Genomic DNA, 120,863 nt, shown 5'->3' on the forward strand with positions numbered 1-120,863 from the left:
AAGTAGTTAGGATATAGTGTTTTATTTATTTCGTTCGGAAAAGTTTCAGTATGTTCTAGTACATGCTGAGCAAATCGCTACACCGCATTATGGCTTTGTGAGGTTACATATAAAGCGCTGACCTAAAGTAGGACACTGAGAGGCACACAATCCTCTTGTGTATGTGCGAGTGCATGGCAGTGGAGTCGGTCAGTTGGTTTTCAGATATAGAAATCTGCAAAAAACCTGAGGCCAGCCTTTTTATTCTGAGCTCAATTAAGCAGAATTAATCTGCCGTAAATGTAGTTCCTGTAAATCATATTCCTTTTCAGGTTATGTTTTCTGCTGTATATGTTATGCATAAAGATATATAAACTATACACTTTCCCTTCCAATAAACTCTGTCAGTACTAAATGTATTTATATGTGTGTGTGTGTGTGTGTGTGTGTGTGTGTGTGTGTGTGTGCATGATGGCCATGCGTACAATGTCTAGGTACTTGGTGTGTGGTTACAGGAGGCCGTATGATTAATAGCCGCTTTTGCATTTAGATTGGATTCCGGCTGAACTCAAAGCCGCTCCATTACAGGCTGAGCTTTATGGGCTTTATCACCCAGTGCAGGCAGATATTACATAAAGCAATCCCAGTAATGTATCCTGGGGTTAGGGATTTACAAAGCTTGGACAAAAGAGAGCACGGGAGGTGGGTTATTTAACCCCGACATGAAGGCCCACGACCTTATACTGACCTGAGAGCCGTTCACTTACACAAACTGGTGGGAGGCGTATGGAGGAGCAAGGCTTAGCTTATTAGTGTGTGTATATATTTATATGTGTGTGTGTGTGTAATGTGTGTATTTAGAGAACAGATTAGTTTCTTAGTTGCTGTGCCCTTTTTTTCGGCAGAAGGAGATTAATTAACATTATGATATTAATCCTGCACATCATGAGTTTTTCTATTTTTAACTATTATTTATTGTCACGCCACAAATGTCATTATCGTGGCTAATTTGTTCTTGTCCTTTGCTGTCAAGATAAAACAGACTCTCTTCCTCCTTTGAGCCATATAGAAATGTCAGTGGAGCACACATTACAAATGCCAAAGCTTTATGACAATAAAGAGTCGGGTTTATTACCTCAAAGCCGTCCTCCTCTCGCAGAGATGATGTGTTTGAATTAACCGAAGCTCACGGCCCTTAGATGGAAGTGCAGAGCTTCAGGCCTGCTCACGGAGGGCAGAAACATCTTCTTCCTCTCTGTTCCTGTCTGTCCTTGGCCTTAAAGAAAATATGATTGCACGCTATGAATCTTTATTCAGCTCTTTGATTCTCTGATGTATGGAAATGGACTTTTAAAAAGAAATGATTTAAATCATCATTATCTCGTGCATTAGATTTTAGATTAGTTATGGTGAATTGAATCTAATAATGATTATAGGGACTGTCGCTGTCAAGCTGTCAGACAAAAAAAAATCTCGAATTTCTGCATCCTGTTTTCTTCCTAGTTCATTTTATTATTATAACATTATTATTATAACTATCATAAATTTCATTTAAAATAAAAATTAAAAAAAACTTTAAGTTTGGAGAGTGTTGTATGTAAATTAAGATATTTATAATTCAACTCTAGGGCATTACACATTTATTTTTCCTTTTAATATTTCAGTATTTCATTCCATTCAAATGTGACAATCACATAAGGAAAACCGAACCAGAATCATTTTGTTTTCCTTATTCTCATAATATCCTTAATAAACACATGCAGTGACAAGCCAATCTTCTTTTTTTTCCCCTTCCACATCCTCATGATCGAGCAGATTCCATTTTGTCTCACTTTTGCTACTACACACAAACAAGTACTCACACGAGCACACAAGGGCCATGGGTGTTTTTGTAGGAAAGGGTCGCTGAAGGCATGCCAGGTCCCTGGGTAATAGCTGTCTTTATAAATAGTCAGTGATGTGTTTGTGATGTAGCTCTTTCCATGTTTGGCCCCGTGGAGAAGTGGCTGTGGTTGAACACAGGAGTATACAAGCTGAAGGCGCAGCAAATCAGAGATACAGGTAACAAATGTACTTCAGAAATCTCTTCTACACATACTCTCAATAACCAAATTATTAGGAACCCCAATCTAAAACTGTATAACAGAGATGCTTTTCTGTTCTAAAGAGATTATTATGATTATTTCCTCTTCATTCAGTTCCATTAACCTTTCACCTCTCTCATTAATAAGAGAAGCATTAATTAATACTGAGTAAAGGGAAGGGTTTGTTATGTCTTTTTCCCCCTACAAAATCCAGAGATCTGTGAAAATCCCAGCAGATCTGCACTTTTATTCAGTTTCAACGATCAAAAAATTCACTGTGATCCTTTTTTTCCCTCGAACTGATGTTTGATCTTACTATTAACTGGTGCTCTTGACCCATACCTACAGGCATTTATACACTGAGCTGCTGCCTCATGATCGGCTTATCCCATAATTGTAAGCATGAACAGGTGTTCCTAATAAATTGGTCAGTGAGTGTAAGCTTAATACATGTCGTAAAGTCTGCTGTGCTGCTGTGGCAGTAAGACCCTGCATTAGTTACTAATAATAGGATGCATTCGAATACAGATGACCTCTTTACAGCAAGTAAGCAATTATTAATCATGTTTTAATATCAATCATAACACATTTAAAAGGTCATTAACGTAAAGCGGTCGCTCCGCCATCATGTCTACAACGCTGAGCATCATGAAGCGTGTATCACACTGCATTTGCACATTAAATGAAGTCCGTATCGGTTTTAGACACAGCTGCCTGAGGCACAAGTTACAGGATGATGTAGAGGACGTAGAGCATCTGCACTGAACTTGCTTTTTATATTTCTGTTTAGCCAAACAAAAAAATAAAAAACAAATCAAATGATCCGTCAGTGTATAAAGTGGAGGCAGTAAAATTGCTTTGTAATATATACAGTTTCCAGAGAAACGGGACTATTTGAGGCAAAACTCATTCATCTGCTGTGCATGCAAAGTACTTCTGAAGCTGGTGAAGGATTTTTCGATCGTCATACTGTCCTGTAGTTACCGTAGTAGCTTATTTATATCTATCTATCTATCTCTCGTGCACTCATCTCTTAACTTGGAAGTACAGTATTTCCATGCAGGTACAGATCTGGTTCCTGACTCATGCAGTATCCTTCATGTGAGACTCCAGCAGAAGGAACATAAGGCCACGATGGTCAGCACAGAAGAGAGCACACTGAGGGTATGAGAGAAATAGAGGGGAGGTGGGGGGGGGGGGGTAAATATATCTTAAAATAATCTGGGCCAAGATGTAGGGCTCTTATCCTAGATCTGAGAAACAGAATTGTCTCATTATCTTCTTCTGTCTCCTCTAAGCGCTCAGACACCACCACCTTCCATCATCATACACACTTTCACGTTTATGACAAATCCTTTTAGGGGGCACTTACACCGTGATAGCATTACCAATAATATTATAGGTCTTTAAAGTGTAGTGCTTCTTGTTAGATATTGATACAGCTGTGCTTTTCAAGCTCTTGGCATTTTCTGGTTTGGAGGGTTTCCTGTGTGGACCGAGCACTTACATGTATTGTTTAAGACACAATGACTGTGGTTTATTATTATTCAGGATCAGAAAACAAATCATTGGTTTATAGTTTCTATCGTCCATTTCAAACTCAGGCACTCCTCACTCACCGTCATTAAGTATTAATGCTTATAGTTAAAATGAGAAACATGGAACACTAAGGAGAACCGTGTGTACTAGGCTTTAATCCAGGTCTGCGCTTCTACTACTCATTTCAGTTCCCGACCTCTCAAGTGAGACTGCAGTTACAGTTAATGCCCTGTTTTTATTCGACACTGCACCGCTCCTGTTACCCGAAAGAAGTCCACTGTTCTGTTTAGTATGCTGTCTTGGCTAAGCTCAGCCTCTCACAGGGAAAACAAGCTGGGGTTAGTGGAACATCTCTTTATTACACAGCAACCTGGTTTAATTAATCACAGTGCTGTGAACATTACTGCTGAAATTAAGTCTTGCACTGATAGACTGAGAGAGAAAAGAAACAGACGGGAAGTAGATGAGAGGCTGAGAAGATTGTAAACTGAAGAGGGAGCAAGAAAAAAAAAGGGGAAAAATATTCATTTTTGTTTGCTATGCCTCAATACAAATAAGATATAATGGGTTGTACAAAGCATAGAATATTATACTGGGACAAGTAAATGACTTAAAAGCCCCACTTCCATTCCTCCCTTGAGGAAACACACACACACACACGCACACACACACACACACACCAGAACACGTTGTTCACATAACTAAAAGATATTCTTTTATAGATATTTCACTACAAGTCCTGCATATTATGAGGGTAGAACAACATGCCAATCTGTTGGTACTATTTAATATTTAAAAAGCAATTTACTACAGCGATTGAGTTGTAGATATATAGTCATATAGTCATGTGAAAGAGCAAAGAATGCATAACAGAGGTAAATAAGTGACCATCTGATACATGGACCATATTTCAGCAATATATTCATAGCTACATATTATTTAATATATGACCTAGAGTCAACCACAAAAGTATTGGTACCCTTCATGAAAAGGTGCTATATATACTACGAGGCCATTTGACCATCCAATGGTATATGGGTTTTTCCAACATATTTGTATAGAAGCCAAAAACATGAAAATGGCCTGGTGCAAAAAGTTAGTTCCATGAAGACACAGTGTCAAAATGCTGGAGAGGAAGAACTGAGAGTCCCGCACAGAGCCCTGACCTCAACCCCACTAAACACCTTTGGGATGAACTGGGACAGTGACTGAATACCTCACCCAACATCAGTGCCTGATCTCACTAATGATCTTGTGGTTGAATGATCACAAATCCCCACAATCATGCACCGAAATCTAATGGAAAGCCTTCCCAGAAGAATGGAGGATATTATAAGAGGGAATGTTCAGAAGGCACATGTAGGTCATGGGTAGGTGTCCACATACTTTTGCTCTGTCTGTATATGAGGTTGGGATGCCAAAAGTCACCAGAACAGACTACTGCCATCAGGAAATGTTTCATCACAGGACGAACATAACGTCATGATTAACTGTATTTGAAATGAGTTAATATTTAGTGCAGCTTCACCTGAGTGGATTGAGTCTCTTCCTGTAATGTCTAACAAGGTTCGAAAACACAACAGAGGTCCTGGATAGTCCACGACAAAAAAATATATATTTCTTTGTATTCTTAGGTTTGTTCATGTGGACTGCTGCTGCTTCAAAGTCATACCACAGTTTTATTTTAAAAGAAGGTTCAAACCTAGGGACTGATATAGTCATTGTAAATTATAGACTTTTTTTGAAACCACTTCTGTGTTGATTTGAATGTGTGTTTTGGGCCATTTTCTTATTCATTTCCTAACCTCCAGGAAGATGCATATAGGTTTTGGACTAAAATATCCTGGTCCAGCTTGTTCACAAGAACGCCTAGCCTTCCAGCTCCAAATCAAACCCAAAGCATCAGTGAATGATCATCATACTTTGCAGTGTGTATCAGTTGTTTACTGTGGCATTCAGTCCCTTTTTGATTAAACATGCCAGTGGTATTCACCGTCATAGAAAATCCATTTTGGTCATCTGATTCTTATTGGTTTTTTTTTTTTACACAAGCTGCACATTGTGATTTTTATGCTTTCAATTAGGGTTTTATTTGTGTGATCCTTCCAAACAGCTTGTTGTTATAGAGTCTGATTGTTTTCTTTTCATTATGGCCCTGATTGTGTTTATCTGTTTATATATATTAAGTCAATTAGCTTGTGCGTTCCCATTCCCTTTGAAGGGTGCCAATACTTGAGTTGACTTCGGGGAAATATTCCGTATGTGGTGCTTTGTTCTCGGATTAATCAGCCTGCGAAACAGCTTTATGGGTGAGAGAGCAGTTGCTCTGGGACCTTTTCAGGTGCTCAGAGTACTTCAGGGTATACAGGGTTGAGTGGAACATTCCGTCTCGCACCACCTCTCTGGTTACTATCAGCGCTGAGGTAAGAAACCGAACTCCTATGGCCACTGTCCACTCCACCCACACATTCCAGAGTACGCTCTGAGCCGGCGTCAGGGTGAGATTTTAATGGTGTTATTATGTTATTATGTTTTCTGGTCTTTTGAGTCCTTCATTATGCATCTGGCTCATTAACGTCTGTCTCCCATGCTCCATCTCCCAGCAAATAATCAGATTATTACACAAACGTCCCACAAACCCATAACAATTAGGCTACTAAAAACATGTAATTTTGTTTTAAATGCATGCAGGATGTGCCCCCTGTTCATAATTAAGAGGCCTGTGTTTCTAAGTTTAATGACTACGTTTAATTGCACTTTCACACTGGAAGGCACAAGTTATTTCAAGCTGATGCGCATCTTTAGAAAACACTCTCCAAAAGCCAGGCTGATGATTGTTTATTGATTCAGTTTGCAGCTGAAAACAGCCCTTCCTCCATTTCTTTCTCTCATTTTCTTTTTTTCTGTCTCTGAGCATCAACCCTTACTGAATAGCCCACTGCCTGCTTCCGATTTGTTTACCTTCGCTGCTTATGTGTAGGGACTGTGCACAATCGTGGACAAGAGAAAGGTCCAATCAAGTGCACATGGTCCCTGTTGGACTTTGTCCTTGCTTTAACTCGACAAGACTTTTGCGTTTGGATTAGTGTGTAGAGAGGAAACTGACGGGGCTGCAGCAAACTTTTTCAGCCAAACACGATGAGTTAAATCTCACAAGATCATACAATTTAATGTCTGTCTTAATGGTAATGGTATTTCACCATACCTCTGGGATTCACAGTGAAACAATCTCATTGGATAAAAGACTAATTTAGACTAGCAATGCATCAGTACATACTCGCAATAAATGCTTTCTGCAAATCCAACACGTTAGATAAGTTTTGTTGCTTTGCATTCTGGGGAAAAAATGAATTTTTTAAAGCTTTTTAAAAATTCACGTACTCCTTCAAGACACAGCAAAGTGACTTAATGGTGTATTTTGTCTGAAGATTCTAACTGACATGCTTATCGACCCTAAAATCTAAAACGCTGATTTAATTATTCGTTAATTATATAGATTTTATAATATTTGCTTTTTTCTCTCTCTAAGAGTAGCGCCTACAGACTCCTGTAAAACTATGTTATAAAATTCCCAAGCCCTTGTCAGACATAATCATCTAACCCATATTTCCACGCTTAATTTATTTATTTTCTTGTCCCGAAGAATGCTAAGGCATCAGTATCTCAGACTGTATTAATTCTGCACAGGGAGTCGGGGATTCAGCACACTGACTTGGGTTTAATCCAGATTACGAATGCATTAACATATACCCATAAAAAAATGCCCTGATCCCAGCTTCCAGTAGCATGTGACGTTAGCGAAGTGCAGCGAACAGACGCCACAAAATGACTGTGGATCTGACACGACATGTTTAAACAGTATCTTTAATAGAGATTTGATTAAGACGTGTGCTCTGAGGGCACAGTGCAGTATTAGCAAGAGGCCATGACTTACAAACACACAGTAATCTCTGAGCATGCAGAGAAACTGTTGCACGAGAGCGCTTCAGTTCTGTGAACATGCTGCCCCGAGGCTCACATGCTTATATACACTGCATTACACTTTATTCGCAAGTCAAGGGGCAATTCCTGGGATCTGCACCCAAGTTGGTGACTAATACTGATCTTCTGTTAAAGATACAGTTAACATTGTAAACATTAAACTCAGCACCAGGAGTGGCAGACTTCTCCAATATAAACAGAGCTAAATGAAATTGTCCATGATTGATTAATACGAAGTAGGCTATTCTTGAATTTCCCCCAATTAAAGGTCTCATCTTATCTCTATTCATTTTGTTATTTGTGTCAGAAATGACTGCACTTGTACTGTATCGATGCATCCTTAGTTTAAACAGATCTTAGTCAAATATTTTGCTTCTGGCTGTAGAGCAGCAAAAACCCCAACGATCCTCTTATCTTCCATTACCGGTTGGATAGCATTCACATATTGACAGTCAGTTCAGAGTACACAGATTATAAAAACGTTTGATTTGTACATTTCACTCCGATCTTTTACCAAGCCGGATACTGAAGACGGTCATCTGGGTTTTGAATGACGTCCAGCTTTTTAGGCTATCCCTCTGCCCGGCTTTCAGATTCACCCTTTCTCACTCCTAGCTTGCGAGGGATTAGATTGAGAATTAGTTTCCGTAATTGGACACGACAATCTTTGGTCAGAGCATTAGGGTGAGACCTTACACATCGTCGCGCACTCAACTCACTGTAACACACCGAGCAGTGAAGGAGGAGATGTCCTGTTAGTTCAGTCCTATGTTTTAGACTGAATTGTAATCCAGTGTTATATTTTTGCACTTAAATTGTAATTAAAAAATTGTGGCTTTATCGAAATCCAAATCATTCATTCACGACTCAGTCGTAGCAATTTACATATTTAAGATATCTTTTGACAGGGTTAATGTACAGAGGCTTGCTTTGTGCGAGATATCCGCATCAGTGTTGACCGTCTTCTAAAAAATGACATCGCAAAATTTTATCAGAGAAATAACAAAACATATCAGATCCCATATCTCAGATAAGATTGGTATTTCTTATCTTAAGCTTTGAAAAGATGTGTTTATCAAACAAACAAAGATCTAAAACGCTCTATATTTAATTATTTGGTCATTTTAGTATTTTTGAAATATTTGCTTCTCTCTCTCTCTCTCTCTCTCTCTTCTGTAAAACTATGTTATAAAATTCCCAGGCCCTTATCAGACCTACGCAGCTACCCAATGTTTCCATGCTTAATTTATTTTCCTGCCCAGAATGCTAAGGCACCTCTCTCTGGCTGTGTGGTTAAGGGAAAGTATCTTAGACTGTAATAATTCCACACAGGAGCTCGGTTTCCAGTACACAAACTTATGTGCAATCCATACGAATAAGCCGCCTCCTTCTGACTGCCTAATCACCAGTCAGACTGTGCACGTATTGTGCAACACTGCAGCGGTGGTGACGGCTGGTGTTCGCTGATCCCGTGATGAAGCCGAGCAGTCGTGACCCAAACAGGAAAAAAAGAGGGTGTTGAATAGTGAAGCTTAGCCTGTAATTCATCCTGCTTGAGTCACTGCCAGGTACTCAGCCAGCTTTCTCACACACCCTGGGACACGGAGCAGTACAGGAAAAACACCCGACCCAAAACACAAGTGTTTCTCATTCCAGCCACGGGGGAGGCAGCCAGCAGAGACACACACACACATGCATATACACACACACACACACACACACACTTACTAAAGGATCTTGTTTTGGGCTCCAGTCGGGAATTTATTCTCCATAACATTCCCAGGCTTTAAAAATTGATCACAAGTATTGCAGTAGTACACACACAATAGGCGAGTAGTTATTACTACTGCAAGTTCACAGGAGTCAAGGAAGAAAATAATCATTGAAATCTTTTAAGCTTTCGGGATTTTTTCTATTGTTTGTGCCTGACTTCGGCTGTAGGTTCTCTGATATGTTCCTTTCTGTCCAAGCAACAGTAAATCACAAAAAAATAAAGGACAGAGCTTATTTTAAACAAACCAAAAAAAAAAATTCAAAATAATTAAATAGCAGATATTACCATCAAACAGCAATCTTTTATTATTTATTTATAATTATTTTATTTTATAGCACCTTGTTAAATGTGTCTCAAAAAGAAAACAACATCTAGCTTATAGCACAGCTGTTATCAGTTTATAATTATAAATTCACTTTATTTAATTCCATACTTCCTTCTGCACATCTGGAGAAGGTTAATATTTGGAGAAAATATTTTTTGTTGTATTTTGTATATATTTAGAAAACAAAGTAAAGTGATTTTAGGACGTAATCATTAAATGACCCTCTCTAGGCCTGGTTTGAGGAAGTTATCTGGCAACAGATATGTCAGAAAGAATGGGTAAAGATTGAGCAAGTAAAGTGGTTTAGAGTTAAAACAGACATGTCAGGAGAGATGTGTGGGAAGTGAGCTACAGGGGGCCAGTACTACAACCGAGAGGATATAAAAGCTATTCAGAGAATACACAAAAGGCTGGAGGCAAAGACAAAGTTTGGACATACACTTTATTAGAGACTATCATAAGAATACATCAAATTCGGGAAGAAAACTTTTCATTCGTTGCTATTCAAATCCAGGACTGTTTTTGTTTCTCGTAGTAATGAAAGAACACACAGTGAAACCTAAAATGTCACATTTTACTATACCTCAATTAATACTGGTTAGAATATAACAATAAGGGACATGTGAAACTTCATAGAACGTAAATGAATGAAATGAGACACATTACTCTTATAATGGTAGTTCATGTATATATATGTATATAAAAAAGATAGATCAATGTTAAATAATTCTAATAATTATAAACCAGCTGGACAGGTCTTCTAAAGAGACTCCGAATGGAAGAAAAGCAAGAAAATGTTTGATTATTCAAAGTCAGAGCATTATGGATGATGATTAGATTTCCGATCTATAAAATGTGTAGGGGGAAAAAAATGCCGCTTCCATGGCAACAAGCTACTTAGAAAGCTTGCGAGATGATAGTCACGTCTGGAGTTCGGTCCGGGAGCTCTGAGATTTTACATGAATTATATACATTTTGTATAAATTATATAAATATAATGGTCATGCATTAAAGAGTCTGTTCTCTTATTGAATAATGTCATTAGGCATAAAGTTATTCTTTTTTTTGTCACATCATTAAATATTATAATACGACACAGTGCTGTTATATTGGCAAACTGAGACATTCCACTTGTTAGGTTTTATGTTTCTGTTCTCTGAATAATGGTATCACTATAGGAGTCCATGTATTAGTTGTGTTTTTTTTAAACAATTTGATTTGGTTCCCCATTTGTTTCCATAATTGTGGATGATGGAAGCACAGAGCATGACTGATGGTGGTCGCTCAAGTGGTTAAGGCTCTGGGTCATTGACCAGAAGATTGGGGGTTCAAGCCCCAGCATTGCCAATTTGCCACTGTTGGGCCCTTAACCCTCTCTACTCCAGGGGTGCTGTATCATGGCTGACCCCAACCTCCAAGGATAGATATATATGTGAAGAAAGAATTTCACTGTAATGTATATGTGACAAATAAAGGCTATTTCTTTTCTAAGATGTTGAACTATTGCTCAGACTGCCACTGCTGGGCCCCTGTGCAAGGCCCTTAACCCTCAAGTGCTCAGCTGTATAAATGAGATAAATGTAAGTCATTCTGATCAGGGCTTCTGTGAAATGCTGTAAATGTATACGTTAATGTAATGGCCTTGAACATTCTACCAGTTTGACGTTCTCTCAATCACTTGCCTCTCTGAGACTAAATGAAGTGTTCTCTGAACCATCTGGAAAGTCTCTCGTAACTGGGGTATTTCTCAGCAAAATTTGTGTTGAGAGTTCTTATATAGCGATATCATGTCTGTAATGTTCTAAGGGCTTTTAATGAGCGTGTATATCTTCCAAATGACTCCCAGATTACTAATGAATTACACCAGTGATAGTGTGTTAGTGTACAGTATGACTGGAGCAGTGTGTTATGATAGAAAACACAAGAAAAACGGCAGACTGCGGTCTGTTCCTGTGACGGATGGCTCACATGGAGAAGATTATTGGATTTTCACTCTGTCTAAACACCCTGTTGTTGTGCAATCAGTAGAAATGAGCAAACATCGTACAGAGGGTTGATTAGGTTGCAATACATTTTTTTGATCAAATTCCAACATATGCCTAGGTATGAATTTTAAATGTGAAACGCATGCACTTTATCTGTGTCGTTTCATTTAGAAAGTGCTGAGCACGTGGAAAATGTCTCCCAGGTGACTCCTCGTGACACTGCTGAGAGAAGATGAAGCTGAAGTAAAGCTTACTGTGAGGAATCTGAAGTATAATTTTGAATGACACAGATACCAGTAAGTGAAATGTTCTCAGAGTTATATGACAAATTGCTTCTTTGTGCAAGGAAAAGGTTTTCGAAAAGGCACGGAGAGATTGAAGCCTCTAATAATCCACAGTGGTACAGAGACATTATAGAGGTGTACTAATAGATTCAGCGACAAGGGTTTGATGTGTTGCTGTATTGTGCAGTGCATTAGTTTTGCTGATGATAATAATCTCATGTGGTTCAGGAATGCAACAGAAAGAAAGAAAGAAAGAAAGAAAGAAAGAAAGAAAGAAAGAAAGAAAGAAAGAAAGAAAGAAAGAAAGAAAGAAAATGAGTTAAATGGCCTAGAGAAATGACCTGTTTAATAAAAAATAGCATTTCAAAGGTAATATAACAAAATGTCAACATAACTCGGAAACGTAATTTGGAAGCTCAGGCATTTTGCACTTTGTATATCGCATAAAATAATTCCAAAATTTTCAAAAGGTAGACTATAAATAAAGACGTAAATAAAGTCTTAAGGCATTTGGTCTGATTCTTCTATTCGTACTCATATCTTTGTTTACTCTATGCATTTCTATAATTTTCTGTATTAACATGAATGATCCAAAACCTAGATACCAAACCAAACATTATCACTAAACGTTTTGAAGTGCTAATAGATTAAACAACAACATATAATGACTACAGTTATGTAAGAACCCTGTGTATTGCGCTGAAGGGTAGAATTTTTTACCATGCTGATGTTCCAGTTGTTGTTTTGTGGTCATGTGAAAGGATAAAAGACAGCACAGTCGTCAGGACATTACTGATAGATCTGAATCTTCAAAGCTATTACCCCAGAGTTTGGCCCTCGTCCTGCTATCATCACCCACGCTGGAGTTGAAATATATATATATATATATATATATATATATATATATATATATATATATATATATATATATATATATATATATTCCTGCTGAGGCTGATAGAGTGGGAAAAGTCATTGATTTTTCCATCTTACCTTGACCTTTACTGAAAGTCATGTAGCACATCAGTGAGCCTTTTAGTTTCATCTATGCTGAATAATTTAGGTTGAGCAGAGTTCCTCTGAGTGCTGCACTGATTTTTCTACCTCTATGGACTCTAATCTGACATTGAAGATGCATAGCCAGTAGTCTGCTTGCTGGAAGCTCTTAGAAACAAGGTGGAAGTCTAAGTCTAATGGTAAAATTTGAACAAAAAAACAAAGTTCTGGAAAGAAAATTCGTCATCAGATGTCTGACGGGGATTCCTCTAATCGGTGAGAAATTCTTTGGTGTTGACACGCAGGGTGTTTCCTTAGAAGAATTCCTAACAGCGAAACACGTGGGTGTTAAAAAATAAACACAGAGCTCCAAAAACAGTTACCGAAGCCCAGAGTAAAAACGTAAGAAGGAAGGAGAGAAAGTATTCTGATTAAACAGGTTAGTTTTATTTTATTGAAATCAACTCAAAAGTTGATGAAGTGAGTCAAGGCTTCAATACATTACACAGACATAGGCTCCAGAAAAACCCCTGCATGGCCAATCTTATCTTGGTTGAACAGAAGTGGCTAGATTAGAAGAGAAATTGTGTTGCAGCTTCCTATTATAAGAGCAGAGGTTTATGGGCAAAGAGCCACAGGGATCCAGCTGAGATTAAATTACACAGGGCCAAGAGCATCAAATACTTCAAGGACCGGGGGTAGAGGAATGGTCTCCGCTGCCACCCATACACTCTGAGCAGGAGGCACGAGAATGGCAAACAAAATCCATCAATACTGCATCTGCTTGTGCTCGAGTCGTCCTCGGTGACAAATTATTCATTGTGCAATGGGTTTTGTTGCAACAGAATCACTCAGCTATTGTGGGCTCTGCCATTGTGTACTGTGTGTGCCAAGAATGACGACGGAGTGAAGGAGAAAAGGGGCCATTTTCACAGAGCTGCAGTTTCGTAAGTCTTCTCCACACCACACCTTCCGCTTTGAGCTCTCTGTAGTGTGGGACGCGTTGAAGTTCCTCGTGATTACATAATTAGTTGTTGGGCTATGAAAAACTTGAAGGTGTTATATTTAGAAGTAACATTGCATTCAACAGTAGAAATTAGAAACCTTCAATAGAGCGTTCTGTAAAAACACAGATAAAGCGTCGTCAGGTGAAAGTCACATGTCCAAGGATAACTCGTCATGTGACTTACAACATCCGACGTCATTACAAAAGGCTAAGCGTAAAGCACATCCACTCGGCTTAAAAATAGTTCCTAACTACGACAAACCTGATTTTCTACGTCTGACCCGCATGCCGAGCATTTTTGGAAGGACAATGAACTGTAATGTTTTGCCACACCTCATTCCTCGGAAAGGTCACTTCAATGAGAATAGCCAAGTGAGAAGTCACCGCCTTCTTAATTTGCATCTAAGCATTTCCTGAACAAGTCTCAACATGTCTAAAAACATGTCTTTTTTTGTCTCATGGACAAGGGTGTTCAATAGTTTGCCTAAAGTGTCGACATCTAGGAGCCAAAGCATCAGACTCTATACTGAATTCATTCTCTTTCGATAATATTTCCATTGATACGTATTATATTTTACAGAAAACAGTAACGAAGACCCCCATCACGTCCATATTAACCGAAGATGGCCTCTGTGCATCTGTTTCGCCCAAACAGAAAACAGATGAGATCCTAATACCCAGGAAATCATTTCAATATACACAGAGGCCCCGGTTTATAAGATACTTGATAGGTTCATAAACTCACTCAGTCTCTGTTTTGTAACTCTGAGTTGCTCTCACAGCTCAACATTGTGTTGGATGATTCATAGCGAAACAGCTTTAGTGTCACTCTCCCTACACCACCTGTGATCGAAACCTGCGTTTTTGCTTTGTCAGATACGCTCATTAGTTATGAGGTGAGACTAAGTGTCTGTTTCATATTCAAAGGATTATAAAAAAGCTAAAAAATACAAATGAATTATACGACACCAGAGACCAGCGTACAGTTTGGTATATGATTGTATTTGTGTTATCAGCTGGCTTTTAAACCACAGTGTTGAAAATAAACAAGGAGGCTTTGTGAACGCTCTAATCTCAGCTCGCACACGAGGGGCTTACACTCAGCTGGGAAAACAAAGCACACATTTCAAGATTAATAGCGAGGTTGAGATGTCCACACTAGTAGCAAGCTCCGACAGAACTACACAACACGATAGAGTCGTACATGTATGGCCAAAAAAGAAATAAAGTCCTCACTTCAATTAGTGATCACTCAATCTGAGTTAAGCTATGAAAAGTTTAATAAATGCGCAACCTGTATTCAGCCCACATGCCTATTAGGTCCATTATCTACATTACATTATAGATTAAATAACAAGGTTTCGGGCCCAAAATAAATCCCACACACAGTTTATAATTACATTTTTTCATTTAGAATCATATAAAAGATGTAAACTGAACAGAATTTAGCCTGCTGCCATTTTCCCTGGTGAAAGTAATTTAACCCAAAAGCATGAAGATATATTATTTGACAGTGGACTGTTGGGAATGCTCCTAACCCCCTAGTGCTAAATGTCCTACACTGATGTAACCCAGAACAAAATAAACACTCATGAGCTCATTGTCATCGTAGCTGCTTCATTAGGATTCAAGGTCCAAACACTATTTACTGGACACAAATCAATAATTAGCAGTAGAAAAATCAATCTGTTGTTTGGGGAACAAAAAAAATCATTGACATTAGGACTGAACTGCATGACTTTTTGTGCCAACACATGTAACTGACTCGGTACCAGAAACGTCCAAGTGACTAATAGGTAATAAACTGGAAGGTGACATTAGTAATAAAATAAAAAATATATATCAGATCAATAGTTCATGCCTTGAATGGACTATTGATTCCTTCCTTGTTGGGAAAACAGAGGATAAAGAAGGTTGGACGTCACAAAACGCAGTCCTGAGCACGGTTTCCTCATACAACTAATCAGCTCACTGGCTAAGGTTCTGCTGGAGGAGGCTGTAAGCTCAAAAGCCAGAACTGGCACAGAGAGACACAGGAGGCCTTTCAGCAAGATCCTTAACCTTTAACTGTACATCTGTACACTTTGACTGGATTCTGCCTCACGAGTCACACTGAATAAACACATCCAAATGAATGAAGATAAAAACCACACACATTCATTTCCATCATGGTGTTTCTTGGAAAATCCCATCCCTCATTAAAAACAATATATAGAACAAATGAATCATAGCAAGAGCAGAGTTTCTGACTAAAGTTGCTTTTATTGAAAAAGGCCAGGGTGCAAATATGAAAAAAATAAAGACAAGCATATATTTTTAAGCATTTTAATACAAACTTAATATAAACTATTTCAGTCCCTCTTCACGTGTAAGACACTGACTCAAAATACTTTGTTATACCGTATTTTATCAAGTATTGCACAATGTAGGTACAAAATTAATATATGATTACATTGTCCTTAATATAGCAAAAATCTTCAACTCTTAACAGAAAATACAACTCTTGTGTTTTGTTTTTTTAAAAAAAGCAAATATTCCTACACTGAATTTCCAACACTAAAGTATAGCCTGTACACAATCTTTCATTTTTTTGATCTATTTTAAAGGTGGATTTCCTCAATAATTTTATTTAAAAAAAAAAAAAATAAAAAAAAAGAACAAAATATTTTTATATTATATATATATATATATATATATATATATATATATATATATATATATATATATATATATATATATATATATATATATATATATATATATATATATATATATATATATATATATAAACAAAGCTGCTGCAGCCATCACAGATCACTGGAGTAGTAAAAAGATATAAATGCAATACCGTGTCATAGAAACAATATATATACTCTGATACTTTACAAACTCTGTACTCAATTAAATTATACAATTAGAAAAAAAGACCAAGTAACCCCAGATATATATTCATTAGTGCCAATTTCTTAAAAATCAGCCAAGTCTTAACCAACTTGAAAATACTGTATCAGGCCAGAACTTGAAGCTTTTTTTTTTTATTATTATTATTTTTTAATATTTTAGAACTTTTTTTTAAAACAGTAAAAAAATTTTGTGCTTTGTTGGCAAAAATAGGAAAAAATGAAAATAATGTGAAAGTAACCAAGCTTGGACACGTACAACAAGCTTTTAGTAGAAACAAACTCAAGGGGGCACAAAGACAACACCCTTGGGCACATGCTCTTTTCTGTGACTAATAGGGTTTTTTTTTTTTTGTTTGTTTGTTTTTTTGCTTCCACTTCCACAGTTCTTTTCATGTCCTTTGTTAGTGTGCGTCATTCTTATCTCCTTCCTTTTGCCAACAATAATTTCATAAATAAATTCTGGATTCATTAGTTAGCCATGACCGGCTGGAATTGCTGGTTAGAATACTGCATGTTGCTTAGGCTGAAGTTTAGACCATCCATGAGAGACTTGTCGTTGAGGCTCCCGTAGGCTGCAAACACGTCGAAGGCATTGTTGTACTGCAGAGGGCTGAGGCTGAGCGGATTCTCGTTGCTGAACATGGTGGTGGAGCTGCCCTGGCTCTGGAGGTTAGGGAAAACGAACTCCTTGGCATTAGGAGAGAGAGCAGAGGCCTTTGGCTGCGGCTGCCCTCCAATCCCAAGACCGTAGAGAGAATGCATGGAATTGGAAATGGCTTTATGCTTCAGTAGGCTGGTCACATTCAGGCCCAGGTTGGTGGGAGATGTGCGGGCCACCTTGCTAGCACCCCCACGGCTGCTGTTCTTCATTTTGGTGGAGCCGAACTTGGTGGCGGCAAAAGTGGCTGTGGTGAAAGTTAAAGGTTGAGTGGAGCGTGGCATGAATGACGGGCTGACAGAAGCAGACTGACCAAACGGTGGTGACGGAGAGCTAGACTCCGAGGAGACACCCACAGGATCGCTGATTGGCATGAAGACCTGAGCATCGGGGTTAAAACTGTTCCTGATCTCCTTGTCCAACTCGGACCCGTTCTCGCCACTGTCGTCCACGTAAAGCACCTTGATGGGTCCCTTCTCCCCGATCTGGTAGGAGACCTCAAAGGGGTCGATCCACACGCTGAGGTCCTGAGGCAAGTTGTTCCGGACATCTTCGATGTCAATCCCACTCTCTTTGGCTGCTTCTTCCACTACCGTATCGACCTTCTCCCCGACGTGTATACACCTGAACCCAGACCCTTTGTATGGCTTGTCAGGGTACCAGTGACCTTCATATTTCTTTTTCAACTGCCGCTCGAGCTCTTCACCGAAGATGTTCACCCGACGACGAGGGAGCTTGTTGTACAGATAGGATATGATGAAGTTGAGTGCTACTTGGATTTCAAGCTGCATAGCTGCTTCACAGTCGCAAGTGCGCGTGCGTGAGTGCGTGCCTTCGAGAGCTGCTCGAGCCGAGCGTTGCAAAAAACCTCCTAGGCAGTAACTGGTCGGTTTGGGCAAAAACAGGAACACTGGCTGCTGCTGCTGCTGCTGCTGCTATCAGATCTCTCGTTCCACAGGGAAGTCTTCTCTATCCTTAGGAAGGGACAAAAGAGACAAATGTTCAACGTTCAATCCAGCTGCGTGTTAAACTCACTTTAAGCATCTAATACAAAGCTTGATAAATGTTTACACAGATCACCAAGAGGATCAGGTCTCGAATGCTAGATACTGGCTGAAGATGAATAAGCAGGCATTTTAACATTCTCTCGGCTTTAGAAAACAACCCAAGTGACAAGGAAATGGCACGTTACAGGCGTTCAGCACACATTATACTGCTAAAACAAACCGCTCCATCGGTGACAGATAGATGGGTCTATATATAGGGCATTTCTTAATGATGCGACACTTGGAGATGACATTGCGCAATAGCTTTAGCGATCGGGTTTCCTCCACATAGCAGCCAGTAACATGGCGAAGTGAAGGGGGGGGGGGGTGTAGCTCCAACAACACACCAAATTAGTCCATTACGCCTTTTTCTTCTAATGGAAATGATGTGTCCGGATCACACAGCCATGCTAACTACAACAAAACACCACGGTTTCTTCTCCATAACCTGCTCTAGCTCTTCCTGCTTTTTGGCTTGAACTAGAACAACATTTCGACTTTGTTCGTTTTTTTCTTTCCCTTCTGCATTTTATTAGTGGGGTTCACGAATCTGTAAGCAAACACTATCCCACTAACTGGATCATCAACTCATCATTAGCGACACCACCACCAGAGTCCAAATCATCGACGATCCTCCAAGCTAAACAGTGACCCTTTATTTTTATTTCTCTTTTCCCCCATATTTCCAGCGTCAGCACTGTGGCTAAAAGGCTTCAGGTCAGGGAGGGGGAAGAAGAAGAAGAAGAAGAAGAAGAAGAAGAAGAAGAAAAACAAACTAGCAGCAAACTAGCCAGCTTGCTGGACATCTAACAAAGCTGTTGGATAATCTCTCCCTGTCCAGCTAGTCAAAAAAACCCACACCTGACCTCCTATATATATATATAAACCCAGGGTGCATGTACATATGGTTGCTACGCATTAGCACAATTAGCTTGTGTCTAGGAGGAGCACTCGGCGGATAACTTGTGTTTTAATCATCCCACAGAAAGAGGCATGCTTTTTAAACCTATTCCTGCTCGCTAACACACTGGAATTAATAAATAAGGGCAGTAAAAAAAAAACAGAGCTGGTACTCACGCGCACAAGCAGGACTCAGGTGTAGAATCCGGATGTAGTTTTCAGTGGCTTCCGCAGTGATCTCTACCTAGATAGAATATATTCTTACTCCAGTTACAGCGTCTTAGTGTTTGTTTGTTTGTTGTTTTTTTTGCTTTTTTGTTTTTTTTTGGGGGGGGTGTTTTTTATCCTCGCCTTTTTGTTCTCTGTTGGGCCAGTTTGCTTCTTGACAAAGCAACCCTGACTCCCCCTTACTGCCCGCGGGAGTTTTTTTACAACTCTGCACTTTAAACCAGTCACCGAGCCGCTTTATAGCAAATCCTCCGCTCTGGCCCTGAGGTGGGCGGATACGCAGGAACACCGAGACCACGCCCCCGAAGGCGAGAAGCGATTGGACTTTTTTTGGCCTGCGTCATCGCCGTGCCTTAAAGCGTTCATTGGCTGTTGGGAGGCGTGTCAGGAAAAAAAAATCGCCATGGAGAACCCATATTGTTAGGTGACCAATCAGCGACAAGTACATTAGAGCAGTCGTCCCCTAGTTATGTATTAACATTGTTTTTTTGTTTTCCTTATGCCTACACAGGGGGACCTCGATACAGCGAGTAACTATGGCTTATTTTCACCATGAACAAAAAAACAAAGCGCCTGTCATATGCGTTTTTTACGACATGAATCGATATTTCAGCAGCATATAATCGGTGATTATTTTCATTTTTAAAACATGATGGAATATATATATATATATATATATATACATACAATAATTCGTGTTTTTGTAGCTGATATTAAGCCTGCTTGTGCCCTTGAGTGTTGTGTCTGGGTGGGTGGGGGCGATCAAGACTCTTAACCATTGGTTCGCTGGCTTGCTGACGTCACCCTGGCCACGCCTTGTTTTCAGAGGGGAAACCATGGCTACGTCCCAACCCGCATACTACCGTGCTAATTAGTATGCCACAGAAGTACTGAACCTATAGGAAGCATTTATTTTTATTCGTTTATAAAAACACCCTGTCCTCTGAGAATCCAGACTAGTTACTACTAAATCTTGTAAGGATTTTCCCCCCTGTGTTCATTTGTAGTTTTTATCTCCCAAAATATTAGGAACTTTTTTTCCTTTGTAAAAGTAAATAAATAAATGTATACAATACATACATACGTCAATAAAACACACACACACACACACACACACACTTACTAAAGATCTTGTTTTGGGCTCCAGTTGGGAATTTATTCTCCATAACCCAAATAAATAAATGCATACAATACATACATATGTCAATAAAACCCACACACACACACACATGCAAACACACACACACATTTTTATTTCATGATTGTTCCCATTCTGCTTTTTGTCTTTGTCCTAATGTTTAATTACAACATTTCCACCCTGATCAGGTCATCGATTTCAGACTGAACATAATCATTTATACTAGAACTATTATATAACCTCTGTGAAACCTCTAAAAAGTCTCAATCAATCTACATGCACACAAATCCCTGTTGGAAATGTGTATAAAGACTGATATAGACTAAATAACTAAAAGGAAGAAACTCCTTCCTTCTGTAGTCTCCCCCTTGACTTGAGTGTTGTAATATAACAGGGCCGTAATCCAAGTAGGCCTTTGAACCCAGCAGTGGAGGAGGTTATAAATGTTCACAGTGCAGAGAAGAAGGATCCAGCTGCCTGTCTGCTTTATTTATTAGCAGCCTCTCTGCGTACAAGTGGCTGCTGACAAAGTAAGCTAGTGACCTGATCCGTTTGCAACCTGTGTTTGGAACGTAAAGCACAGGCTGATTTATGACGGCGGTCAGGTTCTAGGGCCTTATCCCCAATGTACAGTGTGTAAACAGATTCTTAACAATATATCATATTTTAATCAACGCTATTTTACCCGTGGATGATGCCAAAATGACTTCCATCCAGAACAAGTTGGCAGGATTTAGAATACAGCATAGCAACCACAAACCCGAGACAACTTAATCCATAACAAATGTTTGCTCCGCCCCTTGCTGACACGCACCTGATCATGTCAGCACTGCGTTACACCCTTGCATTTCTTACAAGGCCACACCTGTCTTATCGTAAAAGTGTAAAATTAGCCAGAGAATTCTTTAGGTGTATTGCATAGATGCTGAAGAGTTTCTCATTAATCTCTCATCTCCGTTGTTCTTTTGAACCCGAGCAGGACAAGGAGAAAGGGGAGGAGAATCTCTAAAATGTTTGCGGTAAATATCAGTCGTGGTGGGCAGAAACAACAGGTAGAGAAAGGTGAGATAGCTTCCAGATTGGGCCACTACAGGGGTGTGAGTGTCTTTAGTAGCAGGAGCCCAGAAGACACTGCATAAGCATTTCCAGCATGACACTGACTCATACAGTGGAGTTTTGCCAACACAGATGGAACATGAAATTTAAAGGTGCCGGCACGGTGTTACAAAACACAGCAAAACTGCACCAGAAACTCGTTTGTTGTCACTGGTATGATTAGTATTCTGTTATTTCCTATGCAGATCACAAGCTGCAATCTGTTCAGTTGGGAGAGCAAAAATTGAAACTGCTTCGTTTTAAGATCCGACACAAACATGTTGGAATAGCTCGCAGTTGAAATATTGCAGCTTGATGAAGCCACTGGCATTGTTTCATGTACTGAGTTCAAAGCACTGATGCCAGTGAAGTCACTTCTCAGTCATCTCAGAAAAAAAATATCACATGGGAGAAATTGGATGGAACGAATCCAGAAAAGGATCAGATTTTATAACGTACAGTGTTGCAGTAAAGTAGAAAAACAACTTAGTTAAAAAAGAAATATGTGATTTATTACAAGTTCCAAACAGGCTTTCCCTAGGGCTGATCTTAACTAATTAACATCATTAAAGGCAGGCATTGCTTCAGTTATAGGCCTCATCTAGATGCCTGAAATGTAATTAGTGCAAAACAAATGCAAAACTAGATGCACAATTTTTCTTTTTCTCATCACCTTATCCATTACCAAGCTACACCAGTAGTCCTATTACATGAACCTATAGTGTATGAGGATTCAGTCATTTATTAAAGGAAAGAGACAATCACAGGATCACCACTGACCAGATAGTGTTTGGTTAGTGGATTATTGTTAGCACAGCAGTGACCCTGACATAGTAGTGGCATGATGATGTGTTTCATTGGCGCACACTCGATTAATATGTGGTAAGTGATGATCTTATTATTAGTGGATCACTTTCCACTGATTTTCACGGTGGCCGAGAAGTGCAAAACACAATAACAAATCAGCAAACGCAACAACAAATCCAAAAACTCATTGACAATTCAGACAAACCAGAAAAGGTAGGTACAGTTTGAGAATGGAATTCTTACCGCTGATTGGACGAGACATCTGTCACTCAAGATACACAGGAAGTCCAGCAGGCTGCAGCAATAGAAAGTTGATTATTGTGTGTATGAAAGCAGCTCTGCTCTTATAGTGCTCTCTATATCCTTTAACCTGGAATAGTTTTGTCTTCGAAACATACCTGCATTCTTTAGGGATGTTTTTAGACTTCGCAAATCTAATCTTTCTGCCATGCAACACAATCAGCATATCCAAAACCACAGCCTGTGAATGCCTCTTCCTCAAAGTAACGTTGAATGAATTCCATTTTCTTATAAATATAAATATATGTGTTTGTCATTTTCTTTAAATGATTTAAAGTTGCACTATTGAAAAAAAATGCTTTAAAGTGAAGGCAGAACTCCGCACATGTACAAGAAATAAAGTTAGATACACAGTTTCCTACTTCTTGTATATCTTGAGTGACAGAGGTCTCGTCCAATCAGCGGTAAGAGTTCCATTCACAGACAATACCTACCTTTTCCGGTTTGTCTGAATTGTCCTTGTGTTTGGGGATTGGTCTTGTGTTTGGGGATTTGTTATTTTGTTTTCGGTTTTGTTATCTTGATTTGCACTTCTCAGCCGCTGTAGATTTTAAGCTCATGGTTGAAGATTTTAGATATGTGACACACAGAAACAAAATGGCTTCAGTGTGTAATTGTATAAGAAGAAGCCTTTATTTGTTACATATACACCTCACAGGGAAATTTATTCTTCACATATCCCATTTTTAGAAGCTGGGGTCAGAGCACAGGGGCAGCCGTGATACATCCCCCCTGGAGCAGTAAGAGACAAGGGCCGTGCACAAGGGCCCAATAATGGCAGTGCTAAGGCTTGAAGCCCAACCTTCTGATCAACAACCCAGAGCCTTAACCACTTGTATAGCCACCACAGTGTATATCCAGTATGTACAGTAGGTTTTACCTGATAAACTGTCAATGTGTTTCAGCAGATGTCCCATGCCACCAGGGAGGGAGACACTCTTCTGACTCATTGAAACCTACAGTAAGAGGAGAGCTTCATTACAGCTCTTCATCTGATTTTATGAACAAAAAAAGAGTCAAATTTGCTTCTGGTTATCTAGTTTCATATAGTCATTAGTGTCCTACAATAATTTCCACTTTGCTTTAACAAAAAAACTTCATAGGATCTGCCCTCCATGACCGATCTTCATAGTTAAAGCATAACCTCAGCACCAGTTAGGAGAATATTTGCTGGCCGTATGCAAATTCAGTCTATGTGGGCCTCTTTAGGTTCTCTTAAAAATGCAAACGTTTGAGCCGAGTCCCCTCCGCCTTGAGGTCCAGAGAAATCACTTCCACTATTCCCCCATTTGTGTGATGTCCCAGGTCCCAGTTGACTCTGTCTGTCCCTTAAGGAAATGACCTTTAAAATGCAGACTCTTTGTGGTTTTCCACTTCATTTCCTGCCCTTGACATACCCAGTTTGATCAAATGTACTTATGACAGTAGAGTCTGTTGGAAATCCAGTTTATCCAGTGTATTCTTTTTAGCTACAGTGTCATTAGCGAAAGAAGTATGATGGCTATGTGTGTAATTGTGTCAATGTATTATGTAGCTATGACATTTCCAGCCTTTAAGGCACTACAGTACGTGTAGGTATTTTTAGTCGTTTGAGGACACCATCATGACTCATGAAATGACTAAGTGGAACATATCATTAATCTTTCTAAAAATGACAGACACATACAACACACACATACTGTATATTACAGCTTACTAGAAAACGTGTACATGTTTTTCGTGATTGCTTGACTCTCACTGTAAGACGTGGACATTATCTTGTGAACTTAGTGGTCAGTGAATCTATTACAATATACTGTTTGTTATTTTGTCAGCCATGGCATGGAAATTTGGACTGCTAGGTTTAGACGTTTGGGAGAAAGAATGTTCCAGATGCTCCAGTTTCTTCCTAGTTAACTTTCTTTAAATTTTCATCTCTCTCTCTCTCTCTCTCTCTCTCTCTCTCTTCTCCCTATATTTAACAACAGGGGCTTGGCTTTCTAGCAAAAACCAGAAGCCACCCAGCCCATGTTCTCAAAGTTCTCCACACTTTTAACAGTTCCACAAACACTCTTCATGCCACTTAGTTGAGGGTGTAGTCTGTACTCGCAAATGTTTAGTGTGGGTTTGCTCGAGGATCTTCAGCTTCACCGTAATAGCGTGTTCTTATGTTTCTAAAGCTATAAAGCTCTTGTGTAGGCATACCGAGTCACCAGGGGAAACGTGCTGTCTTACCAAGAGTCTATTAACGTGTCCATTTAATGTGTGAAGCTGACAGGATCATTTCATTACGCACACCGTTTCAAAGCAAGTTCCATAACATCGCATGGCGCAAGAAGTGGCAACATGGCCATTAAGTTTGGAGTGCACTCAAGTGTTTACAGCTTCAGCAATGCCATCAAGACCTCTTTAGACGTGAGCCCGGCGTATCCATGGCAACTATCGATGGTAAAGATAATCTTAGTCCTCTCCACAGTGCAACAGAAAGGAAAGCCTGGTCAATTGAATGCTCACCAACGCTGCATAAATTAATCTGATTTGTTCTGCACAGAGGGCAGAAGAAAAGGACAGAAACAAAAGAAGGAGATGAGAAGTGTTTGCTGCCTGGAGATGAGTCACTGTGTTTTGCTTGTCACCTGGAGATAAAGTACAAAACAGATGGAATACGACTATGATTTCAAACACAGATGCATTGTTTATTGAACAGGGAGAAAGAATGTGCGGTGTGAAACACTCTCTCTCTCTCTCTCTCTCTCTCTCTCTCTCTCTCTCTCTCTCTCTCTCTCTCACTCACACACACACACACGCACACAAAGACTCACACCCCTACAGTACACATGCGATAATGCACACGCAGTGAGAAGAGAGGCCGAGCTAAATTTCGCTGACAGATGATTCTAGAAAACGTAAGAGGAAGCTGATAGGCAGAGCAAGTGAGTAAAAAGCACGAAAAAAAAAAGAACAGTACTGCTGTAATGGAGAGGACTTCAGGTCCTGATTCAGCACCTTAATCTTCACTCTCTGGGGATTCGATTGGAGAGAGGACTTCGCTGTATGATTTTATGCTTTTATTCCTAACACGACAAAAAAGGAGGATAATAACAGTGTTAATGTAACTACTGGTTAGAAAATTAATGTGGTTCTTTATGTGCATTATCATTAAGAGTTCCAGAAATGCTGTATGCTCCACTCCCTTTTAAAAAGCGTGAAACCGTTCTGCTTCTGCCCCATAAACCATACACATTAAAACTGCATCAGTAACCCAAGCTGCTAATTAAGAAACCCGGCATAGTTGGATAAAAGTCTCCAATTAGGCACAAAAAGCCTCTAGAACTGGTCTTCACAGAAGTATGAGGTAAATGAAGAGGAATTTTAGTGACCTTTTGCTAAAATCATTTATTACTTAAGGCAGACATGAGCAAATACACACAAGGCATGTACACACAAGATTAATGTAGTCATTTCTCTCCGAGAAGGTCAAACAGGTAGTGCTTGTTTTAATATATAAATGACCTGTTCGGAAGCTGTAACCTGATATAATTCAAATATGAGACGCACATTAGATAATTAGCATGCATGAGGGTTTCCTTCAATCCGGAAGTATTAAACGGAGCCAGTTTAAGTTAATAATCTGAGCGTTCGTTTTGTTTCTTTTGTGCTGCGCACATCCTAAAACAAAAAAACACAGCAAAGTCCAAGGTTTAGAGCCTTGTCCTGCTTGTGTATTCATTCCAGCTTTGTTATTAACATGTTTTCCTCTCTGTGCGCAATTTGTCATCCATGAGCAAGCACATAACCCAGGTAAGAGATCAGTTTGGTCAGCCTGCTCCCGGTCAGCAGAGTCCACGGCAGACAGAGGTCACAGCAGGAGGTCATGTCCGGGTTTGGCATCCTGCAACACACACTGCTCAGTTAATCATAGTGCACACCTTCAGCATGTTTTGAACTCAGTCGTGCACACAATCATAAACAAGCGCCGTACACAAGCTCCTTTATGGAATGATGTCTCGTTGCATTTCTGAGCTGCGCCTTGCATGTTTTCTCTCGATTACTGAATGCCTTTTCAGGTTGAACGTAGCTGACGTGTTTTTCAGATTTTCTCACAGTATCGTCTCTGATGCACCTGTGGCAGTTTATTCTTTTTTTTATATATTCTGTCCTTTTTACTCCAAGCATGATGATGATGAGTAATAAATGGTGTGTGTGAGTGTGTGTGTGTGTGTGTGTTGTGCACGTGAATACAGGAGGCAGGAAAACTAATCACCCAGCCTCGGCACTGAGGAAAATGTCAATGTCATTTTGAGATTTATGAAGCATGGAAGGCTGCTCCGGGAGAACAATGTCCTCTCGGCTTCATCTGCACATTCAATTAGCCCCTCTTTTGTCCCAACTCGCCCTTATAAAACTGTTATTTCTGTTCCACAGGGACAGAAGGGCAACATGCGAGTCGGACCGGTCCGACCCATACACTGGCCTAACAGGTTGTGGAATTTCAGTGTCATTCTCAGGCCTATAGTCATTGTTTTGTGTTTTCGTCAGATAGTCATGCGTCAGCTGTATGATGTCGTCTTTCAGCCGGCTCGTGTCTGCTGAACTTTTCAACCTCACATGCAATCGGTGATGCAGTTCTTTTATATGCATCATGGTATTTCATACATTCTAATTCGCATGGATCCCTTGTGAGCTAAAGCTGTTCCTCCTTTATCTAAGGACTCAGGAGTGCTATGAGCTCAAAGAGCTGATCTGTGTTTGGTGGTCCCTCTGTAAATCAAGACTGACTAAGAATGTCACGGCGACTTGCTGACTGTTCCCACGTCAACGTGAAAAGCCGTTTATCACTGATGAGCCAGACTGTAGTGGGAAGTCAAAAAAAGCTTCCTTCCTTCATATTCACACTTTTCTCATAGCAACGCTCTGCTACGGGTCAGCTGAAACGAAACACAACCCTTAGAAACCCATCATTCTTTTATTATTCAGTCTACAAATGTGTCATTTTAGCTTTTAATATTTAATGTCACTTCAAAGGAAACAAGTCCTTTATCCTCATTTCTTCTGGCTGGACATCAGCCGCAACACGTGTAGGCCTACTTATGTTTTTGTGTAACTCTTATTTTCAGTATTTGAGCAGCTCCATGCAGCCATCTGTTTTGAGTGAAGTTGTAGAGCTGAACAGTGCAACACTCTGTATAAATATTTCATAGAGAAGACAGAGAAGGCGAAGTCTTCAGAGAGCCAAGGCACGCCTGGACGATATCTCTAGCCAGATCTACAGAACGGTTTAGAACCTACACGCTTCTTCTTCTTTTTTTTTTTCTTTTTTTTTGCTGGAAAAAGCACTTAGTGCTTAGATTAAATGAGCTCAGTCACTCACAGCACTGCTTTCTGTATAAACCCTATATCGTATCGTGGTGGTTATTCTTTAGAAACTAATCATACTCAAGCATAAAAAGTATTTAAGGTATTTTCATTGTATATACTTTCTATAAATAGACCTAAAAAATATTTTTTTCTGTAGTTTATATTTAATAAAATATATTTCAGTGCACAGTTAAGGCTGCATATCAAATATATTTAATCTTCAAGCCAACTCTTATGTGTTATTGAAAAGTATCTAGTACTTTAAAGCATTTTTTAACATCCTCAAACATACATGAACAAAAGTATTTATCACTGTCTTGCCAGATTGAGTGAATATTTTAAGTATAGTTTAATGTAATGCTTTTCACCGTATGCTTTAATGCAACATGTTTTTTTTACATAATGAAGCATACTTTAAGGTTATTATTTTTAAAAAAAAGATATTTTGAAACAGAAACATAAGATTTAGTCCATCAGAAAGGTGTTCATGCTCAACACTTATATAGAGTTCATCATCTGACCATCACATTAAGCTTACTATATTGCTAAACGGTACATTTTTAGAGCCAAAGGACGATAATTCATGTTCTAATATATATATATTTTTGTAGGATTTTTGTGGTAAAATTGTATCATGTACTCATGAACGACTTATGAAAGTAGACACTCCTTAAGAATTTAAGAATTTGTTGTATTCCTTAAGTATTTCTGTTTTTATCTAGCACACTAGGGCTAATATATTTATAGAAATATTTTTAGAAAAATGGTTCATTATTTTTTTGTTGCTATCTTCAAAGTAAATGCTGAAATGGGGTAAACCCATTTCTGCTCTCTGATTTGCCCCAAGTGCTTGTTCATAAGCATCTAAAATGTGAAGGTGTTTTCTTCAACCCCTGAAAGTCTGTGTAAGGTTATCCAACAGAGGGAAAAACAAACATCTCACACTGAAAGCCAGCAGTGTCCTGATTCATTTTATATCAGACTCACAGCCATAAAATAATGCATTTGTTTATACTGATCGAAAATATTCCATAAGTCGATTTCCATTCCTCTGGCGTAACGGAACACCAGTGTACTGATAAAATGGGTTAATGTCTTCGATCAGCAGTTTTTAATCTTTTTATGAGCGCGACCCAGTTTTAAGAATGATAGTGTGTTTCAACCAACCAATTAATAGATAAAGATCCAACTATATGTTTCTAACTACTAACTCAGTGGGATGGTTTTGGATAGATGATGTGAAGCGGTTCATTTGTGGCTGAAGAAAAGATTCAACCCTTACATTTACTGCATTTTGGCAGACACCTTTATCCAGAGCAACTTACATTTTATTTCATTTTACACAGTTGAGGGTTAAGGGCCTTGCTCAGGGGCCCAGCTGTGGCAGCTTGGTGGACCTGGGATTCAAACTCACACCCTTCCAGTCAGTAGTCCAGCACTGAGCAACCATAAGTCTGGCCCTGTACTTGTGCTGTGTTAAATGGCTCCATGTTTAATCAGTGGATCCAGTTATAATGACTATAAACCAGAATAAACACAGCTTCCACTCAGCAGTTAATTAGTTATATCATGTCACCTGTAGGCGGTACCATTAGGCGAGTATTTTATACACTCATTCAAAAAGTTTTCTTGTGACCCCCAGGGTTAAGAACTGTCTCAGAGTATGAAGAGCAAATCCCAGTGTAATTTTTTAGTATAAAATTGATTACATAATCCAATAAAGGCATTAATATACAGTATATCTGTGATTTGTCTGGTGGATGATGCTATTGTCAGAGATGTTGGTATGAAAAATGAAGCAACTAATCAGAGATGAGAATGTGAAATAGCATGAATGATAAGATTGAGGTCCGGCTGGAGCTCCAGGTTTCTGTGAGTAAAGGACGGCTTTGGAATCAAAATTTTGCAATCTGCAGTCCATGTTCAGCATCTGTGCTCAAGGTGCTCCATGGATGACTCAGTACACATTAAAGACAGCACTTTTTTTTGCCTTCATGGTGCCTAGCAACTGTTATTAAAGAGGGCAAGAAAAAGAGAAAAATGATCAAGAACATAATATTGGCCATCGAATCCAGTCATCAAATTCGAAGAGACGACTGTGTGGAGGAACGTACAGTAACATCACACTTTCATCAACTCTTCTTCCATGAAAGCCCACGGTTGAAATTTGCGTCCAGCTGTGGCAACATTTACGCCTTTTCTCATTTTCTCTCCGCCCCAGGCTTATCTCAGCTCGCCAGATGATTTCGGTTTTGTGGCATTTTAATAAACGTATATAAACAAAATGAACTTGTCAGTTCCTAGAGGTGCATGGACGCCTGCGCGCCACGTGAGAGGAGCTGTGGAAATGATCCGCCAACAGCAAAAGCCTTTGATCATGAACGATTCAAGGTTTTCAGCACAGGCTGCTGGTTCGGGATTCTGTGGAGTAGCTTAGGCTTTGACTTCAGAAGAAATGATACAGAATTTTGAATAAAATAATAATAAAGCTGACTTTTTGGAGTATGGAGTACAATGTTGTTACCATGATATGTGAACTCAAATGTGAAGGTTTAAATAAAAATAATAGAGAAAAATGATTCATTTCAGCAGCAGTGAATAATAATAATAATAATAATAATAATAATAATAATAATAATAATAATAATAATAATAATAATAATAATAATTTATCCTTGTGCAGGTTGTTTTTTGACTCTGAACACTGAACCAGAATTACAAAACACATGAAATCTGCTGAGGCTAGTAATCATTGTACAATTGTGTGTGTGTGTGTCGGAGCTTGTGCATATGTTTATATGGACTCACTCGCTCTGCAGTTTCCAGTCTTTCTTTGGTTTAGTCCTATTTCAGAGGCTTCTAATTAATCATGCATTATTGAAAAATAGAACTTGATGAGGTTTTTCTTTTGCTGCAGTCCCAGCAGGTATACATACACACACACACACACACACAAACACACACAGAAAGAGAGAGAGAGAGGGAGAGAGAGAGAGCACTGAGATTTCTTTCCCTGCAGCATGCCTAAGAGGACATCCAGGGTCACTCATTCTCATGTCCTGCTCTATTCACCATACAGTCTATGCCTGTGTTTATTGGGCACACTAAATCTTGCTATGTCCAGTGAAATGCTTCTGAACAATCGCACGCAATTCAGGATTAAGACACATGCTGTGCAAAATATTGTCCTTCAATTGCAACAGCAATCAGACTTGTACATGGGCTGTGGTCCAACCAGGTTGCTTACTGTTATCAGGCTGTTCGACATGTCCACTGAGATTCTCAAGACCATACACTGAACCCAATGAGGATTCTAAAAGATGACGAGATTGATCATTACTTCCTACATGCCATCACATCAGCTGTCACGTTTTTATTTCTTTTGATTTTCCATCTATTTATCAATACATTGATATCAGATAGAAAAGAGGACTTTACTTCACACTGCAAGATTTGGTGATGTTCCAACTTTATTCCCTGCACGCCACAGGTCCAGATGACCGAGGGAAAGGGAGGAGCAGCTTGCTGCCTCAGTGGGTCATCTGCACTTCCTCTGCTGATACCGAGCTCTCTGTGAGCTCACCGTCTGTTACCACACGGCTCACCTGCCACGCCGGCTGCCCGGCCAAGCTGAGGGCACTCTAAGCGTCTGCAGGAGACAAGGGCTTCTACAGAGCCGCGATCCTGTCAGCCGCCAATGAGGCGCCTGTCACTGATGTCCAGTGAATGAATGAGAACACGGTACATGATGTGCTTGTCATTGGGAATGTTACAGCGTGTAACTAATACAAACCTGATGGTTATTTTCTCAGGGCTCAGGCACATGAAGCATTAATTGAAATACGTAGACTGGAACTGATGGATTTTTTCTGATTTTACAGCCTCATGATGGTGTGATGCTTTATCAGGTTTCAGACAGTTACAGAAGATAATATACAGCTTGTAATGAGCACAACATTGTCAGGATTCAATTATTTTTTTTTTTATAAAACTAAATGTAGTATCATTCCGGATCAACAACAGTGGAAAGGAGACAAGTGGAAAATATCACATTTCTGTCTGTGTGTGTGTGTGTGTGTGTGTAAGGCTGCGGGTGTTTTTATAGCTTGTTGGGGACTAAATGTCATTACAAGGATAGGAAAATCTATAGTGGGGACCTTTTTGTTGCTAAGGTTAAGGTCTGGGTTAGATTTAGGTGCAGCATAGCATTACTTGAATGCATGAATAATTATGTGTCAATGGAAAGGCAAAACAAAGTTAGACAAGTGTGTGTGTGTGTGTGTGTGTTGGCTTTTAAATCAAGCGATGTATGAGAATGTTGTTTGCATGGTGTGCTTGTCACCGGGGATGTAACGGTGTACGAATAACGAACGCCCAATAGGACAGCGTTTCCGGACGCAGAGATAAACAAGCTCAGGCTATTTAGACCAGAACTGATTGATTGGTTCTGATATTTCAACATCGTGATAGCCCGGTTTACTGGCATTGACATGATTTCCGATGATGGGAAAGAAAATAAACTCTAAAAGCTAGCTCTGGAATCAGCTCCAGACTACAGTTTCTTATACACGATGATGGACGGGCATCCCAGTGAGGCTCCGATCCATTTTTTTGTTCCAATCCCAGTTTTAATGGAATCGGCTCTGGATGCGCTGCAACTCTGACCGGAATAATGCTGAAGATGAACGAACAAACTGGTCTTGTTTGTCTTGCGTAAAAACATTGAGACTGATCTGATCTGCTCCTCTGATATGGGGAATGTGTAGAAAAGGGCTATGATTGCTATAGAGTTTTCCAGATGTGGACATTCATTTCACCAAATGCTGATAGACTGCTGATAGTTTTACTTTACAATACACAGCCAGTTTATCCACTGATTTATTGCAGCGCTGAAGTTTATCAATTACTGGTAAAGAAGCCAAAAAAATTTTTTTTTTATCATATATTTCAGTTCTGCACAGCTTTACATGTGCATACTGTATATCCATGTCGGGTCACATGATAGCTGACACTAGTCCCTCAACTCTTTAAAACAGGAAGTACTTAAATTAGAGCAGCTTCATTAGGAGGTGTATGAATTGCACAGATGTAAAATAGCTCATCTCACATCTCACCGTTTTAACAGACCAGGATTAATAACCATCCATGATATGAGCTCAACACTAGATCCATGTCACAATGAAAGAGAAGGTTGTTTACTGCGTTTACGGCTATACATTTTGGGTGTAAATCAGAGGAGGATTAAGTATTCACTAGACTGGGTCCTAACAGGGGGGCGGAGACTAGGGCATGTGAAATAAACAAGATCTTTTTATAGCTAAGTAGCCTTATGAACCCTGAGGGTCAGCAAGATGCAGTTTAGTGCTGATGATCTCTTAAGTTACATTAGAAAAGCCTTGAGGAGCCAGTTAGTGCAAACACATATAAAGACTTTAATGGTTTTGTTGCCGAGTCTGTAGATGCACCACTGCAGTGAATTACTATAAAAAAACAAACTTTTCACTGCCTGTGCTTTATGGTGAAAAGACTGCCGGTCTGATCGGAGATATAGTCAAGGTTACAATTTGAAGCACGCACGCTGTGCACTCCTCCATTTTACAAAAGCATGACTTAATGGAGAAGATTAGAAATATGAAGCGTTATAAATAACACAGTGAGTTATAGAGCTTTGATGCATGCTCTTCTTCCTCAATATGTATGAGAATTGCTGTTTTAGAGAAGGGTAGAGTAATTATTCATTAATTCATCCATTCTTTCTTCTTCAGTAATCTTTTCATTCTGGTCAGGGTCACAGTGGATCCGGAGCCCATGCTGGGAACTGTCAGGCATGAACACACCCATGATGGGACACCAGTCCATTTGGGATTAAAATACCACGGAAATGATCCACTTTTTTTTATGATATTTAATCTCTAGAGACCAGCAGTAACCCATTAGCAGAGGAGTTTAGAATAAAGGTTGGAGGGTAAGAGTGCAAAAGCTGAGCCAGGTAAAGGTTGGAAGATTAAACAGTGCTGTAAATGTGCATTCAAGTACAATGTAAGGAGAAATCCAGTGTAACTTACAGGGAACGGGTGCAATGTCAAGTCCTGGAAATAAGGTTGTGTTATTTGTAAAGGTTTGATTTTTTTTATTTTTTTTACAAATACATCAATGAAGAAGGAATGAATCAGTGACTTAAATGTGAAGTTATAAAAGCATGAATCCGGATGTTGGTGACTTTTAGACTAAGTAGAAGTTGATTAGTGTGGTACTGAGGACATAAAGAAACATGCTTTTCATTACTGACCTGAAAAATAAACAGAAACAAGGTTGATATGACATTAGAGCAATTAGGCAATCAGTGGGTCATTTTCGAAATGAGTGTTATTTGTTTAGATCAGGATCCATAACAAAGCCGCTTATGGAGAAGCCAGAGCCAGAGGTGAGTATCACCTGCATTAAGGTTGCTTGACTGTGGAGAATATAGATGATAAACAGAGGAGATCATTAGTCAGCACTATACTGTGGACAGAAACCGGACTGGACAAGCTGCTAGTGGCAGGATTGGTTTATTGGTGATTCAATTCATTTCGATTTCAACCCTTTTATCTGGAGCAACTTGCATTTTATTTCATTTTTATACAACTGAGCACTTCAGAGTTAAGGGCCTTGCTCAGGGGTCCAGCAGTGGCATCTTGATGGACTTGGGATTTGAACTCAAAACCTTCTGATCCTTCTGTTTCTCCGTAAAGCACTTTTTAATAATAGATTTTGTCACAAAGCAGATTTACAGAAATATAATAACTCAGGATTACCAAATTGAAATGTGTCCCTAATGAGCAAGCGAGAGGTGACGATCAACCTAGCAGTAGAAATCAAAGATTTGAAGTAGCTGGATGACGCAAAGGAAAAGAGTTCACTCTCATCTGCCTCTGCGAGTTTGAATACCGACAATGCCACAGCCGTTTTGTGGCGGAAGTCCAGGAGAGCAAAACTGACTGTGCGGTCAGGGTGGGAGGGGTAACATACTCTCTCTCCTGTGTCACTCACAGTGATACACAGCCAATCACAGGCACATACATGCAGGATAGCGCTTTCCTTCAAGTGTGTTGACATGAGACGATGCATGAGAGCAGGTCACACAGAATGGCTTCACGTGTCTCGGAGGAAGCATGAGTTAGCTAGCACCATCCTCCCTGCTTGCTAGTTTCATCGTTTGATAGTGGAGTGGAAATTGGGGAGAATAAATGAACAGTTATAGATGGCTTAAGTGTGTTATTCCACTTATACCAGAGTGACTTACTAACAGTTATTAACATTCATTAACAAACATGTTGCACACTTTAATGGGTTATAGATAGATTTAAGTTTATGGAACAAGTTTGTTCCTGTTCTTGCTAATGTTATAATAATATCATTCCTCATCAGCCTCTCTCTCTTAATCTCTTTCTGTCTGTGTGTCTGTCTGTTTGTCTCTCTCATTCTTGCTGTCTGTCTACCTCCCTCTCTCACTGTCTGTCTCTCTGTCTGTCTGTCTGTCTCCCTCTCTCTCTTTCTCTCTCACTGTCTGTCTGTCTCTCTTGCTGTCTGTCAGTCTGTTTGTATCTTTTTCTGTCTGTCTGTCTGTTTGTATCATTTTCTGTCTGTCTGTCTGTCTGTCTGTCTGTCTGTCTCTCTCTCTCTCTCTCTCTCTGTCTGGCTGTCTCTCTCTCTCTCACTGTCTGTCTGTCTTTCTTTCTCGCTGTCTGTCTGTCTCTCTCTCTCTCTCTCTCGCTGTCTGTCTGTCTCTCTCCGTCTCACTGTCTGTCTGTCTCTCTCTCTGTCTGTATGTCTGTCGGTCTCTGTCTCTAACTGTCTGTCTCTCTGTCTCTAAATACTAATTGTCCAACATGTTTTTTGTTATCCTTCCTTTCATCTCTCTCTCTCTCTCTCTCTCTCTCTCTCTCAAAAAAGCAAAGACTAATTGTCCAACATGTTGTTTATTATTTTTTCATTTACAGCAGCAAACATGGCTTTAGTTAGTATTAACAGAATGGCTAGAATGGATACTAGAGCTGTAATAAGATGAGTAAACAGTATTCAGGGCATCCTGGCAGTTAAATAAGCGGCCACTGTAAGTCACGGTATGTATAGTAAAGCTCAAGAGGCTTTACCTGCTGATTTCATAACATAAAGTTCTGGAGTGTAAAAAGGATAGAACCGGTAAAAGCAGAGCCACAGAGTCTCTTGTACATGTCGTTCTGACAGTCTAAACTGCCAAACTGTCAAAACTGCTTGATTAGTGTACGACTACATGTTCCAGCAAGCCTGCAAGAACTTGGCAGTTAAGTGACTTGCAGCGGCACAACAACATCAGTGAAATGACAGCTGAAGTTCCACTTTACTTGTAATAAGCCAACATCCCAAGACTTCTCCTTAGAAATATCCAATTTTTCTGTTTTTTTTGCTCTCTCTCTCTCTGTAACCAGGTTGGAACACAGGGGATTATAGTGTCAGTTAGGCATCTAAACTAAATCATATGAATACATTGTGTGGAATGAACAGATAATGTGTCGGATAAAATACATAAAATGCGTCAGATTTCGTAAGAAAGAGGTTCATGAGGCGTCTGGTTGAGACTAGCAGTGTGTATCGTGACTGGGATGTCACGTATGGGAGAGTGCAGAGTGACCATTCATTCCATATCACATTTATATGTATCCCTAATGAGCAAGCGAGAGGTGACGGAGACGAGCCTATCAACCTAGGAGTAGAAATAAAAGTAGTTATATGGGCTTTTTATATGGGTTTGGTCATTTTGTAAATTATTCAACATTTAAATTTCCCAAGCAGACACAAACACAAATAATAACTCAAAAAAAAACCCAGTCTTGCACAGATTCTTAGCTGGGCCCGAATATGAACTCGAGTAAAGTAGCTGAGGTTGAGGAAGTGTCAGAGCCGGAGCTCACACACCATGCTGACACTGCTGGCATTTCTGTGTCTGTTTTTTTTCCAGTGTTCTAACTCAAGCCAAAGCCTTAAACACAGATTTAATTGGGCATACTATCTGTCCTGGCTGCTTGTAATACGGCTCGTCTCACTACACACAGCAGAGCTACAGCGGATCAGGAGTCTTAGTGGTTTTATGGGGAATATTTATGCCGTGTCACTTCTCTATATATCCTGGGAAGTCATAAGATTGGGTTTTTGCCAAGGCTAGCACTGGTAACATCTTCATCTTCTACAGGATCACTTCAGGAAGCGCTGAATGGTAGTTAATAGTTATTAATATAACACTGTTCTATTTATCAGTAAACATAGTTTATGTAAATCTTGTCTGCATTTTTATTTTTATTTATTTATTTTTTACTTATCCTTCAGTACACAAAGAACAAACAATGCAGCTTGGGAGCTTAGTGTCCATCTGTCGCTGCTTCTGTCATCTGGTTTAATATTAGGAAAGCTGCTGAATGCTTTTAAGAAATAATGCCTTGTGATGTTGGCAGCTACAAAATCAGGTTAACATTGCTGTTATGATTTATCTCTCAGGGAAATCCAATTCTGGATAACAGAATATGAGTGAGCGTGTGTGTAAAAGAAACAGACAGACAGGAGAAAGAAAAGAAATATGATGCAACCCTGATCTCCCAGACCCGAGCGATGGTATTTTTGTGTATGAATAAGAGGCGATGAGGTGCTACGTGACATTGGCATATTTTCGCAAAATGGATTTGGTTCCTTGTTGCTTTTTTAAATAACCAGGAGGCGATTATTCAAAGCAAAGAGCCTTTAGTACAGCTAGGGGGAAATAATTACTGCATGTATGAATTAAATGCAGACCTTGCATGCTGTACATGTCTAGGAATGGGAAAGAAGAGAAGAGAGAAATGGCATTGTACTGGAGACTATATTCTCCTTTCCTCATGAGATGTTCCAGCAAGGTCACTATTCAAATACAATTTACTACAAGGAGCAGGTTTGGGCTCTTAGATCCCACTGATAGACTGAAAGAGGGATTTGGGAGGAAAATGAGCAGAACTCTAGATTATCATTCCTGTCAGTTGCTCAGCGAGGGCATGAGGACGGCGCTTCGTCCTACCCTGAACCACGCTCGCCCCTACAGCGCTTTCTCCCAATAGTCTCTCTCCTCGCTGCCAGCTAGAACACTTTCAAAGTTATTTAGTCTGTGTAGGGGTTCTGCCGACTTCATGCCCTGCCCGATTCCAGCACTAAATTCATGATACAACTTGAAAGGAAATGGGTTTGATCTGAAGTGTGCTGGTGCTGATGTAATGAACTGCAAGAGCAGAACGACTGGGGAAAAGAATAGCGTATAAACGAGCCGGGATATTAAAATCCACGCCGAGATATCCTATAATACATCCAGCACATCTGTTCTGTTCTGTTCCGTTGTACAGACGTTTTAGGCTTATTTCAGTGTAATATGTGGCCTTAATAATCTCATGCATTCGCAGCAGAACTGTAACAGATGCAAAATTTTGCAGCAGGGGGTCATTTGGACCAGAGAAGATCATAAATTTCTGCCCCACTCATAAGCAATACAACACACTTTTCATACTGTATGGTTTCATTATGGTAGCAGTCATTGCGAAAGAAATTAGCTGCGGTTAGCAGAGCCTGGGCTGGCTAGCGTTGTGACGGGAACAGCTGTCAGTCTGAACAGAAGGTCCAAACATCTCCTTATTCTACTACACTGGGTTAGCAAATACCTCTAAACTAGCTTTTGTACATGTTTGATGTACATCTGTATCTGCAGTATCACATTTAGTCGCACACACACACACACACACACACAAATGGCGATAGCTAGCCGATACTAACAAGGAAGAACAACTCGCCTCAGCTAAGCAGGGTTTCTTTTATAAACTTTAGAGCATTCAATGGATTCATTCGTATTTCTGGTCATCTAAAAGAAATGAAATTAAGTCCATGCATGAATTCAGTGAAACTCAATCCTCTGAAGAAATTTCATGTCTGAAATATCTGCTCTTTAATATTGGCTTTTGCATCACTCACTGTTCACTCTTCCTCTTCTTAACCTCCCCAAGCAGCATCATATTTTAATTTTTAATAAATATTCTTGCTATATAGCTTTCGACCCCAGAATTTTGTCTTTAACCCTTTTTACCAGTACACTGGTGTTCCAGTCTGCCAGCAGAATGAACATCGACCTATAGGACGTTTTCAATCAGTGTAAACAAGTAAGTTATTTTATGACTGCAAGTCTGATATGAAATGATTCGGACTCAGTGTGAGATGAATTTAGCTGCTTTTCTCTCTGTTGGGACAGTGATTTTAGTGGTTAAAGATAACACCTTCACATTGTAGATGCTTATGAACAAGCACTTGGAGCATTTCAAAGAACAGAAATGGGTTTGATATCCACCATTCATAATAAAATCCGAAAACAAAATAGAGCTAAAAAGTCCACACTCACAAGCAATAAAGTTAGATACACAATGTCCTACTTCCTGTATATCTTAAGTGACAGATGTCTTGTCCAATTTGTCTGTATTGTCATTTTTTTTATTATTTATTTATTTAGTTTTGGATTTATTATTTTGTTTTCAGATTTATTATTTTGTTTTCAGATTTATTATTTTGTTTTTCAGATTTATTTTGTTTTCTGGATTTGTTATTTTGTTTTTCAGATTTGTTATTTTGTTTTTCAGATATATTATTTTGTTTTTCGAATTTATTATTTTGTTTTCCTGATTTATTATTTTGTTTTTCAGATATATTATTTTGTTTTTCGAATTTATTATTTTGTTTTCAGATTTATTATTTTGTTTTCCCTGATTTATTATTTTGTTTTTCAGATTTATTTTGTTTTCTGGATTTGTTATTTTGTTTTCTTGATTTATTATTTTGTTTTCTGGATTTGTTATTTTGTTTTTTGGATTTAGTATTTTGTTTTTCAGATTTGTTATTTTGTTTTTCAGATTTGTTATTTTGTTTTCCTGGATTTATTATTTTGTTTTTCGAATTTATTATTTTGTTTTTTGAATTTATTATTTTGTTTTCAGATTTATTATTTTGTTTTTTGAATTTATTATTTTGTTTTCAGATTTATTATTTTATTTTTCGGATATGTTATTTTGTTTTTTGGATTTATTATTTTGTTTTTCACATTTATTATTTTGTTTTTCGAATTTATTATTTTGTTTTTCAGATTTGTTATTTTGTTTTTCAGATTTGTTATTTTGTTTTTCAGATTTATTATTTTGTTTTTCAGATTTGTTATTTTGTTTTCCTGGATTTATTATTTTGTTTTTCAAATTTATTATTTTGTTTTTTGAATTTATTATTTTGTTTTCAGATTTATTATTTTATTTTTCGGATATGTTATTTTGTTTTTTGGATTTATTATTTTGTTTTTTGAATTTATTATTTTGTTTTCAGATTTATTATTTTGTTTTTCGGATATGTTATTTTGTTTTTGGATTTATTATTTTGTTTTTTTGAATTTATTATTTCGTTTTCAGATTTATTATTTTATTTTTCAGATATGTTATTTTGTTTTTTTGATTTATTATTTTGTTTTTTGAATTTATTGTTTTGTTTTTCACATTTATTATTTTGTTTTTTTGATTTATTATTTTGTTTTTCACATTTATTATTTTGTTTTTCGGATATGTTATTTTGTTTTTCAGATATGTTATTTTGTTTTTTGGATTTATTATTTTGTTTTTTGAATTTATTATTTTGTTTTCAGATTTATTATTTTATTTTTCAGATATGTTATTTTGTTTTTTTGATTTATTATTTTGTTTTTTGAATTTATTGTTTTGTTTTTCACATTTATTATTTTGTTTTTCGGATATGTTATTTTGTTTTCCTGGATTTATTATTTTGTTTTTCACATTTATTATTTTGTTTTTTGAATTTATTATTTTGTTTTCAGATTTATTATTTTATTTTTCAGATGTTATTTTGTTTTTCAGATTTATTATTTTGTTTTCAGATTTATTATTTTGTTTTTCAGATTTATTATTTTGTTTTTCAGATTTATTATTTTGTTTTCCCAGGTTTATTATTTTGTTTTTCACATTTGCTATATTTAGTGTAAGATTTATTATTTTGTTATCAGGTTTATGGAACTTTTCTATGAATATATTGCCACTAGTAGGCTAGATCTACAAACAACAAAATCTACAAACTCTTAAAGCCCTGAGTGTCTACACTCATATGAGTTATTAAACACCACTGTGAGGTGACGTAACAAAGAAACTCAATACTGAACATGGACACAAGAAAACAGGTACAAATTCCATTTGGAAAAAGAAAAGAGTTAAATCAGAAGAATGTGTTAGGAGTGAAGATTTGACAACAGAAACTTAGAGGCAAAGTTTTTTAACCAGGATTAGATCATAAGTTTAAGACAATAATGTAAATTCAGTGCCGGGGCAGAGATGCTGCATTTTCCTTGCATTTATCTCTCTCTCTCTGTGTGTCTCTCTCTCTGTGTGTCTCTCTCTCTGACACACACCCATCATTTACCCTGGAGTGGGCAGCATTCAGAGAGGCTTTTATGTAAGGAGAGGTCTCCACCCTGTGTGCCGCGGTGATGTATTACTCTTTATCATGAAGAACAGTAGAGTCGGGCGAATCCTCCTCTCTCGCACTGAAACGCTGTGTAAACACCCACCCACTTGTAAAACAAAGCATTGTGGAAAAGATCAAAGATAGCATTTGCACTTCAATATGCATCGTAAGAGGTGCATTAATGTCTCAGTGTGTTTGTGATTCGCCGTCTCTCTCCCCCTTTTTATTTTTTTTTATTTGCAAATGCTGGCTCAAAGCTTTCTCTACATCTCGCTGATGAAAAGGCACGGATGGTGCTGTTGCTATTCTCGTTGTATTAGCTTGTGTCAAGGCTGCCCAAAGATATGTGCGTCACAAGTGTGCCTGTCTGTTTGTGAAGCATGGCTGCAAATAGCCCCCGCAGTCATGATGTAAAGGAAAAAAACATGCACTTTCATTTCCCCGGATGCTCGTGTTGTCTGGAGAAATAAATAACAGTCATTCGCTTTAATGATGTTGTACATAGCACAGAATATCTCTAATGATATTAAGGTAATGACCTGACAACTATTTGGACGAGGGACACTACTGTTTTTGGACAGGGGGATTGTTTGTGTTTGTGTGTGTGTGTGTGTGTGTGTGTTTGTGTGTGTTTGTGTGTGTGTGTTCACCACAACTCCCCTTTCTGTTATTCAGAGAATAACACTCTACTCTCTGTCTCCTCCGGTTGAGTTTTGTTCAAAATGGCTGTGAGGTGAAGTAAGGTGAGGGTTTCAGTCACACATCATTTGCCTCCAGGTTAGCGGCTTTAGCTTTAGTGGCTTTACTCTTTTCCAAAAACAAGCCTGTCAACTGCTCGCTTCTGCGTCAACTGCTCTCAGCAGCTGAAGTCTCAGAAAAGGCTAGCGTCTGTCATACCAAATCCATTCTCTCCTTTACTGCTGTATGGAGCCTCATGTGTGTATGAATTCAATTCAATTCACTTAACAACAGCAACAGCAGCTTTACGGAAGTACAAATAACATAGAATAAAAATGATAACGTTTCAAATTAAGTCAATATTTATCTCTAATATTTATTAATCCCTAATGAGCAAGCCTGAGGTGACGGTGGTGAGGAAAAAGAGTTTTTTTTTTTTTTTTTTTTATGAGGAAGAAACCTGGAGAGGAACCAGGCTCAGAAAGGAACCTCGTCCTCATTTGGGTGACCCTGGACAGGAAATAATGTTGATAATGTCCTTTCTACAATGGTCTATGGTCACATGGAATTGTGAAACCAAGCGCTAGTAGATCAGCATAATTTCTGAGTTCATTATAGACTTAATGCTACGATGCAACGTTCCTCCCATTGAATGAATCATTGGGTTTGATGAAGCAAGCTGGAAATGTTTAGAAGAAGGTTTCTCTCTGTCATGTTTCTGTCTTATGGGCTACTGCTAGGTGAAAGTTTTCACTGGAGCTAGTATGAGATCAGAACGTACTTTCTAGTTCTATTAAAGCTTGAGAATATTGTTTTTTTTATAGTTACAGCTTGCACTGGATATTGTATGGCAGATATTCTAAATAAACTGATTAATAAAATGGCTGGAATGGGGACAGGGTGATTATTTATTTATTTATTTATTTATTTCAGTTTTTTAAATGAACTTTTTTGTGAAAATATCGCGCTAGTAAGCCAGACAAAAACAGAAATAAGAATAGAAACTCTTAAAGCATTGAGTTCCTACTTTCATATGAGCTTCATATTAACCACCATTGTGCAGCGTGACGTGACCATGACACTCAACACCGAACAAAACAGCTGGAAATCCCATTTTTTTGGTCGTTATCCCATTGAACAGTTTCATGAATTTCACCAAGATTTTATTCAACAATGAAATGATTCATATTTCTGTAGCTGTAGTGTGCCATGAGGTCTGCTGACATGTACACCAACTCAGATGAACCTGTTCATAGCCTTTGTCTCCTCTTAAATATCTCGTGCTAGTGAACATTTTGATGCTTGATATCATTAAATAACAAATTTAACATCCAGCAATTCAAGAAGGGCAAAGACATTAGCAGTTAGATGTATCGAGCATACTGATCGAGTAATGTGATCTTGAATCTGTTCAGAATTTTTCAGAATTCAACAGAAGACTAAATGAGCAGCAGAAACCTAATTTGTTTCCCTCGGCATCTCTCAGGGCCGAGCCAAAGCACACATTGTGAATCCCGTTTAATTTGTTGAATAACAGCTTGGTGGGAGTCTGTCTGTGGACACAGAGCCACTCCAACACACACACACACACGCCTGTCCCAATGACAGGGTGAACATGTGCCATGTTGAGGCATCTGGGGAGACAGTTGTCAGGGATCTGTGAGAGAGGTGTTGTTGTTGTGTTGTTGTCCTTCGTCCTGCACATGGCCTGGCATTCAGTAAGGCTATGGTTTGGCTTTATGGGTTCATGCTGCTTTTCTAACACAAAACTCAAGAGTTTTTCCAGCACTGTCAGCGTAGATAATCAGATTATCTCTAATAAAGTGCAGTGTGAGGTCACGGGACCTGTAGATGAATTTTACATGTCAAAATGCTTGAGTAACAGTGTGTGAAGTGAAAATGATGTATGTGTGTGTGTGTGTGTGTGTGTGTGTGTGTGTGTGTGTGTGTATAAATGCTCATGACAGGATTTTGTGGAGGTTTTTTTTGTGATTGTTGTCAAAATGCTGACAATTTTGCTGACTTTATAAAAAGATTTTTTTGTTGCTAAAACTATTTAAATTGATGAAATTGCAAGCACAGGATTCTTCTTCCAGTGCAGACACACATGTTATTACTTTCTATAATAGCTGTACTCACACATGAGCGTGTTCCACACCCGTGAATGGAAGAGGGCATTGCGTCTGAGGACGTGTCTCGGACCAAATCCGCTGAAGACCCGTGTTCATTTGGAAAAATTGCAAGCTCCTTCCAGTTTTGCGTTCATTTTAATGATCGCAGAATCACTCAATCCTGGAGGAACTGGTGTGAGAGAACAAGATCCAGAGAGAGGCCTTACTTTAACTAACATATAAAATCAGAAATGACTATTCATCTAAAAAAAACATGCTGTATAAATGCTGAGACACTGAAATGTCTCTGCTTGTCTGATCTGAACAAGTACATGTCTGGTCATTTACAAGCAACATAAAGCTAGTGGAATGGGTTGTTTGATGACTAGAGACTACAATGAAACAATTTCCTTATTTACATTCGCAGGTATCGTTTTTCGAGAGGACAGGAAGGAGCTAAACTGAAAGGAGGAGAGTAGCATGAACAGCTCGGTACTTTAATGCTAGCAGTTTCCTTGAGGTTTTGCAGTATATTTAGAGGATATGATAGGTCAGTGGTTAAGGTGTTGGACTACTGATTGGAAGGCTGTGAGCTTGAATCCCAGGACCACCAATCTGCCACTGCTGGGTCTCTGAACAAGCCCTAATTTGTCAATGTGGGTGACTTTCCTTATGTTTAGCCTCAGCGGTATAATGCCATTTTTAGTTTAAACCCCAAACATGTTTAATATTTGTAGAAATGTTTACATTTCCGCCATTTTGCAGACACCCTTCTCCAGTTTTTTAAACAACTGAGGGTTAAGGGGTTTGATCAGGGGCCTTCAGAGGGATTTAAACTTACAGCCTTGTGGTCAGTAGTCCAACACCTTAACCACTAAGCTACCACATGCCCTGGAGTTTATTTAGATCATCTCTAACAGCTTTTTTTCTTTTAATCTTGTAGGAAGATCCAACAGTTTACCAAACATGGCTTAGGTCCAGTGTTAAGATCAGATTGAAGGACATGACAGTACAGTCAACATACGTGAGGGGGAAAAAACCATGTCTGCTATTTAACTAGCTGCAATATCGTGAAACTACTTTTGACAGATGCTTTTACTTAACTCTAATTTAGTGCAATTATAGTGGAAAAAGAAGCATTTTAAAGAGTTTCAAGCACCTGTATGGTATGATTATCAGTTTTAGAGGCTGACCACATCTCTATGCTACTTAACAAAACAGTTTAGATGAATGTCCACTAGCTCTATAGCTGACTCACGGCCACCATTAACACACCGTGAGTGTTTCTCATCAACCAGAATACAGAAAGCTGTAGAGTATTTTAGATCATCTCTCTTTGTGAAGTCAGTGGCCTAGCTCAGGAGGTTCACTGCGAGTGGGTGGTTAATATTCTGCTATTGTTATTTACCAAACACACACTCTGCAGCGTAGGCTCACGAATGTAACTGACTACAATTTACACAGAGTATTGACTACAAGTGGTTTTGCAGAAATGACCAACGCAAATAAACTGGCTGGAATGTAACGCTGGCAGAAATAGTCCGAATTTTATTTTAGAAATGTAAGTGAAAATGAATAAATGATTCTGAATGAACTGTATTCATATCCACTTACATTCCTGATACACACTGTCTGAACAGGAAGTGCACTATTCATTATTTTCTAGAAAACTACAGATACAGGAAGTGGCACTGCATTACCCTGATGTTCCCTGAAAATAAATATCATTATATTAGTGACTATTTTGACTTCTAAATGCCTGTCAGGAGTCTATTCAGCACATATGGAAACTAAAACAAGGAAAAACATTTCGAAAGACTTCCTAACGCAACAAGCTTTCCAGCATCCAATGATGAATCCTCTCTCTTTCTTAGTTTATTCCAGTGCACTGAAACTTTACCACAAGAGACATTAATTAAGTCCAAGCTGATCTCACGGAGCAGTGTCTCTGTATGTTTTATATCAGTAGTAAGTGTTTACGACAACTTGTAGCCTCGCACTTGGTGTTCTGCTCTGGTTTTAAACATTGGCATCTCTAAGGTGTTTGGTGTTGGGTTCTCCAGCAGCCAATGGAGCTGTTGCAGATAAAAAAAAAGGAAAAGAAATAAGAATCCCCACATCACCAACCAACACCTCAGCAGAACTGCAGTCATTGTGCTCAATCAGGAGTTCCACTCTATCTCTGTGAGTTATGTGCCAGTAAAAGACCTGAAACATAACCCCAACACACACACACACACACACAGCTCCATGCCTGGCATTTGGGGTCTCTTGACCAGGCACGAAGCACGACACTGATGGATTAGGTGTCGTCACAGGAGGTGCATGAGGTGTGTATGAGCTGGGGCTCAGAGGAGGGGGATGAGGGAGAAATGTGGACAGGGTTTCCTAAACGATCCTGGACTGGCACGTCTGGCCGAGTCAGGTGCACACTCTCAGAAGGTCAGAGGTGATGGCACAGTGGAAAGAAGCCCCAACTGTGCAGCAAGGCAGCTGTGTGTGATAAACAAGGCAACCTCCAGAGTCTCCGCCCCCTTTCTGAAAGGCATCTCCCAGAGCACATGTTAACCTAAGCACTTAAACTATAAGCAGCAAGCATGACAGATTTAAACCAGGGATCACACATGTGCATCACATATAAGGGCAAACAGGCCCAGAGCAACAAACATGAAACCGTCACTCAGGCTCCGTCTCAGATTTAAAGAAATACACAAGCAATTCAATTCAATTCAGTGTATTTGTATAGCACTTGTAACAATTCACATGGTCTCAAAGCAGCTTTACAGAAGTGTAGAAACAGAAAAAATGATAAAGTCAAATTACTATTTGATCCCTAATGAGCAAGCCTGAGGTGAAGGTGACGAGGAAAAACTCCCTGAGATGATATGAGGAAGAAACCTTGAGAGGAACCAGGCTCAGAAGAGAACCTCATCCTCATTTGGGTGACACTGGACAGTAAATAATGTAACTGTTGATAATGTCCTTTCTACAACAACAACCAAGAGCTCTTTGGGAACTAATGGGTCAGTGTAGTTTCTGAGTTCATGTTATGAACAACTCGTTATAATTCTTTCTAAAGTTATATTCCTCCAGACTGAAAGGAAATGACCGGTTGCTCTGCGTAACACAGTAGATCTGAACTCTTTTAACCAGAGGCCAAAAATGTCATTTGTGTCTGTTTTGTTGTGTCTATGTTCAGCATTGAATGTTTTTGTCATGTTACACTACATAGCGATGCTTAATGACTCATATGAACGTAGACACTAAGAATTTTTCATGAATATTTCTGTTTATATCTAGCTTACTAGGGGCAAAATATATTCATAGAAAGGTTTTTAAAAAAACAAAGTTAATGCTGAAAACAAACCCATTTCTGCTCTCTGAGATGCCTCAAGTGTTTGTTCATAAGCATCTAAAATTTAAGGACATGATCTTCAACCACTAAAACTCTAAACAGAGGTAAAAACATCTCACGCTGAAAGCCAAAAGCGTCCTGACTCATTTTCTACCAGACTTGCGGCCATAAAATAATTCGTACGTTTATACTGATTGAAAAAGTTGGACGATCTCCAGTGTTCTGCTAACAAGGATCAGTGCAGTAAAGTGAGGAAAACGTATGAAACTCGTTGTATGTATTTTCATCAGGCCACGCTAAAACTAACCAAACATACGACTGATCATCTGTGCTAATGTGTTTATCGTCAAACACAAGCATATGTTACACAGGAAATACTGTAACCTGAGAAGCAATGTCATGCGTCACGAGGATAAATATATCATTTTCCATTTGTGTGTCTGACGGCATATGAGAAAAACAGCTGCTTGAAGAAAATACGCTCCTGTTACTAACACGGACATGGATTTGTGAAGGTAAAATGTCCTCTTTAAGCCTTTTAGGTCTGGGGACGCTCGTCCGGCTCATAACTCGGACACAATGAGAGAAGGGTCATTAGGAAGCAGGCTGGGAAACCTATTAGATCTGACTCATTAGTTCAGGCCAATATAAGCAGCAGGTCTGGCGAGATAAGAGCAGCAGTGGTATAAATTGCTCTTGAAATTATTCTTTGAGAACATGTGACTAAGTGTGACGCATTTAAATGAAGGTTACGCTGACATTACGGCATTACAATAAATGTCAGAATACCAGTTTGTTTTTTTGGGGGGGGGCCACACGCGCAAGATTTGTGTCCCTTCGACGTATTAACTTTGCTGAGTAGCGCACGTCGTTCACAGCTACGGACTTTTGACGGATATTTTTTTCGCCCTGTTCTTATTCGGGCGCATAGCCAATGGCTTTGCTGAATCCAGTGGGTTATAATACAGGCACTGAATCAGCAGGTAGCGAGTGCTGAATAGCAGAATCACAGCACTACAATCTGCATACATCACTAAGGAACAAAAAGACTTCAGGAACAAAATAGTCTTCAGATTCAGTTCTTTCAGATCAGATTCAATGCAGAAACCTGCAAAAAAAAAATATACATACACACTCTGATTAGGACATATAGACGTTACATAAATGACCCAGCGCTGAATGATGCTAGAATGGCCATGTAATTGTGTAGGAAGAGAGATATTAATGTCTTTTACTTTTAAGTTATATAAGCGTCGTCTGGGTGAAACTTGTTGATGCACTTAATCAGTGGAGACAGAAAGAGTCTCAACTGTTTCAATGGCACGCTGTGCATAAAGCCACCCTGCTGATGTGAGGCTCAGAGGGCAGTCTCAGACTTGCATTACCACGTTTCCCAGCAGCTGGGGGGGTAGAGAACATCAATAGCTGGATATTATTGTGACGCCTCACCATGAGGTACAAATGACAGGCTTCAGCAACACCTCAATGAGCTCCATCTGGATGAAGACGATGACCAGCGAGAGCAGGACCGCGGGGGGTTCATCAGCTCGGCTCATTCCGGGTGTAAAAAAAAAAAAAAAAAAGCAGAGACGACACAATGTGCTGCAGAGGCTTGGAAGATTGCCTCATGGTTTCGGTGTATAATCTTTACTGCGGTACCTAAAAAAGCTGCTCCTGTAATCATAACAACTCAAATGAACATCTTTTCAGCACACTTATCAATCATAGTAGAGTAATGACATCCTAACCACACCGTCTGTGTGACCCCTGAACAGGACAGGGTCTCGTTTTGAGTCTCGAGGTTGCTTCCTCATGTCGTCTCAGGAGGTCACTGATTTCCTCTGGATTTCATTACTGATCTACATCACCATCTACATCTGGATTTCTTCAAGTCTGCTTACTGACGAGTCTGTTGTTAAAAGAGCTATAGAAATAAAAGTCATTTCATTTAACTGAGAAGGAACAAGAGAAGAGAATGAATATTAAAATAATAATGTTTCAAGCTTCAGGATATTAATGTTTGGCACATGTTCTGAAATTATTATACTGGCTTTCGTTTCCACACTTGCTGCTTGCTTATCAATGCTCCTGGTTGCACAAATATCCCAGTAGTATAATCTACCCTTTATATAGTAAAGTCTTAGAGATTTTTACAAAGAAAATGTCATATTTAGAGAGAGAGAGAGAGAGAGAGAGAGAGAGAGAGAGAGAGGGAGGGAGGGAGGAGAGATCAGTTTAGACTGTTAGCACTATTTATTCCAAGTTGAGGCATCTTTAGTAAAAAAGTCACGAGTTTGAGCTTACTGTGGACAGGAAACACACACACACACACACACACAGTGACACACACAGACAGACAGACGGACAGACAGACAGACAGACACACACAGTTGTTGATTGGAAGATCGGGGCTCAAGCCCCAGCACTGCCAAGCTGCTGCTGTTGAGCAAAGCCCCCAACACCCCCTGCTCTCCAGGGGCACTGCATCATGGCTGACCCTGCGCTCTGACCCCAACTCTCCAATAACGGGATATGTGATGAAAGAATTCTGCTGTACTGTAATGTGTATATATGAGAAATAAAAGCTATTTAACTTCACATACACACACCGGAGGTATATATCCTGTGCAAATATCATTCATATGTTATTTATTTGCCCAGTTTTTTATTTGCTCCAGCTTCATTTCTATGAAGTTTCTTCATTTTCATTCTTCATGTCTAATAAAGCATAGCTAATAAAATTTATGTTGTTAAAACAACATGAAGACTGCTCACTTCTAATATTTTACACATTTATTACCTATAAACTGTCCTCGGATACCCTGGAAAAGCTTAAACACCTTTTAAACAGTAACAGATCAATTCCTCATAGACTGGAATAACTCTGCTCCACATCTAACTGACTGATTAACTGAGGGAGGTTTTTTGGTGTCTTTTAGTTTTAATTATTTACTTTATTATTGCATGTACAGAACAAACGGGTGCAGTGGTGCTGGGTGGAATTGTGGGTAATGCAAAGGTAGAGGGAAAAGCAAGGATTAATAGTGGAGGTAAAGGTTTTTGGCGAAAACAATTTTACCAAACTAAAATAATTATAAATTAAAATAATGTATTTCGTCCTCATTAAAAAGTATTTCAAGCTTCTGCAAGTTTGGAAACATTAAGAACGGGACTTGTGTTTTATATATATATATGGAAGGACATGAATTTTGAGGTTCCTCAAAATTTAATAATCTTATTTATTTATGCACCTTTTCTTTTATGGATGTAATAAATGAGGATATGAAGCTAGTGGGTGCAAGTGTTGAGGATGCAGAAGATAGGGATAGGTGGAGAGAGATGATTCGCCTTGGCGACCCCTGAAGGGAAAAGCCGAAAGAAGAAGATGATGCACCTTTTCTTTAATAAGCAGTGCAGGTAGTTTGGGGGTACTTTTAAGCTGTAGGTTTAATGCAACATCTGCACAAAATGCCTCTAAAAGTCCAGTGTAGCTCCACATCCTGCTTCTCCAACCATGACCTTAGCATTCCTGTAGATCAGAGGGCCGCGGTGCTGTCAGGGTCGACCCGGCCTTTAACAGCACAGATTATGTAACAAGATCACATCGGTTCTTAGAGCTGAGGTTAAACCTGTGCTGGGGGATGAAGCGTCATCTCTATAAAGTGTGAAATAAGGCATTTCAGACGTCTCCAGCAGCAGGTAACAATATAAACAGATACAGCTGAGCTCAAAAACGCCATTAAAGACATGGGAGCAGTCGCTGTCTACTCATACAGAGAAATCACTTCAATAAAGGATAAGCTGGAGTTTTTGTCTGCAGAAGGAGTTTAAATGAGAAAAGATATTTTATTCTGTTTTATGCATCTGTGCGTTTTTATTTATATACAGTATCTCAGAAAAGTGAGTACACCCCTCACATTTTTGTAAATATTTTATTATATCGTTTCATGTGACAACACGGAAGAAATGACACTCTGCTACAATGTAAAGTAGTGAGTGTACAGCCTGTATAACAGTGTCTGCTTAATTAATTAATTAATTTGCTGTCCCCTCAAAATAACTCAACACAGCCATTAATGTCTAAACCGTTGGCAACAAAAGTGACTACACCCCTAAGTGGAAATGTCCAAATTGGGCCCAAAGTGCCAATATTTTGTGTGCCCACCATTATTTTCCCAGCACTGCCTTAACCCTCTTGGGCATGGAGTTCACCAGAGCTTCACAGGTTGCCACTGGAGTCCTCTTCCACTCCTCCATGATGACATCACAGAGCTGGTGGATGTTAGAGACCTTGCGCTCCCCCACCTTAGGGTTTAGGTCTGGAGACATGCTTGGCCAGTCCATCACCTTTACCCTCAGCTTCTGTAGCAAGGCAGTGGTCGTCTTGGAGGTGTGTTGGGGGTTGTTATCATGTTGGAATACTGCCCTGCGGCCCAGTCTCCGAAGGGAGGGGATCATGCTCTGCTTCAGTATGTCACAGTACATGTTGGCATTCATGGTTCCCTCAATGAACTGTAGCTCCCCAGTGCTGGCAGCACTCATGCAGGCCCAGACCATGACACTCCCACCACCATGCTTGACTGTAGGCAAGACACACTTGTCTTTGTACTCCTCGCCTGGTTGCCGCCACACACGCTTGACACCATCTGAACCAAATAAGTTTATGCACTCAACTTCTTTGGTGGACCATGGCGAGGCCTGTTCTGAGTGGAACCTGTCCTGTAAAACCGCTCTATGGTCTTTCCCACCGTGCTGCAGCTCATTTTCAGGGTCTTGGCAATCTTCTTATAGCCTAGGCCATCTTTATGTAGAGTAACAATTCTTTTTTTCAGATCCTCGGAGAGTTCTTTGCCATGAGGTGCCATGTTGAACTTCCATTGACCAGTATGAGAGTGTGTGAGAGCGATAACACCAAATTTAACACACCTGCTCCCCATTCACACCTGAGACCTCGTAACACTAACAAGTCACATGACACCGGGGAGGGTAAATGGCTAATTGGGCCCAATTTGGACATTTCCACTTAGGGGTGTACTCACATTTGTTGCCAGCGGTTTAGACATTAATGGCTGTGTGTTGAGTTATTTTGAGGAGACAGCAAATTGACACTGTTATACAGGCTGTACACTCACTACTTTACATTGTAGCAGAGTGTCATTTCTTCAGTGTTGTCACATGAAAAGATATAATAAAATATTTACAAAAATATCAGGGGTGTACTCACTGAGATACTGTATATATATATATATATATAAAATCAATCTTTACTATTATATATAATATAATATAATAGTATATATATACACACACACACACACACTATATTATATATATATATAAACGATTGACCGATGTTCAGGAACAAAAAGTATTTTTTCACGTGGTATAAATGAATAGTTTGTGCGTTAGGCTTTCATATGTACATGCATGGCTTCCACACTCGCTGACCAGCCTTACAGCAATAACTGAGACTATTCAGTCACATTCAAAGGAGCATTGTTTCATTTCCGTTTCTCTTCCCAGTCCCCCAACAAAGCTCATTAGTGCAGAGCTTGTGTGTAAGCGTGTATCTTCTCAGCCATTCATTAATCAGAGGCTAAATTTCACATTGTCCCTCACTCTCATGAAACTTTAATCAAGCTGCCAGCTGCAGTCTGCATGCCTGACGTGGCGCGTGTCCTTGGATTGGTGTCAGGTCCACAGGACAGCCATTGTTACTCTGCATGAGACCAGATAAACAGAGGAGCACAGCCTCTAATGACCTCTTGCTCTCTTGTTTATCAATACACGTGAGCACGTCAGAAAAAAGGCAGTCTTCGCAATTTCACTTTCCACTGCCTTATAGATTTTCTTTTTCCTTAAATGATTCATGAGTCTTGACTCACCTTCCATTCAATCAGCGAGGTAAGATTCGACAAGATTTATAAAAATAAAATAAAAAAAGCAATCTGTTTAATTTGCCATGCGAGCTGAATTTATGTCTTTGGTTGTTAGTAACAGTCCCTGTGCTGCTCCACACAAATCATTTATTGATCATTTTACTGCCCATTCAGTTCAGTTTTTTTTTCAGCGTAGTCACGAGTGCAAAAATCAAACCCGTAAAAAAAAAAAAAATTGAATCTGAATTATGCAAAACAGCCTTTATGAACCAATTTAATGAACAGACAGGAGCATCAAGCAGAACATACACAACATCCACCTGCCTAGTAATCCCACCATATGTTCCTTTACGGAGACCTCATGTCAATCTCATCAATCAGTTAAGCATTGTCATTGAAATGACCCCAGTGCTTAGAGCTGAAGCCTAAAGAGGTTAGCTCCGGGGCATGCATGCGTGCGGGAAGGAACAATGGCTGAATAAAAGCACATAATGTACTGAACCTGAATAAAAACCACTTAGGGAAGCAACCTGGTGCAGCACAAACAAAGAGAGAGAGAGAAAAAAAGCAGCTACCATCTGTTTAACACTTCTCAAACATGTGACTCTTTCACGATGCCATCACTGACCAACAGCTTCACATTTCTAATGCTGCTCACCTGGCATCCAGCACCATTCATGTAAAAAGCAGCTGTCACTCAGACCAACAGAAATAGAAAGCATAAATGGACCGATGTGTTCCAACTCACAGGAGCCATTGATTGGTTATCATTTAGCAAACTTCAGCTTTCTAACAGTCCAAGGATGGGACACCAGGACTCTGGAGTGTGTAGAAGTGGGTCAGAGAGAACTCTAGCAGGTCAGATCTGATTACCACTCAGCTATCCACGATACCACGAGTGACTGCGTCATCAAAGCTGCTTACACAGGAATCAAACTTCACACATATGCCTCAACCGGACAAATAATTCATATCAGCATTCAGGGTTCGGTGCCAGTCGATTAGCAGGCATGTGGCTAACAGGCCTCCTCTCAGATGGGCAGGAGACGGAGGGTTAAGAGGGCACTTTGCCCATTCATAAAAAAAAAAAAATTGATGAGGTGTTTCTGAGTAAGCTAAATCTGTAACACAGGAGGAGGCGGAACAGGTGCTGGGATGAGACATATCGGAAAATACGCTAATGTTACGAAACGTGAGGCAAAATACAGGACACGATCTCTTTCATTTCATTTAGAGACGCCGATAATCAGATAAATCATTAAATATGGAGATTTTTTTTGTAATTAATTATGTAAAAAAGCATGAAAGACGACGCAGTTATGTTATTAGGAATGTGTTGATCCCATTTTTCACACTTTATACAACACCATAGCTTCGAGTATCAACCAATATGTGCAATATGGACTGGGTTCACTTGAATAACAATGTCCATGTTGCTATTATTTCAAATAATAACGATCATAAGTTGGAAGTAATGAACCTAATTAATCAGGAAAAATCAGTCAAGATCACAGAGGTTGATAGCATGTCAAATGCGAGGCTGTGGATTGGTTTAGAAAACGTAAAGTGTGTATTTGTAGGTAGACAAGTGCTCAGAAATAAATTTTGACAACCATATCATTCATATCCATCCATCCACCCTTTTCATTTTCTGTACCTCTTATCCTACAGGTCTATCCCAGGGGACTGAAGGAACAAGGCAATGGTCAGCCTGGATGTGGCACCAGGTATGGGCAGGGAGGAGACCAGAGTCCCCGGAGGAAACCCACCAAAACAGAGATAACATGCAAACTCAACACACACACATGACGAAGGCTGAAATCGAAATCCCTAACCACAAGGGTGCGAGGAAAACATGTGACACATTAAGCCACCCGGTATCATTCCTAGTATATCTAAAATTAAATGTCTACTTCTCTCCAAGCATACTATGAAATACTTTGTAGATTAGTAGTAACTATAACTTGACAATTTAGTATATTTGTAGTAATTATAAATAAATTTGTGGACAGTGATCCAATTTTCTGTGTGTATATATTGTTGACCTTCATTATTTTCTCTATGGTATCTCTAAGCCTCTGAAATATGATAAATAGCTCTGGTCATTTTACCATCAACAGCAATGATCTAATTACACAAACGCAAGTGCGTTCTTCTTCATACGGCTTCTGCGTTGCGCAATGGAGGTATTTTACAGTCGGTGTGGCAAGAGCCCCTGAAGACGAGCAGTAGTGACATTCGTCAGATATGTAAGAAAGCTTGCAAAGTATTGCCTTCTCGCAGGCTGGAGAAAGGCGTTGTGAGAAAATATCTACTTCATATATAACCTACTATATGACGTGTCGGGTATAGTGTATAGTACCTTATATGTATATAAATATAGAGATTATAGTTACACAAGTTACTGCCAGATTAAGATGGTTTGGACATGTTCAGAGGAGGGAGAGTGAGTATATCGGTAGGAGAATGTTGGACATGGAGCTGCCAGGCAGGAGGCAAAGAGGAAGGCCAAAGAGGAGGTATATGGATGTAATAAATGAGGATATGAAGCTAGTGGATGCAAATGTTGAGGATGCAGAAGATAAAGACAGGTGGAGAGAGATGATTCGCCGAAAGAAGAAGTAGTTACACAAGTTGGAGACTCACTAGACTGAGGAACGTAAATAGTAAACAGAAACGCCAGAGCTTTACACTTTCAAAGAGGTAACATGTCATACCATCACACGCAAGAAGCCCATTGTCCAATTGTCTCTGCTGATACTGTCCACAGCTCTGCATGCTTATGACTATAGGACAGTTTACCTCATCCTACTGTAGAACAAAGACACACACGTCCATCTCACAAGCTTAAAGAACAGGTCTGCTGAACACTCTAAATTAACTGTTTGTGTAAATGGTTTGTTAATAGGGGGCTTAAACAAAGGTTGTGGAATTGAAGGAAGAGGATGGGATTGCTTGGAGAACGTGACTTACATCAGTATTCACAGATCATGAAATGGTAGAAAGACACAAAGAATTAACAACAAATTCAAAAGCAATTTCTGGAGCATCTAATTTCATTGAAATTGAGAAGACGGACATGAGAAAAGGTCAACAATGGGGTATTAACTACATTCATTTGTCTCTCCCTCTCTCTCTCTCTTTCTGAGACACACAATTGCAATTTAATAGATGATTAATCTCATCACATTTTCCAGACTGTCAGCTCCTAAATTACCATCTTTTAATGAGTGTCTCTCAGTGGTTATGGATGCAGGGAATTGCACATGACTGCTGAATTTAGAGCAGTGCCATGTTTGGACCAACGTGAGAATTCCTGAGAAAGCCCAGGTGTAGATTTGCCCCGAGTAACCGTCATCTAACTCTGCGGTCCGCTTGGCAATAACACTCGCCTTACAGCTCAGTGCATGTGAAACAGTAGAGTCTCCTGCTGAACAGAAAGGCTCAGAGCCTCTCAGCTTTCCCTCACACATGCCATGCCTCGGTCCCCCCAGCTGGTCACGCTGTGGGAGAACAGGACTGCGTCCAGCTTCACCATCAAGGCAGTAAATTGAGCAAGAGCTGTAGGATGGAGATGGTATTGTGTGCGTCATGTGTGTTTACTCTCGCAACGCATCAGTGCTCCCTACAGGCCGCAGTCAAAACATGACTCGTCATCACTGCTCTCGATTCTGTTATGAAGCTCTGAGAAAAGATCCACATAAGAGGATATGTGCTGGTTTAAATGTAATTTAAGCAATCTTTCAGAGAATGTCAGCATGATATTTATACATCTGTATCCAACGTTTGGTATTTTTGCTATTTATTAATACCAGTATTTTATCTGAGGTGGGAAAAATAAGACTCCCCACACAAGGCATCATTTGCGTTATGTTCGGATGACCTCCACTGCTTTCTGACCATAAACAATAATCCATTCAGACGACCAGATCATCGCTAAAGACTGTACCAGACATCTGGCCAGGCGATGATGGAATTTCCTGTGCAGTGATGTCACCGTTAATAAAAACTCACAGTCATAAACCTATCAATGGAGACACCAGAAATGGCTAAAGCAGCCATGGAGCAAGCACACACACTGCACTAATTGTACAAACTAATCCCAGATTATGTTTCTTTCATCATAACCCGTGTAAGACAATTTCAACAGCAACTGAAGGAGGAGTACCATTATGGGAAATCTTTGCCGGATGATCTCTGGGATTGAAATTCCCTGTGCCTGGGAACACCTGCGGGTTGTTTAATGAGATCGAAGCTCTAGATCAGGAGCTGTGAAGAAAAGCATTTGAAAGCTCCAAGGGTTTAACAAAGTAGTTTAACAAAGATCAGGTCATGTAAAGCTACGATAGCTTCCTTCAAGGATTTAATTGTGTAGCGTACACTGGTCTGGGTGTTGTGTTACATCAATGTATAATGGTATGGTGGTATAGTATACACTGGTATGATGTACATTTTGGATTGTGTTCAAAGTATTCCTGGAAATGACTTTATATAGAGGGGGTCATGGTGGATAAGTGGTTTGTATGTTTGCCTCACACCTCCAGGTTAGAGGTTTGATTCCCAGATCTGCTCAGGATGCACATGTTCTGCCTGTGCTTCATGGGTTTCCTCCAGGTTTTCCAGTTTCCTCCCCCAAAAACATGCATGGTAGACTGATTGGCATCTCAAAATTGTCCATAGTATTAGTGTGTGTGTGCCCCATGCAGTCTGTCCCCTGCCCCTGCCGAGGCCCGTAGGACAGACTCCAAGTTCCCCAAGACCCTGTGTAGGATAAGCAGTAAAGAAAATGTTTGGATGAATTTATAAAGAAGTGGTACAATATTGAACTCGGGTTACGGTCACACGTGTCACATTTGAGGTCCCCTTTGAGATGGGTCTCCATTTCCCCCCACCACTCTAAATATGTCCACAGTGTAAATGTATATGTGCATGTTGCCCTGTCACGGACCATCCGAGTTGTGTTCCAACCTCATCCCCACTGCTACAGGCATTCTCTTCGAATCCACTGCAACCCTAACCGGAATACGACAGTTATAAAGCTGAAAACGAATGAATGAAACACTGCAGAGTACAAATCCACCTCTCACTTAACACTGCCAATATTTTTCTGTTCACGTCCCTGGACCCAAATCGCTATCAGGCCCTGTTTTACTGATCTACAGAAACCTAAGATCAAGCAGGACTCCAGGGAGCCATTCATCACACCAAACAGAATCCTTCTCCAGTTGCATCGTAGCTTTTGTGTGTTTGAAAGGCCAGCACGGGGCACATTGTTCCATCAGAGCCGACATGAATAGGGACGTGGAAAAAAGAAAAACAAAAAAGTGACGTTGCTCAGGTTTAGGCTTATAGGTAGATCCTTGGGTTAGAGCAGCCACAGATATTTCTGGCAGGTGAAACGAATGGGAGAGTTTGCCGTGCATGTGACGTGCCATTTCAATTACAAACGCTTTCAGGGAAGAGGGATGAATAGCCGAGCCAGTCACATGATGATGGACAGCCACAGGGGATAGACTGAGGATGGATAGGCAGATGGGTGCAGGCATAACCGTGTGCGTTATATACAGTGTCCAGATATAACTCTACTTCACTCCTTTACATGAATAGCAGCGAGACAGTACGGTGTCTCCCACCGGCTCTGACCCCTGGCTGCCTACACGGGTCAGAAATATCACTTCCATATTCATTACATCTGTACACGCTTCTAACAGGAAGACAACACCCATTTTAGGCCTTGTTTCTGTTAAACTACATCCAAAGGAATCTTGTCATCTATACACTCACAGGTCAGAATGCAATAAAAATAAATAAATAAATAAATAAAAATAAAAATAAAATCATCCAGGTACAGGTCAGTTAATGTTCATAAAAAACATTATTCCTGTTCCTGGCTGATGGGATTTTTGCTCTAGTTGTCGATCCACCTAAAGCTTCAGTGTGTTGTGAGCATTCTGAGATGCTTTTCTGTCCACCCTGGTTGCATAGAGTGGTTATTTGAGCTGCTATAACATTCCTGTGAGCTTGACCAGTCCATCAACAAGACATTTCCACACACAGAACTGTTGCACCCAGGATTTTGTTTCTCGCACCGTTCTGTGTAAACTCTACAGACTGCCCTGAAAATCCCAGGAGGTCAGCATCCCATCCCGCATTAACTACAGCTCTTGAGTGCATGTTTGGCTGATTAAATAATAGTATGAATGAGCATACCTAATAAAGTGACCAACAAATGTATCAGTAACAATCGTTTTTCAAATTCGTCAGTGTGTTAGGAGCTTAATAAAAGAAAAAAAGAAAAAGAATCACCCTATTAGGACTGACATAGAGACGGGAACACAGTTCGGCTATTTTTGAACACATCTCATAAATATGACAAGCATTAAATAAGGTGCTATTAGCAGAAAAGTGAGAGCACCACAGGAATACATCAATCAAAGTCAGCAAAACAGTGCTGCTAATAAGAGACAAGTCATCTACATGCACCATGTGACACTGTATATCGCTCGTGCTGGAAGCGGGCTAATTTCAGCAGTCTCTAAATTAGACTGAGCTGAATAAAAACTGTCTGGTGCAGTAAGGAAGAAGTTCATGCCTTTCTCAGTCTAGACATGCAGCCAGCATCTTCCACTTCGCCCTTTTTTTTTTTTATAGCATTTCATCTGTATCCTCCGCATATCAAGCGTGGCAGGTGAGCTTGTGTATGTAGGAATAAAAAATTCCTTTCTGAGTGAAGTTAGGACCCACACATGGCAGCAGAGAGCTCACATCTCATTAGAGGCTGAAAGAGCTGGTCTGGCAGGTCACATAAAGGCCATCAGAGCGCCTCATACGCACCTCGCCTAGATGTCAGAGTGAATCGCGTCACGTCACGGAGCTGGCGAGGAGGACTGAGAGTGACGTGCACCTCTCATTTATCACACTGACTGCACAGGAACTAAACAGCCGCTCCGATTGTTAGTCTGAGCAGATGCAGGGTGGGGAGGGGGCCGAGAGCCTCCAAATCGTTCTCAGGCACTGGACTATTTTTCAAACTAGACTATGTGGCGTCTAGTAATATTATAGCGAGCTGTATATCACACAGGTGAAACCGGACACACCCCTAATCATCAAAAGTGACCACAATCTGATAGATAGATAGATAGATAGATAGATAGATAGATAGATAGATAGATAGATAGATAGATAGATAGATAGATAGATAGATAGATAGATAGATAGAGTCAGATGGATAGACAGACAGACAGACAGACAGACAGACAGACAGACAGACAGACAGATAGATAGATATACAGACAGACAGACAGACAGATAGATAGATAGATAGATAGATAGATAGATAGATAGATAGATAGATAGATAAAGTCAGATGGATAGACAGACAGACAGACAGACAGACAGACAGACAGACAGACAGATAGATAGATAGATAGATAGATAGATAGATAGATAGATAGATAGATAGATAGATAGATAGATAGATAGATAGATAGATAGATAGATAGATAGAGTCAGATGGATAGACAGACAGACAGACAGACAGACAGACAGACAGACAGATAGATAGATAGATAGATAGATAGATAAAGTCAGATGGATAGACAGACAGACAGACAGACAGACAGACAGACAGACAGATAGATAGATAGATAGATAGATAGATAGATAGATAGATAGATAGATAGATAGATAGATAGATAGATAGACAGACAGACAGACAGACAGACAGACAGACAGACAGACAGACAGACAGACAGACAGATAGATAGATAGATAGATAGATAGATAGATAGATAGATAGATAGATAGATAGATATACAGACAGACAGACAGACAGATAGATAGATAGATAGACAGATAGATAGATAGATAGATAGATAGATAGATAGATAGATAGATAGATAGATAAAGTCAGATGGATAGACAGACAGACAGACAGACAGACAGACAGACAGACAGACAGACAGACAGACAGACAGATAGATAGATAGATAGATAGATAGATAGATAGATAGATAGATATACAGACAGACAGACAGACAGACAGACAGACAGACAGATAGATAGATAGATAGATAGATAGATAAAGTCAGATGGATAGACAGACAGACAGACAGACAGACAGACAGACAGATATACAGACAGATAGATAGATAGATAGATAGATAGATAGATAGATAGATAGATAGATAGATAGATACAGAAAGTCAGATGGATATACAGACAGACAGACAGACAGACAGACAGACAGACAGACAGATATACAGACAGATAGATAGATAGATAGATAGATAGATAGATAGATAGATAGATAGATAGATAGATAGATAGATAGATAGATAGAGTCAGATGGATAGACAGACAGACAGACAGACAGACAGACAGACAGATAGATAGAGTCAGATGGATAGACAGACAGACAGACAGACAGACAGACAGACAGACAGATAGATAGATAGAGATAGATAGATAGATAGATAGATACAGAAAGTCAGATGGATATACAGACAGACAGACAGACAGACAGACAGATAGATAGATAGATAAAGTCAGATGGATATACAGACAGACAGACATATACAGATAGATAGATAGATAGATAAAGTCAGATGGATATACAGACAGACAGACAGACAGACAGACAGATATACAGATAGATAGATAGATAGATAGATAGATAGATAGATAGATAGATAGATAGATAGATAGATAGATAGATAGATAGGTAGATAGATAGAGAAAGTCAGATGGATATACAGACAGACAGACAGATATACAGATAGATAGATAGATAGATAGATAGATAGATAGATAGATAGATAGATAGATAGATAGATAGATAGATAGATAGATAGATAGATAGATAGATAGATAGATAGATAGATAGATAGAGAAAGTCAGATGGATATACAGACAGACAGACAGACAGACATACAGGTAGATAGATAGATAGAGAAAGTCAGGTGGATATACAGACAGACAGACAGACAGAGACAGATAGATAGATAGATAGATAGATAGATAGATAGATAGATAGATAGATAGATAGATAGATAGATAGATAGATAGATAGATAGATAGATAGATAGATAGATAGATAGAGAAAGTCAGATGGATATACAGACAGACATACAGGTAGATAGATAGATAGATAGATAGATAGATAGATAGATAGATAGATAGATAGATAGATAGATAGATAGACAGACAGACAGATACATAGACAGACAGTTATACAGACAGTTAGACAGATAGATAGATAGACAGACAGACAGATGGACATACAGATAGAGATAAACAGAGACAGACAGACAGACAGACAGACAGACAGACAGATAGATAGTATCTTTAATGCCTAAGAAAAATGTAGTATCTCTGGTATCTTTGATGAAGATGCAAATGAAGAAAGAGCTGATTAATTTGTCTAATCCCAAAGGATCTTAAAAACAAAATCGGAATATATTCAGTTACAACAAAAAGACAGGAGACGAGGATAAACGAGGACAAATGAAGAAATGCCTCTGACTAAGGGATAATTGACAAGTCTCATCCGCACCACTTGCAGATCTGACGAAACCTAATTAAGATGATGTTGTGTAGGATTGTTATTTCCATGTGCCTGATTAGTGCATTCAGACATCATCCAATTCAAACCAACGAACAGAATGTAATGAATACCATAATGATGATATTACAGCAATAATAAGGCAACTGGGATGAAACAGCTGGTGCCTCTCAGTTTTTCCTCTCACATATCCAAACATACACACTGTTAGATATTAAGCCCCTGCTGGTCTGAGTGTCCAGGCCCTCGGGCTACACCACTGCGCCTGCGCATGGACAGCAAAAACCCCGTCCTTCTGCCCTGGGAATCCTCCATGGATACACCAGCTGACTGGGTTACGTAACCACAGAGTCTGTTCAGGAGAAGGGGAAAGTGAGGGGGCAGACAGAGAGAGGAGGAGGATGAAGAGGAGGAGGATGAAGCAGGATGAGGGTAGTTTTGCACTAACCGACTACTGGTTTTGTATTTACTATGAACACTCCTTGTATTTCACCTGCTGATCTTCCCAGTTGTTTGTTTGCTTTCCTGTGAAGTCTGATTTTTTGGAGGGGGAGAAGAGGTGAAATACTTTGTGGAGACTCTAGAAAGATAACATGTTGATTTCATCAATAAACATACTCTCTAAGGGGGGGCAAAAAGTGCCTTTTCTATTTATACAAAACCCCAAAAATCACCTGGTTGCTGAATGCTGATATGCTTCATTGCCCTGGGAGAGCAGGAAATGTACAGCATGTTCTCTTTGCTGAGCCAGTCCTCTCTTCCTATGAAAGTCATTTCAAAGGCAGGGTAAAAGGCTGTGATACAATACTGCCCCCTTGTGTTAGAAGTAAGACATGACGGAGGTTAGTTAAGTTCAACTAAAAAAAGCAACGAGGATGGGGGGGGGGGAGAGAGCAGCAAAACACAGTGTCCCAAAAGCCTCCATACACAGAGGACATTTTTTTGCAGAATGTCTCCACCAAATCTTTCATATCTTTTATATTATATACTGTTTGCGAAAGAAGAAATAAAGGGACATATTGAACCATGCTGATGGTTGGATCAGAAGGCTATCACAAGGTTGCCCTAGATGATCCCTAAACTATACTTTACTGATGATCTATAAATAAGATTTCTTAAGCTTATGTCAAATCTGCTTGTGATACGGGGAAAAAACAAGCAAGAACACACAAGAATTCCCCAAAATGTCAGTTTAATAGATGTTAAAAAAGTGTAAGGCGAAGATGTTTTGATCGGAATGCGGCACTGTAAATGTCTGAGGGACGGGCGCTTTCACGGCGGTCGCAACCTTACAGCGGGCTTCGGGTGGGACGGTCGCAGCCGCTCGCATCTTTACACGCACTGATCTGGAAAAAGTGGCTTGAAGGATTACAGTACAACATCCACACAACTCTACATACCCAGCAAACACACTCGAAACTACCAACACTCTGGGTCTTTATAAAATAGTGCATAGCTCAGTAAAAGATACATTTCTAGGGTTAGTCATTCCGCTTGCTTATCAAATAATCCTCGAAGTAGCCGATGCTAATTTCAGTCCGTCTAAAACAACAAATCCACACTGTCTGTGTTTCATGTACATATTTATATTTTATATATATATATATTTATATTCAATATACAAAGTTACATTCTTATCTGCAAAGGCTCATTCATAGAAATAAATACTGAGATGGCTGAAGTTGCAACCTAAAGCCGTTTCTCCTCTCGTGGAGAAGAGGAACGGCCACAGACGAAGCCCCTCCAGTACGCCCAAACACTAGCATAACAGCAGCATAACATCAGCAAAATGTTAGCCAACTTGTTTACCGCATTACAGAGACCTGTGGTTAGAGTCTAAAAGACAAAAAGGTACAAAAGTGTAATAAAAATAGGCATTTAGTCTCTAAATCTACACACAACAGTGCTCTTTTGAGGAAACCAAGCAGTGAAAAGAAAAATCCCCACTACGACCAGTTCATGATCCTAGCGATATTGCATAACGGGTTTCCTCTGGACTATGGCTGATGTAATGAGTTAAATCTGTTCCTATCTTCAGAAGAGCACGATCTGATCATCCACAGTCATACAAAACTACTACAAATTCCTTTGGTAAGTTTTAACATGAATATATAAATAGATATTCTGCCGTTCATCAAACCTTCCTGTTATCACAGAGCAGCAAAGTACAAGAGATGAAAACGCTGCTCTGTTTTTGTTGTCTCTCGAAACGATCTGGGACGAAAGAAATTAGAGAACGGTGGCGTAGTTTCGAATGCAGCACAGCAGCCTAAAGACAAGAGCAGGCACTAGGGCATGCACGCTTTTTGCAAGCCTTGACTTAGCCTAGGAGCAGCTATTTCTCAAGAAGGTACTTTTTGGCTGTGCAAACATTTCGCCCTCCGGCCACTTACAACAGCTGTTTACACAGAACACAGTATTTCAGTTAACAATTGTCTACTTGTGCACCGTGTTGATGGATATCTTGATCTTGTGAATTGGAAAAAAAAAACCCCACCATAAAAGAAAGCAAAAGTGGCTGGAAAAGAACATTTAAAACCCAAAAAACTCCCCCGCTGGATTGTCCGGACTGATCAGTGCCGCTGTCACAGCTTTGGATGTGTTTTTGTGGATGGATGGATCCATCTATTTAGGTGCGTGCAGGATTATTGCCACAAAAGTGAATGTGCAAAGCCTTGAACGCGACTTCCTGATAGCTGGACGCAATAACCGTGTCCCTTCAACTGAAGACATGAAATCAAAAAAGAAATAAGAACGCAGACACAGAAGGGCAGACTCCTTTTGAAATGTTCGCTCTCGGCTGGTCGATGGGCCGCCCGAGTGTAAAAGCATCAAAAGCTCAGTCTTCGTTGACCATGACCTGCCACACTATAAGGTGACTGCGCTCTGCTTTTGCCAGGAAAGGCTGCAGCTTCAGAGTGGGTTCATTCAGGTCCTCTCCTTCGCCCGCTTCATCGCCTGAAATGGGGAAACACGTGATAGGAAAAATTGTGACAAAGGTTATGTTAGATATACAACGCCTGAGTGTGAGACACTAACCCATTCTGAAGTCAATGTAGCCTTCTCCACCACTCATAACTAGGACTGACTTGGAGAACTCCGGTGTGGGCGCGTCTGCTGCTGGCTTGTCACCACCTGCCTCGCCTCCTGCTCCAGCAGATGGGACAACATGGCCTATGAGAGGGGCAGCGCAATACACATGGCAAACAGAAGGAAAAATACGTCAATATGTGAACAAACAACAGAAGCAAATCTATGCAGATCAGCTGGACATTTCAAGGTTGTTTGATCCAGTTGTACTGAAGCCAGAGAATCAGACCATTGCAAAGCATGAAGTAAAAGACTATACGATGAAATAAAGAGCATGACCGGAGACTCACGGGTCATACCTGGAACAGCAGTGAAGAACTTGACTGCGTCTCGGTGGCCATGGAAACAGAGCTGTGCATGGGCCATGGAGCAGAAAGGGACGAACGTGCCCGCTGTCACTTTATCGCTGTTTTCATCACCATAGACACGGATCACGCTGCCCGGCCGGTTGGATGTTCCCTGGGTGACTTTCTTTGCTTTGTTAAATAAAAAATAAAAAACATTTTCAACTCAGCATGCTTTTAACGTGACAAAAAAGCAGCAGCATATTAACTACAGCAGTCAAGTGCGTGCACGTGTGTAAGTCACGTACTCTCGGTGAGAGGAATAGAGATGATGACGCCGTTCCCTGTTCCGACCCACAGGCGGTTACATGAGACCATCAAAGCTGTGATCCTCACAAAGGAAAAGCCCAGTTTCCCAGTACCTGAGAAAAGAAATATAACAAAACCTGAGCTGATAGGTCAGAAACAAAAAGGTAGTTTAATATTAGTCATCTGATAGGACACATCGAAGCAAATGAATCATATTAATGTTAGCAAAGAGAGCAGCTGTCAGAGGAAAAGCGCGTGTCGTTTATAAGTTAATGTGCTTACCCAGCATCTTGCTGACATATGGCTCTATGTCCACGTCCTGCAGATGTTGGTAGGTGTGTGCATGGAACAGTCGGAGTGTGGAATCTAAACGAATGGACACCCAGATTCCGTCTCCGTCCCAGGCTAGCTGCCGCACTTGGCTCTCTTTGCGTGGGTGTGCGTCAAAGGACTTCTACACATGAGGAAGAGCACCCTGAATATGAGAAACCTGCAAACATCTTACAGCCAACAATGTGTATGTTTACATGAGCACTAAACATCTGATTCTAATAAAGACAAGATATAATAAAAGATCATTTCCCTTTTTAGATTCAAACAGAAAAAATTAAAAAAAATTAAAAATCCCCGAAAAATATATGCCATTATAGAGACTAGAGAATGTCTTACAGAGAGACATTACAGAGACTAGAGAATGTCTTGGAGAGACATTAAAGAGACTAGAGAATGCCTTAGAGAGAGACATTATAGAGACTAGAGAGTGTCTTACAGTGAGACATTACAGAGACTAGAGAGTGTCTTACAGAGAGACATTATAGAGACTAGAGAGTCTTACAGAGAGACATTACTAGAGAGTGTCTTACAGAGACATTATAGACTAGAGAGTGTCTTACAGAGAGACATTACTAGAGTGTCTTACAGAGACACATTATAGAGACTAGAGAGTGTCTTACAGAGAGACATTATAGAGACTAGAGTGTCTTACAGAGACTTTACTAGAGTGTCTTACAGACACATTATAGAGACTAGAGTGTCTTACAGAGAGACATTACTAGAGAGTGTCTTACAGAGAGACATTACTAGAGAGTGTCTTACAGAGACATTATAGAGACTAGAGTGTCTTACAGAGAGACATTACTAGAGTGTCTTACAGAGAGACATTACTAGAGAGTGTCTTACAGAGACATTATAGAGACTAGAGTGTCTTAGAGAGACATTACTAGAGAGTGTCTTACAGAGAGACATTACTAGAGAGTGTCTTACAGAGAGACATTATAGACTAGAGAGTGTCTTACAGAGACATTACTAGAGTGTCTTACAGAGAGACATTACTAGAGTGTCTTACAGAGAGACATTATAGAGACTAGAGAGTGTCTTACAGAGACATTACTAGAGTGTGTCTTATAGAGAGACATTATAGAGACTAGAGAGTGTCTTACAGAGACATTACTAGAGTGTCTTACAGAGAGACATTATAGAGACTAGAGAGTGTCTTACAGAGAGACATTACTAGAGAGTGTCTTATAGAGAGACATTATAGAGACTAGAGAGTGTCTTACAGAGACATTACTAGAGTGTCTTATAGAGAGACATTATAGAGACTAGAGAGTGTCTTACAGAGACATTACTAGAGTGTGTCTTATAGAGAGACATTATAGAGACTAGAGAGTGTCTTACAGAGAGACATTATAGAGACTAGAGAGTGTCTTACAGAGAGACATTATAGAGACTAGAGAGCCAGAAATCAGATTATCAGAAATCAGATTTATTGAAAGACTCATGTAGACCTCTTAATATCCTCTTAATATCCCCCAGTCTGCTTACCCTGAATAAATAATTTTTTCAGCACATCTAATTTCTCACACCATAAAGAATAAGATTCTTATAAGACAAAAAGCTTGATAAAAATTACATCCAGTTCTACATCTATACATTTACGTCCATGAGCGGTTTCTCTTGCCTCAATTTTCATAGCATTGGGCTGGATAACATAGATCTTGTTCCTGTACCCACACCACACTTTATCATGCACCACCGTCATGCACCGGATGGAGTGATGCGGCCGGCCCAGGTCCAAGAGGTGGTAGTTGGTCAGATCCCACTGACCGTCTACACATGGAAAGACCACGGCACAATATGATCATTAAATGTAAGGGATGAATAAAAAAAATCAGAAAACATTTTAAAAATGATACTAAATGACAACATGGTGTAGCTGCTCTCGTCTACAAGAACCTTACCTTCTCCTCTGTGGAATATCGCCAAAGTACCATCAGCTAAGGCCACTAAAACCCGTCCTTTCACATGTCTACAGAGACAGACAGAGAGGGAGAGAGAGACAGACAGAGAGGGAGGGAGAGAGAGAGAGAGAGACAGACAGAGAGGGAGGGAGAGAGAGAGAGACAGATAGAGAGAGAGAGAGAGAGAGAGAGAGAGAGAGAGAGAGAGAAAGACAGAGAGAGAGAGACAGAGCAAGAGAGAGAGAGAGAGAGAGAGAAAGACAGAGAGAGAGACACAGAGCACAGAGAGAGGAGAGAGAGAGAGAGGGGGGGGGAGACAGAGACAGACAGAGAGGGAGAGAGAGAGAGAGAGAGAGAGAGTGAGAGAAAGACACAGAGAGAGAGAGAGAGAGAGAGAAAACAAAAGCGAGAGAGAGAAAACAAAAGCGAGAGAGAGAGAGAGAGGGAGGGAGACAGAGACAGACAGAGAGGGAGAGAGAGAGAGAGAGAGAGAGAGAGAAAACAAAAGCGAGAGAGAGAAAACAAAAGCGAGAGAGAGACACAGAGAGAGAGAGAGAGAGAGAGAGATAGTAACATGAATTTATTGTGTAGTGTAACTAAATTCATTTCTGATATATTGCACTCTACGTACACGATGCCCAACACAGAGTCCTTCAGCTTTATTGAGTGCAGACATTTCTTCCACTGTGCGACAGAGGAGTGGACATAGATACTGCAACAGACGGGTACAGGACATTATGCTCAGGCCAAGATATTTTGTAGATAACGAGTGACAGATCCAAGAGATCAACTCACCATCCATTCTGTGCCCCAAGCCACATAGTGGGCAGGACACTACTCATTTTGTTCGCCTCCTCCCTCATCAGGTCTTGCTCATCAGGTATTAAACTGACCCCGTCCTTTACGAGATCACATTCCCTAAAGCGTTATTCAGCAGTAAAACACAAGCCCCCAGTTTACCATGGTGTCTATGAAATCTTTATAGCTAAGCATTTCATTTCCAGGACACACCGTACAGATAAGGTGTTAAGCGCTATGTAGCAAGACGTTTGCCAAAAATTTAGAAGCACCTCTGTGTGTACGAGGACGGTGTGTCCCTATGATTCTGGACTCCCAGCGGGTCAGTAAACACATGTTCGGTGTAGATCCCAGACTGGCCTTCCTCTGCAGGCGTGGTGTTGCTGCTCTCTGTGGCCTCCAAGGCCTCTTCAGCTGCAGTCACTCCAACCTGCCTGCGCTGCTCTAACACATCGCCTGAAAAGGAAGGGGAAAGAAAAGAAGAGGGAGCGCTTAACATCAGGAAAATTAAATACAAAGGCTGGTATGAACCTACTGGACTGATTTTACATTCCAGGGATGTTGCAAAGCAGTGAAAACTGCAAAGAAAGTTAGCACAAGTAGCACAGACGACCCCAGGAATGTTTGTAGTTGCCTGTCCATGCAAAAGACACCAAATACGATTAGCTGCAACTAGCCACACAAAATATCATGATTAACTGGCACTCCGGAGTGTTTACAAAGTCACTGAGGTTTTCCAAAAGAAAGTCTATGAAAGTCATTTGAACCCCTACCATCGAAGGAGTCTGTGCCGTCTGCGGTTTGGGGAACAGCGACAGCTCCCTCTACAGAGCAGCCGACCACAGTGATGCCATCCAGACCGCGCTCAGAGCCGGCGAAGCTGCTGTTCGCTGCAGTGCCGGTCTGTGGTGCCCCTTCAGCCCCAGCTGCATCGCTTTTAGCAGGCACTTCTTCACCGGCAGGGTAATCTGTTTCCCGGGCACCTGCAGGACAATCATCCAACATTACACTAAAACTCAACTGGAAGCGGTTTTATGTGTAATATTTCTTGTGGCTTTCTGCAACGTTCTCTTCACACCTGGCACGCTGGTGATGCAGAGCAAGTGCGAGTTACAGACGAAGAAGTTCTCCAGGATTTTTCCAGGCTGGTTGGCATCAATCACTATGACATTGGAGGTGGTGTTAGTGCTGGTGCAGATCCACACCAGACTGGAGAGCTCGTTCTGCTGCCTCAGCTCTTTCTCTTGCTCCTGTTAAACACACAATAACCCAAGTCAGAATGTCTGGAACGTCCGCAATGCATCTTTATAACCATTTCTACTGCCTTTTACCTTGAGCTCCTGCTCCAGTTTGTCTAAACTGCTCTGAGAGCCTCTTGCCTTTCGGGAGCTCAGGCTGCTGCTCTCCGTTTCGGAGACATCTCTATAAAACACGCTCGCTCCTACAATAGAACCTCCGTCACGTGTCTTTCCTCCTGACAGATTCACCCCGGCAGCACACCACAGCTACACACACATGGAACATCTAAGGTCAATCAATCATCTTAGATCGGGTTTCTGAGATGATTTCTCAAATCTTCTTACCTTCATGGAAGCATCTTTCTCGTCCAAAGGTCTGAGGTAAACGGGCACTGGTAAATTCTTCACTTTACTGTCACCCTGTGCACCATTTGAAACCTTTTGTAGAAAGAGGGAAACTCAAGTGAGCAAAACATCAACAAATGTTAGAGATGACTAACTAAATTTCCCCCAAATTATTCAGTAGAGAGCTTTTAAAGAGAGAAGCTATTTCATAAACATTGATAAACCCTTCATCATTTTGGTCTCTTAAAAATAGCACACATAATATACTATATACTAATATAGAAATATATATATTATATATTTCAGGGCACATTTCAGAGGACTTTATGAACATACCTTATATTTCTGAGGCAAACTCCAGCCATAGGCTTGTATCCTACCATCTTCTTTCTGGACGTGAGCCTTCACCTGCTGGTACTGAGCTCTCTTCTGTTCTCTACGTGACACGATGTTTTCCACCTCCGGACTACAAACACAAACACACATGCGAATCTTCATTCTAATCCCCGATGGCGTGTTATAAAGGAGATTCAAAGAGAGATCGCTCACTCGTCGTTGAGGAAGTCAAAAGCCTTGGATTTGTCGCTGGGCAGCTGGGCAAGCGTGCTGCTCCTCTTCTTAACGGAGGGCACGATGTGTGAGGTGGGAGCGTTGTACTTAACATTAACAGGAGCCTCTGGCTTTTTGGCTGCACCGCTTGAGGATGAGCTGAAGAGCCTGCTAAAACTGGGGGATGAGAGGAAAAAAAAGAAAGAAGAGAGGAGGAAGAGAGAAATGGAAAGAAAGAGGGGGGAGTAGAGAGACACAACACACAAGGACTGATATGCAGACACAAGCAGTAGCTGCAGCAGTGTTAGATCTCAAAGGTGAACAGTTAGGGGGTCAATGGGTCACTTCCCAAACACGGGGCATGCCCCCACCCTGCTTAGCAACAACTCACGATCAGCCCGAGACTGAGATGTCAGACCGTTGCAAATGCTGCTCATGCGAAATTAACATAAACGTTAGAGAACCGATAAAATAAGCTGGACACCTGCTGGACACTCATACATACACTTTGTAAGGACAAACTGATTTCTACTTGTTTATCTAGTCAATTATTAGTTGCTGTTTACATTCAAAACATCAGAAAAATGATTAAATATATCTTGTACTGGTAAACTATGTTATAGTATATATTTTTAAATTAAAGTGTGTTAAGGAATCATAAATGCACACCATGTTAAGATCATACAGTCTATACACACACACACACACTCTCACCCCACCCACACACCTTCTACAAACACACAGGACAACAGGAGGGAGGAGGAAGGGTACATGAAAGGGACACACAGGAGAATAAAGGAATTTTGAGTATGCAAAACCCCAAATATTTATCCAAATCCAAATCACACCACAGCCAGAAAATGCACATAAATCCCAAGACCAAGACGTGGGAATGGCCAAGAGTGTTGATATCAAAGACTAAAAAGAGGTAAATAATAAGGTCTCGTGCAATGAAAGTGTGGGCATTGCACGGCAGTAGATTTCGAATTTTGTTCCAATTACCTTTTATGTGTTAGCTTGGTTGTAAAATAAATAAATAAATAAATAAATATCTGCTGTCAAAGTTTCAAGGAAAACCATTCCCAAATCCAAGAGCATGTTTTGCTTTTCAAAGCCAGACCAACTGCAAGAGTGGATTTATTAGCATTTCTAGAAAATGTTACCTACATCCTGGATAAAAAATAAATAAATAAATAAATAAATAAATAAATAAATAAATAAATAAACACATGAAAAGGAGAGGGGGAGATAATGAATGAGTGCCAAAACATACAGGGCAACAAGAACATTTAATCCGGAGGGAAAGCTTACAATTGCCAGATACTGGATTTTTTCTTCTCAGTCAGAGTTGGGTTTTCTCTTGAGGCCCTGCGTGAGGAGGAAACACAAATCAAAGATCAGAAACAGAACATCTATCATAAATCAAGTCAAATCATGATCATCTGAACGTGGTGTTTTCTATAAAATCTACATATCCAGCTCTTAGTGTTTAAATACTTGGTGTTTAAAACACACTGTAGAGAATCTGCTTTTTATGTAGCTTGTAGTAGTGCTAGAAAAGTAGCCTTTAAATAACAGTCCCATCACCATGTGGTGCAATTGTTATTAACTGAAAGAGACAGAGACCAGTACCTGAAAACGTATTTGCCCACATATATATATATAATTTATATTTATATATATATATATATATATATATATATATATATATATATATATATATATATATATATATATAAATTATATATATATATATATATATATATATATATATATATAAATTATATATATATATATATATATATATATATATATATATATATATATATATAAATTATATATATATATATATATATATATATATATATATAAATTATATATATATATATATATATATATATATATATATATATATATATATATATATATATATATATATATATATATAGAGACACCAGACCATCACACCCATGTGTTCCTTCCCCAAACCGTTTCCACAGAGTTGGAATTATACTGAATGCTTTGCATGAGATTTTCCTTCAGTGGGACTGAGACCTTTGCATAAATTGACATCCATGAAGACACGTTCGCCAAGGTTGAACTTGTCCTGCACAGAGCCTTGACCTCAACCCCACTGAACACTTGAAGTAAACTGGAACACTGACCGAACCCCAGACTTCCTCTCCTAAAATTGATCAGCGCCTGATCTCACTAATGCTCTTGTAGCTGAATCCCTACATCCACGCTCCAAGATCTGATGGAAAGAGGGACTAAATATGTTCAGAAAGCACATACGGGTGTGACAGTCAGGTGTCAGTATAGTGCGTCAGACATTTCTCATACTGTGCTTTCTATCCACAAAACAAAAAAAACCGTCAGCTTGCATGGTAATTAGTGCATTTGTATTGGATGACTAATCCCCCGGCTCTGAAAAGACAAGCAGCTCTTTGTCGGTACCAACTGACTGCTCACCGGATCATCTCTGTCCACCTAACAGCCTCTTGCAGCTCCATCAGCCTCTCCTTGTACTGGTTCCTCTCCATCAGGACTCGGGCCATCTCCACCCGTGTGAAACGCTTACGCTGGGCCGTGGGAACGTCACTCTACAGTCAGAAATCATGTTTAAAATACCAACATTTGATCTTTATTATTTACTAATCACATAGTGATAATAATCACATTGTATTATCTACTAATACACTATATTGCCAAAAGTTTTGGGACACCCCCTCATTATCATTAAATTCAGGTGTTGTTTTTCAGGGTTAGTTGGTCCCTTAGTTCCAGTGAAAGGAACTCTTAATGCTTCAGCATACCAAGACATTTTGGACAATTTCATGCTCCTAATTTAGTGGGAACAGTTTGGGGATGACCCCTTCCTGTTCCATCATGACTGCACACCAGTGCACAAAGCAAGGTCCATAAAGCAAGTATGGTGTGAGTCCTGACCTCAACCTGATAGAACACCTTTAGGATGAATTAGAGCAGAGACTGTGAGCCAGACCGTCTCGTCCAGCATCAGTGCCTGACCTCACAAATGTGCTTCTAGAGGAATGGTCAAAAATTCACATAAACACACTCCTAAACCTTGGGGAAAGCCTTCCCAGAAAAGCTGTTATAGCAGCAAAGGGTGGGCCAACTCCATATTACATTCATGTTCATGTAAAGGCAGATGTCCCAAAACTTTTGGCAATACAGTGTAATTGGTCAAGAAGAGTGAAACACTCACATCATCTTCCTCTTTTGTCTTCTGTTTGGTCACCTCTAACTCTGCCCGAACCCTGTAACAATGAACAGCTTTAACATCCTGTACAGACATACTTGTTATACTCTCTATTTAAATGTGAACAATAATATTTTGTTTATTTATTTCTGAGTATAATGCTTTTTACTTCGTATGCTTCATTTTATCGGCATTTCCATGTCACCTTTTAATCTCCTCCTCCAGCTCCTTGTTCTTTTCCTCCAGTTTGTCTTTGGCCTGCCTAAGGACTTCCATCTCGCTCTGCAGTACCTCATTGTCGCAGGTCAGCTGATCCACACGACCGATCAGGTCATTTTTCACCATGGTCAGAGCATTTCTGCAGTAGAGTGAGAAAGAGAGAGAGAGACTCCAGGGTTTAGTTAGTGCTTCATCTTTGTTTGTGTTGAACTGTTATGCCATGAATACACAGTAGATGGCAGAAGAGATCAGTAGAAACATCAGACATCTGCTGCAAGACCAAGAACACCAGTGTGTGATGACCAGTGTGTGATGACCAGTGTGGAGAAAATCAGCTCTAGTGAAAGAGACAGGATCTTACTTTGTGTCCAGGAGCTGGGCGTTCTCCTGGATGAGGTGTTCTACTTCACGACCCATACCTGCACAGAAAAAACACGCATTTCATTCACTTAGACCAAAACTCGTTCTGAAATATGTCTTGGTTATACTGAAAATCTGATGAATGATATTTGAAAAAGGATCATACATTACTAGCATTTTTATAATAATTTGTATTATGGTTTATTATTATTACTACATTTCTGTAGGTCTTCATCTATTTAACTAGGAATTAGGTCTTTAAAATAAACATCAGCACACTCTCTCTCTCTTTCGTACACACTCACACGCTCTCTCACACATACACTCTCCCTCTCGCACACACTCTCACACACACACACACGCTCTCTCACACATACACTCTCCCTCTCGCACACACTCTCACACACACACGCTCTCTCACACATACACTCTCCCTCTCGCACACACACGCTCTCACACATATACTCTCCCTCTCGTACACACTCTCACACACACACACACGCTCTCTCACACATACACTCTCCCTCTCGCACACACTCTCACACACACACGCTCTCTCACACATACACTCTCCCTCTCGCACACACTCTCACACACACACGCTCTCTCACACACGCACTCTCCCTCTCGCACACACACGCTCTCACACATATACTCTCCCTCTCGTACACACTCACACGCTCTCTCACACATACACTCTCCCTCTCGCACACACTCTCACACACACACACACGCTCTCTCACACATACACTCTCCCTCTCGCACACACTCTCACACACACACGCTCTCTCACACATACACTCTCCCTCTCGCACACACTCACACACACACGCTCTCTCACACACGCACTCTCCCTCTCGCACACACACGCTCTCACACATATACTCTCCCTCTCGTACACACTCACTCACACGCTCTCTCACACATACACTCTCCCTCTCGCACACACACGCTCTCTCACACACACACACGCTCCCTCTCTCACACATACACTCTCCCTCTCGCACACACACATGCTCTCTCACACATACACTCTCCCTCTCGCACACACTCTCACACACACACGCTCTCTCACACACAGACTCTCCCTCTCGTACACACACGCTCTCTCACACATACACTCTCCCTCTCGCACACACTCTCACACACACACGCTCTCTCACACACGCACTCTCCCTCTCGCACACACACGCTCTCACACATATACTCTCCCTCTCGTACACACTCTCACACACACGCTCTCTCACACACGCACTCTCCCTTTCGCGCACACACGCTCTCTCACACACACACACGCTCCCTCTCACACATACATTCTCCCTCTTGCACACACACATGCTCTCTCACACATACACTCTCCCTCTCGCACACACTCTCACACACACACGCTCTCTCACACACAGACTCTCCCTCGTACACACACGCTCTCTCACACATACACTCTCCCTCTCGCACACACTCTCACACACACGCTCTCTCACACACGCACTCTCCCTCTCGCACACACACGCTCTCACACATATACTCTCCCTCTCGTACACACTCACACACACGCTCTCTCACACATACACTCTCCCTCTCGCACACACTCTCACACACACACACACGCTCTCTCACACATACACTCTCCCTCTCGCACACACTCTCACACACACACGCTCTCTCACACACGCACTCTCCCTCTCGCACACACACGCTCTCACACATATACTCTCCCTCTCGTACACACTCTCACACACACACACGCACTCTCCCTCTCGCACACACACGCTCTCACACATATACTCTCCCTCTCGTACACACTCTCACACACACGCTCTCTCACACACGCACTCTCCCTCTTGCACACACACATGCTCTCTCACACATACACTCTCCCTCTCGCACACACACTCACACACACACGCTCTCTCACACAGACTCTCCCTCTCGTACACACACGCTCTCTCACACATACACTCTCCCTCTCGCACACACTCTTACATACACGCTCTCTCACACAGACTCTCCCTCTCGTACACACACGCTCTCTCACACATACACTCTCCCTCTCGTACACACTCACGCTCTCTCACACATACACTCTCCCTCTCGTACACACTCACACGCTCTCTCACACATACACTCTCCCTCTCGCACACTCTTACACACACGCTCTCTCACACATACACTCTCCCTCTCGCACACACTCTCACACACACGCTCTCTCACACACACACGCTCCCTCTCTCACACATACACTCTCCCTCTCGCACACACACACGCTCTCTCACACATACACTCTCCCTCTCGCACACACACACGCTCTCTCACACACACTCTCCCTCTCGCACACACTCACACACACACACACGCTCTCTCACACATACACTCTCTCACTCTCACAAACACACATAACGTTAATGTTACATACAGGGGGAATTAATAAATGCCAAAATTATAAATTAAGAGTAGAGAGTAAACCGAAACCTTTAGCATGTGTCTACATTAAGGCACAAATTAAAAACATAATTTAAATGAAATTAAGATTAAATCTGTCATGTGACATCAGGCAAGAAAATTAAGGGGGAAATTACATACACGGTATGGCAGTAATACATTTATACCAAATTATTCCTCATGATTATTGTTAGTGAGGAACGAAGAAAGGACTGAGACACAAAGAAGCACTTTTCATCCTCACAGACCAGTAATTTAGTCCAAGACTTCAATTTAAGTTAAAAAAGAGCTAAGTGGTGAAAGGGTAAATATTTATATTTCTTATATTCTTCATATACCAGGCTTGTTTCTCTTGCCGTGAGAAACTTTTTGGTCACCTGACGTGTGTGGTACACAATCAATAATAAAAAGCTACCCAGCAGATCAGCGCCCTCGTCAACATCTCCGATGAGGTCTGTGCCTGCTGACGAGAGCTCCTCAAACAGGGAATCGGTGTTGCGTTCAAAAGCCACGTTCTCCATCCCCTTAGTAGGAGTGCTGAGGAAGAGGGCACAAGACAATAAAGACTTTTTCAAATAAAGCTGTCCTAGCATCATCCATACCACTTTGCTCAGACTTCTGCACTACACTACTGCACAGTAGAAGAGAAATCCTTGCTGTTTATCCGGTAAAGCTCGGTGTGCTAAAGCCATTCAATCAATAAGAACATACCTGGAGCCTTTGCAGCCACTCAGGTCCATGTCAAGTTCAGGGGTGGACTCAATAATCGCCTGCACCTCTGATTTCTCAGTGTTCTCGATGACATCTACTCAGAGAAACAAAACAGATTTATGAACCAGGAGTGTGAAACATGTCCACCGACACAACTTCACTAATCCAATTATTCAATACAGCTCTTGTGGAAACAGGAATTTGGTTGCAATTCTGCTTTGCTGATGCGACTGAAATGTGTGTGTGTGTGTGTGCGCGCGAGTGTGTATGAGAGTGTGTGTGTGTGTGTGTGAGAGAGAGTGTGTGTGTGTGAGACACATTTTAACCAAACCAGGATCTACTGTTTTACAAGCCTAAAAATATGGACTTCAATTAAATTGATTAGGTTTAATAAAAGAATCTCAATGGATGTATTTATACACGTGCATTCAGACATTGTACGTGAATCTGTCAATACCTTGACTGTGTTTCTTAAAGGAGAAGTTCACTGGTTTTTGAGGAAACCATTTCAGGATTTTTCTCCATATAGTGGACTTCAATGGGTCAGCTTCAAAGAGCTCTAAACGATCCCAGCCCAGGAAGAAGGGCATTATCTAGCGAAACGATCGGTCATTTTCGTAAAAAAATTAAAAATTGTATAGTTTTTAACTACAAAAGCTCTACTAGCTAGTACTAGCTTTGGGATGCACGTCCGTGATGCTATGTACTACGTAATCACGTGTGACGTAGGAGGAACTACAGACCCAGTTTACCAGTGTGGAGAAGTTGTAGCGTGTGGAATGACAAAGTTGTATGTCTTTTGTTTAAAATGGTCTGTGTGTCTGTGTGTGGATGTGGAAATCGCTTTAAACCTAAAAGAATCCTGAGTGACTGAAGCTGTGGTTGCTCGCTCTACAGCTGGATATCAGCACACCTAGATATTCTCCTTCTACCTTTTTGTTAGTAAAGAGAGTGTGAATTATTTGCACTTCCTTGGTATTTGCACGTTCTCTTTGTAAACACTGGGTCTGTAGTTCCGCCTACGTCACGAGTGACCGTCTGATGAGATCACATAGTATGTGGCGTCATGGACGCGCATCCCAGAGCCTAGTGTTAGACGAGCTTTTGTGGTTAAACTTAAATAATTTTTATTATTTTTTTTTTAAGAAAATGACCGATCGTTTGGCTAGATAAGACCCTTCTTCCTGCATTTTAGAATTTCAAATTCTGAGGCACCATTGAATTCCATATGGAGAAAAATCTTCAGGAAACATCATTTCTTTACGACTGAAGAGAGAAAGACATGAACGTCTTGGATGACAAGGGGGTGAGTAAATTATCTGTAGATTGTTGTTCTGGAGGTGAACTTCTCCTTGAAGAGACAACATTTATTTATGTAATTTAAGCAGGAAAACGAACACGCAATAAATTCACGACACTCTAGGAAACTCTCCAACGATCCAAGGATAAAAATACAGAGATGGCTGTGATGAGAAACAACATGACTCACCTTTAGGAAGCTCCTCTGTTGCTACAGCTTCCTGTACTTTAATGTTCTTACTGCTGTCCGGCTTTCTGCTGCTGGAGTTCAGGTTCCTGTTCAGTCCCTCCGAGGAGTCAGTCTGGGACACTTCTACAGAAACCGAGGCGGCGTTTAAAGGCGCTGTGGACATCGGCGTAACCGACTTGGAGCCTCCGTGATTGGCGTCTGAGAGTTCATCCTGGAACGATGAAGGACACTGAGTAATCAACATATGGGTGTTTACTGCATCTGGATACCAACCTGTGGTCTGTGATCATCCTGTACAATAATATCTTAAACACAGCTCATACAATCCAGCAATATAACGTCTACATGGTTCAAATCCTGTTCAACTGTGTGGTACAGTCATGCCATTTAACCTCATGTTCATCAGCTACATGCTTGACACTGTTCATATTTCACTGTTAGTCACAAAGAATACAAGCAGAGCTATGCAAAGCAGAATGACACGAAGACTAACTACATAATAATAATAATAATAATAATAACAACAACAACTACATAAACAAAACCAAACAGAAAACGTGCAGCCACACAGATGCTAAATGCAGCTAAAAACCTAGGTTTAGATATGGTGCTATAGATTACCAACCATCCTTATTTACACTTCATTCATTCCCTCACACACACTAGCACACGGTTAGCACACAGTCAGAATGGCTGCATGCTGGTTTAATGAATTGTCCAAGCCGGCGTACCGCTGGATGCATTAACTGTCCAACAGAGCACACGTTAGTTTGGACTGCAGCTACCGTGAGGCTCACGATGCGACTGACCGCTACCTTACTGACAGCAGTCCAGGGGAAATCCAAAGTCATGTAGGGACTCTTATTCTTGCTTTCAGCTGCTTTCAGCTACCCAGAGAGAGAAAGAGGAGCATTCACATGTACCCACTGGTCTGACTGGTTACACTGAGCTCATTTTCACCCTCTTGTGGTTAGTCGTGGAGCTGATAACACTGTAGAGCATGATTAAATAAGTGTGTTCTATTCTTTTACTCTGTTCGGTTGTGTTGCTTTTAGTTATTCACATATAGAATTCTTGTAGCTTGATTTCATCACCTGCTTCAAGTCCATCATGACTTTTGCATCAACCAGTTCTAGGTACAGACATCCCAGTTTATACAGAACAGATACAGTGGGACCTCAGCATACGAATACACATTAAAAAACATTCTGTGCATGGCAGCTTTTATTTCATCATTTCGTTCGCCACACCATATATTCCAGACTTCTTGCCTTTCTCAGAGTATTATTGCTGTGTTCTCACCTGCCTACATGAACCACACTACGGGGAAAACAAACCGCATTCTGAATAAAACTGCATATGTAAAAGCACCCTCCGAGACGTAGCACCGTATAAATTATTTTCAGCCGACTTTCATGCATTATTAATTGTTTAGGGAGCTGAAACAGAGGAACGCCTTGTCCTTGAGCAGCTACACTAAGGATGTTTTATTAATATTGTCTTTTCGAGCAAAAATCTACTGTATGTGTGCCGTTCAAAGACCATGCCTCTCATTAAAATGAATGTCGCGCAGCAACAAAACCTGACGCGCCGCACAGCAGCCTGAATGCTCAAGTGTCTTCCTTTCTCCTCCCACTCCGCCTTTTCAAGTCTCACACATATAAAAGAGATGCCTGATGGGAGGTCACCGCCTGTTTGCGACATGCTACCGTACCCCTTCTTGTTGCCATGACAGCGCCTGCCCACCTTTGTAAGCCTAACACTTGTTTTGACCCCCCCCCCCCAAAAAAAGAAAAGTTATATAGTGGTCTACTTTACTTCCTACGTTCTGCATGTGTGGGAGAGACAAACAGACCGCCTTGTGTGGGAGACGGTAAATCTGCGAGAAATGTCGAGTCATAGAGGTCACAAAGGACAGCCTGTGTCTTCTCAGCAGGAGGCGTAGCAACATCAACGCTCCTTTGTGTTACTGAATCTGAGGTGGGGATTAAAGGCACCGAGAAATCGGATTGGCTTCTGAGATTTCACTGATAACATCCAGCGGTCAATAAATCTCAGAATACGAATCGTCTGATAATCCTGTTCCGTGCGACTGGACCGAGATTCAGTGGCACTTCTCTACACATCATCCTCCGTTATTGGACAGAACAAACCTCGCTGCACTTCATATACATATATGTAAAAGTTACACTGTTTTGAAAGTCTTAATTAAATAATTTAGCACTTCGGTAATCACTTAATTAACCCATATCTTTTTCACAAACGTGATGCAAAATAAGAGGCAAGAAAATCTTGGTGGGAAGCTTCTGGCGTGATCCATAATTCCATTAAAGCTTTATCTTTTATCACATTAGCAATCAGTAATGGTCGGTCTGTCACTAAATGCCTTTCTGGCTTCAGTTTTGCTTTCAGGAGCTGAAATCTGATCAGCTTGTTTCATGCAGTACATCAATAACCAAGACACAAACCTCAAGGTCATTGCAGCTCAAGATCGCAGTTTAAACTCTATGTGGCCAAAAGTATGCGGACGGCAGACCATCACACCACACCCATATGTTAGTCTTTCCCCAAAATCTTTATTGGCTATAGCATCACAATTTTTTCACTCGAACCTCTTCCAGCATGGTGATGCACAAAGCGAGCTCCATGAAAATGTGGTTTGCCAAGGGTGCAGCGGAAGAGCTCAAATGTCCTGCACAGAGCCCTGACGCTGACTAAACCCCACTGGCATGAACTAAAATAATCCTAGATGCCCTCCTCTCCTAGCATCGGTATCTAATGAACACAAATGCCCACAGCTACACTCTAACATCTTGTGGAAAGCCTTTCCAGAAGAGTGAAGGATACAAGAAGAGCTAAGGGAAATAAATCTGGACTAAGACAATCAAAAAGCATATATGTTTGTGACAGATCAGATATCCACAAAGCTTAAGTCATACAGTGTATCTCTCTGCTTTCAGATAAAACTCTCTACAGCACTTTCTGATCTGCTCTCAAAGCCTCCATAAGTTTTCTCATTACACCTCAAAGTTCACAGCTACACAGTGTGCACGTATTACAAATAAACACATACACAAGACTGATTCTCTACCCCAGACCCATACATGTGTAAAATCAACACATCAAGTCATAACAGATATGATACCCGAGTGACCTGTGATATTTGCATGGCTCTGAATGTGTAGAGACTGAGTGAGTGCACGAGATGTTTGTGTCGCGCTCGCAGTTGCATGAGCACATTGCTGCAGCGTACATTAATAATATTGTGTCTGATGTGGCCATAAACTGAGACTATATCCCTGTAGCTGTGACTATAATATCCTGTTTAATCATCATATCAGACTCTTTCATTTCCTTCAGTAACCATATGGAGGATATAATGATGGTAACGCAGTGACAGACTCATTTAGTGAACGGCTTTAAAATTCCCTGCAGTGGATTTTCCCCGGTGTGTGCAGATAGACGACATCATCGTTAATGAGAATACTGATTTTCACATCCCACAGACGCTCCACTGGATTGAGATCTGGGGAATTTGGAGGGCAAGTCAACACCTCAAACTCGTTGTTGTGTTCATCAAACCGTTCCTGAACCAATCTATTACATATATTCCATCACATATATATTTTTTCCCCTATATAAAATATACAAATGGTAATAGTTAGTGCAGTGTTAGTAATACTAGTACTATTATTTATGTAAATAGTTGAATTAAAAGAAGAAGGAGTAGAAATAGCTGTGGTAGTACTTCGTAGTAATAGACGTGATGGAAACAGTAGTGGTAGTAGACATGTTTGTAAAAGTAAAAGTAAACGAAGATGTAGAAGGTAGCAGTAGTAGAAGAAGTAGTAGTATTAATGGTGGAAGTAGATGTAGTAAAAGAAAATGGAGAAGTAGTAGTAGTAGTGGTAGTACTTGTTGTAGTGTAGATGCGGTCATACTAGTAGTAGTAGCAGCTATAGTTAGTGATACTAGTACTCAAAGTTAGTGGTTGTAATAGTAGCACTAGTAGTAGGAGTGGTAGTGGTAGTAAGTAGCTGTAGCAGTATAAGCTACTATTGTGCTTAATTACAACCGGCATATTATAACTATTACTATGTTTTGTAGACAAACTGACCCTGGCATAAAAAAATAATATAATAATAATTTAATTTTGATTTATTCGTGCACTAAGATGAAGAGAATGCCAGCATTTTTTTTTTTTTTTTGGCACAGCCCTTTGTGTACAGCAGAAGCTTCGAGAGCAGGAGGAGAGATTCTGTAACCGTTACTCTCACCCTCATTCACTCTCTGTTTAAGCATGCAGGACATAACAAGCAGAGCCTCCAACTCAGAAAAGGCTTCCTCTCTGCTGGCACGCTGCTGCTCCGGCTATTTTAATACACGTCGTGTCCGGATCCTTTAAAAAAAAAAGACAAGCTCTCGATACAAACACGCGATGTCGTCAACGGGGTCGAATCTGGAAGCCTTTCTTTTTAACTTATTTCCCATAAGAGAAAGATTGAGCAATCAACCGCAGTGATTAATTACATAAGGGGCGATTGGTGAGAAAAGTGAATGTATAAAGAAAGAGGATGAAGATTATCTGTAACAGTGAGGATACCTTGAGGCTGGTGTTGGACTGAGGATGACTCAAGTCGTTGAACCTCCATGTGTCCGTCCCGGGAGTCCCCACTTGCTCCCTGTGCAGGTCGGGGGTCCTCACATCTCCCCCCTGCAGCTGGAAAATCCCCAGAGATACAGGCCGATCCTTTCTGTTAACAAAGAGAGAACCGAATCACTGTGCCTTATTCATCTCTCAAATTAATCTCTAATGCTCCCTACATCATAAAGTCATCATTAAATGCAAATTTTTAAAACTTTAGATCATTCTATATAAAATGAGCTCACACTGTAGCTCATGTGTTTTCATTAAACTAGACTTCCACTCCTCCCTTTGCTCATGTCACATGCTGGTTGCTTTGGTGAAGCAGGAGCTCTATTCATTCCCTGTGTTTGAATCCCAACATATGCTGACTGCTCATTCTGGGAATCCCAGCAGGTCAACACACTTACTCTAGCTCTAACTACAGCAAAAAACTATTCACAGAGTAACGGGAAGACTAAAGCAGGAAAAATGATAGGATTTGACTTTCAAGGACTTATAGCTGCATTATTCAAGTCAATTAAGCACAAGCCCAAGAAAAAAAGTAAATCAATAACAGACAATAAAGATGTATTAAAGGACAGCAAAGTGTGAATAAAAACTGATGATGTGTTACATAAAAGGAGACTGCAATGTGTCTGTTAGGATGCATGGCGTGGCTTATATAAACACCCTGTCCAAACTTGCAGTTCCCAGTTAATTCTGTCTGGTGTTTGCATCGATAACATTGCTGACAGCTAACTCTCATGTGACATGTGCTGTTCACAGAAGTTAAACAAGCAAAGAGAGAGAAAAAAAAATACTGCTCTCTATACTGGTCAATCTACTTTAAAACACCCACCCAGCTCTATACAACATACTCCACACACACAAACAAAACCTTAACTCTTAATAGCTGACTCTAAATAATGTGCTTTTATTTCTATTCCATCACAGCTGAATGGCAGCACCACAGTATTTTGCTCACCGTTCTAATAACACAATGGCATTATAAACCACCACAAATGCAACCACACCACAGAGAGCAAACCATTATGGAATCTGTATGCAGAAAGAGATACAGGCTGGTCGGCATCTTGCTTTGCGCACAACAAAGCTGTGTGCGCTTGGGAACAAAACAGAGGAATTGAAAAGCTATCATGAGGGAATAGGAACAAGCTGAGAGAGGCATGGCCCACACCTTCCCTGTAACTTACAGAGGAAAACACCTCACTGGTGATGATTATCTACAGCAAAATCTTCTCAGATTTGAATACTTTACAGCAATATATGAAGGGAAAGAACTGCTGATGTTTACCGCTGCAGACCAGACTGCACTAGAGCTAAAAGATGAAGCAGGGGAAAAAAATACAATCAAGTAAACAAATGGGTGAAAAGGCGGGAGAGGATAAACACAAACATTTAGAACAATGTGTGGATCGAAAAAGTTGATTATTCTAATATTAGAAGCAGATTTCTGGATAAAATGATTTTATGAATTTATAAACAGGCTTCAATATTTCAGATATGGTGACAGAGCTACCCCTCTCTCTCTCTCTCTCTCTCTCTCTGCGTACCTGCCGTTTCTGGGAAGTGTGATGGCGGGCAGGCCGTTGGAAACAGAGTAATGCACCAGCAGAAGCACCGAGAGCGAGACCAGCACGGCCGAGTTGATGACCACGGCTCCCCCCACGAAGCCAAACACAAACAGCAGCATGCAGCCGGGACTCATGGTCGTGGCCGAGCGTTACGGGCCGCCCAGCGCCCCCTGACACACCAAAACAATCCCATCAGCATCGGCAGCACTGACTATACACATCCGTCTACACACCGGCGTGCGTGTTTGTGTGTGGCTCTGCAGCCTCTCGGTGCTGTGACATCATCCGCTCTGACACACACACACACACACACACACACACACACACACACAGAGGCTGGGCAATGTAAAAAACCGGCTTTGCGGCAGCTGATCCTGTTGTTTTCACTTTCCTTTTTTTTTTTTTTGTCCTTTTGACACTGCCTTTCCCTGCTGGTCTACTGTCTCCTCATGGACGCTTCCTTGTTAACAAAACCTCCTCAGTGCAGAGCCTCCTCTCGCTCACTTTCTCTGCATTTCACGCTGCAGTAGCATCGGACTGACTGCTGGTTTCGTATGCTTCCTCTCTGCTCGCTCCTCAGCTCCCTTAAAACCTATTGGCTGAGAATAAACAGAAGAGCTCAGGGAGGGGGGGACTGTGGGAACGAGGACTTGAAATCCTGTACAGAGCACAGAGTTGTGGCACTTACAATCAATGACTCGCACACAAAAACCCTCACTTGTCTTTATTTCCCTAATAAATCATTTTAATCTGCAAGAAATTATGTAAATGGCCACACTGACATACTGCAGCCTCGTTAAAGAACAATATATTGATCTCTACGATAATAACCATGATCTGTATATTAATAAGCAGTTCTGTGTTAACAAATCTGACCTAAACATTATACAGCAGGAGTGCACCAATCATACATCCACTGGCTAGCCAGGTTACAGGGAAAGTGAAAACTCTGTGATTAGTGTTTTAACACACCTCATGATATACGCTGAATCACAAAAACTCACCATTAACCACATCTTTGTGTTTGTATAAAGGAGCTCCCAGAGTCAGCGAGCGAGTGTAAAGAAATAAATGTCATGTTCAGAGCATGAGTGAGGTGATAAGGTATATGACGAAGCAGTGAAGTATAAAGTGAAATGACGATTAAACTGAAACGGTTGATGTGGAATTATTCTGAATAATACCATCATATGCTGTAGGCATCAAAAAAACATTATTATGGGAATTATATAAGGAATAGAGTGTGACAGTGGACGCTGAAAAATAATCAACGTCTAGGTGTTTTCTTCCACATTTAATGAATATATTAATTCATAATAAGTCCATGCTATCACCTTCATGTTTCTTCACTCTTCTTCCATTTATAGAAATGCAGCTTATATTACTAAGAAAAGTCTAGTGTCTCTATATGGAGTATATATATATATATATATATATATATATATTACACACACACACTCCATATTGGCAAACATTTTGGGACCCCTCCAAATTACTGAATTTTGTAGTTTGTGTTGTTTTTCAGGGGTTGGGCTTGGCTTAGTTCCAGTGAAAGGTGATTCAGTGAACTCATTTTGGACAATTTTATGCTCCTAATTTAGTGGGAACAGTTTGGGGATGACCCCTTCCTGTTCCAACATGACTGCACACCAGTGCACAAAGCAAGGTCCATAAAGACATGGATGAGAGAGTTTGGTATGGAGGAACTTCACAGAGTCCTGACCTCAACCTGATAGAACACCTTTGGGATGAATTAGAGTGGAGACTGTGAGCCAGACCTTCTGGTCCAGCATCAGTGCCTGACCTCACAAATGCAGGTCTAGAGAAATGGTCAAAAATTCCCATAAACACACTCCTAAACCTTGCGGAAAGCCTTCCCTGAAGAGTCGAAGATGTTACAGCTGCAAAGGGCGGGCCAACTCCACATTACATTCATGTGCATGTAAAGGCAGACGTCCCAGTCTCCCCTGTCTCCTCTCTAATTCATCCCAAAGGTGTTCTGTCGGGTTGAGGTCAGGACTCTGTGAGATTATATATATATATATATTTATTTATATACACACATTGCACATTATCTCTGTTACTGTTGTAGCTACAAATAACAATGTGCACGTATCACCAAAGCACACAGTAAATGCACATAAACACATCTGCAGCCTAAAAAAGGAGAAATGGGACAAATACAAACGCTACAAGACTGCAGGTGTCCTATCTAGGACAGGAAAAGATCCAAAAAATAAAAAAATACAACTAATAAACCAACTAGCTCCACAGGGATGATTTCACTACTGTCTCAGAAGCCACATTTCCTCCTTTCACACTCTCAGTCTATTAAAGAGCGGGTGTTTGAGCTGCTGCACTGCCCCACATCATTACCATCCACCAGTGGATTTTCTCAATCCGCTGATGCCTTCGCTTCGCTTCTCTTCTCCTTTCTCTCTCTCTCTCTCTCTCACTATCACACACTTGACTGGGCTGAGATGCAGCTGACCTACATTTGAAGACGTCTGCAGCATCAGCGTGTCCCCAAGACTCCATGTGCACCATAACATCCTGTTCATCAATACACCAAACCAGGAGATTAAATCCTGCTACATTTCGTCTATATTTATTTTATTAATGAAGGTGATTTCAAATCATTGCCCGATCACGTGCAAACTGAAACTGCTAAAAACACTGAATCTTTTGAGAGAGCCGCAGAAGAGAGGAGAGAGATAAAAGCTGATCCTTGGTGAATAATCAAATCGATCGCACTCACTTATGTTTGCTCAGAGTGTTCGTGTCTGTGGCTTCCCCCCCTGTCAGCTGATGCATTTTGGTACGTTCCAGGTGCTCCATGTAACTATGGATCATCTGCAAAAGACAAAATGATTATCAGCCTAAGGAGAAGGAGAAAAACTGCGAGATAGATAGATAGATAGATAGATAGATAGATAGATAGATATTTTATTCATCCCAATGGGAAATTTACATACTAATAGAGTAGCTATGCTTAAGGCGTCCCATCTTTATTAGACGTGTTATTAAAAGCAATAAACTGAAACTGTAATCTTGCTTCTATTCATATGTGTAAGAAATTTGGTTCAGGCATGCTGTGGGTAAGGACGAGCGCTCTAAACATTTCACAGGTCGATACATGAGATGCCACATGGCATTATGAGAAATAAAGCACTGCAGCATGTTCACAAGTCAGCTAATTATTTATTATAGTACTATATCACCAAGATCCTTACAGAATAGCACGCCTAAACATTATAGACAACATTGAGCCTAAGGATAAAAATATTATTTACACACAAACACACACACGGTCCTCACCTCAGTGTGTCGATGGTAGAGGGTATTGTACTCTCTCTTCAGTTCTGCTTCTCTCTCCTCTAATCTTCCAACTAAACAGACAGGGACATGCTTAGTTGTCTCGCTATCACACAAAAGATTTTATTAACCTGAAAACATGCAGCTTCTATCAGACTGTTACGATTACTGAGACCTCTGAATCCTAAATTCTAAAGTGTGCGGTCAGGTGCAATTACATGAATCGGACACAAGAGGTCTTCAGCGCAACGCGAATCGTAGGGCAATTAAAAAAAACTGAAAACGACAGGAAAAGGAGTTCACTGCGGAGGTCAGGAGAGAGAGAAAGGTTCACATATATGATTGGTTGGATAATTTAGTTTAGTTTGTCCAGAAACTTACACTGAAGATGACTGTGTTCAGATCAGACGGTTAATCTGGAGGATTTGTGAGCAACCAGCTGAGTGTGTGAGCATCATTTATACAACTATTACAAAATAAACATGAGCAAATGTCTATATAATATGGCATGAAAGAAAAATAAATTAACAAATCAAACATCTTCCTAAATTATTTAGTACACAATTTTTAACAAAAAAAAAAACATTTTTAAGTGAAAACCAAACATATTTTAAACTATATTCATTATATATTCTCTATATACTTTACTTCTGGGTGAATTTTATTTAGCTACAAAGCAGATCATCTTTAGTGTCTTCTAACAGTCGGGGTTTGACGTGACGGCTTTCTTCTTGCACATCAAGGTTTTCTGGAAATCTACAGAACTAAATACAGAGAGTCTGATTCAGTTAGAATCTAGATGAACGTCTGATATCGATGCCACATATTGAAAGAGATACATCCTAATTCGGTCATTTAATCCTTAAGACTTGAAACATGAAAACAGTTATTTTTAACTCTTGCCTCGTTCATTAAGTGGGAGATTACACTCGACCCCAGATTGTATAGCTTTTGTTAGAATTTTTCAAAAGCAGTGATATAAGGCAGTGGTTCCCAAAGTAGGGGTCCCCCCTGGGGGGGTTGCGAGACAATGAGGGTGGGTCACGAGATGATTTCCAGAAACTTTTTAAACTATTAGAAGTAGCATATTTTTCGCCTTAGGCTTAGGATATTATTTTTGTTTCAGTGAAACGTTGGTTAATATCGACCAAAGACAATGCAGGGAGGCCAGCGGAGAGGCCAGTGGAGGAAAGCGGAGAAGCAGAAAGGCCATTGACCACAGGTACGGAAAAAGACCGGCGTGTGCATAAAGAGGACATCCATAAGCAGTCGGATCAGCCTTACTCTAAAATTATACGGCTGTGTTGTCAGTATGCTCGTGTTTGGATAGGCCTATTGGTGCATGTGCACCGTATATTTTAACCACCTCTGAGGATAGTGGGGGGTCAGGAGTCACTGGGGGTCATGAGCTGAAAAGTTTAGGAACCCCTGAGGACTGATTGAAATATATAAGCACCGGAATGAATATGAGCAGATATCAGACGAGAAGCTGACAGAAAGGGAGGAAGAGTTCATCCTGAGATTCATGATTCAAGAAAAAAAAAAAAAAAGAAAAAAAAAACCTTTCGTACATCCCACTCAGGGTGTGTTCCTGCCTCATGCCCAGGGATCATGGGACAGGCTCTGGATCCTCCTCCTCCATCACCACCACCACCACCCTGACCAGGATCAAGCACTTACTCAGTTCACATGTCCCAAATGTTGAACACAAACCACTGGAAATCACACATAACACCCGGGAATACTGAGTCATTAACTATCACACTGCTGAACTAGATCCACTCCATGACTGAAGTTTATTTTTATTATTTATTTATCATTTTATTCTGACTCGCTCTGTCCAGCCTTAAACAGGTTTTTAAGACATTTGTGAAAACCGTAGCATTTTATCTGACTATTTAAAAACAGTCCTATTTGTGAGACACATGATCTTCCCATGAGCTGACAGCGTTGCCTGGATGTGTCATTTGCCATGAGGAGTTATGTAATGGACACCCACAGAGAGATCGTGCTTCGTGTGGAGACGCTCAGCAGCCCTTCAGGAACTATCCGATTCAGTCCGTATACTTAACTGACACATATCTGAACAGGAAAACTGGAGCAAGTCTCCTCAACTGGAAGAACGTGGTGGTCAGGATGTTCAGTGGATCAAAACAAGGATTTAAAAAAGAAGCCATGAAGAATGAGGAGAAAAAACAGGAGTTAATTTTTTTATTATTATTATTATAAACATGAGCTTGCTCACTGCTTCTGCAGTAAAACCAGTGATAAACAATCATATGCAGTGTGTCATTTATTACTGACCAGTGAAATCCCACCAGAGTACTTAAAGATAACTGGACAGAGAAGGACATGTTTATTGCCTGAATAAAGTTCAAACCAGATCCATGATGATGGAGGAAAGTGGTGGAAGGTGATGTGGAGAAACAATACACAAGCATTTCACACTGAAGAACTATAATCACTGAAGAAATGTAATTATTAATGGTTACACACACACACACACACACACACTCACTCGCACGCGCACACTCACTCGCACGCGCACACTCACTCGCACGCGCACACTCACTCGCACGCGCACACTCACTCACTCGCACGCACGCACACTCACTCACTCGCACGCACGCACACACACACTCGCTCGCACGCACACACTCACTCACTCACTCACTCACCTCACTCACTCGCACACTCACTCGCACACTCACTCGCACACTCACTCGCACACTCACTCGCACACTCACTCACACACTCACTCACTCGCACACTCGCACACTCACACATGCACACTCACTCGCACACTCACTCACTCACACACACTCACACACACTCACTCGCACACTCACTCGCACATGCACACGCTCATTCGCACACTCGCACGCACACTCGCACGCACACTCGCACGCACACATGCTCGCGCGCACACTCGCGCGCACACTCGCACGCACACTCGCACGCACACTCGCACGCACACTCGCACGCACACCATGATATCAAAACACAATAGATCTTGGCAGCTCTGGAGTCTGAAGTAAATAAATAACCGTTGTTCTGAAGTGAAAGACTCACTCTGGTCTGCGTAGTTCTTGGTCTTGAGCTCCATCTGTCTGGTTTGTCCTTCCAGCGTGGTCACTTTGCTTTGCAGCTCTTTCCTCTCTTGCTCATGCAAGTCCTCGATCTCCATATACCTCTAAAGAGACACGAGACATAAAGGCTGCTTTAGTTCAAACACTTAAGACACAACTGCATATAATATATACACCGATCAACCATAACATTATGACCGCTGACAAGTGAAGTGAATATCTCTGATGATCTCATCATGGCACCTGTTAGTGGGTGGGATATATCAGGCAGTAAGTGAAGATTTTGTCCTCAAAGTTGATGTGTTAGAAGCAGGAAAAATGGACAAGGGTAAAGATTTGAGCGAGTTTGACAAGGGCCAGATTGTGATGGCTAGACCATTGGAAAACTTGAACACACACCGTGTGCTTTTTGCATGTTTACCTTTTTGAATATGCAATTTGCAAAAATAAAAGTGCAAAATAAAAGACAGTGTCCATGCAAATAGCTGCATTTTGTATCCACAGTGTGACATGCTGCAACTAGTACTGGAATCTGGTTTCCTCTGAAAACACCATTAAAAGCAGCATTTTATTTATTAAGTTTATGAATACAATTTCTTTCCTCATACAGCCCTGATACGGTAAGATAAGAATGTTTATTTAACATGAACGTGTAGACGAAGTTATTACAAAATATAATGAGTCGATTAAAAGGGAAAAAAAAGAAAGAAAGAAAGAAAGGAAAAGAAAGGAAAAAAAGAAAAAGAGAGAAGAAAAGGGAAGGGAAAGAGAGAGCGAGAGAGAGAGAGAGAGAGCGAGAGAGAGAGAGAGAGAGAGAGAGAGAGAGAGAGAGAGAGAGAGAGAGAGAGAGAGAGAGAGAGAGAAAGAAAGAAAGAAAGAAAGAAAGAAAGAAAGAAAGAAAGAAAGAAAGAAAGAAAGAAAGAAAGAAAAATAAGGAACCACTATCCTTAAATTAAAAAATATATATATTTTGCATTATCAGTCATATTTTCCAAATAAATGGCAATGTTGAACAATTTCTTTCAGGGTACGCAAACGTATATATTTTGGTATTTCTATAGTGCTTTAAGACCAGGAGCAGTTTGAGCCAAACAGTACCAAAGGGTCTAAAGAGTGCTATGTTCAGTACAAGTCAGGGGATTATTCCTGCTAAGTCTCTCTCATAAAGAGAGTTCGTATCTTTAACAGGAATTTCATTTTCGACTCTACTTTATAATTATAGCTGCTGAATGAAGATGTAAAGTGTGTAAATCAGGAACAGAAAGTCTGCAGCACATTAGGAGTGATTATGTAGTAAGAGTCCCTCTTTAGGCCCGGGGGTGACATCTGCGGCCGTGTTGCCCTGGCTGAACCTTACCAGCTGTGTGCTGCCTTCATCGCGACCGAGTCAGCTTTCAGTGAGTCACTGCTGCCGTTAGCGGAGCTTATTCACGCCAGATTAGCTCATTCACTCCAAACCACACATTTGGCTATGACAGGTGGAGGAGAAATTCTATAGAGAATAGCTGCAGAGAGGGTTTTCTTCCCATCTCTCACTCACACACACACACACACAGAGTGCCTTCACCTGTATTGTTTGAGATCAAGGTGTTGTGCACAAACAATAACATCCACTTGAAAACTGATGCGGAGGCGTGAGAAAATGAACCTGATCCTCTGTCTGAGTGCTGAAGCTCAATAGATGTTAATAAGATATTAAAGAACTGGTGCAGTAAGAAATCTGAGCACTAAAAAGTTGGAAAAATCCCTGGAAACATTGAAAAGTTATTCCCCCTTTTCTGCCAAAACAGCCCTGACCCGTCGAGGCATGGACTCCACTAGATCCCTGAAGGTGTACTGTGGTATCTGGCACCAAGATGTTAGCAGCAGATTCTTTGAGTCTTGTAAGTTGTGAGCCCTCATGGGTCAACTTACAGGACATTTTGATAGATACTGACCACTGCAGACCGGGAACACCCCACAACAGCTGCAGTTTTGGAGATGCTCTGATCCAGTCGTCTAGCCATCACAATCTGTCCCTTGTCAATTTCGCTCAGATCCTTACGCTTGTCCATTTTCCTGCTTCTAACACATCAACTTTGAGGACAAAATGTTCACTTGTCTAATATATCCCACCCACTAACAGGTGCCATGTTGAGGAGATCATCAGGGTTATTCACTTCACCTCTCAGCAGTCATAATGTTATGCCTGATCGGTGTAGTCAGTGTGAGGTAAGGATGATAAAATCATCATCGTGATTGTGTGGGATAGCATTACTCAGGTTCAAAAGAAGTGGTAGATGGCTTCATGGGTCTCTAAGAAGCATATTTTAGCCTACACTCTCTGGCTAGAGGGTGAGATTTAGCAGATGACCAAAATGAGTGCGAAAATAGAGCTTCTATCCACCAGAGCAAATGAAAACGTGCTGCAAAAGTCAATAAGAATTTTTTTCTGGCTGTTTCACTTCAATCATCTGCTACGTATTAATAAAAACATTGGGAAATCTCTTTGTCCTAGGTGTCCAAGCCACTAAAAATGTTCCACCTGAGACAACTATTCAACTAAAACAGCGGAGATCTCCCTTTCGCACAGAAAGGAGAACAATTAGTCCACTCTAAATCATATGTCCTAACATCAATTCACTTCAGGCGACTCGAACAAGGACATATTCACGAAGACATTTTTGCTCGTTCTGCAGTTCGTTGGCTGAAGGTAGTGAAGCAGACCTTCTTTCCTGTGGGCAATCAAACTTCAAAGCCATGTGACCCATCACTGAGTGTCTTGTGTGAGGGATCATTTGATCACGAAGCTCCGGGTCAGTCACATGCTCGTGTCCCTGCAGCCCTCGGCTACTGATTCTCACAGCGATCACCTTGTGATACGCAGAATACAAAAAACAGCCTAGGGATAAAATTCCGAAGGCATAAACAGCAATAAAATATTCAAAGCTAAATCATTATCGGAAGAATCGCTCAGTCACGGTTAAGATATGAATGATGCAAAACAAAACGGGTAAAAGTGTACACTTCCTCTTTCTGAGGTTAATGTAAATAGTGCTTAATCATTTTTATAATCTCATTCTTTATAACTTCCCTAAACATCTAAACAGCCTTTAATGCCAGGCGTTGTTTAATAAAAACAAGGGGAGTTAAAAACTTTTGCCTCCTACACTAAGTGGAATTTTACCAAATGTGAGAATTTGTATTTATATTTATTTATCATAAGCACAGATTTTCACGAGAGCGAGTGAAACAGTACAGCCGCCCAGTGTGTTTGTGTATTTGGTGAAATTATTTGCATAGAGAATTACAGGAGGTTTGGGTGTAACAAACAGGTCCTGGCAGATCCAAACTACTACACAAACCCCTGGTAATGATCTGGTTATTCTGCTGGGCTACAACTTCCTGATTACAGACTTTCCCTGCAGTAGTACACACTGCGTTTCACATACTGCACTCAAAGCATGTCGCTTTGAGAAAAAAAGAGAAAAAGAGAAAAGAAAAAAAGAGGAGAGAAGAGAAGAGAAGAGAAGAGAAGAGAAGAGAAGAGAAGAGAAGAGAAGAGAAGAGAAGAGAAGAGAAGAGAAGGAAAAAAGAAAAGAAAAGAAAAGAGGAAAAAAGAAAAGGGAAAAGAAGAAAAGAAAAGAAAAAAGAGAAAAAAATAAAAGAGAAGAGAAAAAAAGAAAAGAAAAGAAAAAAAAGAAAGAAAAAAAAAGAAAAAGAGGAAAAAATAAAAGGGAAGAGAAGAGAAGAGAAGAGAAGAGAAGAGAAGAGAAGAGAAGAGAAGAGAAGAGAAGAGAAGAGAAGAGAAGAGAAGAAAAAGAAAAAGAAAAAGAAAAGAAAAAGAGAAGAGAAGAAAAAAAGAAAAGGAAAAAAGAAGAAAAAAGAAAAGAAACGAAAAGAAAAGAAAAAAGAGAAAGGAAAAAAAGAAAAGAGAAGAACAGGAAAAAAAGAGAAAGGAGAAAAGAACAGAAAAAAAGAAAAGAAAAGAAAAGAGATAGATAGATAGATAGATAGATAGATAGATAGATAGATAGATAGATAGATAGATAGATAGATAGATAGATAGATAGATAGATAGATAGAGGTCCTCATGTTTTATCTATTGTCATGGTGGATTTTCAGCACTCAGCCCTGCGAGCGTCTGGTGAGTGTGTGTGTGTGTGTGTGTGTGTGTGTGTGTGTGTGTTTCTCTTTCACTATCTCTCTGCATTGCTCATCATATGATCTGCAGGACAACGTTCATATGACATCGCTGCAGAGGAAGGAGGACTGGCTGTGTGTAGCCTTCTGAACATCTCACACATAATGATCCCCTTGTGCCGAGAGTGATACAGAGGGAGCAGTGTGCTGGAACTCTATTGACAGAGCTCTCTTTAGGTCGACTGCATCTTCAGCTGCCTTGTTGTTTTAGGGACACAAAGCCATAGCTCATAACCACCATGGCAGAAGCATATGAGTTCTGCAGAAAGCAGCAGATGTCCGCGTGTGAAATCGGCTTTGGGGAAGTAAGGAATGCGTTGTAGTTGAGCGCAAACATGTTATACAACTATTAGTGCCTCTGTCTACGCACCAGTCTCACGTCTCCTGAAGACAATTTTTCTCCGAGTATTGCCTGTCAAGCTTCTGAAGCCCTGCTGATGAAAAGCATCACCACAACATGAACACCATGCTTCACTCTAGTGATAAAGACTGCTGTGTTTTTGAATGTGGTTCTCCCCAATAACCTTTTTCTTCTAATGCTGTCCTATAAAGAAAATCTCCTAGCAGAGCTCCTATTAGTGCTATCCAATCACAGACAGACACTGTGTTACGCTGCCCTGTGACACATCATGAGCGACAGCTTGAAAAGGAGTAGTAGATGGCTTCATGGCTCTCTGTGTTAGCCTTCACTCTCTCCAGATGGAAGATGGTGATGTGACAGAGGAGAGCAAGCTACTGGGTGGGATTTAGCAGATGACCAAATCAGGGAGAAATACGTCCTCCCAAGATACTTCACATAGAATTCTTATTCCCAGTCAGCGCTTTCTTCTACGTTTGCCCAATAAACTGATCTCCTCTCAGAGCTGTGGTTCTCCAGTTCCTTCAGAGTTACCCTCGGCCTCTTGGTTGCTTCTCTGACTAACACGCTCCTTTTACATTATTCGCAAAGGTGATGAATCCCTTTGATTGTTAAATTATTTTTTGAACGATATTGATTTTCCCCCACCACAATATTATGGATTAACTTGTTCAACCTCATGTCAATTCAGCTCATTTTAGGTCCAATACCACATAGATGGATGAAGATTTATGTAAGGCACTGTAACTACACATGAATACACTAAATGTAACTATACTGTAACTCACTAATGATACCCGATGTTAAAAAGTGAAGTAAATAGACCTTTATTGTGTGCCGACATCACGATTACGTCACAGCGCTAGCCAGAGGCAAAAACAAGGGGAAAACTGGAGGCGGCCAGTACAGAACAAACCAGTACAGAGTCGGCTACACAAGGGACGCAAATATCATCTCGTTGTGTTCTTGGGTGACGGAATGGACGGAGTACAGGCTAGAAGTTTTATCGCACTGCCAGACCAAAAAAAAACACGACAGCTGTGGTTAAAAGCAATAAAACGAGCGGATTGGACAGAAACGATCATCAAAAATGCTGGCATTTGTAGCGCACACTTCATATCAGATAAGTTTAAAGACACTGTTGTTCATCTTTGATATGGTTCATGGTATGATTACGTGTGAATATTTCTTATGCATGCCCACCTCATCAGAAATTTGTACATGTAACGCCAACCTTTTAGCGTGTATGTTAGCTAACGATTGAAGACTAAACAAAGGAAACTGTTTGCGTCATCTCCCTTTCTACAGTTGCCAGAAGCGCTCGGTTTTTCTATCAGAAGGATGTCAGTTCACTCGACCGGAGGTCATCGTCCGTCCATCGAGTGAGCGTGGCCAATCTTGTTCCGCCCGTTAAAATTGATTTTTTCAAATAACACTCGCGGCCCTGGACAGTAAGTGACCTGACATAGTCGGATAAATTCGGATTTTGACCAGACGTTGTTTAAAAACAAATCTTGATAACTAGCGCTTATAAAGCAGTCAGGGAAACCTCTCTGCCTCCACCTAAGCTCCGCCCACAAAAACCCGTCACAGTGTTTACTAACAGAAGAAGCAAGCGTCAAAAGAAAGAAAACCTTTCTGACAGAAATCCTTCATCGGCTGTGCAGGCAGTGTCTAAATGACTGGAATATATTCAGCTGTACTGAAAGATGAATCAGAACATCTCGTCAAGATTTTCACTTCTGCCAGCTGCCACATAGAGGTGGATTTCTGAAAGCAGACTGGTTTCTGTTGGTTTACAGTATAGATTAGCAGGCTAGATTTTCTCTACTGCTGCTGTGATTTGCTGGAAATATCCACATGACTAAATCTCCAGTCAGCAGGAGGATTTGAATAACAAATAAACCACAGTAATGGTTAAGATCCATGGCTTATAGTTACCCCAGTGACTCGCTTTTGCTTTTGGTTGTACTTTTTCCTTGTTGTTTGGTTTCCTTTTTCCTGTGATTAATAAATTCAATCCTGGTGAGATGAAACAGAACATTACTTCCTGTGACCTTATTCATAATAATATACCAGTACACACACAAGCAGTAGTTAAGATGGATGTTTTAAAGATACCAAAGTTTTTCTCAAACCCCACAGTTTTAGCAAAATTCTAAATATTTCTAAAAAAATACTGTTATACGATAATACCACATCATGCTTTTAAAAAATAATAATAAATCACTGTTTAGCACAGACAGAAGGAAATTAATTAAAATTAAATAAAAAAATCATTAAAAATGAACAAAAAAATCATTTAAATATACTAAAAATTTATTTCTTTATTTATTTATCTATTTATTTATTTGTCTGTTTGTTTATTTATTTATTTTCAGAAATTAATTGTTTCCCAACACCAACTGCTGTTTCATTACAACAACAAAAAAGCAGCAATTTTATATAGAGAATTGTGTAAAATTATCTGAACGTATTTACCCACATCTATACAGGAAGTATATTGTATATCGCTCTCCTGAACTCCTTAGTAAACGTGACACATCCACACAAAGAGAGAGAGAAAACAAAGTCTATCCAAGAAGCATCCTGGCTGCAAAGAGTGGCTCAGGAAGTTCTTTTGTCCCCCCCCGAGTACATTCCTGGCCCTTCCCTGATATTTCCTCTCTGCGTCTCTAGACAAATTAACTAATTCTGAAGTGAGCGGTGCAGTTAGTAGCCAACACCTCATGCTAGAACCAGGCTGGAAGCTGGCCGTCTGGAGAACTATAGTCGATATGCCAAGGATTTACACAGAGTGGACGTTACCCTTAACATACAGCTGTAGTTAAGGTTCAGGCATTTAAAAAATGTGACAGTCTTCACACAGATGAGAACAAATAAAAAATTCATCATCCAGCCCACAGGGAAAGTGCAAGCTCTGGAGTGCGGCCCAGTCCTGTGTTATGCATGAGCAGAGTCCTGGGTAAAAATGGCTCAGACAACATGATAATGCATGGCGCGTATGATTTTACTCAACTCCGGGTCTCGTATTTGAATATGTTGAACCACAAGCTGACTGATAAACCTAATAAAACTACTTACAAGAAATCGTCTTGTCCTGGCTACTGATTTGTCCATGCTTGATCCTGAATATTTCCCACTGAAGCTTTAGTAATAAAAGATGATTGAAAAGAACAAGAAACCTCAACATCTCCTGAATATAATGTCATGATTATAAGTTTAGTCAATGTTGTCTGCATTCAAATGATAGAGAAAATGTGTATTAATTACATAGATTGATTAATTGATTATTAGTAATAAGTTCCATCACTTATTGAGATTCTCCATCATCCACTCTGATATCACAGCACTGCAATCTATTCTGTAATCACCTCGATTTCTCTTGCATGTGTGTGAATGACATCTCACATTGACCGGTATGACACAGTGTACCAGTGAGTGCATCGATGGCAACCCAAACACACGAAAGGGTCGCACGCCGCTCTTTGCTTCAGTTGCTATGCACAAAAGGCTCATGGGGCCTGAAAGCGAGCCTGCCTTTGAGGAAAGAGGAGCACTTTGACTCGCCATCGCCGTCACACAGAACGTCAGGCATGTAAAAGAGGGCGAGTCGGCAAGTAAGGAAGGCAGTGTGTCCCTTGTGCGTTTCGATGGATCGTGGTGTCCCTGCAGGTTTATTCAGAACAAGCGGGTGACTGTTGTGAAGCAGCAGCAGCAGCACACTGGCAGGCAGCTCAGATGTGGAGGCTGAGCTCAGGCAAGGTCTCACTTCAACTGATCTAAATGACTGCACTGAATCCACACCAAATCATCTGCAGGGATCATATCAAATAGCTTCCAGGCCACGGATTAATCCTAGAACAGATTTTCGTCGGATAACAGGCTACGTAACCTGCATTTACACCAAATACTACAATCTAGAAGAGTATTATCGAGCACCACCAACCAAAAAGCAATGATTATTTGAATCATCAACACAAACTGGAAATTATGCATTACAGTAATACCTCATCATGCTCCCCAAACACTTTCATTTCATTTAAAAGTTAGCTTAATACATTACCCTTAAAAAAGAAATAAATGTTTAACGTAAAAATAGAGTACAGTATCGCCTGTATAAAAACCAAGGGAAAAAAAAAATCACCGAGATCACTTATTCATGTAATATATACGCGTGTCGAACCGAGCACAAGGGGCGGGGAGATGAACCACGACATCACGGATACAAAGCATCATAGCAACCAGCCGCTAGGTAAAACTGTTAATGCTCTGTGATTGGCTACTTCCAACCCTTACAGCCAATAGCGTGTCATAATGGCTGTACTGTACGTACGTGATATCATCGACATTCGATATAATTAAAATAAACATATTTAATTTATATTTAAAATTATTATTATTTAATTTATCAATTTTGTCTAACATTTAATTTATATTGATATTTTGTTGATTTTAATTTTATATTTATATTACTAAATTAATAAACTAAATTTTTCATAATAATTTCACATTAAAAAGCATGGAAATGTATAAATTGCCATGCAATTAGCCGTAAACATTTTTGCAGGGTTTTCCTAGGATTTTCGCGGGTCTGCAAAAATTCGCAGAGGCAAATTACTTTTGTGGATCAGTGAAGCCGTGAATCGTGAGACACGAATCTGCAAGCTATTACTTACTAAGCATCCTTCCCATTTTGTACAGTCATGGGCAAAAAGAAAGTAGACCCTCCTTCAATCCTGTGTTTTTATTTATCATTTTATTTTAAATAACAATTGTCTGGTTCTCACCAACGTCTAACAAATAACCTCGAGTGACAACAACAAGTGACAAAAAAAAATAAAACAGAAAGCAGGTAGGGAAAAAATAAAAGTACCCTCTGTCATTAAGAGTATAAACAGTAGGCATGTGTTACTAAAGAAATGTGTAATATAAGTTAATCATAAAGAAGAGTGGCTACTTCTATAAATTCAGAACGTCTGGTCATTTGGTGTTCTGGGTTCTACATCATGCCAAGAAGAAAGGACATCACCCCTGACCTGAGAGAAGCAACTGTTGTGGGTTTCATGCTCCCAACTTTGTTTGGTGATGACCCCTTCCTGTTCCAACATGACTGCACACCAGGGCACAAAGCAAGTTTCATAAAGACATAGCTGAGAGAGTTTGGTGTGGAGGAACTTCATAGAGTCCTGACCTCAACCTGATAGAACACCTTTGGGATGAATTAGAGCAGAGACTGTAAGCCAGACCTTCTGGTCCAGCATCAGTGCCTGACCTCACAAATGCACTTCTAAAGGAATGGTCAAAATATTCCCATAAACACACTCCTAAACCTTGGGGAAAGCCTTCCCAGAAACATTAAAACTGTTATAGCTGCTAAGGCTGGGCCAACTCCATATTACATTCATGTGCATGTAAAGGCAGACGTCCCAAAACTTTTGGCAATATAGCGTACATGACAGCACAAACAGAAAAAGGCTGAACGAATAAGGCTTTCATGAAAATGTGGTTAGGAAAAAGCCCCTTCTCTACAAAAAAAAGCACACCAGCATATTGACATCTGAATGAGTAAAGAAGACCAAAATCAAGGTGTTGGAATGGCCGAGTCAAATGCCCTCAAATATCAGTGAACGGATGCAATGTTATAAAGAAGAACGGGCAAAAATTCAGGTTGCTGCTACAGCTGGTTCTACTAAATTACAGGGTGTACTTATTTTATTTTCCCACCTGCTTCCTGAATATTGGTTTACTGTTTGGAAAAAACATCACCATATACTGAAATACCTGAAGTTGGTGAGCACCAAAAATTTTTATATAAAGAAACACATATAAAATAAAGCGCTATAGATTGTAAATAATTTCAGATTGGTAGGAAACAGAAGATTGAAGTTTACAATTAATAGCTAGAATATTATTGTACATATTATTGTAACTAATGAGCCCGATATTGGAATAGGCATGGATAAGCACGTCCATGCGCTGTATTAAATTCTATATTTAGGTCTCAGACAAGGTCAGAGTGAAGCCAGCCACATCTGTACAGCCTTGTCATCACCGATTCGTTTAGACGTACGACAAAACAGACCTTCACTTGTCATTACTTTCTGATAACTAGCTGAATGAAAAATATACACGTCAGCTACTGTAATGAAAGACCTATAACACACTGCACATAACCCAGTGCCAGCTTTTTCCCCTTATTTGGTCCAAGCATTACACACACAACTTTTGGAAAAGAGGATCCGAATACACCGTCTCTGGAAGTCAATCGCCGCAATGTGAAATTTTAATATCGGCGAATACATAACAGCGTGCGACCTCATATCCGCTTTAAAACTGAAATCAATAAGCTCCTTTTAGGCTTAGGACAAGACAAGAGGATCCTGATCACATGCTGTTAAAGTCACTCGATTCTTTACAGTATGGAGAATTATACTCTCCAAAAGCATGTTTCTTGACTGTCTAGTGACCCGAGTTTGACATTCCTGCTGCATTAACACAGCTGATGAACTCAATTATGAAGAAGTATGTTTACCAAACCTGTTTCCTTCTATTTGGACTTTTCACAGCACACACTGATATCTTAACATGATGGGGCTTGCTTATTTGCCAAGGTGTGCCTAATCATTTTGTATGGGCGTGAGTGAGTGTAATGATTAGAGGAATCGTGCAGACACCTGGAATCGAAGTGGAGAAAGAAGATGATCACACATGATGATCTCGAGGGACATGACAAGGGACTTTCTGAAACACTTTTCCCCTCCATGCATGTGACATGTAGTATCACATGCTTGTGCAAAAAAAAAAAAAAAAAAAAAAACCCCAAAGAGGAATACAGAATGCAATGCCTCGCTGTGGGAGTTTATATAAAATAACCTATATGCATGTCAGGATGTCTCACACCAGCACACAACCTGCATTTCTATATATACGCTTCATTTTACAAAAAAATAAATAAATGCTTCAAATGAAAACTCTTTCAAACTTAAGAGGTATTTTCTCTTTCGGCGTCACTGCTATACTTTTGAATACAAATCAGATCAACAGCAGAATAAAAGTGATTTGGTTTACAGCTGCGTGCTGTGCTACCTTCGTGTGTAATCCTAGGTTTCTCAAAACGAACAGAAGTAGCGGTAAAACACGCCTCACGCTGAACTGGAGTCTAAGCCTAAAACATTGGACTGCTTGCAAACCACAACGGCGTGCAAGAGCTTTCGGTCATCTGAACACATCAGCTAGAGAAAGTGATGCAGTCGGCTATTTTTACTATTATACTCAACGCTGTAGATGACAGTACTGGAGACTGAGCGATATTAAAGCTGCTATAGTAATAACTTAGTTATTATAGTTGACTAAGTGACGAAGTTCACTGTAATGAACCGAATTTCTTTTAGGCAGCACTGTGAGTATAGCGCTGCTGTCCAGGATCCCCGGTTCGATCATGAGCTTGGGTGTTCTGTCTGTACACATGTTCTATAAGAGGTTTCCCTCCAGGTTCTTTGCTTTTGTCTGACTTTCCAAAAACAATGAGGTAGGAGGAAATAGCTACAGTAAATCGGCTCTAATGAGAATCTTAGATAGTGCGAGAATATCCGTGTGTGTTGTGCCCTGTGACGGACTGCTGCCTCATCCCGGGTGTGTTCACACCTCACACACAGCGTTCCCGGGATAGGCTCCGGATCCACCGGAAACCCCGACCCAGCTTACTGAAAGTCATCTTATTTATTTCGGATTTGAAGACAAGTAATTTTAATAGAAATTGATATATATTTTTCAGACACAATTCATTTCTCGTTTTCTGTGAGTGGAAGGTTGAGGGGTTCAGGATATGTTTGTTATGATGATGCTGTCTAGGGTGCATAAGAGCTGTTCATAAGGATCAACACTGGAAGGGATCCCTGCGAGGAAAAAGTTTGTGCACCCCGATCTAAGTTATAAAACACGACTGCTCATCAACTTAACGTGTGTGGAGTTTTTTTTTTCCGCGTCTGAAACAGCCACGCACCTCCTCGACGCCTTTCCTCAGCGCCTTCTCCCTCTCGTACTGAGTGATCAGCTGTTCGTTGTCCTCTTTCAGCAGCTCGATCTCCACCTCATGCTCCTGGTTCTCCGCGAACACCGAGTCCAGGTTCTCCAGCACGGCCACCACCAGCGGCATCAGCTCCTTCACCACGTCCTCGTCGTACTTTCCGATCAGCCGCTCGAACTCGCGGTAGATGGAGCTCGCCAAGCCGGACACCCTCTCCGACATCATGGAGGAACTTCCCGAGTCCTCCTGATAAAGGACTCCGTCCTCCAGCTCCATTTTCTCTTTCGGTGGCTTGTTTCTTTTTTTTTCCTTCTTTCTTTTTATCACGGAAAACGCAGCTTAGCTAGCTAGCTACCTAACTACTTAAGATAGCTAGCTAGCGAGCTAGCCAGGCGACCGTCCAGCTTTGGGGTGTTTATAGTAACTTCGCACTCAAAACTGACTCCAAGTAACTTTATAAAAAAAAAAAAAGGACTGAACGCAAAAAGTAAGATAAACTCGGGCACTGGACAATGCTGTGGTCAGGTTCCTCAGAGACTGCTCGTTAAGTAGACAGTCATATTCTCCACTTGTTTCCAACTAAAGTCTCGACTTAAGAGTTGTTGACTGGAGCGTCGCGGCGTGACGTCACTTTCTAAAAGTGGGATGGGCGGGACCGAGGGAAAACTGGGATCTGTCATTTAGCTCATGTCCATTCTCATCCTACAGCCGTCTCTTTTATTGTACAATATACATGGACTAAAATTACACACGGGTAAGTTAATGATACGCTATACTGCCAAAAGTTTTGGGACACCCCTCATTATCATTGAATTCAGGTGGTGTTGTTCAGGGGTTGGGCTTGGCCCCCTAGTTCCAGTGAAAGGAACTCTTAAGGCTCCAGCATACCAAGACATTTTGGACAATTTCATGCTCCCAGCTTTGTGGGAACAGTTTGGTGATGACCCCTTCCTGTTCCAACATGACTCCTCAGTTTGGTGTGGAGGAACTTGACTGGCCTGCACCTCAACCCGATAGAACACCTTTGGGATGAATTAGAGCGGAGACTGTGATCCAGACCTTCTCGTCCAGCATCAGTGACTGACCTCACAAATGCGCTTCTAGAGGAATGGTCAAAATATTCATTCCTAAACCTTGTGGAAAGCCTTCCCAGAAGAGTTGAAGCTGTTACAGCTGCAAAGGGCGGGACAACTCCATATTACATTCATGTGCATGTAAAGGCAGTTTTGGTCTGGCTCGCAGTCTCCACTCTAATTCATCCTAAAGGTGTTCTATGGGGTTGAGGTCAGGACTCTGTGCAAGTCAGTCAAGTTCGTCCACACCAAACTCACTCATCTATTTCTCTAGGGACCTTGATTTGTGCACTGGTGTGCAGTCATGTTGGAACAGGAAGGGGTCATCACCAAACATGGTATATTGAAGCATTAAGAGTTCCTTTCACTGAGGTTTCACTGATCTGAGGTACATTTGCATTTCAGTTCATCCTAAAAGTGTTTCGTAGGCTGGAGGTGAACTCTGTGCAGGACACTGGAGTTTTTCCACTCCAACGTTTGCTAAGCATGTCTTAATGCACAGGGGAACTGTCACGCTGGAACGGCGTTTGGATCTCTTAGTTCCACTGAAAGGAAAACAAAGCTACGGCATGCATATGTACTTTCAACTTTGTAGCAACAATTTGAGGAAAGACCACATATGGGCGTGATGGTCAGGTGTCCACAAATACTTGGCCACATAGTATAGATGACGCTATACTTCTGTGCCCTATTCATAGACCTGCTGTAAGATTAGGAAATGATGTAAACTCCACTGACTTAAACACAACCCACAAAACCACAGAGACAAAACTCATCATTCATTCAACCGCCTTGTCCTGTTTAGGATGGATATAGAGACAGCAGTCTAGTCTATCACCTGGGTATCACACTCACTCGTTCATAGCTAGCGGCTATTTAGAGTCAGCAATTCACCTGCCTACATGTGTTTCAGAGAATGGAGGAAACCCAGAGAACCCAGATGAAACCCCTTGGAAGACCCACAGTGCTCTAAACAGCCAGTAACCTGAGCTCAGGAACAAATCAGAGACCCTAGAGCTCTGAGATGGAAACACTACCCTGCTGAAAAACCCTTTTACACTTAAATCATTTTCCTTATCAAATATTGACACAGCTGAAACCCAACACAAATGCATGATTCTCACTGACATTTATTATTTACGAAAATGTCATGGCCTGAAGGTTTATGAGCCAAACATGTACTCGCACTCGTGTAGTATTTCCCATGCAAACTGAATGTACATCAAAACTGCATCTGTTCTGGAGCTTCACTGAACCTGATTACAAAAAAATAAAGCATAAAACAGAACATCTTACACCTAATAGTCCTTGTTGAGTGTACCACAAATGAATTAAAAATAATAACGTTCATAAACATGACATTATTATTGAGACATACACACGAGACTTGGAACACGACGGCAATGTAGTTATTATTTCAAATCATAAAGCACTGAAACGGCAAGTGAACAGATATTAAATCCCAAGAGCTGAACTGCTCTCGAAGTTTGAGGCTGAGGCAGCAGAGTCTTAAACGCCGTAGCTCCCGTCAGCCGTCTTGTGCGTTCACTGCCACAGTCATTTCAGGATCTGAGCTGGAGGAAGTAGGAAGCTCAGATGACGTTCAGGTGAGCGTTGCTGGCAGAGGAGGGGCAGAGGGAAGACTGGCGCTCCTTGGTGAGGCTGAGCAGCGCCTTGTGGACCACGTCGGGCATGTGGTCTGGGAGCATGCGCGGACTGATTAGCACACTGCTGAACGCCGTCGCGCTCGACCACTCGGCACGGTAGCGCACCTGAGAGAAGCACAGCCTGGAGTACGGGGTTTCAGCAAAAGGCCCAGGATGAGGAGAATTGGTAAGAAGAGACGAAAGAAAGAAATATTTTTAGGGACATTGAACATTTGTATTGTGGGGTTTTCATTCACTTGTATTATGACAAAGATATAGCAAAAGGCAAACTGTGGTCTAATTATATTATCATTAATTATATTATCATCACCAAAATGCAGTTTAAATGCAGCTTCACGATCCCAGCCGAGGAAGAAGGGCATTATCTAGTGAAACGATCTGCCATTTTTAAAAAAAATATCTAAAAAATTGTATACTTTTTAACCACAAAAGCTCGTCTAGCACTAGCTCTGGGATGCACGTCGGCATAAATATACGTTATTTATTTTTATTCATTTTTATATAAGTATACGTTATTTATTTTTCTTAGAAAACGACTGATCACTTCGCTAGATATGACCCTTTTTCCTCGGTTTAGAGCTCATTGAAGCTGCATTTTGGAAGGTTAACCGTTGCAGTCCACTATATGGAGAAAAATCCTGAAATGTTTTCCTCAAAAAACATCATTTCTTTAACATCTTGGATGACAAAGGGGTGAGTAAATTATTTGTAGATTGTTCTCCTTTAAAGTTGGGAAAATTCCAGGAGAGATTACCAGGCTGGAACTGGGCTGGAATGTAAGTGTGCTAATTAACAAGCTCTGGGACATTGTTCAGGAATCTGAAAAAGGTGTCTGTGCCTTTTTTGTTGAAATTGTATAGAGCTCAAGTGCAGCTTTGTGGTGATCATGTCTGATAGTGTAGAGTTAGGTGGGCTCTGACCTGCGCGAGGGTCCGTCCTCTGTGATGTACAGGACACGGCCGGGCAGGTAGAGCGGCAGGTGGGTGGTGTGGGTGGGGGAGTCGTCTGAAGACAAGCTCTGGTAGGAGGTGGAACCGCGTACCAACAGACTCTGCTCTCCGAGCAAGGGTTGACTCAGCTGCTCCTCCCGCCGGTTCTCCATTTCTGTGGGAAAGTCATCTGGGGATCCGCCAAACACTTCATACCAGCAGCCGTGCAAGAGGATTTTGTACTGGTGGACACGGGGAACAACAAAAAAAAAAACAGAAGTTCATTAGGGAAGCAGTATAAGGGAGTTAAACACTGATAAAACTCTGGGAATTACTTCCAACTGGCTGAAAAGCTGAACTCAAAATAAACACCATAGAACTGTAAACTCTCACCTTTGGTTTACTGCAATTAGATACAACCTTTAATATCCTCCTCTTTAAATCTTCCATGTTTGGAATACTCAATCTACAAAATATGCGGAAACACAGATTCCCTGAAGCACTCGGTCATTTTAGGGAAGTGAAAACAAACAGAAGTGCAAAAACTAAGTGTGACGTATAGTACCAAAGCACATTACACCCTATAAAAAGATAAATCATCATTTATCTATAACCACCTTCTGCATGATCCTTACCTGGGAACCAGATCCTTTCCCAGAACCACAGAGACCACAAACTGCTTAGAGTATTCAGCAAGCGCTTTACTGAAGAAAGACATCAGCAAGAACTTTTAATAAGTACAGTGTTATATCTTGAATAATATTTCAGTGTTTCTATTTATGAATCATCATGAGTGTGTCATGAAAGTAAGGACTTTTACACTTCTAGCAGACTGAAAAAGAAAAGTTCTAAAGGAAAGTGCAGACAGACCTCATGAGGCCCCCTGGTGGTGAGAAAGCATAGCACTGTAGCGTGTTGTAGGAACTGTGGAGGAGAACGGCCAGGAGCGCCGCTGCACCTGCACCGAGACTGTGACCTGTGATGACCAGCTTGTACTCCTACACGTGCACACACACACACACACACAAAGACACAGCCACACAGAGTCAGACAGACAGACACACACACACACACAAAGACACATACAGACAGACAGACAGACACACACACACAGACACACAAACACAAAGGCACATACAGGCACATACAGACAGACACACACACAGACACAGAAAGACAGACAGATAGACAGACAGACACACACACACACACAAAGGCACAGACAGACAGACAAACAGACACACACACACAGAGACACATACACACACACACCTTATAATCATCATACATATACAAACTGACTCCAGTCAAAGATTAAATAATATAGAACATAGAATAATGACCTCACTCTGACCAATCATCTAAATATCACTGGACTTACAGGTGCAATGCTGAACGCCTGTCTCAAGATGCCATCATTGACCAGCTTCTTGTAGATATACCCAGCTGCTTGAGATATGCCCTGTGAAGCAGAAAGATATTACGTTTCCTGCCTCACAATTCCCTGGACATTTTGTAGTTGTTGTCTATAGTCCATCTGTTACACACTTAGTCATCAACCGTTCTCTACTCTCTCCACCAGTACCCTACTTCTGTAGTGGCTCATTCTCAGCTCATAACAGTAACCGTGGTGCTGGTGTCATGTGGTACTGCTCTGAGTGGGTATCAGATACTGGGAACATTTATAGACCTTACAGTTGCCATGTATGTGCCCTGGGATGCCAGTCAACACTCACACACTCTTTCATACCGAGGGGTGATTTGGTGTAGCTAACTGACCTATAAGCGTGTGGTAGGACACAGGGAGAAATGAAAATCCACAAACTGGGAGCCTGGAGGTGGGAGGTGTGATGCCACGTGCTACACTTATATACACAACCATACTTAATAGAACAGGTGGGATTACATTCTTTTAAGAAAGAGAGAGAATTTCCGTGTTACCTTGTGTGCATAGCTGGCTCCTGACACACCATCCACAGTCAGGTTTTCACACTCGGCTGACAGGTCCGTCAAGACGTCCTGCACACACACGCGCGCGCGCACACACACACACACACACACACACACACACACACACAAGCATCAAAAGTGGTCCAAGACAAGAACAATGCTGGTTCTGATAGAAAGGTGTCAGAATACACAGTGCATCACAGTTTGTTGAGTATGGGGCTGCATAGCCACAGACCAGTCAGGGTGCCCATTACAACCCCTGTGCACTGCCGAAAGCGCCGACAATGTACACGTGAGCATCAGAACTGGACCACGGAGCAATGGAAGAAGGGATCTAGCGGAGTCCATGCCTCGATGGGTCAGGGCTTTTTTTTAAGGCAGCAAAAGGGCGACCAACACAATATTAGGCAGGTGGTCATAATGTTATGCCTGATTGCTGCATTTCATATCATTTACGACACCTGATCATCACATTTATACATGTTTGTTGACCAACACATTCCATATCTAAGCCCCTTTGCTGTTACAAGCACGTCCACTCTTCTGGGAAGGCTTGCACTAGATTTTGAAGCGTGTCTGTGGGGATTGGTGCTCATTCAGCCACAAGAGGGCTGTGTTTCACAACTCTGTGCTCCACAACTCTGTGCTCTCGGCCCTACGACCGTGTGGCCACGAACAGCTGATTTGCAGATGACAAAACGTCGGTCTGTTTGATCACTGACCACGATGAGAAGAGGTGCACATCCTGGTACCACACCACCATCACCACTGACAGGACTTCTATCATTTATCACAGGTATCTACACTGGACACTGACTATCCTTGTTTTTTATGATTTTATGTGAAATATTTCCCGCTATGACACACTTTTACAGCATCCAGTGTTTATCTTGCTTAAAGTACATCACTATATTTTTTTACTTGCCTGCAATACATTAAGAATTTAAAGGACTGTATGTGAAATATATCTCCCACTATATGACTCCTTACAGTTACAATGAATATTTTGTCTGTGTTATACAGCTTGCTGCTTTTTGTACTATATATACCAAGTGACCAAATATTTTTGCCCTGCAGGAGTGTATAACTGTAGCACAAGTATTTGATTGTATTTCGATGTTTTATGAACATGATGATAAACTTGAAAAGCATTAGTGAGATGTTCTGATGTTAAAGTGAGGAGGTCTGGGGTTCAGTCAGCGTCCCTGTTCATCCTGAAGGTGTTCAGTGAGGTCGAGGTCAGGGATCTGTTCAGGAGCTCTTCCAGCAAATCATATCTTCATTGAGTTTGATTTGTTCATATGTGCACTGTCACGAAGGAACAGGTTTAGCTCTGGCAAAGGGAAAATGCATTCAGAGACATCCTATACAACTTTCTAGCTTTGTGTCCAGACCCACATTAGGGTGTTCGTATACTTTTGGTCACGTAGCGTACGTTTCTGTCCTGCTGTAATGTTATACACATACACAACAGAGCAATTACTCAGTTAACACTCACCTTCAGCGATAATGTTCCCCTCACGGTAACCAGCACAGCCTCCCTCTTGTGATCCAGCGCAACGAAGAACGGGATCTCGTATATCTACAGAGCAGTCGACAAAACGCAGTACTTTACCTCTTCATCTTCAATCGTGTCCTCATCTGGTAAGGTACGATTCTGACTTTTGTGGACTATCTGTTTAACTTCTAGAGTTGTGTCATTTGAACTGTTATATTATATAGCATGTTGATCCTATAGTGTTGGTCTAGGCTTATTAGTTCTCTCAAGTGATTAATCAAGAGAGGTTTCAGTCTCCCTTAAGATGTGTACTCTTCTGTTCTGGCACCAAGGTTGTGGGAATGAACTTCCTCTAGATCTCTGAACCCCTAGAGACCTACCTCTTCCTGAAGCTCTTATTTTCCCCTGTTTGTTTTACGTACTGTTGAATTAAAATAAAAAATCCTCCCAACAATCAGCTGATTGTATCCTAAATCTGTGATCTATTGAACCAGTGTTAATGTATGCATTCATAGAGACTTTAAAACACTCTTGTACGTCGCTCTGGATATGTAGAAATGTAAAACACAGGCATATTTACTTAAAACTGTCAAATTAAACAGATAGCTCGGTGTGTGGTTAAGAGCCTTGCTCAATTACCCGACAGTAGAGCTTGGTGGTGCTGGGGCTTGAACCACGATCCTCCGATCAACAACCCACTTGAGCCACCACTGCCCCCTTTGGGTTCTGTGTACAAATCCAAAACTGGCTAGAAATTTTCCAGTTCTTTGTTAAGGTCTATAACCGTGTTTTACTTCCTGATCCAATGATAGCAATTTTTTGGTTGGTCAGATTTGCTCGAGTCTCTCAGCCCGAAGGTACGGTTACCTGTTCAATATGGTATGGTTGTAGCTAAGACAGCTATTCTTCTTTAATATTAGGCCTCTCTTTTCTGACTGGTCAACTGGACTTACTTCTACTTTACATCTGGAAAGAATCAGATCTCTGGTTAATGATGTATTCGATTATTTTAGATTTGTAGCAATCATTTTGTATACCTAGTGTAATTACTCTTTGTAGGAGATTCTTCTGTCTTATATTTGTGCTTTATTTTACATATTGCACACGTTGTTGTTATATGTTTGTCTGTTATTGCTTGGTTTTGTTTTGTTTTTTGTTTTCATGTCTACAAAAACTATAATAAAATATATTGAAAACAAAACATATTGCTCTATAATGAACAGAACATTGGATCTGGGGCAAGAGGATTAACGAGTCTGAAATGTTATCACTTATTTTGACTTGTGTGACAAAATTAGGATTTCTTAATAAACGCATATTTTGGTGAGTTGACGTTACAGCCATGTCACGTGACATCAGTGTGAAATGGGACAGGGTTTATTTGACTGACATTAAAACCGCATCATTGTGCTTATCAACCCACAGCAGATTCCAAGAATAAGCAGCTCTTAGTGTGATATAAAGTATAAAATGGACAGGAGGAAAGGGATCTTGAAGCTAGGATTACTTCCTAAAAGTCTTTACAGTATTTAGTCATACAGTTTGCCTTTCACATAATTAATTAAGAGATGAAGATATATAAATATATATATATATAAATATATATATCTATAAATATATATATATAGAGAGAGAGAGAGAGAGAAACAGAGAGAGACAGAGTATCTAATACCTGATTATGATAGCTGATGTGAATGAAGTCTCGGTACTGAAGCTCCGTCATGTGTAAGATGGAGCTGAAATGGCAGCCGGGGTTGTCCCCTCCGACCATGTCATACTCCGTCGTGTTATGACTGTGACAGCTGCAACAGAACAGTGAGCGTTCATTAACACTACATGAATGTGTAATACAGAGAAAAGTCAACATGCAAACACTTTATTACCAGTACACTAATGATCCATTAGAATATGGAATAGAAATCGACTTAAGGGACATTTTTCAGTCAGTTAAAAGAAAAGAATTATTTCATCACCGCAAGTCTGATTTATATATCTATCTATCTATAACGAGCAGGTATAACATTATGACCACCTGCCTAATATTGTTTTGGTTCCCCTTTTTACTGCCAAAACAGCCCTGACCCGTCATGCACTGTGTATTCCGACACCTTTCTATCAGAACCAGCATTAACTTCTTCAGCAATTTGAGCAACAGTAGCTGGTCTGTTGGATCGGATCACACGGGCCAGCCTTCGTTCCCCACGTGCATCAATGAGCCTTGGCCGCCCATGACCCTGTCACCGGTTCACCACTGTTCCTTCCTTGGACCACTTTTGATAGATACTGACCACTGCAGACTGGGAACACCCCACAAGAGCTGCAGTTTTGGAGATGTTCTGATCCAGTCATCTAGTCATCACAATTTGGCCCTGGTCAAACTCGCTCAAATCCTTACGCTTGCCCATTTTTCCTGCTTCTAACACATCAACTTCTTAAAGTGTCTACTTTCATAAGAGCCATTAACCACTACTGTGGAGTGTGACATGACCAAGCCATTCAATGCTGAACTTAGACACAACCAAACGGGAGGAAAATCCATTATTTGACTTTTGATATAAAGGAGTTAAGAAAGCGTACACATGACCACATAACCGCTTCAATGAAACAACAGTCATCTGTAGTTACAACACACCTCACAGAGGCAGTGATTAGCGATTAGTTGAGGATCTTTTAATATACACACACTTGAACGCTATGACGTTGCACGATCACAACAGCTTTATACTTTCGGATTAGGAATTTTGCCTATTATATTTGGAATAAGAAGCTTGGCTCAAAGTTTACATGCTTCTCTCGCAGCTGGGAAACAGCTCCATCTGTTGTAAACTGAAAACAGATGGAAATTTGTACGATTTCCCAAGTCAGGAAAGTTAGTTTCATCACTCAGATGGTTGTGCAACAAGCTGCCGAAGTGTAACTCAGTCTAAAAAAATCCAGCAACGCTCAAAGTTTACATCCTATTGAAAAGAACAAAATATAATGTGGACAAAAAAACAAAACAAAAAGAAAAACATTTTATCTTGCTCTAAATCATGTACACTTTCAGTGCCAAAGCTGAGACCTCCTAAAGTCAGTGATATTTATTATAAATGGACAGAAGCAGGTTTGAAACGAACCCAAGTGTAATACATGGGGAATGTGGTAGCTTAGTGGTGAAGGTGTTGGACTAATGATCGAAAGATTCAAATCCCTGGTCCTCCAAGAAGCCACTGCTGGGCCCCTGAGCGAGGCCCTTAACCCTCAATTGCTCATTTATAGTCACTCTGAATAAAGGTGTCTGCCGAATGCCATAAATGTAACCTGTTTAATGTATTTAGTGTGAGCTAGATTGCTAAAAAAAAGGAGAGGAATACTTAACTGCTGAAATGCTAAATTTTTATTATTATTATTCGCACATCTAGATACTCGATGGTATATATTAATTGTATTTCACGTCAAAACACACACAAAGAATATATCATTAAGAGGAATAATAGCTTGGTGTCAGGAGTGCCGATACTTTCTGAAGGCACTGCACATGCAAAGACACTAATTTACAAATCTATTATTTTCTCCTATGCTGACAGCAACAAAGGCCTGAGTCCTAAAAATAAAGGGGAAGTGAAAGTCACTCAGAATAGTCTGTGTAGGTGAAAGTTGAGTGAAAACTTACCAGTCGCCACTCAGCTTGCAGCATCCCGTCAGAGGATTTAAGTAAACGTAAATGGGCCAGCCGTATGCAGCTACAGCGAACTGCATGTAATGTGCCGCTTTCTCGAGCTCCGTCTCCAGATCTTCTCTCTGTATATGGACACACAGGAGACATTTTACACTTACACGCATTACACAGAGAAAGAAACTACATTCTGTAAAGTTACTGTAAGGTTTACGGAATTGTCAAACGTGGCAGGAAATTGAATTCAGTATGTTGCCTTATTCCCTTTTGAAACAGGAAGTAAAGGATGTACAGAGCATGAGAATTCCCACACAAAAAAAGCTGAAAACTCTCTAGAAACACTAAAAGGCAGCCTCCCTGTTCTTAAAAGTTCTCAAGCTGTATCATGGGTGCTTGACGGTTACAGATCAGCAGACTCACTATGGGAGATGATGGACTGTGGGAAATAACGTCTTCGGGGTCTTTGCATAGCTGCATTTTATCCTGTTCTTGATGTAGAAGCGCCAAACCTGCTGCGATGTCACTGGGCACCAGGTCCGTGTCCTAGAGAGAGGAATGCTTTGAACGAGTCGGTCTTCACACAAGCGAGCAAAAAAACACAAGTCTGATCATCCTGTTCGTCGTATACAGTATATAACTTTCAGTACATTCACACAAACAGCGGCCATTTTCAGTGTAAGCTGGAGCATTCTAGCAACGTGTGTGTGACGGTAACCATTGGCGACTAGATGTGGGCGTGTCCGACCAAGCGATGCGAGCAAGCTAAGAAAAGCTGAACTTCATGCAAATAAGGAGCAAGGACTTGGTGAAGCGACTACTAATGGGGCTAAAGACAGGAGAGCGAAAGCACAATCTGCTTCTCCTTCATTACGCATGATATGATGCAGATAAACACTGCTGAATTATTTATACAAACACTAAAACTGCGTCCAGAATGTTTCATTTTGGCTACAAGAAAATTGATCTGGAATTGTATTTGTGCCACCCGCTCGTAAAAATCGTTACTACGGAAACCAGTATCAGGAACGCCTTCTGGCGATTTCGTAGTCAAGCGACTGGAGAAGTTCCATAAAATCGCTGCTTGTGTGAACGTAACATTAGACTGTGTATAGAAAATACCTAGAATATTAAACGAATAAGAAACCAGGAATAGAAATACTTAGATATATAGTCTCGGAGCTCACCGAGAAGAAATCGCTGATGAGCTGGGTGATGCTGGAGAAGGCCGCTCGGTGGTTGGCGTCCTGAGGCAGGCAGCAGCACAGAAGACGCAGGCGGCTCTCCCACACGCGTACAGCCAGCGAGCGCGCTGTGTAAAAGAGCTGTGAGGACTCGTTACTTTCCAGATCTCTCAGGCCCAGGGGCTCAGCCGCCATCGGACGACGCCGTAGGCTGCCCAGCGGGTCGAACACAATCAGCACACCCACAACCATGGAAAGAAAGATGATCCAGCTGGAGAGGGAGACGAGAGCGCATGCCTGTGATATGAATCATCATGTGTGTGTAGTGTGTACAAGTGTGCACAGATTTAACTGGAATATTTACAGCAGGACTTTGAGTCACTGGGTCAAAAGTCATACAGCTGATTAGTTCACTGACTAAAAGATGGACACAAGATATACACAGATATGTCTGAGATCTTCTATCATCGACTGTTCGTCAGTCGCTCAAGGAACGTGTATCGATTCCTCCCATTATTGATTTTATTGCCAAATCCAATTTGTCATGTGATAACGTTCCGTTTTTACCCACCTCGCGATCACAGCACCAGCTACGAGCCCAACTTCAGCCGGTTCACATCCTGTACTGTAATCAGACACCCACAGGGCTCCTAGACAGGCCCAAACAAACTCGGGGAAGAAAAGGATCCCACGAATATACACCAGGACCGGCATAAAGCGTCGAGGACCTGGGTTCATGATGGTTCCTTCGAACGGGACACGACAGAAGAGCACATGCACGATCGGTTCAGTTTCATTTCACTTTCACATCATCACAACACCGTTAGATTCCTAATAAGTGAGGTGACGGAAGTGAGAAAATCTCGGCATGACTCAAAAGGAAAGGATTCAGGTCCTAGATCATTAGAGCGTATAGATGTGGAAGAGTCAGAACAAAACATCACCTTCAGTACACAGATGGGCTTAGTCACTGATGATCAAGACCTTACCTTGAGCGCTGATGTAAACGACTGCACATAAGGTGATGATGATGACGCCGAGCAGGATGAGAAGAACAATAAGATAGCTGTGAAGAACAGCACCTCCATGACAAGCGAACCTTCCTTTACGGGTGATGTACAGAGCTAGGGTTGCAATCCACCTAGGAGAAAAGACAACAACATGAGTACGCTCTTGGAGACGGAATTGATTTTATGGTCTCACACACACACACACACACATAATGCTTACCATAAAAGCCTTATAAATAACTCAAAAGCCCCTGGCAGGACCAGATCATCGCTTGCGATGCCCCACCGCCGACCAAACACCACCATGCCGGGCATGTTGACCCCCGACAGTGAGAGCTAGCTATGCTGAGCAATACCACCCTGCCAACACGAATCAGTGCAAGTTATCCAGCCAAAGTGACCTCACCTTAACCCTAACCTTAATCCTAAACCTTCTCCTCTTTCTGTTAAGTGGATCGCGAATGAAGGAGCAGCATCCTGACACGGTGCCAGCGCCACCGACCCACAGCTAAGTGCTCGGTATATCCTTAAACTTGTGCTTGTCAGCGACGTGTTAAGATAGAAAGTGTTTAAACGTGCTTTCAGACGTACGACCCGTGAAGAAAAGAAAGAGAAAAATGTCATTTAAAGAGCTGACACGTCAAACTAGCACGCGCTAACATTCCGCGAGCTCTCCTGTCACAGCGGCTCGGGGAAACTGGCGGAATAGCCTAGCTGTTGTGTTTTCTTTTACTGCGGGTGCAGCACTTAAAATCCTCCGACGGATTTCGGCACTTTGTCAAATAGTTCCGTAGCGTGTTCGGTTTATTATGTTTATTATGTTTATTATTATTATTATTATTATTATTATTATTATTATTATTATTATTAATAGAAGAAGAAGAAGAATTGTAAGAAGAAGAAGAATGACAATGAACGAAAAATGCATGAATAATTATCTATCCACCTAGTAAACGATCTATCAATCTACACTATATTGCCAAAAGTTTTGGGACACTCCTCCAAATCATTGAATTCAGGTGTTGTTTTTCAGGGGTTTCGCTTGGCCCCTTAGTTCCACTAAAAAGGAACTCTTAATGCTTCAGCATACCAAGACAATTTGGACAATTTCATGCTCCTAATTTAGTGGGAACAGTTTGGGGATGACCCCTTCCTGTTCCAACATGACTGCACACCAGTGCACAAAGCAAGGTCCATAAAGACATGGACGAGTGAGTTTGGTGTGGAGGAACTTCACAGAGTCCTGACCTCAACCTGATAGAACACGTTTGGGATGAATTAGATCGGAGACTCCGAGCCAGACCTTCTCACAAATGTGCTTCTAGAGGAATGGTCAAAAATTCCCATAAACACACTCCTAAACCTTGGGGAAAGCCTTCCCTGAAGAGTTGAAGCTGTTATAGCCACAAAGGTTGGGACAAACTCAATATTACATTCATGTGCATGTAAAGGCAGACGTCCCAAAACCTTTGGCAATATAGTATACAACCAAATGCTTGTGGACACCTAATCATCACACCCACATCTATTGTTCTCTCAAACCTGTAAGCAGTTGTATAGAATGTCTTTGTACACCGTAGCATTACAAATTCCCTTCACTGCAACTTAGATTCCTCAACCTGTTCCAGCATGACAATACCCCAGTGCACAAAGCAAGCTCCATAAAGCCATGATGTGCCACAGAACCCTGACCTCAACCCCACTGAACAGATGTGTAATGACCTGGAACACTGACCTCCTCACTTAACACCAGTGTCTGATCTCACTAATGCTCTTGTTACTGAATGAACACAAATCCCAACAGCCATGCTCTAAAATCTAGTAGAAAGCCTCTTCTCAGAAGAGTGGAGGATACTATAACAGCAAAAGAGGACTAAATGTGAACTGGGATGTTCAACAAGATCATATGCATGTGATTATCAGGTGTTCTT

The 120,863-nt window shown here is 40.6% G+C and overlaps 3 protein-coding genes and 1 long non-coding RNA gene across 5 annotated transcripts; 1 reads left to right on the forward strand and 3 right to left on the reverse strand.

The window, feature by feature from the left end:
- The first annotated feature begins 1,963 nt into the window (after window positions 1–1,963).
- On the forward strand, window positions 1,964–55,881 carry LOC131363753 (uncharacterized). Its single transcript, XR_009206372.1, has 3 exons — window positions 1,964–2,040; window positions 11,839–11,963; window positions 55,590–55,881. It is a non-coding gene; the product is annotated as an uncharacterized LOC131363753 (long non-coding RNA).
- Window positions 16,196–19,914, reverse strand: tob1b (transducer of ERBB2, 1b). Its single transcript, XM_058406596.1, has 2 exons — window positions 19,638–19,914; window positions 16,196–18,488 (listed from the first exon to the last, which is right to left on the reverse strand). Exon 2 carries the CDS (start codon window positions 18,303–18,305, stop codon window positions 17,325–17,327), a length of 981 nt encoding a protein of 326 aa, XP_058262579.1. The 5' UTR covers window positions 18,306–18,488; window positions 19,638–19,914; the 3' UTR covers window positions 16,196–17,324.
- A 9,165-nt stretch (window positions 55,882–65,046) lies between the features above and the next one.
- On the reverse strand, window positions 65,047–106,577 carry spag9b (sperm associated antigen 9b). Of its 2 annotated transcripts, XM_058405751.1 has the most exons (29): window positions 105,946–106,577; window positions 93,384–93,504; window positions 90,315–90,385; window positions 89,755–89,849; window positions 85,378–85,528; window positions 80,775–80,985; window positions 79,286–79,379; window positions 78,990–79,111; window positions 76,137–76,194; window positions 75,762–75,914; window positions 75,563–75,614; window positions 74,806–74,936; window positions 73,645–73,701; window positions 72,334–72,510; window positions 72,121–72,250; window positions 71,785–71,877; window positions 71,533–71,706; window positions 71,280–71,451; window positions 70,975–71,184; window positions 70,474–70,657; window positions 70,199–70,321; window positions 70,035–70,115; window positions 69,404–69,471; window positions 69,124–69,272; window positions 67,446–67,617; window positions 67,163–67,276; window positions 66,870–67,046; window positions 66,520–66,654; window positions 65,047–66,438 (listed from the first exon to the last, which is right to left on the reverse strand). In XM_058405751.1, exons 1-29 carry the CDS (start codon window positions 106,243–106,245, stop codon window positions 66,320–66,322), a joined length of 3,894 nt encoding a protein of 1,297 aa, XP_058261734.1. In that variant the 5' UTR covers window positions 106,246–106,577; the 3' UTR covers window positions 65,047–66,319. The 2 variants fall into 2 exon arrangements, with proteins under 2 accessions (XP_058261734.1, XP_058261735.1); XM_058405752.1 differs by lacking the exons at window positions 89,755–89,849; window positions 90,315–90,385; window positions 93,384–93,504; window positions 105,946–106,577 and adding an exon at window positions 86,976–87,470.
- A 1,577-nt stretch (window positions 106,578–108,154) lies between these two features.
- daglb (diacylglycerol lipase, beta) lies at window positions 108,155–119,654 on the reverse strand. Its single transcript, XM_058405753.1, has 15 exons — window positions 119,153–119,654; window positions 118,912–119,063; window positions 118,494–118,668; window positions 117,926–118,193; window positions 117,162–117,284; window positions 116,739–116,866; window positions 114,759–114,888; window positions 113,087–113,170; window positions 111,580–111,657; window positions 111,020–111,100; window positions 110,509–110,636; window positions 110,274–110,342; window positions 110,032–110,104; window positions 109,630–109,880; window positions 108,155–108,830 (listed from the first exon to the last, which is right to left on the reverse strand). Exons 1-15 carry the CDS (start codon window positions 119,245–119,247, stop codon window positions 108,635–108,637), a joined length of 2,031 nt encoding a protein of 676 aa, XP_058261736.1. The 5' UTR covers window positions 119,248–119,654; the 3' UTR covers window positions 108,155–108,634.
- Window positions 119,655–120,863: the final 1,209 nt, after the last annotated feature.

The sequence above is a fragment of the Hemibagrus wyckioides genome, linkage group LG13, assembly GCF_019097595.1.
Source record: "Hemibagrus wyckioides isolate EC202008001 linkage group LG13, SWU_Hwy_1.0, whole genome shotgun sequence".
NCBI classification, from domain to species: Eukaryota; Metazoa; Chordata; class Actinopteri; order Siluriformes; family Bagridae; genus Hemibagrus; species Hemibagrus wyckioides.

Excerpts from the sequence above, each read along its gene's own strand:
- spag9b (XM_058405751.1), bottom strand. The coding sequence starts at position 106,245 with ATGGAGCTGGAGGACGGAGTCCTTTATCAGGAGGACTCGGGAAGTTCC. Across the intron at positions 71,452-71,532 it reads AACTGGAGCAGGAGCTCAAG|GAGCAAGAGAAAGAGCTGAG; the intron begins GTAAAAGGCAGT and ends TGTGTTTAACAG. Across the intron at positions 66,655-66,869 it reads GTTCTTCACTGCTGTTCCAG|GCCATGTTGTCCCATCTGCT; the intron begins GTATGACCCGTG and ends CCCCTCTCATAG.
- daglb (XM_058405753.1), bottom strand. The coding sequence starts at position 119,247 with ATGCCCGGCATGGTGGTGTTTGGTCGGCGGTGGGGCATCGCAAGCGAT. Across the intron at positions 113,171-114,758 it reads ACATCAGCTATCATAATCAG|ATATACGAGATCCCGTTCTT; the intron begins GTATTAGATACT and ends ACTGCTCTGTAG. Across the intron at positions 110,637-111,019 it reads AGGCGTTCAGCATTGCACCT|GAGTACAAGCTGGTCATCAC; the intron begins GTAAGTCCAGTG and ends GTGCACGTGTAG.
- tob1b (XM_058406596.1), bottom strand. The coding sequence starts at position 18,305 with ATGCAGCTTGAAATCCAAGTAGCACTCAACTTCATCATATCCTATCTG.